General features: G+C 44.5%; 1 protein-coding gene across 3 annotated transcripts; it reads right to left on the bottom strand.

Annotated features, from left to right (window-relative positions):
* Positions 1 to 20254: 20254 nt before the first annotated feature.
* On the bottom strand, positions 20255 to 112473 carry FOXO1 (forkhead box O1). 3 transcript variants are annotated; one of them, XM_043477348.1, is made up of 4 exons: positions 111740 to 112471; positions 111338 to 111556; positions 23941 to 25297; positions 20255 to 23489 (listed from the first exon to the last, which is right to left on the bottom strand). In XM_043477348.1, exons 1-3 carry the CDS (start codon positions 112010 to 112012, stop codon positions 23963 to 23965), a joined length of 1827 nt encoding a protein of 608 aa, XP_043333283.1. In that variant the 5' UTR covers positions 112013 to 112471; the 3' UTR covers positions 20255 to 23489; positions 23941 to 23962. The 3 variants fall into 3 exon arrangements, with proteins under 3 accessions (XP_043333283.1, XP_043333284.1, XP_043333282.1); XM_043477349.1 differs by having other exon boundaries at positions 111743 to 112471; XM_043477347.1 differs by having other exon boundaries at positions 111338 to 112473.
* Positions 112474 to 140296: the final 27823 nt, after the last annotated feature.

The raw sequence follows: 140296 nt of genomic DNA, 5'->3' as shown, positions 1-140296 counted from the left end.
ACAGCCTGTTGACCTCCGGACGGGGGCCCCTGGCGTGATGGAAAGAGCGAGGACTAGGGCGTCTGCATCCTTGGCCGAGCCGTTCACTTTGGCCTCCTCCCTTGAAAACGAAGATGGGAACATCTACCTCCTTAAGAAGGTGAAGAGAAACTCCCACAGGAGGAAGGGTGGGAACTCGAACTGCCAGGGACTGGGGTCCGTACAGGCAGTTCAAGGTCACTGTTATTTATTGAAGCCTCACAACAACCCGGAAAAGAACGCATCATTATCTCATTTCATCAGGGAGGAAAGAAAGGCCCGGCTGGGAGAAGGCACAGGCCCAAGGTTACATAACTGTTGTGGGGAGGCGCCAGGATTTGACATTGAGGCTGAGAACAGATTCCAGCCCTTCAACCACCCCTCCCCGAGCCTCCCACTCAGCTCCCCGCCCTGGACACTCCAGCCGGGACGTGGTTTTTTAGGTCTATGCTAATCCCTGTAATTTCAAGAATCCCTACCACAGCGACACGAAGGAAGGGGCGGCAGAGGCCCGGCTAATCTCCCTCCCGAGTGCTGCTCCCAACTCTCCATCAAGTTCATTCCTTCCAGTGTCTGCAGTGAACCCAAGTCAAACCACCAGGCTCCCTGAAGACCCAAGAGATACTTCTTTGGTATCTAGAAGTGAACTCCTGGGAGGAGATCCATGTCAATTCATCTCTTCAGAAAATTAATTCATGGAAGGACTCCTGTCAGCAGTCTCCAGAACTGCATATGCAGAGAACTTAACGAGTTTACTTTCCTAAGAGCTGTCTCATTGCTTGCATTCTTTAAAGCTGAACCTCTGTCTCAAGACCCCAGGGTTAACCTAAGTCCAGAAGTCCCACAGTACCTGATCCACCTCACAGCTGCTAAGCTTTATAGCTGTTGTCAGACTGCTCAAACACAAGCCGAGCCAAACGTCCTCCCAGCCAGCACGGCCCTGCTCCTGAGAGGCATGTGTTATGGTTTCCATCACGCCTGGCCATAAAGTCCCACTTGAGCTTGTCAACCCAGGGAGCTGAGGGACGGCCCGTACCTACCTAGGTGACCCCTGCCTCCTCCCTTGGGACGGGGCTTCTCAGCAGAATGGCCACAGTCACTGGCTGCGATGAGTCACAAGTTCCCCAAATCTCCTGACACCAGTCGGGGAGCAGAGGGAAACGGACAGCAAACAGGCCCAGCGGGGGCTGTCTAGCCGTGACCTAAGAGCCCAGCATATTTCTTCATGAACGTTCATGCCCGAATCCGCCCAGCTTTGAGGGAAGAGTATGTGTGTGGGGGTGGGGGGAGATTGCTCCAGAGACGGAGTGAGAGGAACAGGGCCAAGCCCCAGACATCCCCAGGGGACCTTCAAGATAGTCAACGTACCCACAGAACCTCCCCGACACCACTGGACTCTGTGACTCTGTCAGGCCAGCGAGCTGGTTCCCAGAACGTGAAACAGTCTGTGAGCAGGAAGGGTCTATGTCACAACGGCGATTCTCCTGGTGCCAAGAGAGAGAGTCACGGAGCAGACAGGAGCCCAGGACAGAGACCCGGGGCCAGATCTGCTTCCCCGGGGACCCAGGGCTCACAGAACAGACGCTCCTGGGGATGGGAATCCCTGCCCACCTCTCCGCACACACTGGGACTCCCGTTATTCCCCCACTGAGGCCTCCACCTCCACAGGGGCTTTGAAACCCACCATCTGTTCCCTCACACTTTAAGTTATTGTCAAAGCAATGGAGACAAGCTCAGACTGCCCCTAACCTCTTCAGCGGGTCAAGACCCCCATGCTCAACCAGAGAGTGTTCTCAGGGACCTCAGCATGGCTTCTGGCCCCCCACACACCACCGTCTGCCATGGGGGCCTGGCCTCCAGCCGGAACTACCACTCACCCTTGTCCTGCCCTCTCTTGCCCTTGCATTTTGACCCAGACCTTTTAAAAGCCCATCCACCTTAAAAACCTCACCTGCCCAGCCCATACCTGCATGTCAAAATTCCCCCAGCCTTTAAAACCCAGCCAAATGCTTCTGGCCCAAGAAGGCACCCCTGATTTCCCATCCATGTCCTCCACCTAGGTCCACGCCTCCCACCTGGGGGAAGGTAATTTCATCCCTCCACCCCGGGGGAGATGAACTGTTTCTCTTTATTTACCATTCATCAGTGGACCTTTCTACAGTAATTATTATATGATATTCCATCAGTCATCTCTATTTCCCTCATTCCTTCTGCATTAATTCATTAGGATTTTTCTGTAATGAAGAGTTGTCCCTGGGAATTCCCTGGCAGGCCAGTGGTTAAGACTCCCACTTTCACTGAAAAGTATGTGTGTTCAATTCCCGATCAGGAAACTAAGATTCCACAATCACAGCCAAAAAAAAAAGAGTAGTTGTCCCTCCTCCTTATATGTTTATTTCTTTATTTTAGTCATTTATACTTATCAGTATTAACTTGGGGATGCTTATTTTATATAAAAGCTAATATTAGATGTAATTACATTATATATTACAATATAGGATATAGGAGTACATTAAATTCTTTATATGTGCGTGCTAAGTCACTTCAGTCATGCCCAAGTCTTTGCCACCCTGTGGCTCTTCTGTCCATGGGGATTCTCCAGGCAAGAATACTGGATTGGGTTGCCATGCACTCCTTCAGGGAATCTTCCAAACCCAGGGATCAAACCCAGGTCTCCTGCATTGCTGGCATATTCTTTACCGTTGAGCCACCTGGGAAGCCCCTGTGTTAAATTATATTCAGTATAAATTTATGTAGGGAATTCCCTGGTGGTCCAGTGGCTAGGATTTTGCACTTCCACTGCCAAGGGCATGGGTTCCATACCTGGTCAGGGTATTAAGCATGTAAGCACCCACAAGCCACAAAGTGTGGCCAAAACAAATTTTTTCATTAAAAAAAAATTATATACAATGTTTTACCTATAAATTATATTAAACTATGCAAATTAAATATAAATACTATCATGATTTATTTTGTTGCTCAAATTGTTCTAGCTTTAACCATGGGGAACTCATTTGGATTGCTATAATTTGTTTTACTAGATTATAAGTTTTTTGAAGATAAGAATTAAATCTTACTTGCCTTTTTGTTCCCACATCCCAAACACAACACCATGAATATAGTTGGTTCTCAATAATAATACTTAATATTTATATACATCTTAGGATTTTACTGTTTTCAGATCAATTATCTTAATTTTTACATGGTTAGAAGAATGTATACATGAATAAAGACCAAAGTAATTCATGAACAATTTCTGTGTATATCCAAAAAAGTTACCTAAACTGAACTCACTTAGAAACTCAACTTTTATCTGTCTTTCCCTATTTGCACCTAGAGCTGCTATTAGGCAATATACTTGGTTATTTTAGCTGTGTCCAGCTGTGTCCACTTCTGATGCAGACCAATTCTGTATATGGCTCTTTTGAGTAGATCTTAGGTTGTTTTTGCTGGCATGTTTGTGCTCAAGTCAAGCTGAATTTCCCCTGCCTCCCTGCTCATCTGAATGATGGTGGTCTACTATGGTACACAGAACACTGAGATAGCTGTCTGAAATGAACAGCATCCTCAGCCATCACTCGCTCTTAATACTGTTCTTGATCATTGGGCAAAAGCTTCTGGAGTATTATAGCCAGCCATGAACATCTGGTCTCATTTGGCAGGATGGCAATTCAGATCCACGTGGACAGGCTAACATGGAAACATGCTAGTTGCTATCTTCTTGCTACACTGGCTTGTAACAGGCTGCATCATGGTTGAGTGGAAGTGGCTTCAGATGAAAATCCATGTTTCCTAGTTATCAAAAGCAACAAGTCCAGACAAGAACAAGGTGGCGTTCTCAGTCTCATTGACCATATCAGAGGGACAGTCATGAAACACTAGTGATTCTTTTATTCAGGAAGAGCCAGGGGGCCATTTGCTCAGCCTGCTCACTCTAATCTTCATTCCCCCTGGCCTCACCTCCACCATTCCATTCCAACGGAAATGAATCACAGTTGATCAAGACTCCAAAAAGTAGGAACTAACTATCACTGATCATGAAACATACAAGAACACTTCTGTTTCACATTACAAGGACTAGTCATTTCCTTGTGCTCTTAAAGCTATATACTTTTAAAACTTTTAAAGCTATTGCTATACACCCACAATCTTGTTTCCTGTTGGCATCTGAAAATTTGCCAAACTGATCCAGTTCTGCATCTTGATGTTGAACCATTTAAATGTTTTTATTTCCTAATATTTCCTGAATGTTTTTGATATATTATTGTTATTAACATCTAGTTAACATTATCATGGACAGAAACATATATTTTGTCTTATTATTATTTCAAGCCTTTGAAATTTACTGAGAATTGTTTTATGAACAAGTAATGGGTGACTACCAAGTAAAAGTAGGATGCCCCCAGGATGTACATCTAAACCAAGACACTTCTAAAAGGGAAAGAGGATGCTATTAATAATGACAACAGGGTGACTAGCGTAAGTTGAGGCTACCCTGGAGGAACTGGGATGTATCCTCATTGTATGTAAAACAGAATCTCTCCCTTAAAGCAAGGGAGACTGGTAAACCCTTACTGAAGGTATCTGCATCTTTGGGAAAGCCAACAGCAGTCCTCAGTGAAGTTTGCAGGGAAGACAGATTGTCTCATAATGGAGTTAAATGGGCCAAAGGGATAAAAACTGCTGGGTATGTGGAAGATATTTTTGTGGAAGGGACTCAAAGGTAAGGAAACAGAAGGAGGAACGAGCAGTTCAATACACAAGAAAGAATCTCGCTCCTCAAAACAAGAAAGAGAAGGCAAACCTCTCTGCCTGGGAACCAGCTGAATGGTGCATCCCAGGACTGCCATGTAGCAATAAACTCATTAGTCTTTCAAATCTTAAACACATTCGTCTTTCAAGTCAAACCCAGTTTTAAGTATTCTGTTTAATAATTTCCTTCAAACATCTAGTCACTTAGATCATTTCCTTTTAAAAGACATGAAGCCATAAAGAACGCAAAGTGGGGGTCCTCACCAGGGAAGGTGTTTTCTCTGGGGGTGTTTTTCTATATTTATTTGGGAGCAATTATAGACTTCACCACCTATCCAAGCTGTCTCCAGTTGGTTTCTAGTAGGAAACACCTCTTTGGCAACAAGTCATGATCCAGTATTATTTTTTCCCATTCTACCAAAAAGGAAATGGAGCCTTTGTGAGGGGCAAATGATGTGTTTAAATTTCTGGCTTGAATCAGTAAGCAGCCAGAGTTGAGATTACTCATGCTGTAAGCCACAGCCCTTCTCTTTCAACTTTAATGGGAATAGTCAACATCTTATTATGTGAGTGTTTGTCCCAAGTTCATATTTCTTTCACACAGAGAAAGGCATTTAATGATATAAATCTTTTCAAACCTATAAAATTAAAGGAGCAGGAAAGTCTTTCACATGTCCATAACAGAGACAGTGGCCTGGAAGAAACCCTCAGAAGATCAGAGATCATGAGATAAATCTATTATCTTATGGTAGAAGCCATGAGGATCTATGAGTAATAATTTCCAGCTCAGAATATCTGATGAGTGAAATACATTGAATGCTTAAGTTAGAACCTTCCCCCAAAGTGCTCAGCATAGAATGATTATTATTGCTGTTGTTGTAACTATTTAATAAGCAATGACTTCAGCCTAAGGCTGTGGGGAAACTTAAATCTAGTGATGCAAGCAGATTAATAACTCTAGAAACATTGGCATTCCCAGAACTACTCAAGATAATGTCCATGGGACATCCAAAGAGTTGTTTTAAATATACCCTAGCATATGTAAGGTAGATAGCTAATGGGAATCTTCTGTATAATTCAGGGAACTCAAACAATGACTCTGTAACAACCTAGAGGTGGGAGGGAGGTTCAGAACAGAGGGGACATGTGTATGCCTGTGGCTGGTTTGTGTTGATGTATGGCAGAGGCCAGCACAATATTGTAAAGCAATTATCTTTCAGTTAAAAATAAATTTTAAAAAACCAAATAAACAAAAAGAGTTGTTTCAGGGAAGTCTCTTCATCGAAGGTTTCAGCTGTTGAGTTTAGAAGAGATGATGAAATATCATCATTTTATGACCCTAATGAAATAATAACAATTGTCAGTGACTGCTAACATTATACAAAAGACAGAAAGTCAAATGCCATATACTTCCAACCCTATATACTCACAGAATACTATGAAATATTCTTCACAAAATTTGAACCTAACTATGATCACGCCTCTACACCTAAGTATTAGTTTTCAGGATTAATAGGGGATGAGAAATATAATAAATAACCCCACAAAGATATAATCTACAAAATCCAAACCATGGGACACTCTACAAGACAAATAACCCAGTTTCTTCAACAGAATGCAAAAAACAGGGCAGGTGGATTAGGAGGTGGGAGATACATAGCTTAAGAGAGCTTCTCAGAAACATCAAAAATAGCGATATATGAATGTTATTTACATTCAGTTTACATATTAAAATCTGTAAGGAAAAAATATTTGAGAACATACTTGAGAAAATTTGAACATTGTGCTGAGTGGATATTTAATAATACTAAGAACTTTTTAATTCTTTATGTGTGATAATGGTATTGTGGCTATATATTTGTTATTGTTTTAGTTCTTGATTACATATATAAACAACAAAGTGATGAGAAGAAAACATAAGAGAATACAGAAATAGGTAAAGATTTCTTGGTGAACACACAGAAAGCACAAACCATAAAAGAAAAAATGAATATAAACTGAACTTAAAACTACTACTCATCAAAAGACACTATCAAAAAATAGGTAGCAGGGGTGGGAAGTGGGAGGGCGGTTCAAGAAGGAGGGGACATATATACCTATGGCTAATTCATGTTGATGTATGGCAGAGACCAACAAAATATAATTAAGCAATTATCTGCCAATTAAAAACATAAGCAAATTTAAATTTAAAATTTTTAAAAAGAAAAAAGTAATTAGTGGATTGGGAGAAAGTATGTACAACACCTATATCTGAAAAGATAGAAAGAAAGAACAAACAACACCTATATCCTTTTTTAAAATAAGGTATCTTTAAACAGACATACACAAAGCAAGGTTATGTATGATTGGTTGAAACACCTATGTCTTATATCCACAATATATAAAGACCTCCTACAACTCAATAATAAAAAGACAAACAATTCAATTTAAAAAATGGGTAAAATATCTGAATAGACACTTTTAAAAGAAGACATACAAAAATGATCAATAAGCACATGAAAAAGGTTTCACCATCATTAATCATCAGGGAAATGCAAATTAAAATCACAAGGAGATACCACCAAACATCCTAGAACAGCTAAAATTAAAAAGATGAAAAATACTAAATTCGGGAGAGAATGTGAAACAATCAGAGCTCTTCACACATTGCTGGTGAGAATGCAAAATGGTGACAGTCACTCTGGAAAACCATTTGGCATTTTCTTATAAATGAAAATACAGAATCTGAGAGAGAACATATATAGTCACTTTGCTAACTTAATATTGTAAATCAACTATACTGAAATTTAAAAAGGATAAAACTACAACAAAAAAGGAAAATATATCTATGACCCTGCAATTTCACTCCTAGATATTAATTGCAATGAAAATACATGTACACATAAAAACCTTCTATAAGAATGTTTATAACAGCTTTGTTACAGAAAACAGTCTAGATGTCCATTAACAGAAGAATGGATCTGTACAGTGGGACACTCCTCAAAATCAGAAGGGTTCAAGTCACGGAAGTAAGCAACAGCCTTCATGAATCTCAGTGTAATACACCGAGTGAAGGAAGCCAGGAGCAGAAAAGTAACGTGTAAGAGCCCGTTTATATGAAATCCTAGAATAGGCCTGGTGGCTCAGACAGTAAAGAATCTGCTTGCAATGCAAGAGACCAGTGTTTGATCCCTGGGTCGGAAAGATTTCCTGGAGAAGGAAATAGCAACCCACTCCAGTATTCTTACTTGGATAATTCCGTGGACAGAGGAGCCTGGCAAACTACAGTCCATGGGGGTCACAAAGAGTAGGACATGACTGAACACTTTCACTTTCACTAGAATAGGCAAAAAATAACCAGTAAAAAATAGAAATCAGATCAATGGTTGCTTCTCCATGCAGGGAACTGACTGAAAGGGACAAAACGGGATGGGATGACAAAAAAAACATGCTATTCCTTGATTTGTAGCTGTCCAACTGGCGAATTACCCAAGTTCTGAGGATCAGAATGCATGTAAACTATGTGGCAATAAAAATATTTTAAAATGTAAAAGGATTCTAATCTATATAACTATATATATACTTTTTAATATACATGAAATTATATGATATATGGGGTTTTCTTCAAAATAATCCAGAGTCAAGGGTGAGTATACATGAAACAAGTCTGACCATGAGTTGATAATTATTCAACCTGTGTGGTGAGTATGTGGAGGTTCATGATACTTTTTATTTTCCCTACTTTTGTTTATGCTTGGAATTTTCCATGATAAAGAGTGAGTAAGAGAAAGAGAAGTGATGGGGATGAGGGAGAGAGAGGTGGAGGCAGGAAGAAGGAAAAATGGATCCAACCACAAGATCCACTTCATAGCACTGAGGATGAAACCGAAGGACTCTATGGGGCTTCCGGGCCTGGAAGTCTTTCTGTTCCCCATTTCTTGTTTGTCGGGAATAGACTCCAGCCTCCATGACCCTTCCTGAGTTCCAAAGGGCAGATTCAAACAGTTGCTAATCAGGGAGCAGAGGGGATGCAGAGACAAGGGAGAAGAAGCCAAGAAAAAATGGTGCTGCCTTGGAGCAGGGTCCTGGTTCCACCTCAAGGGAAAAACATGATATTGTTGGGTTCTTCTACAGAACTAGAACCCACTCCAGTACTAGAGGTCACCTCCTCCCCTCCATACACACACATACAACAAATGGAAGATATTAGCATTCTTCTTTCCAGAGAAGATCAGTTTGACAACCTCAAGAAATTCATCAGGGGACCACCTGAGGCCAGATTATAGAAACCAAAGAAACTCATCAAGAGACCTCCTGAAGCCAGGTTAAAGGGTTACAGGCCCTGCACACACTCTGATCGTTATCAGCAATTCTTGAACCGTTGCTGTAAAACTCCTCACCAAATCTTTCCAGGTTTGGACACAGTTTTGAGAGCATGAGCCCACTGTCTCCCCCTTTACCTAGCAAAGAAGTAAAACTATTCTTTTCTATTTCGCCCAAAACTCTGTTTCCGAGATTCAATTCGGCACCAGTACACAAAGTCGAAGTTTTCAGCATCAAGGACACCTCTGGACATTAACGGGGCTTAACCACAGATATGCCTGTGATGACCCTGAAAAGGTCAAGCTGAATTGGATACAGCTCTTTTGCAAGAGAGATTTATATCCTACTTTGGGAGATACTTTACAAACAAAAGAGAAAAAATCCAGGCAGCCTTGGAGGTGGAGACTTCCCATGATTCTGGAATGTTCCCTTGTCTGGGGCAGAGCTCAGCCTGAGGACACCACCCAAATGAGGTGTCAAGGTGCTATCATCACGGGCGACTGACCCTGCCCCAGGGCCAAGGCTGTTGCTCCTCACTGGGGTTTGGAACAGAGGCTCTCCACCCCGGAGCACTCTGCCCGGGAGCTGCACAGGCTTGGCCCAGGGGCAAGGCGGTGTCTGCCCAGCCTGGACCACGGCACTCAGTATGGTAAGCTCATCTCAGAGACGGGACAACTGGGTCCAGCTTACGTTCCTTTAAAGCTGTTGCAGGATGAGCTGTTTCTCTCACGAAGCTCTTAAAAAATAAAATTAATTGGAAAAAAAAAAAAAGCTTCATTTCCAATGGAAAACAGACCCTACACAGACTGGGTTATTTTCCTCAGTCCCGGATGCCCTTAGCTCTGCCATTTGGTCAGTAGGGATCACACTGGCCGTGTTTCCAGGTCGGCCTTTTGGCTGAAGCTGCTTTAATGCCACTCCACAGTGTTACTCAGGTATGGAGCCCAGTGCTGGCAAGAGGCCAGCCCAGACCTGGATTTGCTAGCACCTCGAGGACAAAAAGCCAGTCTGCTCAACTAGTTCACTCGGCATGCCCAGCAGGTTAGGCAGGGGAAAGCTTTTGATGGATGATGGAAATTTTAGAGTTTTAGGACCAGTTATCAGCCCAGTATTTATCTGATCCCAGTAGCCTATTTTTTTAAATATTTTATGTATTTTTTCCTATGCTGGGTCTTCACTGCAGCACAGGCTACTCTAGTTGCAGTGCATGGGCTTCTCACGGTGGTGGTTTCTCTTCTTGCAGAGCACAGGCTCTAGGGCACAAGGGCTCAAGAGTTGGCGCTCCCGGGCTCCACAGCACAGGCTCAATAGCTGTGGCGCACGTACTTAGCTGCTCCGTGACACATGGGATCTTCCCAGACCAGGGATCGAAGCTGTGTCTCCTGCATTGGCAGGAGGATTCTTTACCAGAGCCACCAGGGAAGCCCCAAGTAGCTTACGTTTAAAAGAATACTTAGTGATGCCTATCTGGTGACTACACGTCCAAAGAGGACAAGGGACCGAAAGCCTCTCGAAGGAAGACGATAAGCCTGTCTTGTGCACCACACAGGGCATTCCAGTCCTCTGCAGAGGACCGGCTACACCGGTGGTGCTCAGGAGGTGTTTAATTGCTGAATGAATGAATGAATGAGTATCAGTAAAGCAGCACCTCCATAGACGGGTGGTAGTTCTCAAGTTTTAGCGTTCACAGCAATCACCTGGAATAGCTAAAACGCAGATTTCTCAGCCACCACCCCCCACTGCCCAACCCAGCTTATTGCATCTATCAGTTCAGTTCAGTTCAGTCGCTCATCTGTGCCCAACTCTTTGCAACCCCTTGGACTGCAGCACGCCAGGCCTCCCTGTCCATCACCAACTCTTGGAGTTTACTCAAACTCATGTCCAGTGAGTCAGTGATGCCATCCAACCATCTCATCCTCTGTCGTCCTCTAGCCTTCAGTCTTTCCCAGCATCAGGGTCTTTTCAAACGAGTCAGCTCTTTGCATCAGGTGGCCAAAGTATTGGAGTTTCTGCTTCAACATCAGTCCTTCCAAATCTATAGGTATGGCGAGAAACCCAGAAATTTGCATTTTTTTACAAATCTTCCCAATTATTCTTTTTTTTTTTTAATTAATTAATTTGGCTGTGTCAGGTCTTGATTGCGGCACGTGGAATCTTTCATCGTGGCTCGTGGATTTCTCCAATTGTGGCACGCCAGCTCTGAAGTAAGCCCAGGCCCCCTTACTCCATAGCCTGTGGGATCTGTTTCCTGACCAGGGACTGAACCCACAGCCCCCACATTGCAAGGCAGATTGTCAACCACTGGACTCCCAGGGAAGTCCCCCTCAAATTATTCTGTTGCCCACGGTTGGTAGTTTACACTTGGAGAAACAACATGTCTTACTTCAGCAAGTTTCCCCAGGGTCTCTAGGAACTAACTCCACCCAGGGAACATCTTCCCTAGAGTGTGATCCATACAAGTGGGTTTGCTCTGCTCATCTGAATTCAAAGGGAGGCTGAGGAAGAAACTTTGGCAGATGCCAGGTAACCTTTCACGGAAAGTATGACACATGTAAAATGCTACTAAGATCACAAAACCTTTTGAAGAAAAAACCTTTCCCAATAATCCACCCACTTTTCTTAATTATAGTTTTTCCTCCACGAGTCTTAGAACTGCCCTGGAAAATAACATCGACTCATTCCTCAGAGAAACACTCAATTTCAACATTTTCTTTGTGCTGGGCAATGACCAGCCTTACCGCTTTCAAACATTCCATATGTGGAACATTCCCTCTCTGGACTCTAGAAGGTGACAGGAGGTGTGCCCCTCACCCACATCGGCAGGAGGCCTGCAGGTGGGGACATGTGAGACAGAGCCAGGCTGCGTCTCATGACAGCCTCTTTGGGACCCAAAGCTGATTCAAACTTCTCTTTCCTCTCAAGAATATTAAGAATGTCTAATCCCAGAGGGAGTATTATTGTCCATAATAAAGACTTGAGTTTTCATTCATCAAATTGATAACACTCTCTTTGACACTCAGATCCAGCAGTAGGGATGATGGCTGGGATTTGAGCCAACTTCTAGAGCAAACTAAGGTAACTCAGACTCCAAAAAGTATTACACAACCAAATGCCCAAGCCTGGAAACATTCCGAGGCCTTTTTTAGTTACCCAGAAATGACAAAGGAAATTATTTACTCCAGGAAGGCTTGCAGATTGGTGTCGCTGAGGGATCCAAGAATGCATTTTTCTGATGTCTTCCTCCCTATTTCTACTCCTGTCAGCAGCCAAGTGACAACAGAATTATTGCTAGTCGTCTATTTTTTTAATCATGTGATTTTCTTACAAAAGACAAGGACAATTATTGTTTAAAAAAAAAAAAAGGCCACATGATGGTTACATGAGATTCCACACAGCTGTTAAATGCCTCCAGCCAGTCCAATCCAAGGTTTTGAAAATTATTCACGCTTTTAATGGAATTTCAATTAAGATAGAAAAAAGAAATCAAAAGGGACCTGGAACTTTAAAGATAATACTAATTTAAAATACAGCCCACAGGGCTCTAAGAACTGCTGAGATCTCATAAGATGCATTCCTAAGAATAAATGAAATTTTCTCTTCAGGGAGTGTTCCCTCACAACTTCACAAGTATTTCTAAACAGAATTGTCTGACTTCAGGAAACGTCTCCTTTTTACCAAGCCATTGTTTTGGTAGGTGTGGTGAATTGAGGTAGGAAAAGAACTGTTATCTTGTAAAGGAGAATAATTACCTCCCTTTCAAGATAATATTGTACTTCAAAAAGTATTGGAATATTTCAAATTAATTTCAAAAATATTATTTAAAAAGTCAGAATGAAGGGGAAAAAAAGGCACACACCTATTTTATCTAATTCTATTCTGTAGGGGAGAAGTAGAAATAACCCAGTGAGATGACAGGAAGGCAAAGATTACAAATGACAGTGTCTTTCTTGGGTGAGGTTCTGAGAAAACAAATCAGCAACTACCTTGGGGTGACCAACTGTGTCTTTTTTTTTTTAATGGAGAAGCTAGGACTGTCCCAGGATTGGCACAACCTAACACCCAGCTCCGAGAAGGCAATGGAAACCCACTCCAGTACTCTTGCCTGGAAAATTCTATGGACGGAGGAGCCTGGTGGGCTATAGTCCATGGGGTCGCGAAGAGTCAGACACGACTGAGCGACTTCACTTTCACTTTTCACTTTCATGCATTGGAGAAGGAAATGGCAACCCACTCCAGTGTTCTTGCCTGGAGAATCCCAGGGACGGGGGAGCCTGGTGGGCTGCCGTCTATGGGGTCGCACAGAGTCGGACACGACTGAAGCAACTTTGCAGCAGCAGCAGCTGTTTCTATAGACATGCAACTCCAATGTGTCTGGTACACAGGGCGGGAGAGATGAGAATGCCAAAGAAGGTCGGAAAAGACTGTGTACATTTCAGGCTAACTTACGCTATTCAGACACCAGGCTAACATTCCTTTAGAAGCAAAACCCTCCAGCTAGAGCCGGCTTCTTCCAGTAGGGCTCTTGGTACGTCCACCGTGAAATGAGGACTCTAGGTAAACAGAGAAACTGACATTTCAGTCTCTGTATTGGAAATTTTCAAGGTAGGAAGTGAGCAAAAGGGGCCTGAGCCTGGCCCAGGAGCCCTGAGAAGAGCTATGAGGAGAAAGGATTGAGTAGCCCGTGGAGATGACCGGCTGGAAAGAGAGCCAGACGTCCCTTTAAGGCATTTCATCCTTGGTCCCATCCCCTCTCTTGCCTTTGAACTTCCCTTGGTTGAAGAAAGTGAATAGCAGCTCCAGACTTGTCCAAATACCTTGGGCTCCTTGGTCTGCTTTTAATTTGTTGGAATGTTGGCAGGCGCAGACTGGCACACCCCAGAGGAATGCCTTTGGCTGTGTCCAGTGGCAAGCACTGGCCAGTTGCTTTAGGCTCACTGGGAGCTTAGTGATGACCCGTGCCAGCCAGGCCTGGTTCTGAACTTCCCTGAGATGGCGAGAGGGCTGCCCGGGAAGGACCACTGAGGATGACTATGATGGAGCCAGAGCTAAACACACCACCCACATGCCTGCCTTTGGGAAAGGTGTCCTGAGAGGCATCCAGCCCACCTGTGCAAGGAATGACTCTCACACGAGGGGCCTGAAGGCTAGGAGGAGGTTAAGCTCTCCCTTGTTGACAAGGAAAGGAGGAGAAAGGCATTCCAGACAAAACCTTCCAGTCTGTGAAACAAGTGGAAGCATAAAAGGGCATGGTTGTTGGGTGTGACCGGTACATAGGGCAGAAGCAATGAGAATGCCAAGGAAGGGAGGAAAAGACCGTGTACAGCTGAGGTTAACCTATGCCACTCAGACACTAGGCCAACATTCCTTTAGAAGCCAAATCCTCCAGCCACAGCCAGCTTCTTTCAGGAAGGCTTTTGGTACGTCCACTGTGAAGCGAGGGCTGTAGGAAGTAGTTCACTGGAAAACAGTCATTTGCTGATAGGGTGAACATATCATTAACCACCCCAGCACTTGACAAGAGCAGCTAATAATTGTGCTGGGCGCAATTAGCCCAAGCCTGTCTTGGCCAAACCAGAATGTCTGGTCACCATTATTTCTTGAGACCTTTCTGTGTGCCAGGCACCATGACAGGGTCTCAACTCAGGTCATTTGTCTCCCTCAGTAACTCCAGTTGAGTAGGTGTCACTATTTCCATTTGACAAACCATGATGAGCCCCCAGAGCAGAAATGGCACCGTTTTTGTATTTCTTTCCCTACTCCAGAATCTCCCCCTTCCACCCTCTTGTTTAAAAAAATCCCTGTTGGAGAATTCCCTGTCAGTTCAGTCGTTAGGATTCCATAATTTCATTGCCAAGAACCCAGGTTTGACCCCTGGTCAGGAAACTGAGGTCCCACAAGTGTGGCCAAAAAAAAGAGTAGTTATCCCTCCTCCTCGCATGTTTATTTATTTTAGTCATTTATACTTATCAGTATTAACTCAAGGATGCTTATTTTATATGAGGTTAATAGTAAATATAATTATACTATATATTACAATGCAGGATATATGATTATGTTAAATTGTTATTGTTCAGTTGCTAAGTTGAGTCTGACTCTTTGCGACTTCATGGACTGCAGCACTCCAGGTTTCTTTGTCCTTCACAATCTCCCCCAGTTTGCTCAAACTCACGTCCATTAAGTCAGTGATGCCATCCAACTCTCTCACCCTCTGTCACTTCCTTCTCCTGGCCTGTCTTTCCCAGCATCAGGGTCATTTGCAGTGAGTCAGCTCTTCGCCTCAGGGGGCCAAAGTATTGGAGCTTCAGCCTCAGCATCAGTCCTTCCAATGAATATTCAGGGTTGATTTCCTTTAGGACTGACCAGTTCGATCTCCTTACTGTCCAAGCTGTCCAGCTGTTGAGAGCTGTCCAGCTCGCGAGTCTTCTTCAGTACCATAATTCAAAAGCATCAATTCTTCAACACTCAGCCTTCTTTCATATTCATTATAAATTAGGTAGGAAATTCCCTGGCAGTCCAGTGGTTAGGACCTCACCCTTTCACTGCCAAGGACCCGGGTTTGATCCCTGGCCAGGGAACAAAGGTCCCACAAGTCACGTGGTGCAGCCAAAAGATTATAACTAAAAAATTGTAAAATAAAACCTCTGTTGATGCTGAGAGCATTCAGCTATTCCCCTGGGCACCTTTCCTAGGTAGGTACTCTACCTGCCACTTGACTGGTTCCTCCTCCAAATGAAGATTTTGGGCCCTTGAATTTGAGACTTCCTCTCCACCCCATTCCTGCTATGCCTTTTGTTGGCTCTGAAGTCTATTTTGCACATCCCATGCAATCTTCAGGCTTCCTCTTCCCTGATCTTCTACCACTCTAGGGCCCCATCCTGCTTGTCAATCACTGACTATCGTGACCACACCCTAGACCTTGACACAGCTTCCTGTGCTCTCCTCCCCTCGCTGCCAACCCATGTTCTACATCATCCAAACTGCCAGCCTTTTCATGCCCTCGTTACACCCATCAGTGGTGCGCTGGTCAATGTTTAACATGCTCCATGGGGCAGCAACATATGCTGGCATGTATGTACGTAAGTTTATTATGAGTTTATTGATATAAAAAATACGTAGCACACAAGCATGAAGAATAAAATATACAATAGCCTTGAATGTAAACTCTATTAGGCGAATTGATTTTTGCAGCCAACATATGGTGGTCACGCAGTTCAGCTGGAATTTGACAAATGCACTTGCGTATCAATCCACTCTCTTCTCAAAAAGTTTAACTGACATGGGAATTCCCTGGCGGCTGAGCAGTAAGACTCTGTGCTTTCACTGCCAAGGGCTGGGACTCGATCCCTCGTCAGGGAACAAAGATCCCACAAGCCATGCAGCGTGGCCAAAAGAGAAAAAAACTCAACGGACATGATTTATTGTTAAGTCGTTTCCCAACCTCGTTCCAACTATATTTATTAAACTGAAACTTTGTTCAGCTTCAGCACCAGCAGTGGCAACATCCCCATCATCAGATATGAGTGCAAATACCTCCAGAGTAGACAAGAGATGAGGACATGATGAGTTTTGAGTCTTTACTACCTTTTTGTTATTTAATTTTTTTAGCTGCACGGCATGTGGGCTTACTTCCTGGGATCAAACCAACACCCTCTGAATTGGAAGCACAGAGTCTTAACAACTAAGTCCCACTACCTTAGTTTTTCAATGTAACTTATTTAGTAGTAAGTTTCTTTAAGTCAATTGCAAACAACAGTGGTTTCTGAAAACAGCTCACAAGATTCCTGCAAACTTCAGCATCACTTCCCGTGAACTGGCAGTCAGGCTCCAGCACATGACGAGTCCCCCTCAACCTCAGCCTGGTCCTCTCTTTTCCTGTCTTAACAGGTCAGCCTGTAAGGGCACCTGGGGTTGGCAGTGTCTGGGTGAATATGACTGAGATGAGGTCAAGGTCAAATTGTCTAAAAATGTCTCTCAATTTTCTGCATATGGGTCCACAGAGGATTTCTTGGGAAACAAATATCTCAACTAGTTTAGACTGGGCACATAGCAGGTTTACAACTTAGTATGTATCAAGTATCTCCGGAGTGACCAAAGAGAGGTTACAGACTCTCCTGGAGTTTGGGTCTGGTAAGATGTCTACCCACTTCCTGCATAAGAGATGGAGGCCCACAGATAGGAATGCAGAAATATGATGGAAATGGACCAAGCAGTCTTTCCGCGTACCCGGCAGGGAGCAATGACTGTGCATAAGCCCACTAAGGAAACAGATCTCCAAGTCCTACCATGACCTATGCTGACACCAGCTCCTACACGGAGGCTTTTCCAGAGAGGGGACGCCATCTGCAGACATTATCTCATCCTCCAAACCTCACGTCACACCTGTGAGGCATGTAGCAGACAGTACCCTCAGCTTACCTCACCTGTGGGGAAACTGCTGCCCAAGCATCAGACCAGCTTAGTGCCCTGCCAACACTGTGAGCGTCCCTGCCACCAGCACAGACTGAGTGGGCATCTCTAGTTTGTTCTGGAACCACTTTGCAGACAAAGTGCAAAGCAGACTGCCCTCTGTCCCAACTCATCAGGGAGAGAAATCCGGTTTAAAATGGCCCTGTGAGCCCTGTTCTAAGCAGCTAAGATCATCTCGAGGGAGTGGCAACTGTATCCACAGTAACATTACAGCCCTGAGTGTATCTGCAGAAACTCCAGCAAGTGGGTCACCATCCTAGGCCAAGTTGAAGTTTTACGGGAACTCGAAAGTTGCTTGTCGGGGGCTGGAGCTCATGGAAGGAAGGAAAGGTAAAGAATGACCACCAAGCTCTCATCAAGCTGCCCTCCTTCTTCCTGAAGGATGTAAATCTCTACTTCCCACCCGTGGCTTCCAATGCAAACAAGCCTCACTTTTCGAAGACGTGAATGTGCTAAAAGTACTAAGGCCAAAAAGTTTAGTTCTGCCTTTGAGTTCATGGGTGGGAGAGGCAAGTTGTTCCACTACCAGTCGAGTTGAGGTAAGCTGCCTTCAGAAACTTGGCCTCAATCTCCCTTTTTTCCTCCTTTACAGGTGAACTCCTTCCCAGCACAGAGCTCTCTCCTCTCAGGACCATGCTGGCAAGCCAGGGGTCTTCCCAGAGAGCCTCCTCTCCCAGCCACCTGCAAAACTCACAAGGTCTCTCTCCAACTTTCAGAGGCCCATGCCACTCTGTAGCTCCTCTGGTCAAAGGATCCAAGGGCCTGCTCAAGCTCACACCTCGGCTGTCTCCGTCTCAGATCCGGATGACCCACCACCACCCAGGACTACCTAACGGCCAACACAGACCTCCCTTTCCAGTTCCCAGTAACTTCACTTGTCCTCCAGGTAGTTGAACTGGTAAATGTCCTAGGAACCATGTATCTAAGTGATCACCAGGGTGATTTCCTACACCAAAATAATGAAATAGTACATGAGAATAAGGAAGCCTTGCATAAACACGCTCTCATCTTGGAGGTCACGGCCCAGCCCAGCTGCAGGCTCCTAACCCACAAGGTTCGGTGTCTGTGCGACAGTGATACTGCCAAGGCTGCCACTGAGAGCAATACCCCTCTTGGAGAAGCCTCCCGCCTACCTGACCACACCAACGGGTCTAAGTTTAACCAGCACCATCATTGTTTCGGTAGGTCACGGAGAAACAATAGTGAAGGCAAAGCCCTGGCAGTATGGCAGGTTCACAGGTCAAGAAACAATCGTCGCTCTCTGGTCCCAGCAGGCGCCGAGATACTGTCCGAGGAAGGAAGTCTCTCCCTCCATGTTAACCATCCAGCTCCAACCTCGCATCTGTCCCTTCCTGCTGTGTTGCTTCCTCTTATCAACGGACGTGACAACGTGGGAACTGGCCTTAATAAATGACACTTGGATTGTGTGATTTGGGGTACGTGCACGGCGGGTTTTCAAAGGAGCCTGTTGGTGTGTTCTGGCAGAGCAGTCAAGGCGTTTTCCTGCATTTGGACTAGATGGTTGTGTTGTGCTAGCTGCTCAGTCGTGTCCAACTCTTTGCGATCCCATGGACTGTAGTTGGCTAGGCTCCTCTGGCTGTAGAATTCTCCAGGCAAAAATACTGGAGTTGCCATTCCCTTCTCCACTGGATGAGATGAGTGGTTTTCAAAATGATGTGTGCACAAGCCCCAGGTCTGGGAGCAGATGGGGTTATCTGTTCTGCACTCTGGGCTTCTGACTATTGTTATTTTAAAGCAAGGGTTCCAAAGCTGAGAGGGAGGGAGGGAGGGAGGAAGAAGAAGAAGAAAAAAAAACCTGAAAGCTGGACTGATCTTCCAGTGTCCACATGGATAAACACTAGAATGACCTCTCTCCTTTTTCCTACTCCAGCTGATACAGACAGTCCCTTGCCTGGGTAAGAGCAGAAGCATGGAAAGCCGGGACTTAATTCTGGTTGTGAGATGCATTTTAACCATTACTAACCTAATCCTGGATGGCTCAGCGGTAAAAAATCCTCCTGCAGTGCAAGAGATGCAGGAGACAACACAGCTTCAATCTCTGGGTCGGGAAGATCCTTGGAGGAGGGCAGGGCAAATCCCATGGACAGAGCAACCTGGTGAGCTACAGTCCACAGGGTCACAAAGAGCTGGACAGGACTGAACTCACACGCACACACACACAGTCTAATCCTAGTTTATTCCTCAAGCGTTTTCTGAAGAAAAGCAAACATGGAAACCTCCACTCTACAGCCACTGAATGGAAGAACTATCCCCCGCCCCTGCTTCATGTGGCCTTGGGAAGCCAGTGTTCCCACCACACCACCCATCCCCGCTCGGTGATGTCCCAGCCAGGGCCCTCCCCACCTGACCTCCAGGTATTGTTACCTTCAGCTCCGCCTACGTCAGCACGAGCTCTCCCACACCTCGTCATTTCTGCGCTGATGCCGTGTCAGACACAGACAGACGAAGTGCTCCAGGGTGCTTTGTTATCACGGACCCAACTTGCTCTCCAACCCTCAGGGACTAGAGCTTGGTCCCAGAGAGAGTGTTTCCACCCGCCCCCCCAAAGAAATACCAGATTTGAATAAACCATGGCACTGTGGCTGCCAAGGTTTTAACTCATGTGATAGCTAAACACGAAGGGGGGGGGGGGGGAACAACCTAATTAAGAGCTTACTCTGCACAACTAAAAAAGAACGACACCAAACCATTTAAACATGATTTATGTACATTTATGGCTTTATACAATAATAGCAAAGATTGTTCTTGTGTCTGTAAGTCCATCAGCATCATCAGGCACTTTTCATTGTATTGGAGCGGGAACAGAGGATCTGCACGGGTACTAAACTCGACTGGCCAAGGCTAGGTGAGTCTGTCTGCGTCCAGATGGGATGAACGTGGCCAGGCCTGGCCAGGCTACCAAGCCGTCACCCCGCTCAGGGAGGAGGCCAAGAGTAATGCTAGGCTGTCTTGTCTGCATAAACCACACTGCGTCTTTTACTGAACGATTACTTGGTAATCATTCAGCTGGGGAGAGGGGTGGGGTGGGGAGATTGGTAACACATATCCAGCAGCTGAATTAAGTCCAAATCATATACTTCGGGGGAACTGTTTCCATTTTGAGTGTCTTTCTCCTCCTTCTTGGGACGTTCCATTGATTTACTGCTCACTGGGATTTTAATTTAGACTTTGTCAGTTTTTCGAAGAAGACCTTTCCAAGTAACACATCTATCACCTAAATATACTCCATACGTCTATATTACGGAAACAATACTTTATATTTAAAATATCTGAATAGCTCTATAATACAATATGCTTTTAATAACAGTACAAACCAGAGGAAATAAATCAAACAAGGCTGCATAGGTGATATCATTTGCACATTTCACAAAGCAATCATGTACAATAACTGATATACTCATTACTCCAGAAAGTCAGTATTCGTACAGAAAAAGAATTACCAGAGGTCACATAATGTTTGTTTTCAAAACCGACAAGGTGCCTTTCACTGAACTTCACTGTACCCTGGAGAGCTACCCAGGATTCCTGTTAAGAATTTCAACACACACACACAAAAAAAATTTTAAGGGAAAAAAAAAGATATTTACACAGACTCAAGAGGAAGCAACATCTTTTTAAAAGTCACTCTATGAAGTAGTAAGATTTGAACAGTGATTTTTTTTTTTGTAGCTAGTTGCCTCTCAGTGAACGATGGGCCTGATGAGGCTCAGTGTGTGCTGGTCGGGGGGCAGGAAGTGGTGGTCACAGAGGGGAACACGAGAACTGTGGCCCCAACGAGTCCAAGCGCATGTGCAGGGGGCACCGGTCAGAGGAACCAGGGTTTCTGAAACCAGACCTATTTTGGAGTGGCCAACAATGAATATGGTTAGAGGGGTGGCTGTTTAATGAATTTTCAAAAGTGTATAAGTCACTGTGGGAAGCATACAATAGAGCCTGCCTCCTGGAGGAAATCCATCCAGAACACTTGTGTTCTTGTTAAACATGGAGGAAAACCCAAGCCAGCAGAGAGGCAATTATTGGGCAACACAAAGCAAGCGTGATGTGGGCTAGGTTCACAGAAGTCAGAGCGTTCTCAAGAAGGCCAGAGGAACACTTTTGTGCACCTGTTCCTTTCATCGAGCCGACTCTGGGCATTCCACACGACTTGAAAACACTGATGGACTAAATGGGATGCAAAGCCAATTAACTTGGGTCTAATCAGTTACAGATAACTGGAAAATATTACAACATAATGATCAGAATTATAGTTTGGGTTGCTAAAGGGGAAAGAAACTCTCCAATTCTTAACTTACACAATGGCTTTCTAAGTAGATCCAAAGGTATAAATTACTGCTGGCTTGTCTGTTTTCAAATTTAGTGCCTGAATTTTTAAGCAAGTGCTATTCTGTTTGGTAGCCATCTGCACTCATGAACATCAAGCACTTTAAAAATCACTCAAGTCCCATTTAAAAATTCCCCCATTCGACCTCACTTTCCACAGTGTACCAAGTAATCTATAGGACAGAAGGGGACAGAAGGGGATATAATTCTCCAGAAGTACAAAGTCAACTTCCGCCTAGACCAGGAAGAGCACAGTGTTACGAGGGAAAACTTTTGCTGAAGTTCAACTCAAAAAGGTAAAGGTGATCAAAACCCCAGCTTGAGAAAGGAGCACTGTTTTGGAGGTGGGTCTCCCCTTCTGATCTCCAAATACTACGCAGCCTCCCCCCAGGAGTACTTGAAACAAAGTGCATACAGGCACTGATCAGAAAATTCAATGCTGGGTAGGGATGCCTAGTTCACAAGGACAGCAGAAGCAGATGGGATTTCTGTAAAACACATACACAAAAACAAATCAAGTTCTCAACGTGAAACACAAAATGTCCGTAACTATACATCACCCTCCTGCCAAGGTAGGGCCAGAAATGGTGGGTGTGTAAGTACTAATCACAAGGATTTTAAGATTAGTCAGAAAACATCACCAAAGAGCATCCCCAAGTATACAAACCAGTGAAGCATGTATAAAATTAGTACTAGTCCAGTTAGAAATACAAAAGGAAAATCACGGATGCTGCTTCAAATGTCTGGGATTCCACAAATTTACAAGCAGACTATGTAACAAAGGTAGACTCGAGTTTTAAGAAAACATTACAGTTCAGTATCTATGCCAAAAATGATCTCAAGTCCCAACAGTAACATCAAAAATCATTTATATGGAAATTAGAACCATTTAAAGTGTTTGTACAAATTTGCAAATAACAAAATAAACAAACGAAGAAGAAAAAAAATAGAAAAGACCTGTACAAGGCTGGAGTTTAATCTTTTTTTTTCCCCAAAAGAGTTTTGATAAGTCCATTAATTCAGCAGATGGACAACAGGCTACTGGTTCTCCTGTGAATTATGCGGCGCCGTGAACAGATGCAGAGCTGGTCAGTGGAGCTGTAGAACGGACAGCTTGGTTCTCTGTGATTCATCAGTTCAGCAGAACGCAGGTAGTACAAAACCAAAGTTTAACTTACCAAGGGCATGAGACCATCACAGTATTACAAAAAGAGTATAAACTTTCCTTGGACCAAATGAATATTTAAAAAAAAAAATGCACACAGATACAATTCTGTAGCTACGGCTTATATGTACAAAAGTTGAAAGCACACCACGATCCAAGTCTTTTCTGCAATTATATGGTGTAGTGAGTTTGGCACTTCATTGTAATGAAATTTCCAATGGCACAGTCCTTATCTACAGCAGCACATAACCTGCAAACATTGGGCAAACATCCTGTACAGGAAAAGTGTCTTCGCTGCCAAGTCTGACGAAAGGAAAAAAGAAATGCGTTTTGTTGGTTGTTTTTTTTTTAAATCAAGAAAACGAAAAGGTAGGGTGAAGGACATCTTTGGACTGCTTCTCTCAGTTCCTGCTGTCAGACAATCTGAAGTACTTTTAAGTGTAGCCTAGGAAAAAACACATACACACACACAAGCATTGAAAACAACCCAATGAAAATCAATTCAACTTAACATATTAGGGTGACAGACATACTTGGGGGAGGGTTGGGCTTTCTCAAACAGCTCTGAAATCATTCAATGGGAGAAAATTCCACTTTAAAAACCCCTTCAGCATTTGATTTGTATCAAATGTATTCATTTATTGAAGAGTTGCTAAGAAGATGTAGCCGTCTGTCAAAAGAAACTCTTTAAAGCCATTAGAGGAAGCTTCCGTATGTTTCAGCTCAGAGGAGAATTTATATGCTGCAAAAAGGGCAGAGAATGAATGATAAAAGATGCCTCTCCACAAGGGGTGGCTGGCTGACATAAAAATGAGAAAGTCCCATACAAGGCAAGTTACTGGGCTCCTCTCTTTGAGTCCTGTTTTCAGGCCTTTTGGTATCAGGGTGGCTCTTACCTGCTCACTCGCTTGCCCACTCTCAGCCTGACACCCAGCTGTGTGTTGTCGTCTTGACGCTATGCGGGAAGCTTTGGTTGGGCAACACGTTGTCAAAGTTAAAATCCAACGTGTCTCCGTCCATGAGGTCATTCCGAATGATGGACTCCATGTCACAGTCCAAGCGCTCGATAAACATGCCGTCCAAGTCACTGGGGAGCTTCTCCTGGTGGAGAATGCCCATCCGGCCGTAGCCATTGCAGCTGCTCACCGAGGAATAGCCCCCCAGGGCATTCATCTGCATGGGGTGGGCCAGAGGCACTTGTAAAGCTGTCTTCACCGGGGCCAGGCGGTTCATACCCGATGTGTGGGGCATGGTGTTTACCGCGTGGGGCAAGGCACGCCCGTTGACTGCAGATGTTGACTGAGCGTGTCCGGGGTGGGTGTGGGAGCTGGGGGTCATCATTTTGTTGTGAGAGGCCTGGCCGCCGTAGGCCGGCATGACCGAGTTGGGGCCCATCAACACGTTCTGGCCGAGCACTCGGCTGTTGGTTTGAGCCACCCCCGGATCGACTGGTGTCATGATGTCGTTGTGCGGAGGAGAGTCGGACGTCAGCAGCTCCTTCAGGAGTCCCGGCGCACAGTACTGGCTCATGCCTCCGTAACTCGATTTGCTGTCCTGCAGCGTCTGCATGGGCATCTGGGGCAGGGGGCTCATGCTGGACTGGCCATACGTGTATTTTTGGTAGTTGGGGCTGGCTGAATTCAGACTGGTGTTTGGCGGCGTGAAGGAGTAGCAGGGCGTCTGCTGCATCATGGTGCCCGGTGAAGACTGGGTGGACACAGTTAATGACGTTGGTGACGAGAGAAGGTTGAGATTATCCAAAAGGTTCTCCATGTTCTCGGGGCTACTGATCTCGGACAGACTGGGCAGAGTAGAAGCCATCTTTGCGGCGGACGGCGGGTACACCATCGAGTGCACGTCCCCGTCTCCCAGGTCGTCCTGCTCGGTCATGATGGGAGAGAGCCTCCCGCTAATGGTACTAGCGTTTGAGCTGGTGCGAGGGCGAAAGGTACTCCAGTTGTCGAAGTCGTCGTTGCTGTGAGAGCCGGGGCTTGCGGGCCACTTGGGAAACTGCGATCCCGGGCTGTCCCCAGCACCCTCCTGGCCAGACTGCAGGGACGCTTTTTTCTTGGCAGCTCGGCCACGGCTCTTAGCAAACTTGCTGTTGTTGTCCATGGACGCGGCTCTCCTCCTGGGGGACTTCCCACTCTTGCCTCCCTCTGGGTTGAGCATCCACCAGGAGCTTTTTCCAGTTCCTTCGTTCTGCACGCGGATGAACTTGCTGTGCAGGGACAGATTATGACGAATTGAATTCTGTAAAGCAAAACACCATGTCAGAAATACGAACACTGCTCCGGCTGGAAGATCCACCATTCCACATAGACATGTCTCACGTGGAAGACAGGTCATGTTTTCAAAGTTTATGGTACAGATCTGTACCATCACTACACGACTGCTCCAATGAGTAAAGTGGTCCTGTATCTTAAAAACAGTTACCTGTATTTTAATTTAACAAGGGGACAGAACTAAACAGGCATCATTATAAATGCTTTCTTTTACATAGCTCTATTGTCCAGGGAAATTATAGGACCTGGTTTTTAAACCACTTAGATCTGCAATGCAAATACCACTCCAGTAACAGAGTACTATCAAAACCGCTATCTGTCCAATCATCCCCCAGAACTACTGCAAGTTCTCTGCGGACAGTGCATGTGCCACTTAACACCAAGTGAGAAGTTTTGTATTATGGGGTCCACGTGATCAACTAACAAGAAAGAAAGGAAGCAGATCATATTCTCAGTTGAAAACTAGTTAAGACCTGGATTCATTTACATTCTTTAAGTCCATTAGGCAGATACAGGTGAATAGAAGGAAAACGAGGTGGTGGTGGTTGTTTTAATTTTAGAAAGCTGAACTACCAAGAAAAAAAAAAAAACTTAAATTCATTTAAATGTTGCTCACGACCCTCTCTTCCCCACTTCTACTCGAGCCAAAATGCTGCCCTGGGAGGGAAGGAGTTGGTGCAAAGGGCAGAGAGCTGGTGGCTTTGACCCACTGAGTACGGCTCCATGACTAAATCGTGACATACACACCCCCAGGATGGTTAGGACAGAAAACCAACTTTGAGCCCCTGGGTAGCTCTGCTACTCACTGGCTACAAACCCTGGGAAGCTGCCTGGCCCCTGCATGCTTTAGCCCCCTTGGCGGCTGGTTCCATGGGTTCAACGACACAAGGCATGCCAGGTGCTCAGCCACGTGTCCAACATGGTAAGTGGTCTCTGGAAAGAAGCTGTCAGATCCCACTTTGGCAGGAGGACACAAGGCTCCATCCTTTCTGAGCCCATTCCCCTCCTCCTAGTCACTGGGGTGTGGGTAGGAGCTTAGTGGTATTACAAACACAAACCCGCGCCTCCGAACACCCTGTGACAGGAGCCAAAGACGGCACAAGCCCCAGCAGAAGCGGTGGGGCCGGGCTGGAAGGGAGGAAGCCCGAGCGTGACCCCTGTCCTGGGGGAAGCGTGAGGCTGCCGGCACCTGGAGAGCCTGCTGTGGGCAAGGAAGGGGGCCTCCTGGGAAGCAGGGAGCATCCCGGCTGGCTCGGCCCCAGCACAGGAGAGGCATGCGGCAGCCTCTCTCTCTGTGCACTCAGCGCGCTCCGTCATCAGGGCCCGGAGCGGGTTCCGGGCGTCCTAGACTCCCAGAGCAGGACTGAGCGCATGGTCCCCACACCTCTCTGGCTTCCTCTGCCAAGTGGATGCCTGGCTCGGCTGGGCGAACCCCCGGGACCCCTGCGGCCCCTTCCCCCCGACCACGAAGCGGCTCTGGCTGGATCTGTGGTCACCCAGAGATGCAGCCACAGCGCCCACATCCTCATCGCCGTGGGACTCAGATGCTTGAGTGCCAGCCGCTGTGCCAGAACAGAGCCTCTGCACGGCAGGACCGGCCGGGGTGCCACGCAAATCTTGAGCTCACCATCTCTCTCGTTTAGGGGAGGCAGAAAACAAACAGAAAAAGAAAAAAAAGATCTCCCTTTCCAAAAGGAGACGCAGAAGTCAGAATGAGGCTGGGCAGTCAAGGCTGAGAAATCGACATTTTCAAACGCCCTTTGACCCTCTGTTCTACATTCCACGCGAGGATTGCAACACGGCAGCCCTGGGACAGCTCCTCGGCCAGGCCCAGGCGAGTGGGGTCGGTCACGGCCCTGAAAGGGGGCTTCCAGGCTGGATGCCAGGCAGGCGTGTACGTGGGTGGCGGGGCAGGGATTCTTCTGTTCCCAAGACTCTGTCCTCTTTCTTCCCACCTACAGACTCTCCCCAAATCCAGACTGGAGCCCCTGAAAGAGGCCGGGAGCTGCATCTCCCTAATATCCTATTCCATCCCCATCAGATTCTCCAAACCCTACAAGGGAAGGTTTCACTGAATCACACACACACACACACACACACACACACAGACACACACACACACAGTGCTTTCCTGCTGGCCCACCAACCTACACACACACGTGTGTGCACTCCAGCTGGGCCCCAACCTCTACACACACACAAACAGGGCCCCCCAACCTCTACATCCCTCCTCAAAGAAGCAGGCCTCCTCCTGGGGCCAACCTGGAATGGAGCCTGTACAGGCTGGAAGTCTGGGCATTTTGCACAATATTCCATCATGATTATCTTGTTCTTTAAACACAATAGAAACACAGATAAGCTATGATGGAATCTCTGGAGCAAAGGAAGCTTGACTCCTGTCCCTGTCACATTTGGTTAATGATGAAGGGGGAAGATCTTCCTAGATAGTGGCTTCCTGGCTGTCTGTACAGCCTGGGGGGCGGGGGTGGGGGGGACACAGCTCTATGATACATATAACTAGGTCAGATCATTTGTAACTGCAACTGGGGGACACTTCGAACAAGACTGCAGAAGCTGTTTAAAGATGGAATCTTTAAAAAGTTTAGGAAGGAAAAAAAAAAGGTCAGGAAGTACTCACTAGCCTGGGCAGGACACACACTGGCTTACTCCTCAGACGTACCAAAAACGGGGGTGGGGGGAGGCGGCGCGGGGGTGCACATGGGGTGTAAGCAATCCCTTACTTATCAAAACATTATGCTACATATTTTCCTAAGAGGACATTTCAGGTCACTCTTTGAGTAACAGAGCTGTCTCTTAACTTTACCAACAATTAAAAAAATTTTTCCCCAAACAGGAAAAGGTTTGCTGTGCAGGCTGGTTACATAAATTCCTGTTTTTCACATAGCCAGCAGGACACTAAAGAAGCTATGATAATCCAGTGGGAGGAATTGGAGTGGGAGATGCTGAAGAGGTAAAGCCTGAAAAAATACAGGTCACGAGTCATGATGCTGGGCTCCCTGGCGGCTCAGACAGTGAAGAATCTGCCTGCAATGCAGGAGGCCGGGGTTAAATCCCGGGGTCAGGAAGACAGAGGGCGACAGAGGAAGAGATGGTTGGATGGCATCACCGACTCAACGGACGTGAGTGCGAGCACGCTCTGGGAGAGACTGAAGGAGAGAGCAGGCTGGCGTGCCGTGGTCCATGGGGTCGCAGAGAGTCGGACACGACTGAGCGACTGAACAACATCAATTCATGAAGTGACGCCTGCAAATCCCAGCCGGATGCGGTGGACCCAGCCGGGGTGGGGCAAGCATGGTTACCTGTGACCTGGGCAGAGAGCCACACGCAGCCAGCAGGGCTCTGAGCTGTTCAGTTCTTCAACTGGAAACAAGTATCACGTGAGGAGAGAGGCAGGGTGTGAGGACAGAAGGACTCACGCACTGCAAACCACTCACCCAAATCCCGAGTGTTCGCCCAAGACCACCAGAGAGAAGGAGCCCTCAGCAACTCCCCCTCCACCAGCTGTCATCTCCACTGCATGCGCCCCTCGGCTGCCCGCCCCCCCATCTGTGGACCTGGCCACCCTGAGCGAGGCGGCAAGTCCATGGGGGCAGCGGCACCCTGGATCCGCTGGACCCCAGCCAGGGTGCCCCGGCTTGCTCAACCTGCTCTAGTGGCTGCTTCTAGCTCACGGGTTCATTCCATGCACTCTGCAGACCAGATTCCACACCTCTTGAAGGGTAAGGGTCTTTTTTTTTTAATCTCATCTCAAAGCTCCTAGAAGACGCCTTACACACAAGATACATTCAATGAACGGCTGTTGACCAACATCCCAAAAATATCGCAGGGAAGGTGTCATGCCATCCACCTCTCTTCTCTGTCCATTCGTGCACGGCTCATGCCAAGTAACTTCTATTAACACTGGGGCTGATTTGTGCTGGGCGCAGTGGGCGACGTCACAGAGTCTGCCTTCTGGATGTTTTATGCTCTACCTGGGGAAGGAACCAGGCCACCTAAATGGCCACAGGAAATGTACAAAGGACTGTCCAGGAGCTTTGACATTTTCCTGCCAAAGGTCACCACTCCCACCCCACCCCGCTACTTCTGTCTCAGCCCGTGTCTCTTTCTGAAAGCATTTCCCGAGAACCCCATCCCATTCTGCAGCTAACACGGGGCCTGGTTTGCTCACCACAAGCACAACTCTGCTCTGCCTGGCCCTCACAGCCCTGTGAGCCCCAGGAGCTTGGAGACCTGGGCTGTCTTCTTGGGCACTGTACCCTCACAGCTCCACCGCCGAGGAGAGGAGACACTCAAGCATCTGTTGGATGGACGAACAGATCTTACATTTACAGGCTGTTTTCAAGATTAAATGAGATAACAGATGCCCTTACCTCAACCGATATCAGCCACTGTTTTGATTAGGATAATGGCTGTATTTCAGCAAATCATCCATATTACAATCATCAGTCTCCTCATTATTCCTTTATAACTACATTATTCTAATAATTAAATTATTCCTTTATAATGAGAATGAGACCACCACCTCTCAGCCACCACTCTTCACCCCAATTTCTGCTGGGCATTCTAAGACTACTCTGGTCTTTGTATTCAACCAAATATAAAACCAGCAAACTTAAAGCTGAATACATCCTGCTCAGGACCCCCTGGGCTTTCGTATTTTACACCTGGATTTTACTCTAGGGCTTACAAACTGCTTTCAATCCATCATGTCTCATTCAATCCTTGGAAGAGTACTGGAAGGCAGGTTATCATTGGCCCCATGTTGAAAATGGGAGCACTGAGGCTCAGAAAATGAATCTCCTGCAAAATGTCTCTGCATGCAACACCACTGCCAGAAAAACCATGTTTTGGCTTCACCATCATTAAGAAGAATCACAAGAACATATTTACTTAAGACTGAGGTTACCTGTGTGCATCCGTGAGGGAGCGGAAATAATTCTGTTTACAAATACTAGTTTAGAAAGCTTGTTTTCTGCCTCAACGGGTAATAAATTTACAAAGTATGATTTGCTTTTCATTCTAACTGGCTACTCGTCGTGGCAGGAAACCAGAGCAGCTGAAGTGTGAATTTCAGATGTGAGTGTTGCCTTGGGGAAAGCGTGTGCAAAGAAGCTGTGGGAACCCACAAGGAGAATGGAAAGGCCCTCAGAGGCCCCATGGCCCAGAACTGCCCATCGCCCTGCGAGAGGGTGGGTGTGAGCAACAGCTGGCCAGCCAGCCAAAGAGAACTTCAAACCCAGACGCTGGGACACATGACTAAATGAACTTGTTGTTCCAGAAATTCTAGAAATTCTTTCAAAAATGCGAGACAAACTAGATTTTTCCCAGAGTGTTTTATCTAATTCCTGTGAACTCTGTCCGTGTGTGCGATGGCTTCGTAGGCTCCCAGCATGGACTTGGCCCCTCCTCCTGCTTCCTTGCTTTTTACACATCCCTTCCTGCACTTCCAAGAGTAAAAACAAACTAAGGAGAAAGTAGGAATAATCTTTGTTCAGCAGAGTTCCCGTCAGAGGTGCTAATAAAACAACAACTCTGTAAAGTAATGCATGTTGCTTGCAAACAGGAGGGAAACGTGACCTTGTTGCCCATCCTTTTTTACAGGTGATGGTGACAGACGTATGTCACCAATCGAAGCATGTACATTCAATTTTAGAAAGTGCTGTAATGGTAGATCTGCTGCGGAGAGCTTGATCTACTACATGCGTGCACGTTAGGCTCCAGCACCCAGTTCTTCTGGAAAGCTGGTTTCACCTCCCCGAAACCCGTCCTTCTTGCCTGCCATCAGTGGCCCCCAGTCTGCACTAGGACCCGCGCTTCCCCAGGAACCTTTGTGGACAGAGGACGCACAGCCTCATTAAACTTGTGAGCCGGAAAGTCCTGGGAAGGTCACCTGTCCTCACACCCTTATTTTGTATTAGGGAAAATAGAGTTCGGAAAGATTAAAATGCAGATGGAAAGCTCATTTGCAAAAGGCAGGAACCACGTGGTGCAGGAGCCCTAGAAGAACCGTAAAACCAGAACCAAGGACATGCAATGACTCCCCCAGACCAAACCAATCTCAGCTACACACTCTCCAACGGCTACAGGTGCACATTTAGCTCCAAAAGCAGCTTCATCTCTGACTCAAACCATTTCAAAGGATGGAAAATATGACTACATTACACCAGCTCCTACTAAAAAAAAGCATATGGCAGACCATGCTCGCATGTGAAACAGAACCAAAAAGGCAAATGCGACATCTCAGGAGAAGTTTCAGGTTTTCGGGAGGCAGTGGGGAGGCGGACTCCGAGGTCGGACCGTGGCTCCTGGTCTCCCCACGTCCTGACACCCGTGACACAGCACCGCTGTGACACAGGATCGCTGGGGACGGAACAGCATCCTCTCCATGGAGAGCACTCAAAGAATCACCTGGCACAAAGCGGGGAAGTGAGGTTGGCTATTTTGTGATAGGAAGTAAAGGGATGTATAAACAGGAATTTTTTGGCCATCATGAATGGTTACAACTTGATTAAAAACCATTCATCACAAACTTCCTGTTCAACAAGGCAGCCAGCCTTCCTGAGGCTGTTTCCATGTCCTTGCAACTGAGCTGCGACCCTTCTTTGACAGAGAAATTGTTCTCGCCCCCTAAGAGGACTTTTAAAGGTAGAGATCTGGATCATTTAACTAGCGTGCTTAGTCAGCTTTGGAGGTGATCCCTGTCAGAACCTGTGTCATCCACACGGTTGTTCAAGGAGAGAGGTGCGCACGCCGGCCCATGAACAGCTTGTATTCGGGATGGCAAATAGGAGAGGACAACTTGCTTCCTCGTCTCTTCCCACACTGGCCAAGGAGGAAGCCTTGCAACAGAGAACCGGGTGATGCTCCACAACTGGCCTGATCTTTAATAAGCTCGTATTTGCCAAAAGCCTCAGTGTTTCAGAGTAAATCTTCAGCCACTAATGTCAGACACTGGGGACTTAAGGAAAAATCTTCAGGATGGAGCAGAAATTTTACTTGATGATACTAAAACTATCCCAAGCTCTGGCTTCTCCGAAGGTTGTAATTAAAAAGAGGCACCGTGTTTCCCCATGCTGTGTCCCAAAGGAAAACTGCGTGTCACAGAAAGCTACATTTCATGGAAGGAAGGGCAAAGTCCTTGATTCTCAGGATGTGAAAACCCATACCATGTCATGTCCTGTGTTCTACACACAAGCAGAAACCAGGAACTCCAAGAGGCAAAGCCCCAAACAGCCCAGGTGAGCTCAGAGCCTCAGATGCAGGCATCTCCCTCTATTCCAGATGCCGAGGTAGGTACCTGAACCCCCCTGTCCAGGTACAGTCTCCACAAGAGCGGCTGACGTGGAGCCCTGCTTAAGCAAAGCCTGGAAAACAGAAACTACCTCCCACAGTCACACGCTTGGGCCGGAGGTTGCCATGGGAGCCAACGAGGCCACCTCTCAGGTGAATGTCATCACCCCTGGCTAGTAAGGTCCCAGTGGTGGGTATACAGAGACTAAATTTCATTTAGCTAAAATTCTTTTAAATACCTCAAAAAGGTGGGGGCGGGGGTGTGTGTGTGTGTCAGCTACTAAAGATTTCAAAGTAGAGCTGGTTTCTCCTGGGATTAATTTAGTTCCAGTGCGGCAAGCAGGCAGCCCTGGCCCTTTAACCCACTCACTGCTTCTCCGGGGAGGCGCAGATGCCGGAGGGCACTGCCAAGTCCATGGCGGGGAACCACCACTCCCCACTGCCTGTCGGCTGACCTGAAGGACCCCTTCCTTTCCGAAAGGTCTTTTTAGTTAACTGCCCAGAATAGGGAGGTTTTTGGGGTTTTTTTTTGCTGCTCTTGCCTAATGACTGCTTCAAACACATAAGGCCCTACCAGAACAGAATATTAAGAGGAAACTCATTTGTTGAAGCGATTTTTCCATTTGCCTAATGAAAGTCTTTGTCTATTTTATAGGCCATACCATTTTTCGAATCTGCAATGGCTCCATAAACACGCTGCTTTATAAATGCAATTAACTACCTCACATATTTGGCTACCAGAATGAGGCAAAACAAAATCAAAACCAAAAAACAATACGTTAGGATTTACTTACTCTCTTCTGGTGAGGAACTTAAATCGGGCATACAGTGAAACTTCACATATATATAGCATGAGTTTGATCCATCTTAAATTTTTCTAAAGAGAACTAAGTGAATTTCAAAGTATTTGGTCAAAGTTAATGATGAGCCCATTAAACCTGTTCATGTTAAGTAAATGTTTATCCAAGGTGTGCACCTAAACTGCTTACAAAAACCAACAAAAAGCTTTACAAATGTAAAGGCAATATGCTGAAACTTGGGACAGATTAGAATCTGCAGGATAATATCCCACCGATAGGATGTACTGTCTTTAATTGCCTTTTACCCTAAATATGTTAATATGTTCACTGTCTAGAAAATGCTAAGAAAAGATGAATCCACTGAATGCATAATCTACTTACGAAGAACTGGTATGCATAGTAAACAGAATTACAAAGTACAAAATCTAGGTTTATACGGATTTTTTTTTTCTATTTTGGAACTCAAATATGATAAATCTAGACTGCAAAATGAACAGCAAATTGCAATAAAATATGCCACTCTGAATCACACATTATTTGCAATGGAGCATTTTCTTGGTTATATGGAATCTTGAAACCAGCTTTCGGGCCATCATTCTGGCTAAGGAATAAAGCAACAGTGACTTCCTAAGTACACACTGTTGTGGGGCCACCCCAAAGAAATCCTTCAGAGCTTGTCCCAAGTCAAGCGGTTACAAGTATTCACTGACTGACCCAACACGAGCACCAACACTGGGCCCACTTACTTTAAGATAAAGCAAAATTCCGCCCACCACGGGAGACTGGGCTGGCCAGAGCGGTCCCCACACCTTCCTTCCTTCCAAAGGCTTCGTCAGCGCCAGCAGGATCCACGCCAGTTCAGAGACCCCAAGCTGCTGCTGCTGAGTCGCTTCAGTTGTGTCCGACTCTGGGCGACCCCATAAGACAGCAGCCCACCGGGCTCCTGTGTTCCCTGGGATTCTCCAGGCAAGAACACTGGAGTGGGTTGCCATTTCCTTCTCCAAGAGACCACAAGAGAACCCCCAAAACACATCAGAAATGCAGCTTTCAGTTAAGTTACCTAAGTGCGTACACATACAGGTCCCTCGGGGCCTTTCATAATGTGTCCACCCCCGAAGCCGCACCTCCTCGCCAGCACAGCCTGTCCCTACACGAGGCCTGCGCTCGGCTTGAGCAGCATCTGTCCAAGGCGCTCCCGCCTCAACGTGGTGCTGCTCTTGTCTGTCACCTCTGCTGTGAACAGCACCGTCACCTCGGAAAACTGTGCAACTGAACAACGAAGAAGCTCGAGAAGCGGTCCCCTCACTTCTGCACGGTCACTGACACTCCACCAGAAGTAACACATTTATTAAGGGATGCCCACAAGGACCCGCAGCTTAAGTCAGCCCTCAGGTCAAGATTAAGGCCAGCTCCACCAAGACCTTCCTGGGCTCAGGGGGCTGGAAGGCTCCAAATTGAGTCTGCCCTGGAACCGAATTTATTTTTTTTTTTTTGGAACCGAATTTAGATGACCTGGGGTCATCCTACCTGAAGAATCTCAGGGACGGGCGAGCCTGGTGGGCTGCTGTCTATGGGGCCGTACAGAGTCGGACACGACTGAAGTGACTTAGCAGGGGACATCCTACTAGGACTTCTGTGGATTCCATTATTTTTGAGCTTAGCCTCAGGATCAGGCTGGTCCATATTCCAGAGAGAAGAGAGAAAGAAAGTGAAGTAGGACAAAGTGAAATGAAAAGTGAAAGTCGCTCAGTAGTGTCCAACTCTTTGGGACCCCGGGTCCCAAAGAATTGGACACCACTGAGCAACTGAACTGAACTGGACTATACAGTCCATGGAATTCTCCAGGCCAGAATACTGGAGTGGGTAGCCTTTCCCTTCTCCAGGGGATCTTCTCAACCCAGGGATCAAAGCCAGGTCTCCCACATTGCAGGCGGATTCTTTACCAGCTGAACCACAAGGGAAACACAAGTAGGACAAAAAGGATCCCCAACTGAGTGATTGCAAACCTTGCCCATCTGGAAAGCTCTCCTTGTATTAAACCTTTTACTCTCACACTGCAATTTTAACTCATAACCTCTTTAGAAACATGAATGACAAAGTCAAGAATTAAAAGCATAAGACTATGTTTACAAAGCTCCAAAGACAAAACCTCAGAGCTACTTTTGAATATCATTTTTAGGAGGTGTTGATCTCTTCAAATGCCCTGGCTACACATAACCATTGTTTTGGGTTGAGAAAGCAAGGAGAGAATTTTGTACAGTTAAGCTCTATTTTAAATACTAGAGGGAAATGGAAAAAGGAAGAATGAATAAATGATTATATGAACTGTTTCTTAAGGTGAGTGAAACCAATGAAGAATGAGAACTTCTCGCCTGAGCCCAAAGTCTGTGGTGATACACCTTAAATTCATCTTTGTAACTTTAGTGCTCACTGTTCTCAGTTTTATCACTTTGAATTTTGCCCCAAACGGAACTGTGAATAGCAACCATTGTGGCTGGAATCTTGCACAGGGCACAAATGTTTTGTATCTCTTCTGAGCTACTGCATTCAAGCATACTCTGGACCACTGCTACAATTCACCACAGTATGTTAGTACATTTGGGGTGCCTTTTCTCCACTTTGTTAAAACTATGCATTTGCCAAAATGCTTCAGTATTAGGGTCTTTGCAGAAGAGTAAAGGTTTATACTCATGTCCAAGTTAGGCGATTTCTTCTGCATATGCATCTGAGCCAGGTAGATGACATCCTATACTTTACCATCATATAACCCAAAGGAGCATGGTGAAAATGTAGTGATAGCACACTGGGAAAACACAGTATTTATTATTAAAAATGTGAAAGATGCTAAAAATTTCAATTTCTAGAAATCTTTGATCATCTAAAACAAAAGCAAGACTTCCTGGATGTTGTTGGGCTCATTATTAGACACCAACCAGTCCATCCTGAAGGAGATAAGTCCTCAGTGTTCACTGGAAGGACTGATGCTGAAGCTGAAACTCCAATACTCTGGCCACCTCACGCGAAGAATTGACTCATTGGAAAAGACCCTGATGCTGGGAGGGATTGGGGGCAGGAGGAGAAGGGGACGACAGAGGATGAGATGGCTGGATGGCATCACCGACTCGATGGGCATGAGTTTGAGTAAACTCTGGGAGTTTGTGATGCACAGGGAGGCCTGGCGTGCTGCGATTCATGGGGTCGCAAAGAGTCGGACACGACTGAGCGACTGAACTGAACTGAACTGAACTGAAACTATGAGCAGTGAGTAAGTCTAATTTCAACTCCTCTCATTTTGTTCTAAACAACAGGTAGTGTCTTTGATATTAGTTTATTTCCTTTTTTTTAAATTACTTGGAAAAGTAATTGAGACAAATTCTGACAACCTAGTTAAGACTGTTAGCGAGATTAGAATTTTAAGTGGGTGAACCAAGTTTGAAACACTCATTCTTCACTGCAGCTCTAACCCCAAAGGTAAGAAGTTTTATACTTTAACCATTTTTAGAGTCCATGATACATTTCTATCAAACAGTTAATGAAGATAGGCCCCAATACATTGGACAACTATTTTGGTCCTCGAAGTAGCCATAAATTAAGCAGCAGCAGCATGCAATTTTAGAACAAAATATTTTCTTTACAAGTCTTCAAGGTTGGGTTATTCATATTTTTATTTAATTACATAGACACCCGACTGTTTCAAAAAGGACCCCAAGGTCAGTCAGGGCTGGAGCAGGACATGTCCAGTCAGCTCTGCCCCAGTGGGTACCAGAGCAGTTTTGCTGTTGGGGGGATGGAGGGGGCCCGGGCACCATGGATCTCACAGGACCAGAATCAGTCATTTTTATTGGAAATACAAACAGAAGATAAACTCTTACCTTCATTTTTATCATTCAAAAGTCCATCCAAAATTAATCAAGAAACCAAGCAAAGCTTAGTTGAAGTGGGTCTACTGCAAACTATTTAAATCCAGACAACCTCAGAAATTAACTTACTTCCATTTCCACATCAGTAACATAAATCAGGGTCTTCTACAATGTCATTGTCATTCAGTAAGTATTTATTGGGCCTCTACTGTATACGTGATACATGGAAAAAGCAAAGTAGCATGTCTCCCAGGCTGACAACATGGAACAAAAGGTGGCACATGCTCGACACAAAAAGGAAAGACCCTAACCTGGACCTGGGGCGTGAAGAAAGGCAAGAGTCAGACCTTGGGTGAAAGAGAAGGGGGTTCTCAGTGTGAGTGCAGAAACAAGTAAAAGGTGACGGGTATACCATGTAACAGCTTCCCAGGTGGTTGAGTGGTAAAGAATCTGCCTGCCAATGCAGGAGACGTGAGTTCAATCCCTGGTTTGGGAAGATACCCTGGAGAAGGAAATGGCAACCCAATCCGTATTCTTGCCTGGAGAATCCCAAGGACAGAGGAGTCTGGTGGGCTACAGCCCATGATGTCACAAGAGTTGGACATGACTTAGCAACTAACCCAGCACCACCACACTATATAACGAGTTCTAAAACCCGAGAGACCTGGATCAAAATCCAAACCCGAACAATCCTGGGCAAGTGACTTACAATCTAACAGTTAGTATTTATCTTACTGAATCACAGTACTAAAATGCTCAGTGTATACAAAGTGACCAACACCACAGTATACAGAAGAAAAGTTTGTGAAAAGAATTAAAAACGTGTCTGGAAGAGAAAGAAGGGGTAAGTTGGCCATATTTTAGTTCAGACACCAAAAGAGGGGGAAGCAAGATGGGAGGTGACTCTTATTAATAAAAATGAGCTAGACGCTTGTGCTTTATCCCACGTGCAATGCTCAGGAGATCAAGTGAAAAATCAGAATAAAGTTATAACACGAAACCTAAAGGAACGAGCCAACCTGCCTTCCCACGAAACAGCAGGAGACTGTGTCCCCGCTTGAAAAGCAGATATTAATATTTTTGGTTATCCAAAAACTTAAGAATGCGAGGGTATCTGTATTTTTATGTGCACATAAATGTTTGCTGATTAGCAAAAGTGTCTCGGGAAGGTGCTGTCTTTGGTATGGTTCTTCCTCGCCCGAAAGTGTGTCCTTGGTTCAGATCACCCCAACCTCACCACAAACGGAGGCAGCTGCAGCTTGTGTGGAAAGGCTGAGAAGCATCACCTCGAGGACTCCATGCATCTCTCTCTCTAAAGCTGCTGCTGGGCTTTTTTTTCTCATGATTCTAATGCTGCTTGGTGGTTCTAAGACTTGTGGCATGATCTCAGAAATATGACTATGTTTTTTTTTTTCATAGTCAGAGAAGGGCAGGATACTGGAGCTGGGACCATTTGTTTTGAAAACAAATTCTTAAAGTCGTGAAGTCTGCTGTGTTTTCATATTTTTATCCATCGTTCACAACATTTGGCATACGAACGCCCTTCTTACTCTTTGAGAGGTTTATTTTTGTTTCTTGAGGTCATTGTCTAGGCTCAACCATAACATCTTTCAGGGTGTTTTGAAAGGCTAAAGGGAAATTAAAGGAAATAATGCCCTACAATGTAACCATGGACTGTTCAACATAAACAGGGATAAAGTTGCTACAGATCACTCAGCTATTCAGTACCCTGGTGGGTGCATGTGAGATCCAGGGCCAAGACCAACCCGTGGCTGGACGGCAGTGGTGTGAGGACAAACAGATGGCGTTCTCCCCGCAAACACACTCCCTCCACCACACATCACACATCACCTCCATTGCTGTGGTGCACACCCCCCCACACACACACAAAAGGCCTAAATCTTGGCAACTTAATGTTCAATGGCTAACTATCCAGTCAGAATTTGACTATACAAGTACAGGATTCTGGTTAAAAACCCTACTCTCAGCAGATTCCACCGACCTTTCTTCTCCCACAGCCCAGGAGCCCTGGCCTCCGTCTACATCCCTTCCTTTCTGCTGCTGAGGAACACTTGCTAAGAGAAACACCACACCTTTCGTTATTATGTTCCCATCTATTGCATTGCGCTTTCTCCCAACTGTGGCTCCTGGTGGGATCATTTTATTCTCCCCACCAAAACAAACAGAACCGAACTAAGCACTTCCACTGATTCAGAGTTTTTATCTTTTGGATTTTAAAATACTTTATGTGAACTTTCCATCTACATTCAACTCCTGGAACAGCTTAGCTTAGGTGGGGATGAAAGCAGGAAGAAGCTAAGACAGAAAGAAAGAGACCCAGAGAAAGGAAGGAAGGAGCGGGGGGTGGAGAACAAGGGGGGAGGTGGAGAAGGGGGCAGGGGGAGAGACACGGAGAAAGAAAAGAAAGAAAGAACATCACGTATACTGTCCAAGGATCAGGTCTCAGAAGTTGGACTTGCTTCCTTAGTTTGAGATTTCGGTGCAAAATATTAAATCATTCCTGCTTGGCTGGAACGTCTCTCAAAACAGAAAAGTTCTGCTAAGAAGCTCTGCTTCTCCCAAAGCAGGGGGCTGACTGACGGCTGAGAGGGATGCGGAATCTGCCACTGGCACCCCACCATGCTCCCCACCCCCGCCCCCGCCCCAATCGCGCGATCTCTGGAGAGCAACAAAAAGCGGCCAAGCTGAATGTTAGATATTAAGGATGAGCTGGGGGAGGGACGGGCTGGGGGAGGGATGCTGACACGCGGCCTCCCTCGGGGAACGGGCCTGGTCAAACACCTGCCAAAAGGCAGCGGCACGCTGCTCTGGGTCCAGGTTTCTGCAGCCGGTCCTTGCCAAACAGAGCAGCTGTCACCCAGGCTACAGCTCATGAATCTTTACCTAACCACCCTGACACCCGGGCCTCGAGCGCTCATCCTGGTGACTGAGAGCCTTCCTGCGTTCTGGTTCGAGTCCTGCTCCACACAGCTGCAGCCGAACTGCTGACGATGACAAGGGGACAGACAGGACTCCCCACGGCCAGCCTCTGCCTCCCCCCACCCCCAGGGAGATGCTCCAGCCACTGTCCAGGTGGACTCGCCTCCAGCTCTCTCAAAGGTGAGGTTGTCCCTCTCCCCACGGAGGTCCCCTGGAGCACCTCCAGAGTAAACCTGGACAGAGCAGTGCGTTCTGGCCCAGCAGAGTGTCTCCAACGTCCACGCCAAAGAGCAAGGGTTCCTCAACTTACACTGCACTCCCAACTGCAGGGTTTTTAGAGCCTTTAATACGCTAACTTCATGTTCACACACAAAAGCAATGCAAAGCAAAACACAGCACCCTTCATTAACGCAGACCTTTTGTTTGTTTTGTGGGTGTGATCACGTGCACCCCCCACATCTCTGACACTTCCTGACAGACCATGCTGTGAAACCAATATTTAGCGGCAGGCACACACTTTGGGAAACGCTGGTCGGCTGGCAAGACGTGGTCAAGGGAGTGAAGGTCTGGCTCTATCTCCATATGGACGACTCTGGACAAACGTCACCTCCTGTGTCTCTCCGCTCTGTCCTAACTCCAGAGAGGAGCTGAGACGCGTACAGCGTCTTCAGGAAGCACGCAGAGTACTGCGCACTCGTGAGGTCTCAGGATCACCAGGCTGGAAGGGCGGGCCACTGAAGGCTGCTGAGCTGCCTCCCAAAGAGCATACCTTTCCCAGGTGCCCGGGGAAGCCCGGGTGCTTGGTGAACCATGAACCCTCCCTCTCTGAAGGATGCAGGAGACGCAGACTTCCCCGAGCGAGCCAGGGGACTCAAGACTGTGGGTCCCGCACAGACCCCTCGCCCACAACCTCACAATAAGAGCCAACATCAGTATCTTCAATGATACGCAGGGCAGACTTACCAAGGGGCCAGAATGAGCCCACTCTAATTTCAATCCCAAATCCCTCCCACCCTCCTGAACGCTTCCGTGGGAGGAAGGCAGGCAAACACAAGGTACACGAGGAGGAAGAAAGGGAGGAGATGACGGGAGGAGAGTGTGATAGGCCGATCTGCTCAGCAGACAAGGGAACGGAAAAAATGATTTGATTCCTAAGAAGTCTCCTAGGTCAGGAAAACACACCCCAGCCCCGGCCGTGACACCATACTGGGGAAGAACCATGATGTGAGCAGGGAGCCAGTTTCCAGGGTCGTGGAAACAAGAGTCCGGAGGAGAGGCACCTGCACACCGGCTCTCCTCGTTAGCACACGGTGTTAGCAGCACTACTGCAGAACCAGACTGGGCAAAAGCAGCAGCTAGGACTGGAGGGTTTATTTACACACATTTGACAATGAATGTCCACTATCACGTCCCTGAAGCCTCCAGTGAGTGCTATTTGCAGCTAATATCAATGGTGACCTTCACTGCCAGTTACATGGAATCTGTATGGTCAACTATTTCTTCTACAAGACAATCTCAACGAACATAGTGATGTCTCTCAGTGGTGAAGGCAATGGGGATCTTTACTTTCTAGTTGTACATTGTCTTTTTGCTGCTGTTAAAAGAAAGAGCACGTACAACTTTCAAAATCAGAATACAGTTACTTCCTCCAGGGGGTAGACCAAAAAAACTCAGCCTGTTCCTCTTTCATTTGTTCATTCAAAAAAACTGATTTCCTATCAAGTGTCAAGACCTGTATCATGCCATACACACACAAATATTTTCATAATCAAATAAAATGAAGTTCACAAACTATATCCTAACATTTTTTATTTTTTCAGGAAACAATAGCTCTTTCCTTAAGCAGGAAGTAGAAAAAAAACAAGTTCTATACAAAACCAGTCAAATATGGTGGCTGGGCTGAAGAACCTGAGCCTGCTGTCAGACAAAACTAGATTCTAACAACCCAGTCCTGGCATTGAGTGAACATGTGACCTTGGATGAGTCACTTCCAACTCCCCATGCTTCTTTAATCGCCTCATCTGCAAAATGGGGACAGCAACTGCCACTTCAAAAGAGTTTTCATAAGAATTAATATGAGATAATCACACAAAGCACTTATTAACACAAAATGTCAAGCAAACGTCAAGCCTCTGAACACAGGCAAGGCAAATCTCAAGTCACCACCCTGCACAAATGCAAAGAGAACCAAGTACTGGTACTTTTTTTAGGCAAAACACATCCCCAGGCACTGGGTCTTAATGTTGATCCAACCACTATTAGCAGTAGCAACAGATGATGCTGTCACTGGAAGGTGAAAGTCATCCAGGGTATGATCAGGCAAAGTAAGCTCAGCCAGAAGCTCAAAGACACTTCAAGTTGCCAAACTACTCCTTAGCCCTTGTCCACACATAGACACGGTGGCTCAGATGGTAAAGAATCTGCCTATAATGCAGGAGACCTAGGTTCGACCTCTGAATCGGGAAAATCCCCTGGAGAAGGGCAAGGCAACCGACTCCAGTATTCTTGCCTGGAGAATTCCATGGACAGAAGAGCCTGGCAGGCTACAGTCCATGGGGTTGCAAAGAGTGGCTAACACTTTCACTTTTACACACAGACACACAAGGGTAATGTAGTTAGCGAGACATGGGCACCGACATTCTGAAACCCAGCAGGAGAGGGTGCTGGAAGAAATTCGAAAATCAAATCAAATCAAGTGCTTGGGCATGTCCTCAGAGAATACAGAAAGCCATTTGGGCTTTTCCAGAGTAAAAGAGGTGTCTGGAGTGGACGGAGCACCACGGAACACCTCAGCTGTGTTCTGTGACCCCTTCCTTCATCGTGGATAAATCCTGAGGAGAAACTGCTTGGAGGCATTAAAAAAAAAAAAAGTGAACAAAAATAGAGTCCAACAGCCCTCACACTTGTTGCTGAAACACATTCCTTCACCTTGGAAAGACAGTCAAAAAGAACTTGTGGAGGACTGTCCTCATACAATTGTACAAATTGTGTTTAAATTGGGAAGCCAGCTGCTCCTTGATCAGTCATCCTTTTTATCATCAACAGAACTTTAATTAGCCCCCATCTGCTTCCTGTTTTATACCACAAATTTTAACTTTCACCTGTCTGGAGCCAAACTTCAGTTAACTACACCCATAGTAAATAAAAACACTGAACTTTTCATACAACACGCAATTAATTTTCATTAAGTTGATACTGGGCTATTCAAAATAGTGCCTGATTCAAGTCAACTATTTTCCCATAAATGACAAAGTTCTATACTAAAAATTCAACAGAAACTCTGTCCCACCCACATCTTCTTGCATTTTTTCCATTAAGAAGGTTTTCAAGCTGTCTGGCTTCAATTTCCTGATTTTACTGTTAAGTATGGGGCCATGTCAGGTCATGTAATAACAATGGCTCAATCTCAAAAACACAATGCTGACTTAAAAAAAAAAAGTTGCACAATGATACCTACATTGACAACATTTATATAAATGTAAAAGGGGGGCGTGACTATATAGGATTTACGGGCCCTCATACATTGGCCCAGCCAGGGGGCAGGCTTCTCTAAGAAAGCCAACACCCCACCTCCAAAACAAGGACTGCCTCTGGGGAGACAGGAAGGCACGGAGCAAGGTAGATGTCATTTGTTAAAACCGCGCGGCGGCGAGTGCAATGCTGTTGTTTAGTCGCTCAGTTGTGCCCAACTCTCTGCAATCCCATGAACTGCAGCCTGCCAGGCTTCTTTGTCCATGGGATTTCCCAGGCAACAACACTGACTATACTAGCCTCTCTGCACTTCTAGATGTTGGGACTATTTCATACAGTTGTACGCCAAAGAGAAAGGGAGGGGGCAGCAGTCAGTAAGTGAAGGCGAGCTGGTACCCTATGCCTTCTGACCCCACTTGAGAGCTAGGATGGCAATGGACACAACTTGAAAAAGCTCCCCCAAATTCTCATGCCCTCATCCTTTGGAAAGGCTGAGTAACAGTCCACATGTCTCAGGGCAGGGACCCCGCTCACTCATCTAGAAACTGACAGCGCTTATCTACCCAGTCAGGACCTGAGATGTGAGTTTTATCTGAGTTAAATCAATAGACAGCACAAGAGGATTTCTGTGCTGCTATTTCCTATCCCAATAACCAAGCACATCAAGCCAATTTACCTTTCTTGAAGGAGTCTGAAGAGATGATGAATGGTTACCACTCCTGACTAATGACTGGCGACTTCTAGGAAGCATGTTGAAAACTGAAGCCCTAAAGCCCATGGCTCAAAGGGTGGGATTCAGCAAGTTCAGAGTGGGGCCCAGGGCTCTGTATTTTAAAAAGTCATAGTACTGGGACTTCCCTGGCAGTCCACTGGTTAAGACTTCACCTTCTTACACAGGCAGTGTGGGTTTGATCCCTGGTTGGGGAGCTAAGATCCCACATGTCTCATGGCCAAAAAAACCCCCATAAAACAGAAGCAATATTGTAACAAATTCAATAATGACTTTTAAAATGGTCCACATCAAAAAAATCTTAAAAAAATAAAACAAGTTATAATACTGAGCGTCACCAAGTTTGAGAACACTTGGACTAGCTTCATGTCCAACATTCTTTCAGTTCTAATATTCTAAGAAAATAACTCAACTGTGTCATTCCAAGAGATTCTGATTCAACAGGACGAAAGTGAAGTCCCAGAATACTCTTAACAAGCATCTCATCTGACAGGCAAGTTTGAGAAACACCGTGTTAGTGGTACTTTGCAGTCACTAACACCAAATAATATAAGGCAACTTACTGGTATGATGTTATTTCACAGATAGTTTAAAAAGGATGATTAAAAATATAATTATATGGTTATGGATAAAAGCCAGTGTGTTCTAAGATCAAATTTTAAATCACTGTTGTTTTTTTCAGAAAGAAAAACAGAAGCATCGTTAGTGAATGAGGACGTGTCAACCTCACCTTTCAATTTCCTGGAATTTTCCTCCCCCACTTTCCTCTTTAATATATAGTATTTCCTTTGGACACACACAGCCAACTTCACAATGGAGTCTTTACAAGATCACGGCTGCAGATACCAACAGGCCAGCCAGGGACTCTGTGGGAGCAACCCTACTGCAGCCTGACTGCACCCGCTTCCAAGGTTTCTGCTCTGGCTGAGAAAGGATAATCACTCCTTATCAAACGCTGATAGCACCTAAAATTCCTTCTCCGTTCTGACACGCCATCTGACTCCAGAGTGGGGGCAGACACCACATCTGCTCTGGAAATTACCAGTGGAATGTACTTTCATGGGAGCAAAGGTTCTGCTCACAGCTGACCACAGGTCAGGAGAACCTCAGATTAATGCAGAAGAAAAGGAGCTGAAACCCCATCCAGCAAAGTGGATGCAAGCAGCTGCCAGTTTTCAAAGGTTGAAAGCAAAAATCTAGATGACCAAGATATCCAGAAAAGTTCAACGTTATCCTGGCTAGGATGTCACATGGGCTCACTTGGCATCAAACATGTAATTTAGCACATGCTTTTAATAAGTTCACGTATAAGATAAAACCAATCCAAAAAGGGGCTGTGTGCCCAAGGGAAGTGTGGGCCCCCTACTCCCGGTCCACAACCAAAGGCCATGTCTTTCATATATAGAGACATCCACTCCCCACCCCCAACTCCAAGGTGACTTTGACATGAAGGTCTTTTTAAGAATAAATGTGGGAAAACCCTCAAAACTCTGGATCACAATCCATAAAGTAGTGAAATCAATCTAGAGGGTGGAGGCTAGCGATTTTTTTAATTAACAAAATAGAAAGCTTTTTTATTTTGTAAAACTCCTGTGTCACGTGTGTACACATGTACACTGAGTCATACTAGAAAATGGATTTCTTACTATGCATCAGGCTAGGGGGAAAAAAATGAGAACGCCACAGAAACAGAAAGAAAGGTACTCCTTCCTAGAGGAACCGCTTTCCCTCTCTAGGAAAGGCCTAATGACAGAGCCCACTGAAAAAGAACACGGTTCCATCCCCAGGGCTTCCGGGAGACAATACCCTCAAAACCTTCAGGGAATGCCCACGCAGTGTAGGCAGCAGAAAGGCCTTGTCCCCGATGTCCTGTGAGAGGTGGCTTCCCATCTGGGCCTGGGAAGAATACAGGCAGGGAAAAGGTTGTGTGCTATCGCATTTGACTTCTGGCCAAGCTACTTTCTCAACAAGAGAACAAAACGGGTGCTAAACCTTCATAGGGTGAGATTTCAAAGAAATATTACTTAAGCTTCCATTTTTCCTTCAGGGAGGTGCAGAGTCAGCACAAGAAAACCATGGCTAGGGCAAGCGAGAAAAGTGAATTTAGATTATGTTTACAAGCCAAGGGAAGGAGAAAAGAAGACGCACTGAACAAACCCTCTACTGGAAACATTGCTAAAGTGTTTTGAAACTGAAGATTATACCACCACTTAAGATATTTTTTTCTCCACTATTTTGCCCAGCATATTACAAAACTGCATCTAGGACTGAAATAGCAGATTGCCTCAAGAGCAAATGACAATATTTGTACCAGAAATGTTGGCAACCAGCGGCACAGATGGGTTTCTGCACAGCAATCTTCAAAATGGGGCTCCGAGAATAACTCCACCTACTGCACCAATGCTAAATTGCTGAATCCAAAGTCAGAAGGGCTCATTACTCCATATTTTCTCCACCACCTCCTTCCCAAGCGCACGTGTACCTGCCTGACCTCCTCTGCCTGGGAAGAAGAGCTCAGGACAAAGAAGAAAAAGAGAGAAAGAGCAGATTTGAGTGAGAAGGTCCCCGGGCCCCAACAGGTGGTGGATGGTCAGTTATCCACAAGCCACAGGATCACGCAAATAATGGAAGCCAAACAGTTATTTACATGAACAGTTTTCATCCTCCCCTTCAAATGCAAGTTTTTTAAACACTGTACCCAAGTTTCATCTCCTCTCCAAGGCTGGGTACCTTGGTCAGATGATGTCATTTTTGTTAGAGAGACTCGAGAACGGAGCAAGGGACCAGAAGAATTACTAGGATGGTCCCAAAGCTGCCCTTCGGCACCTACAGCATAGCTCAGTGGACGAAAACCAAAACTCCTTCAAGTGCCCAAAGGAAACAGCCACCTTTAAACAAAGGAGTTGGCACCTCCACGTCTGCTCTGCCTGCCAACTACGACGTGCTGTTCTCTCCCTCCGTTCCTCTGCAATTTCTACCAAATGGTCTGGAAAGGCAAATTAAACAGAAGTCTTCACTTAAGGAGACATTAATTATGAAACCCATCCAATTAAAGCACTGTCTCTGGCAGTCACCCCATCCTTTCCCTGTCTCTGAAAGTGCCCAGGGGGTTGGCAGTGGAAATGGGTCTCTGCCTCTGCGCTCCGTAGGCTGACCTCCAAGCAAACCAGAGGCCCTTCCGCACAAAAGAGAAGAAACATAACAGACTTTTTTCCAGGTTAGGACAGTGCTTTTCAAGTTACATAATGCAGAGGGCAGAAGACGGCAACATGTTCCCTGTCGGCACGTGGTCTAAGGTGGGGTGGTGCGGGAGGCCTGCAACCTCACAAAGTAACAAGGGTTAGGGGTTCAGGCAAACAGAAGGCCTACATTTAAACACTTGTTAATTTAATCCTAAAGAAACCAAGAGTGGAGGATTAAGAGAGTGCTAAATCTCCCACCCTTCCTCCCCTCAGACAGGCTCTGATGATAATTCCATGCCCTATACTTTTCAGGAAGGTCAGGTATATGTGGAGAAAGGACCTCTACTTTCGTTATTATGTCTTGATTCAGCTAAAGCTGGATAAGCCAAGTGATGTCACAAGTGAAACAAAGTTCTCTGCCTTCCTTTTCATTTTCCAGAGTTATCTAAAATCCAAGTGAAAATGAGGGTGTTAAGCCCTACACAGCTGCCACTAGCAGAAGCAAACAGTGTTCACAGAATCCCGAAGTCCAGGGGAAAAACTCTTTTAAGCTTTGGGATGGGATTCCCTGGCAGATCAGATGGTAAAGAATCTGCCTGCAATGCAGGAGACCCGAGCTCGATCCCTGGGTATGAAAGATCCAGAATTTTTGCCTGGAGAATCCCATGGATAGAGGAGCCTGGCGGGCTACAGTCCATGGGGTCGCAAAGAGTCAGACGTGACTAAACAACTAACACCTTCATCTTATGCTTGAATGAGTATATCAGGTTTGGAGGGGAATTTACTCCAAGACAGAAAGTCACCCAAAGAAGACACTGGCTAAAAAGGAGCTAGAGAGTAGTGTGATCATGTCCACCTAACTATCCACTGAATCTCCTCAGGTCACCCTGGGAGAATGTAGGAGCCTCATCAGAAGCAGTCCTCCACCAAACCTGCTCTAGAGAATTCAGAATCCACAATGAAGGAGCCTTCCTTGGTAAAATAAAAGGCAGGTCCATCACTATCAACAAGACAGGGACTCAGAAATGCCATTGGCACCAACAGCCCAGGGGACAATCAGTCAGGACAGATCATCAAGAAAAGACCACAAGAGTACCAGACACTAAAAGAACCCTCCAATATTCCCACCTATTCTCACACACAGTTTCATCCAGTTCTCATTCATTCTAAACAAGAAAAGACTGGCATGAAATTTACATTTTCTTCCCAATCAAGGCCATCCTCACCCACAGCAACATGGAATTTAAAAGAAGAGGGGGGAAAAAAAAATTACATAAGCAGTCAGGGTTATTTTTAGAAACAACTTTCATTTCCATTTCAATGTACTTAAAATTCAAAACTTGCTAACAATAGAAAGCAGTTCAGTGTCACTAAAGCCGGAAGCTGCTGCAAAATAAAATATGGTATATTTCAGAGTCAAACTCAAGGATCCCATGTTGTAAAATATTTGGTCTCTGTTACTCTTTCAGCATTCAATTTGTAAAAAGGAAACATGTTCTAGTCTGGTTAATTAACCAGTAACAGAAGTCAAGTCATGAATGCTGCTGCCTCCTAAATAAATCAGAATAGATAAACAGAACCCTCTGAGTTCATTTGGTTTCAGAGCCCACGGTGGCTCCGCCTGGAAGTTAAGAAAGAAGGCATGTGCTCCTGGGTCAGCAGAGGTGTGCAGGAGCGATCCCGTTCCCAGGACGAGGGCAGGCCGCCAGACTCCTGGGGCTGGTCACCGGAGCACGACTGGGCTGACAGCAGAAGCAACAGGTGTCTGAGGGCTGTGTGCAAACAGGGCGAAGACGCAAACACTGCGAACTCGGAGACAGACACAGGTCTCACTCTTCTACCATAATTTGCAATCAACAAGTTTGAGTAAAAGTCTGCAATTCTGTCCCTGGCAGCCTCTCTCTGCCTACTGCTCATGGCCCCCACCCAACTCCTCCCAGTAGCGATGGTGTTATTTTACAACCCCTCCGGCAAGTCTGAAAAACGTAACAGATTCAAAAGCCATCCTCTGTCCCGGAAGAGCTATTCCAGCACAGTGGCAGAGAAGAGACTCTCTCGGGTAAGCAAAGAAACCTATTTTCACAAAACAAGGGATTGGATTTGACTAGGAATGGCTAATAAAATCTAAGACAAAGGATGCACACAAAACACCAGAAAGAGGAATTCACACCATGGCCTAGAGGCCGCACACGGGGAAATCTTCTCCTTGTTGAGATGCCCGGGTCTCTTCTTACATAATAACTCCTGGCAGTTACCGTCCCTAAAATAAGCTTTCTTTCCCAAAGAACCATCATCCAAATGTCCACCCTTTCCACAACTAAAGTCACTCAAGTTTGAGAGACGCATTCACCAGTCAATGGTGCAGGATGGAGACAAGACTGCCTTCCATGGGCTCTGCTGGCCAGGCAGCTGGGAAAAGGCACTTTGTGTCCAGCGGGAGGCCACTGAGCTGGCAGCCAAAAAGCCTGGCTCTGCCCAGTGTCACCTGCTGGCCTGGCAACTCAGGCCCAGCCCGAACCTTTCAGATTCTTCAAGTAAACTGGAGGCCCCCAAACATCCTTTAGTTCCTGTAGTCGTCCGTGGATCTAAGAAAACTGGGCCCCATTTTGGTAATTCAGCCAACTCTCAGGAAACAGAGAGACCTAAGAAAACCCTACAGGGTGGATGTGAACTACATGCCAAGCTTGGAGATACCATGGTGGGTTCCAGACCACCCCGATAAAGGGAATGTGACAATAAAGTGGGGTGTGCAAATGTTTCGGTTTCCCAGTCCATACGGAAGTTATGCTTACACTATTCTGCAGTCTATTTAAAGTGTGCCATAGCATTATGTCCTCCCTCTCTCTCTCTCTATATATATATATATACACACACACACACCTTCATTTAAAAATAATGTTGTTGAAAAAAATGGCGCCAGTAGACTTGCTCAACACAGGGCTGTCACAAGCCTTGCACTTAAGAACACGCACTATCTGTGACGTGCGGGAAAGCAAGGTGTGCCTATATCCCAAATGGGAACCTAGCCAGCTTCCTAAAACGCAGAAGCTCCAAACCGGGACTAGTGAAATGTGAAGATGACGCCAAAGCAGCACAAACCCGGAACATTCAACAGACAGAACTGAGTTCTCCATCCTCTCTGCACAGGTTAATCCCAGTAGTCTCAGAGTCTCAATTTGTTACGATGGCTCAGACTGGCTGTGAATGGAAGTGCGATGAGGATGGGGAGACACGATGAAATGCCAAAGCCAGTTTTAATAACACATCCAGAACTGAACTAATGCCTTCTGTGCGGATTTTTTTTTTTTTTTTTAAAGAAAATCAAATTGCTCTGGGGAGAGCAGTGGACTTAATGTTAACTAAACGTTTTGCCTGGCACATGACAATTCTTCATTTAGCATTCCACTTCACAAGCTGCCCAGCAAAATCCTCTTTTACTTAACATCCACTCCTCCGCTCTTCCTTTTATTCCCTTCTGGTTCTCAAGGTGGTGTGTGTATGTGTCTGTTAACTGCTCGGTCGTGTCCGACTCTTTGCGACCCCAAGGCCCGCCAGGTTCCTTTGTCCATGGAATTCTCCAGGCAAGAATACTGGAGTGGGTAGCCATTCCCTTCTCCAGGGGATCTTCTCTGGAGATCGAACCTGGGTCTCCTGCATTGCAGGCAGATTCTTTACCATCTGCGCCACCAGGGAGGCCCCTTTCGAAGTGTTAGGTACTGCTAAAAACACCATGTGTAGGTTCTAGAGCTCTGTAGGGCTGGAGCATGACTGATGGAGACAGGATGAGAGTCCCAGGCAGAGAGGGTAACCACTCAGTGGGTTCATCAGTAGTCCATCATTTCTACTCTGCAAATCCACTGAGAATCAGAGACGTCCTTCTGCCAACAAGCATGGAGGAGGGAAGGGAGCACGAAGAAGTTCAAGAGGGAACGCAGACTCTGGAAGAGGGTGGGTTGGCCCCCTGGTGCTGAGGGACGGCGGTGATGTAGACAGATTCCTTGACTCTCCCAGTTTCTGGACACAGAGCACTATGACTAGGTCCAGACATGGTCCAGCAGACCGTGGCTCACATGGAGAAGGTAAGCATCTCAGAAAGAAGAAACCATCCATGGCACTGAGCTGCAGCCACACTGGGCAGAGCTGCCAACTGGATGGCGGTGAAAGAACTGTGAGCAACCGAAGTCCCAGAACCAGTCAGGGGCAGCAGGGCTGAGGAAGCAAGTACTGACTCGTCCTTCCCCAGCAGGCCAACAGGGGAGAGCACGCACAACTGCTGAGCATGGCAGAGAGCAGAGAGCAAGGCAGAAGACATTCGCAGTTGTTGCTGCTGCTCAGCTGCTGAGTCACGTCCGACTCTTTTCTACCCCATAGACTGCAGAACACCAGGCTTCCCTGTCCTTCCCTCTCTCTCTGAGCTTGCTCAAAGTCACGTCCATTGGGTCAGTGATGCCATCCAACTATCTCATTCTCTTGTCCCCTTCTCTTTACGCCCTCAATTTTTCCCAGCCTCAGGGTCTTTTCCAAGGAGTCGGCTCTTCGCATTAGGTGGTCAAAGTATTGGAGCTTTGGCATCAGTTCTTCCAATGAATACTCAGGGTTGATTTCCCTTAGGGTTGACTGGTTTGATTTCCTTGCAGTCCAAGGGACTCACAAGAGTCTTCTCCAACACCACAGCTGCCAATTATCAATTCTTCAGTACTCAGTCTTCTTTATGATCCAACTCTCACATCCATACATGACTAATGGAAAAACCATAGTTTGACTATATGAAACTTTGGCAGAAAAGTGATGTCTCTGCTTTTTAATATGCTGTCTAGGTTTGCCATGGTTTTCCTTCCAAGGAGCAAGTGTCTTTCAATTTCATGGCTGCAGTCACTGCCCACAATGGTTTTACAGCCCAAGAAAATAAAATCTGTCACTGTTTCCACTGGTTGCTCTAGCTGAGTAGTATTGTTAAAGCTTTGCAAGTAGATTAAATGCAACAAATCATAAGGCTGAATTCTCACACACTGGCATCTTCACGTGTCAACATTCCATGTCTACACACGCGTCACTCTTCTCAGCTGGATATATCACAGTGTGCAATCCCCATCTCATTTCATCATCATGCCACTCTCATCTCCTCTTCCAACAGCTCTCAGGTTACTAAACTGCAGACAAATTAATTTAAGGACGTGTGAACCTGCCATTGCTTTAAAAATAAATAAATAAACTTTTGCATTAAAAATCAAAACTCTGGACACAGAGCCAGTTGCTTCCTGCCCACTGCACAATTTGCTTTGTGAATTAAGCCTACAATGTCTTCCAGGGAGTTATCTTAAATGCTTAAAAGCAGCAGATCAATCTGTATTTCAAAGATCCAGAACAAAGAACAGTCTCTTTTTGAATAGCTGTGAAAGCAGAGAAGCAGCAAGACTAAACCAGAAGAGCGCCCGATGACTACATTCCTCCTCGGGAACATTTTCTGAATAGCTCCAATTCTACAACTGGAACTGCAGCATCAGGTGACCCCTGCCTTGGATGTAAGCTCCCGGGACTAAAGCTCAGTCTGACCCTGTCTTTCTGCAGTGCTCAGCACAGTTGGGAAACCAAACTTCTAATAACTGAGGAGGATCTAAGTTACTCCTTCCTTCTTTCCAATTTCAATGGTCTTAATTTCTATTTTCCAATTCTTTGTATTACTTTACTACTTAGCAGGGATGGCAGGTCCTTACTGTCTTGCCATGAAATATTAAATGTAAGGGGCATTTCGAGGTCTCATATTATTAAACATAATAAAAAGGCACATGGCTTATGATATTAACAATATAGTAATACACAATCACTTCGCAACAGTTATGTTTATAAAACTTAACACTAATATTAAAAATATCTACAATGCCTCAAGAATAGGAGGCATTTTGAATGAGATCATTTAAAATCAAAGACTCCATTTAAAATCAAAGACTCGAGGAGGAGAGGTACTGAATCTTGGATCACACACATAATATAATCATTAGAAAAGAGTTCACTTTCAGGGTCTCAAGCCCTAGTGTTCTATCACTCCAAGAAGCTACTGTTTTCTACCTACATGATATGAAAAAGCTTTTATACAGACTGCAAAGAAAAGCTATTACTACAGGACAGTGTGCTCTAAAAATATATTTCAAGTTCAGATGTGAACTCTGGTAATAAATACAAACTACTGAACACCCCAACCTGGGATATCACAGGTGAAGAAAAGTGAAAAAATTTAGCTTTCTGTTTATTTCTTCAAACGGCAATTTATTATATGAAGAATCCTCCAGCTTCCAGTAAAATCTACCCCAATATAACAAGAATTCAGGACTCTGGATCCTTCTTTGCTCCTTAATTAGATGTTTCATAGGCTTCCAAGAGAAACTCAACAACTGGCCCTGAGATCATCTACACGTAGCCAGACAACATGAGCCGCCCCGTCACCATCCTAGAGCACTGCCTAATGAGGTTCCCTTAGACAAGCCTCACTTGACAACAAGCCACAATTCAGTTAAACACTGGAGTGATCTGAGATTTCCTGATTCCTCTGAATTTGGAGAGGATGTAGGGAACCCCCCTCCCTAAAAACGGAGGAATAGAGAGATAAGATTTCATGCAGGGGTGTCTTCTGTTTGAGGGCCCCCAAGAGAAAGAGCGCTGCATCGTTACCAAGTGAGCAGTGATATACACTCACATGCATTCACGAGCTCGCCCCCCAGTCGCTGGCAGTATATAGACAGTGCACAAAAACCCCACGCTGGTCACCTCTATGCTGCTTTGGAGTTTAAGCAGGTCCGTGAACGCGGGAGGAGCAGAGTAGAAGGCAGGGCACTCAGGAGAGCAGGGAGGAAGAGCAGAAGGAAGGGGTGTCGGAAGCACGCGCAGCAGCAGCCCCGGGCCAGGAAAGAGCTGGCTGGAGAGGGTGGAGATGGGCTGGTAAGGGTCTCTGGAGTGTCAGAATCCCAAGGCTTCATTTCAGGGGTGAGGAAACAGGCAGTGGTCACAAAGCCAGTAAGCAACAGGACTCATCCCGGGCTGCTCAAGTCTCCCGGCTGGAGAAGTCAAGATGCGTGGACAACAAAGGAAGACGTGAAAACCACATGGTGTGGAATAGCTTTCTACCTGTTCACCTCACACTCCCCTCCAAGGAAGAGCATAAGATGAAGGCAGTAAAAAGCTGTGCCCCAGGAGGAGAGGCTGTCTGGACCATACAGTTGGTCACTGGGCATCTATCTTCAGTGGTACCTCCAAGAGAGAGATTCATAATTGGGTTATGGTTGTTATACTCTTAAGAGACCAAGATCAAATCCTCTCCCCAAATAAAGGAACACCCTAGTAACTCTGGGGCTTCCCTGGTGGGTCAGATGGTAAAGAATCTGCCTGCAAAGTGGAAGACCCGGGTTCGATCCCTGGGTTGGGAAGATCCCCTAGAGGAGGGCATGGCAACCCACTCCAGCGTTCTTGTCTGGAGAATTCCATGGACAGAGGAGCCTGGTGGGCTACAGCCCATGGCGTCGTGAAGAGTTGGACAGGACTGTGCCTCTAACACTCTCACTTTCACTAGGAACTCTGAATTACAAACAGAGAAAACTGAGATGGCGTAATCAAGAGGTTTAATAAAGGTCAGGCTTTGCTACAAATGGCAAAATGCCCCTTGGGTGCTAAACAGCTGGACTTAAGAGTTCTGTTCTTTAGGGCCTGGCTCCAAAAATATGAGATTATATTCTTGAAACAGGCTTTGTAGAGAAGAGAAAAATCTCCATTCAACAAGCTTAACCATTAACTTTAGGGTGGGGTGGGGGGGGGGTGGGTGGGAGTACCATAAAATCCAGTGCTTCTCATATTAACATGCACAGGAATCGCCAGGGATTTTGTCAAAATGCAGATTCTGATTCCGCAGGCCTAGGGTCAGACCTGAGATTCTAACAAGCTCCTGGGTGATACTGACATCACTGGCCCCGTCCATGAACCATACGTCAAGCAGCAAGGCCATAAAACAACAAGAGGTACGAAAACCACATTTCAACGAATGTTTATCTCACAACTCGGACTGCTGGCTACCAAACAGTGACATGTGAGTCTTTCTCCTTCTGATGAGTGATAGGCTCTGCAGAAATGTCAACACAACTTCTCGGGGCGGGGGGGGCGGAGGGGGGAGATGTTTCAAGTCCAACAAGTATACACAAAAGCATTCGGCACATGGCACTGTGATTATTTAATACAAGAGAATTTGCTCTGGGTTTGCTGGCGGTGGGGAGGGGATCATAGTCTGTGTGTTTGTCATACAAGAAACAGAGAGTAAAGGCTGGAGACACAGAATCTGGTTTAAGTCCTCCTGGGTGGTCAAACGGACCATGTGTTCATTTGCATGAAAGCTAATCTCCCCCAGTTGCACTCAGAATGGGCCCTGCTTTACTTCCCAGGAGTCGCACGGCTTCTGTTGTGACAGCCCTCAGGAGAGCCTGAGCTCACACCACGGAGGGGGCTACTCTCACCCAGGCATTTCTAGAACACCTGACCCCACTTCTTTCCATGGTCTCATGTGCCTTAGTGGAAATGTAAAGCTTTCTGAAGACTGTCTTACAGTCTTTGTGGGCTATGCCACACCTGAGGAATCCAATTTTTAAAAGTAGCCTTTAGGAAGCAAAGTAGCTTTGGAGATCTGAGATTTGGAGATCTGATCCAAATCCCTGACCGTGACGAGTTACATGACCTTGGGTAAATTATTCAAAGCTTTCTGTTTCCTCGACTATAAAATGAGGACGACAGCCACCTAGGGAGGTTTCAGTGAGCTCAGGCACCAGTGGCCGGCCTGGTGAGGTCCAGTGGCAGGAGGACCACCAGGGCCACCTTCTCCAGCTGAGCCAGGCAATCCCAATCTGCGCTGTAATAAACATACACATCACTGAGGGGCTCTCCTCTCAGTGAGCTTATGCCCCAAGCCAGCAACATGAGTAAGTCACACCCACTTTTTAAACATCACGGAGAACTCCAGATTCCTCTGTACTCATCTAAGCACTGTGGTATGGTAGGACGGAAGACTGTAGTATTTATTGTCCCCAGTGCCACCTCATCAGTAACCCTCCCTGCGTCCCACCTTCCCCTTGCATCCTCATCCTGTCAGAAGATAGCTCAGCACCCCAAAGTGGAAGAAGAGAGCCTGTCCTCTCACCCCATCTCCCCACTGTGTCCTCCCTGAGCCAACAGCAACTGGTCTACCCAGCAGGGTGTGAGAAGGAACGACCGCCTTTCCCCGCCAGTTCAGCACTGACCACACGGGAAGGCTGCTTACGATAGCAAGACCCTGGCAGACCATGATTTACAAATAAGTGCGTGGGATTAATGCTTTAAAGAAAAGAAATCAATGCTTTAAAGAAAGCCAAAGAATTGATGCTTTTGAGCTGTGGGGTTGGAGAAGACTCTTGAGAGTCCCTTGGAGTGCAAGGAGATCCAACCAGTCCATCCTAAAGGAAATCAGTCCTGAATATTCATTGGAAGGACTGGTGCTGAAGCTGAAACTCCAATACTTTGGCCACCTGATGCGAAGAACTGACTCATTTGAAAAGACCCTAATGCTGGCAAAGATGGAAGGCGGGAGGAGAAGGGGATGACAGAAGATGAGATGGTTGACTGGCATCACCGACTCCATGGACATGGGGTTTGAGTAGGCTCCAGGAGTTGGTGATGGACAGGGAAGCCTGGTGTGCTTCAGTCCACGGTGTCGCAAAGGGTCGGACACAACTGAGCGACTGAACTAAATTGATCTGAATGCTTTAAAGTCCACAGTATTCCAACATATATTATCTCAGTCAATCACAACAGTAACCCTGTGAAGTATTTAGAACTGCTCTTTTTATTACCATCGTGACAGATAAAGGCTTACAAAGAGTGAGAAATGAGACAAGTTCATGGCCACCTTCTCTCATTCTCTTAAGAGAGAGGTCTCCCCAGGAAGATGGTGGGGAGGACATTCCAGAACCATCTGCGTCACTCAGTTGCACACATCCTTCTGACGGAGACCGCTGGAGCCCACTCTATCAGCCTGAGCTGCGCCCGCTCTAGGTTATCAGGCTCAGTATAAACCGCAGCTCACCAGCTGCAGGCCCTTAATCATAGCCTAAGGTCTCGCGCGCTGGAAAATAAATGGCAACGCTGAGTCAAGGGTGAAGCTGAAACCCTACATTTTCCCTTGGAGCAGGAAGGGCCCTGCTCTGTGAAGAACCTTCCCTTGAGCTCGGGATTCAGAGCCGAGCAGAAACAGCTAGCTGCACAGGCAAGAGGACAGCGCGAGGGCCTGTTCACCAGCGTGAGAGCTGCGTTTCCCCTCCCTCTGCCCACACACCCGTCCCGGGCTGAAAGGGCCTTTTCAAAGGCATTGGAGGTGCTAGAACATCTCCGCTAAGTAATTTAATAATGAGCGTCTGGTACTTGAGTCCCAAACAGAAAGGAATGTGCCCGGGAGCTGGCCGGCGAGCCACATTCCTCCTGTCACCCTGCAGCGGCGGGCGGGCGGGTGGGTGGGCGGCGGCCGTGCTGGGGACAAGCCTTCTGACAGCTCCGCTTGCCCAACATCAAAGGGCCAGGTCGTGTCTTCAATTTGTAACTTGGGACTTTTTTTCTCAGTTTCAGATCACAGGCTGACAGAGGTTACAGGCTGACGGGGTAATAAAATCATCATGTAGCGAGTCAAGAAAATGACAAGCAAAAGGAAACAGCGGGATAAAAGAGGAGAAGGGGATGGAAATCTACCACGCGAGAGGCAGAGCACCAAGCAGCGAAGCTGGCTCTTCAAATGGCACAGGGCACAGTGGTGGTGATTCTGCCAAGTATTGTTCGCGGAACAGAGTCACAAACGGGCAAGGGCTGTGTCCTACTGGTGATTTTTATTTTTTTTTTTTTAAAGGAAGAGCATTCACAAATGATTCCAAGTTATTTCTCATTTTCATCCCCCCCGGAAAATTCTGGTTGAATTCACAGTCATTTCCACTGATTACAACATTATTTGCCAGAGGAAACAAAAATAAATGCATGAAATCAACCAGTCTTGCCCACTAGTATTAAAAAAAAAAATCATATAACACCAGAACTTTAAAAGACGAGTCAATACTTTTTTGAATGGATTCTTTCAGGAATATTTACACAAACATGGTTCACATGGTCACTATCCACCCAAATGTGAGGAGTGGTTTTCATGGGCTAAGCTGTTCCTGTTTGGCCCTTTATAGTGTCACATCCCTAAACCTGAATATGCCTCTGACTCTGTGCTAGTTAAAGTGTGGTTTGGGGACCAGCAGCTTCATCCAGGCGCTGGTTACAAATGCAGGATCTCGCCTGTGCCCCAGACCTAATGAGTCAGAACTATGTTTGAACAAGATCCTGGTGATTCATACATACATTAAAGTTTGCTAACCACCATCTCAAAAGATGTTTTATTATTTAAAAATCATTTCAACCCATTTTAACAGCCCTGCTAAGGAAGTCTTCCTTACACGGAGTTGTAATTTGCCCTCCCATATGTCCCATTTATAGATGCTTCCTGGTAACTAGAATACTCTTGGGCAAAGAATTCCAATCTTAAGCCTGTTGTGTGAAATACTTTTAAAATATACTCAAAGTTCTTTTTGTTTCTGTGTGCAGTGCATGAGAGAAGAAAAATCTCTAAATTCACTCTAAGCTATCCATGACACACCATACTGGGCTATTCCTATTGAGGATCGAAAATGTACCCAATAAACAAAAATAAAAGCAGGTATCCACATTAAATAAGCATTATCAAATGCGCAATAAACACAGCAATTCAAGTGAAAAAGGTACCCCAACTGTCTCCAAGACAAAATTATTTGCAAAATTCGTCTTGCTGGGGAATATCTGCTATACAATTCAGAGTGAAAAAGACAGCTTTTGTTTCCCCTACATGTCCGTCTCTGCCCTTAGCATTTTCAACACTACTGAATTTAAGCTATATCACAGCCTTGTGAGATGGATACCATTTTAAGTCTATGTTTTATTGATTTTTTAACTTACATACAGGCGAGCACTGTAATCTGCTGTGTACAGCTCAGTGAGTTTTTACAACTGAACACCCTCAGGTAACCACCACCCCAGCCATTCCCAGCATCAGGCTCCCAGCCGCATCCAGTCGGCAGCCCCTTCCCCACAGGTTAACCACTCATCTGGCTTCTAGCAGATACACGAGTTTTGATTATTTACTGAAAATCATATAAATAGAACCGGGCAGACGTCACCTTTCGAGCCTGGCTTCCTTCCTTGAACAAGTCTAGAAGAATCTACCTAGTGTGGCTAGGGAAGGGGAATGACTTGCTGGGGGAACAGAGTGAGCAAAATAACTAAGAGGGAGGAGAATGCCCTAGAGCATGAAAGCGGAGACTGGTAGAGGAGTTTGTAGGAAGGAAGTTGGAAAGGGGGGCCTATTGGATGGTGGGTGGCCTTGGATGCCAATAGAGAGTGTGCAAGTGTTTGAAGGGGTGATTGATGTAATTAATGATAAAACTAAAGTGACATGTCAAGGAATCTGATGTCACAGGTTGCCCAGAGGCGAGTGAAGGAGGAGGAAACTGGAGGCAGTAAGCCCAGTGTGGGGACCCAGTTACGAGATGGTAATGACCACAGCAGAGGGGAGGGAGGAGTCAGTCCAAGGGAGCCTCCGCCGTGGAGGCTGGAGTTGATGGGAGGAGTTTTCTCCGTGGCTCCAGGATGAGACTTCTTTCAGTCCAGTGAGTGCTAGGTGCTACTCAAACAATAGAGAAGTCAGGAGGGGAAACCAGCTTTAGGGAGGAAAACACCCTAGGTTTAAGGCCATTTGGTCACACAGCTGGCTGACAAATGCGACTAAAGCTCAGGAGGAAAGATCCGAAGATGTCGTGTAGGAGGTGATCAACAAGAAAGCAAGAATTAAATGCTGTCCAGAAACCACGAGTTTGAATCAAGGCAGCTAAAGCCAATGAGAAGAGAGGACCACCACAAACAGCGTGAGGACAGGACGGCGCCCCGGGGAAGACTCACAGCAAAGAGGAAAAAGGGGTGTGCAAAACAAGGACAGCAACAGGGCAGGGGTAGTATAAAAACCTAACAGATGGTTAGAATATATCTAGCAGCAATTCCCACAACAACACTGCATTTAAAGACTCTTTTTCTCAAGTATTTGTTGTTGTTCAGTTGTGTCCGACTCTTTGCAACCCCATGGACGGCAGCAGGCCAGGCTTCCCTGTCCTTCACCATCTCCCAGAGTTTCTCAGGTATAACCACTCTAAATCCTGAAACCAGATTCTCTAAGAAAACGCAAGGTGATTCAGAAGCTTCATTAACTCTTTCTAGCATCTTCAAGGTATTACTTTGCAAATTACTGTCTGGGTATGCTAAACTTAGTAAATTATTGTTTGGGTGAACTAAATAGTAGCCTAGCGCTCTGAAAGAGTTAATGGGGCTTTCAAACTGTCTAATTTACTCCTGAGGTGCTCGTCACACTCAGAACTCTTTAACTCGACTTACGTATCACCAAGGATGATTAAATCCACTAAAAAACTGGGCATTCGTATTTCAGTCCAAATTGAAGCTAACAGATTTTTTATTTAGGCTTCCTAGTCATCATAACAACCAAAGTTCAGATGATTAACAACCAATCAAATAGTGGTCTTTCATCAAGAAAATCCACTACAAATAAAAGCTGAAAAGCGACAGGAAAACAGAAAAATGCAGATCAATGTCTGCAAGATGATGGTGTGTGGAAGCAGGAGCCGAAGGTGGGTCTGGTCTGGGTATATTAAAATCAACCCACAGGCATGGGTCACAGCTCACTGCCCCCGACTTCCTTCTCTGCACTCATCTTCCCCCTTTCACCAGATGAAAACTGCTAAATCTGTTTGTTAAAGCCCAGTCTTTCAGAAATAGTAAGTTAAAATTCCTAAGAGCAGGTTTGTTTCTTTTCTCTAAATGATGACAATAGATAACATAAAAGGAAGAATTCAGCTTTGGATCTAAAGCTTAATTTTTATCTGCTCAAATCACTTTCAGTTATGTTGCCAATGACAGCATTTTATGTTATTCACTGAATGAACTTACTTTATTAATCAGAAGCAAGTTAGCAAGTTTATAGATAGCATTAAGCAGAGATTTTTTAAAGAAACTGCATGGAAAAGAAAAGCGGAGCATTACTAAGACATTGTTTTCTTTCATTAAAGAAATATGGCTCTTTTCCCTATTCTTTCAAATGTCTTTTATGATTTTTTTTAAATTATAAATACAAAGTCGAATTACTTCACATCAAGTCTTCAAGCACATCTGAACAAATCAATCTTTTGAGCTGCCCAAACACACTGAACACTGACACTTCACTAAAATGTGATTCTGAAAGTCCCATTAAAATTCGCAGTGGTTGGATGGCTATTTTGTCAGACTGTCACTTTTTGGCACATGTTTTCAAAGCTGTTATTCTTGCTTTGCTATATAGAGCAATAACTAGTCATATCTTTATAAAAACACAGTTTTATCATTAACATCTTCATTTGAAAACTAGCTTGAAACAGAAGTATCACCAAAGACCCTCAGTTCAGACCAGTTATGAAATCTGAAATTAGTACCATGTTTTCAATTATTAGAGATTTTAAAGAAACAAGGTAATTGGAACCCTATAGAGGTACATATATTACTGTTATATATATAATATACAAAATTTCATTATATAGCTCTCAGAGCACACAGAACAACAACACAGACCTTAGCAAAAAAGTTCAGTCCCATCATGGTAGGAACAAAGTAAATAAAGTTTTTTCAAACTTTTTTTTTAAAAACTAAGTGCAAATCAAATGACCGACCTATGCCTCAAGTGCAGGCAGCTTCGCTTCCTCTCTTGAACTTTCTGAAGATGAACCCGAGCAAAGGAACAGAGCCATGCACAGTCAAGGGACGGTGAGTCTCACACACTCTCTGGCACTGGTCATCTGCAAAGCCCGAAGCCTGCTGCACACAGAGGAATTTTCATAAGGAGTAGGTATGCGAGAGAAATAAAAGCTTTCAAAGGAAATCTGAAAAGCCTTCCTTCTCCTTCTCCCCAGTCTACCTCTTGAAGGACAAATAAAGAAAAACAATTTTTAACTTTTGAAAGCATAAAATTCATTAACACAGATCCCTAAGGGATTAAATGTGGAGGATGGGGGACAATGTATAACCAATGTCAAGGGTAAAAGAGAATGAAGTCCATACAAGCAATACAAACAATTATTTCAAACACCAAAGGAGTGAAAGTCACTCAGTCGTGTCCAACTCTTTGGGACCCCATACAGTTCATGGAGTTCTCCAGGCCAGAACACTGGAGTGAGTAGCCTTTCCCTTCTCCAGGGAATCTTCCCGGGATTGAACCCAGGTCTCCTGCATTGCAGGTGGATTCTTTACTGGCACCACTGGAAGAGACGTGCTAAATTTCGTGCTAAGTCTATTCAATGGTGTCCAACTCTTTGCAACCCTATGGACTGTAGCCCGTCAGGCTCCTCTGTCCCTGGGGTTCTCCAGGCAAGAATACTGGAGTGGGTAGCCATTCCCTTCTCCAGGGGATCTTCCCAGCCCAGGGGCCAAACCCACATCTCCTGAGGCTCCTGCATTGCAGTAGGATTCTTTACCGCTGAGTCACTAGGGAAGCAATGGAGACCTACCTTCAATCACTAACAGAGCTTTTTTAATGCCATTGTTTTTCTAACAAAATCTTTGAATTCCGGGGCGGAGGGGGGGGGTACAACTTGTTTTAATTTCATCCTAAACAGTACATTCCATCTAGCAAGCATCATTTATTTACACAGCCCCTAACACACCACCTTTGGCTACTAATTGGCAATCAATCCTTTTTCAGGATTTGTACCGGAGATTCGGGAGTAGATTAACAATCTATTCTTTTCAGTTGACACAAGTAAAGATGAACCCAAATGCAAAAACAAAACCAAAAAACCACACTATGAAGCTCACCTACTCGATGAGCAGATCTTCTTTCTACACCTTACTCACACTACCATAAAACTGGTACAGAGGTCAAGGTCCCAGGCTAGAGGCAGTTCTGTGTGGGATGAGTAAGGGATGAATGTGAACACTCCACCCACAAGTACCCAGCACACGCTCACCCACACACTGCCTCAGTCACTCAGTAGCTACACCACTGTTAGGGCTTTTTCCCTAGTTTTAACTGAAGGCATTGGCAATAATCCTTCAAGTCTCTTTCAAAGTCTTACCACGCCTGGGCCTTTTATTTGCATTTCAGACTTTTCCTAGCACATTCCTGAGATGATCTATCATTCCAACACAAGGTAATGAAGAAAAGCAAGAGATATCCCTAACAATGTGGCTTTTGGTGGTCAAAGTTTTTAATACCACAGGTTAAAATACATTTGTCACCCAATACAATCCCAGATCAAAACCAGAGTTGGCCAATTAATTTTTAAAAGGGAACATTAAAGTGCACAATTTGTTAAAACTGATATACAGGCCTTAAACATTAACCTTAAAATAAATACATGCAGATGTGTGAGGTGAGGCAAAATCTTTCCTTTGAGACAGTCCCCATCTTCCTTATAAACCCACAATACACTGTCACCAAAGGTTTACAACATTGATTTCTTTAAAGTGGCTTCCCTCATGGCTCAGATGGTAAAGAACCTGCCTGCAATGTGGAAGACCTGGGTTTGATCCCTGGGTTGGGAAGATCCCCTGGAGAAGGGCATGGCAACAGACTCCAGTATTCTTGCCTGGAGAATCCAATGGACAGAGGAGCCTGGTGGGCTACAGTCCGTGGGGTCACAAAGAGTCGGACATGACTGAGTGACTAAGCACAGCAAAGTGGCGGAATCTACCAGACCACTGCAGAGCAATCTAACTACAGAATTCTTCATGCTTTCCCCCTTATTTTTCATAGGGTCTGACCATACCTGATTTATCAGCAATTTACTTCCAAAGTACCCAACTCAGTTTTCCTAAAGATGATTATTTCAATTCATATTTAAAGGATTCATTTAATGTTTAACTACTTTTATTATTAATTGGGAAAGTGATACAACAACATAAACATGTCTGATAAAACACTGATGAGTTTCAAGAAAAATGAGACCAAGCTGGTATACTAGAGGGCAGCATGAGCAGCCAGAGGAAGGGTCTATTTAACGAGGGAATGGAGAGCACGGGTTCACGCGTGTGTTGCTCAAGCACCAGTCGACCACCAGGCCTGCTCCTGCATATGCTGCCATTACCACCAAACGGCACACGTTTTTTTGTGCATCCAACTCTTTGCGGACCCACGGGCTGTAGCCTTCCAGGCTCCCCTGTCCCTGAGATTCTCCAGGCAAAGATACTGAAGTGAGTTGCCATTTCCTTGAACTTCAGAGAGGATCTTTCCAACCTAGGGGTCGAATCCCCGTCTCCTGCATTGGCAGGCAGATTCTTTACCACTGAGCTACCAGGGAATTCCCCTATCACCAAAGTGGACCACAGACATTTATCTGCCAGATAGGGGTAAAGACAGGGAAGAATATGGGTTTTTTTTTTTAAGGCTCAATATATGCTGAATATGACTGAATTAATCTGAAATGTCTCACTTCCATTAAAAAAAAAATACTTGCCACCCAAGAAGCACTAATATTAACAGATTAAATGTGTAAGAGTTGAATGTTACTTGTTCCTACAAGTCCACCTTCTGGAAAATCTGAATAGTGATACTATATATGTATGTGCATGTATGTACATGCTAATTAATGTGCACATACGGCTGCATGTAACTCAATTATCTCATAATTAGCTTGGTGCCAGGTAATTTTTTTTTTAACTCTCCTGGAGTTGACATCCACGGTATGGTCTTTAGGGAGCTCTCGTGGCACAGTTCTCTTCCTTCATGCTCTCTGTATTAGAACTGACTCAGCGCCCTTTAGCCCAGCGTCACCCTGGGACTAGGCAAGACGTGCCAGCGTGGATGAAAGACGACAGACACACAACTCAGTGCTGCAGACACTGAAGGGGAATGCCACTTAATCACCGCCAGCCTTCCTCTGCTGGAAACGTTCTTCTTCAGAAATGTCCTAACAGGCAATGTGGCTCTACACCACACAGCTCTGTATTCGCTCACATACTTGTAAATATCACTATCATCCCTAAAAACTGGCCTATGTAGAACAAAAAGCCACCTACTACCAGGTTAAGATGTGATTCCCGCCCCCCCCAACAGAAACCCAAAGTGTATTTACTTAAGAGAGCAAAACAGCTGTATGTTAACTCTTTCTTTCTAAAATCCAGCTGGTTCCTATTGGATGCGAACACTTTCTCCTGGTTCTTAAGCTGCTTCAGGAATGCAGTTTCTGCTATGAATAATCACATTTATTAAACACCATAGAAACTGAAGCCTCTGTTTCCAAAATTTAAAAACTGCTAAGTATTTCTTGATTTATTCAAAAAAAAAAAAAAAACTGGGTTGTAATGTTCTATGTCACTTACTCCAGAAAAGTATGATTCTTTTTTAAACAAGACTTAGCATTTTTAAAAAACTTTGAAATGGACATGCTGAATCTGTAACAGTAAAGGAACTGACATTCCCAAGAAAAGTAAGTATGCTCAGTTATATCAAAGTCCTTTTAATACAATTTAAGCAGACAAAATTGGTAACTCAAAATTTCCAACAGTAATTAATATATATTTTTCTTGATAAACTATAATTCAGTCCTTATTTTTAATAAGCAAACCCACACACTATAGGGAAAAAAGTCAATACTGAATGAAAGCCAGTTACTGGTATATGACTACAGGAGCAAATAACTAAATAGAAAAATAAAACTCTTAATAACTTGTGATCATATCATGTTATTCCTTGATCAAGTGGTTATTTTCCAGGATAATTCCAGTCTGTTCTCAGATGCTCAGACACAAATCCAAGCAATCGCAACTGGCACTTAAAAAAATTAATTAACAGCATTATTGTCAGCAATAATATGTATGAAATAGTCCCTTCTCAACAGCTCCTGACTCTCAATTACAAATGACGGGGACAGGACAAGGCCCCCACTTTGGCATGATCTCTAGGAACCCACCTCCAGTACACTGCACTTCCCAATTCCCTTAACATACAGGCTCTCCCCCACCAACAGCCCCGTGTTCAGGCCGCTCCACCCACCCGCCACCTCCTCCCTGCTTGGCCCAGAAGCGGGGTCAGACTGCTGAAATTCAACCCGCACTTCTTCTCGGGCGTGGGCCATACTCCTCCTGGCGCTTCCAACCCCTGAGGCCCCAGTCTTCCCTGTCACATTTCTCTCGGGTCACTTGCCCTTAACACCTGTGCCATCAGTAGTTCTCTAAGCCCTGACCAGGTGTGACCTCTTAAGGCAGAAGTTGTATCATCATCGGCTGCACAAGGCGAAGGAATAATACCCCTGGTGCTCCACGGAGAGGCAGGCTGGCAAAACCAACCAACCAGTTTGTGGAAGAACGCCGCGAGTTACACCAACCGTGCTGTCAACACGAACCGCTCAGAGATGCCTCTTACTATCAGCTGACAAGCACTTAAGGCTAGCAAGTATGAGCCTAATAATCTAGATGTACGTGGACCAAGCAATAAAAACACCCACAAATTGGAGACAACATGGAAAGACATTCTGACTCGACGCTGTGGTGGAATTTTCTGAAAGGCGTGTTCTGCTTAACCAACACACCGTGAGAACAGCTCTTCTTCCAGGTGTAAGGCAGTGAGATGGAGCACACCTTAAAAACTGAAGATCAAAGAACAGCCATTACTATAGTGAACAAGGTGTTTTCAAACACCCCAAGGAGACGTTTTAACCAAACTGCGGTGGTATCAGCCTTCAACCCTGAGACTCCACCACACCCATCCTGTCACCTGAAGCTACTATCTAGCCTACAACAGCTGATTTCTAGGCTGGGCAACACTTCAAAAGCAGTACACCAGCTCCTATCAGCATAGAAGAAGGTTTTCATCGATTGCACATCATGTTCTCTATTTCTTGGAAGGACGGCGGGATGAGGCGGGGTGCCAGCAGGGGTGGAGGAAGACGGTGCAGGCAGATGGCCCAGGAGACTCTCCCATCAGGTGGCCCCTGCCCCTGCAGCCTCCCCGCCCACGCAACTTCCTCACGGCCACTCCTAGGCCCACTTTCTATAAAAGCCCATCTGCTCACATCCCTGACCCTGCTTCAAACCCCCCTGGCTTCCTTTTTCCACCAGATAAGGATCAAGTTCATGTAAGCCTCTCAGACCTGACCCCGCCTGCCTTTGCAGCCTTGTTTCACCCTGAATCTCCCTTCAGACTTTCTACTTGGACTCCAAAATGTACTGTGTCCTTTCATGCTTCCCGGAGGCTCTCAAGAGAAAGCCCTTATGTTCCTCCCCAGGGACAGCTCCCTGCCCCTTCTGACTGGAGGGAGGGCACCGCTCCCTCCTGTTTTCTTGTCCTGCACCCTGAGTGCTTTGCAAAATGCACGAGGACAGAGCAAGGAGTCCAAGAGTACGCGACGTCTGAGCACCGGTGTGGTCCTAGGACCACGGTAACATTCCCAACGCCCTGAGGAGGACAACTGTCCATCCTAGTCATACAAAGGAGCACCAGAAAGCCTGTGCTCTCTTCTTAAAGACACTTTTAGGCTACCCCTCACTAATTTCCCATTTGAGACGTCTTTCCTCCATCCATTTGTTTCGAATGTGCTCTACCACAGGGGAGGCACTGCACCAGACCCTACAAAGGAATAAATGGATGAAGGACAGACAGACAGAAAAGGCACTGTCTCCACTCTCAGGGAACCGAGTGCCTCCTGGGGGATTCTATAACCCCTCAGTACAGCAGTCAGTAACTATTTCACATTTTTAGCACAGTACACATAGACAGTAAGCCTCTACACATTCAGTGCCTTTATTCTCAGCCACTATTTAACCTCCTTTCCCTACTAAAGTCATCCTCTTACGCTTGGATGTTTCCCAAGTTTTACACCCTTATGACACATGGCAACATAAAGGTGGACTGGAGGTGCCAATAAATGAAACCTGCAGTTATAGACAGGGAATGAAATCTCAATTCTAGTGGTGCAGAGAACTACAGGGACTTGCCCAACATCTTCATTTTACAGAACAAGCGGCCCAAGACAGGAGACAAATTACCCAACTGCCTGGGGTCTTCCAACAGATTACAGCTAAACCTGACTTAGAATCGAGACTTCCTGTCTCAGCTCCATTCTTTTTCCCTCAACCGACAGTAACATGTCCCCTGTGATACGTTAGATTCAGACCACAGTTACAGGAAAAGCTGAACTGGTGTTTCTTGGAGGCAGAGGAAAGGACAAAAGCCAGAGGCAACCAAGTAGCACCAAAGAATCTGCCTTCAGCTGCCAGCATTATTCGAATTTGTGGTAGACAGAATCACTGGTCCCAATTGCTCCAATGTGGTTACTCTCATGGCCCCTTGCTGAAGTGTTCGTCTCTACTCCTTGATTTCAGGCTTGGCCGTGTGGCTTATTTTAGCCAGCAGGGGCAAGGAATGAACTTGTGAAGTAAGGCTCCCCTCTTGTGCATCTGACATCATCCCAAGAAGAATTTACCCGAGACAGTCACTTACCTGCCAGCCGGGGCCCCAGACTGAGCAGCAGAGTGAGCTGCCCGAGACAACTTCACACAGGTGAGTGAGATGCAGAACAATACATGCTTACAGGTGGACAGCTCTGAGATGTCTGGGTGGTTTGTTACGCAGTGAAAGCTGACTGATGCAATGTCTTATTCATCCTCAAGCCAAAAATGCTTACTTCTGGTTATCTGTCACTGTTGCATCCCCTCAGAGTATCCGCATGCTGTCAATGTAGAAACTGACTTTACTCTCTTTTACTTCCATTTTGTTAATTTCTTGAGACCATCTCTTATTTGAATTATCTTCAGAAAAGAATCTTATATCCAAATTAAAGTGTTATCTCCGAGTGCTTCACTGATTCTTGTGATAGGTATTATGTAAGTGGAAGAAAAATGTATCCTTTCAGCACAATCTCATGACATGCCTTGTCTCCCTTTAAAGCAGTAAGATTTATCACGATCACTATTAATTTAATAAAACGTAATTTTCAGCTCATTGATAGATCCTACAGAGAGGTGGGACAGGAATACATGTATCTTTTGGTGCAGGTACTAAAAAAAATTTCAAGGCTGCTTTAAAGCCCTCACCCGGAATAAATGCTAAAAACACCAATTTAAAAATATATATGTATTTTTTAAAGGTCCTCTAAATCAGGGTAACATTAAACAATGACATTCAATGTAAATGTCCTTTGATTTAGCCATTTTCTGACTTCAGCACATACCCTGATGTTATTAAAACTACTCCAATTTCATTATCATTTGTAATTTTTGAAGCTCAGTAGACTTGAAATAGAATTACATTTGGATGACAAAACCCATTATGCAACAGAGTCATCTGGAGGGTAGAACACCACACTGGGAATCTAGGAATCTACAGCTTATTTCCTCTTCTGCTTGCCATGACAAGGTTAATTTGTTTCCTTTACTCTTTTTACTGTCCTGAAAAATGAAAAGGATATTATTTCTTCTGAAAGGACATAATTTCCACTTTATGTATACACATATAACATGTGTAATATATTCACATACTACATATGCACAGTATTACACACCTGGAACGCAGACAGAACTGTTATGAGCCCACTGACGGGACACCACAGGTGTGAGGGTGTCTACCTTTGACTGTCAAAGCACTTGATGCTCTTAGGAAAGAGAAGGCTAGTTTGTCCATGTTGGACTGCAGACAGTTAACTAGAATTTGACCAGGAAGCCAAAACTAAACATTCCTTCTTGTTCTGGAACAAGTAGAACAGCACCAGTAGAACAGCACTATCTTCAAGGAAGACTGGATTTGTATATATCAATCTGATGTCTAAGGACAGCCTGCAGGAGAGAAAAAAAAGTCCTCAAGGGTTCTTAACCTGGAGCCTATGGATAGAATTCACGGGATTTAGGAAAACTTAGGTAGGGGAGGAGCGGGGGCAGGGGAGAGACATACATTTTGATATTTACTAACCAATCATTGAAATTTAGCATTTCTTTCAATTATGAAAAGAGCAGTGCAACAGAGTATTAGCAGTACCTGTGACTGTGACACCCAATGGAAACAGATCTGTCAAAAATTCAAAAGACTTTTTTTTACTTGTGATGAGTAATTACCTAAAAATTATGGTGCCTTGCCACTAAATCCTGTTATTTTAATGTATTGATAAAGAAGCACATGTCTTAACGAGTGACAATTCTGATAACTGTATTTGCTATAACTGGTTTTCTTTGCCATCACATGCATTGCATCCACCTACCACATCCCTCACTCCCTAGTCTTCATGCACGAAGGAGCCCAGGGCAGGGAGGAAGACAAGCACTCTGGGGAGGAGAGAGGAGATAACGACCTATATATGTGTCTATAGCAGCGAAATTAAAAAATGGTAATTATGATGAGGCATCTGTCTGTTTGGCACCATCTAAAACCAGCAAGCAATAATTGTACAACAAGGGGGTGTTTAGTGTGTGAGGTTTAGGACATTGTGCCAGAAAACCCGAAGCGTCCAAGTTGTAAAACACTGTAATAAGCAGGTAATCCTAGGCCCAGCGTCCCAAGTTTCTGCCCTAACCTGTTCCTTATGATTATGATTTTAAAACATCCCCGTGTCAGCAGGTTCACTGTGAGTCAGACCTGAAATAATAAATGGCTTATTTTCCATCCTGATGGAGGAAATACATCACGGCTCATTGTGGCTCACTTAACAGGCTGTTTTTACAGGAAAATGTAAAAATAACTAAGTCATTCTGCCTGACCACTGTTAACTTTTTTAATTAACAAAGCTCTTTACTACATCCACTTTAAAAAGAAAAAGCATGTTTTCAATATAAGTTGTAAAAACAATACCTCACAAACATCTAGAAGGAAAAATAACATAAACATTCAGAAAGAAAATAAGTTTTTGACTAACTACCCCGGTGGGCCAAGACAACCAATCAGATGCATTCACTTCATCAAGATAAAGTGTTGCTTATTTAAACTGTCAACCACGTGATAATGCTATTAAATGACAGTCAAAATCTCTCACCACCATTTGCTAAGACTGCCAGGTTTTCGAAAACTACATTTATTTATACACAAATATAGAGACACATTCCAGAACCCAAAGTCTCAGCCATTGCACCCTCTCAACTAGAAGCTGATGGAAAGGTGACATCGTCACCAAAGGTGAATGCTTATTCAATGACATCTATGCTGCAAGCAGACTGCCAAACCCATCATGTCTGTGGATAAAGTAACTACAGTGAGTAAGCAGTATGTTCTATGAACAATGAGCTGATTTTGTCCTGCATTTCAACACTTTCTGTGTGACCTTACAGAGTTCTAGAGATCACTGATACCACCGCTTCAGAATGTCATCTTGTTTGCTACCCAAAACTCTGCAAGAGTAGTTCAGTACATTTTGGGGGAAGAGAAAAAAAGACTTCATCACTGCAGCCAACATGAGGTACAAACAGAGCATGTTTCAGGATCTGACCAAATGAATGAGAATTACATATGAAGTACTCGTAACACATCTGAAGACAAAATGAATTCACAGCTCTGCTGACTTATTACAAGGAGAGCGTTAACTTTCATTCCATCTCCTTGAAATGGTGCTGAGAGGCAGAAAAACCTGTTGGGAGCTCCCACCGACTTACCTGCCCATTCCCTTCTCACCTGTGTCCCTGAGCAGGGATGGGGGAGTAGGGAAAGAAGGCATGAAGGCAAAGAGCAGAAGCTTCATTTCAGCATATTATTGCTCCCAATTTCAAATAAGAGTTTTATTAATAAAAGGCAGAAACTCTACATACAGTCCATCACAAGCCCTTCCGTCACTCTCCTCCCATCACAGCTGTAGTGTTATCAACGGTTTAAAGAAAAAAAAAAATCCTAAGAACTAAGGGTCTAGCTTTTGCCCTGCCTTCTGCAACAATTACCAAGGGCAGGGTCCTTAGGTTTTATAGAGGCTTAGCGGGAAAAAAGCCTTGCGTTCAGACACTCCAATTCTCCCTCTTCTGTTTATTAGCTGTCTCACTGTAGAGACTGATAAAATCTGGCTTCACCACCTCTCCCACGGGGTCCCGTAAAGTTCACGTGGGACAGACCATGGCAGGCACACAGCATGTCACACACTCAAATATCAAGAGATCACGCCATTTACGAGGGGAAAAATGTTACACAGGCTCCATGAATCTGTAAAATAAAGTATCAGGATGATACCTAAGGTTTTCAAACTTCAGGGAAAAACAAGAGAAGGGATTTTTTTTTTTTTCTTTTTTTGACCACACCGTGTGGCTTGTGGGATCTTAATTCCCCAACCAAAAACTGAACCTGGGCCCTCAGCAGTGAAAGCTCAGAGTCCTAACCACTGGACCGCCAGGGAACTCCCCAGAAGGAATTCTTGATAGATGTATCTGCTGTATTGCACACACACACACAAACAAGTGCAAGCATACTTAACAAAATGCCTTTCAAAAAGAAGGCTGACCCTACAATTTCTACAGCCAAGAATTGTTAAACTCCCAGGCACAAAATTTCTTGTTCATTTTAAGTCAATTCCATGACTGGTTTATCAACCAGTCTAGAATTTTAATGTCAACTTTTTAAAAAAGAAAATGACCCACAGACTCTGCTTTCCGTTTTCCCATATTCCTTTCATCATAAACATAAAGGCGAAGAACTAAACTGCTAGCCACAATTTTCACAAACCTCCTGTATGATCTCAAGCATTTGAACCTTGAGATCTTGCCTAAAAAGAACATCTAATGGGAATAAACTCTTATTTCCCCACCAGGATTATTACTAGATCAATGAAACACAGCCAAGTATAAGAGTCCTCTTCTGGGGGGCAGGGGGCCTGGGCATGTGTGTTGGGGGCAGGGTCTGTGTGCATAACAGCTGTGAGAAGGAAGAGACAGCAAAAAGGTCAGTGGCCTGCCACCTCTCTCTTTCTGAGGCACACAAGGATGTGACATGCTGACATGTGGTTAGCAAGAGGCCTCTCCTCCCTTTATGATCTGCTTCTCTACCCCATCCCCAATCTAAATCAATTTTTATTTTCAGTTAAAAAAAAAAAAAAACTTGCCACACACAGAGGGACTTTAAGTCTGAGACTGTAATCACGTCAAAGTCTGGAACTTCAAAGATGCAGTCCCCACGGCAACAGCAGCTCGGCTCCCCTCTGCAGCGCCAGTGGTACTGTGCAGGCCTGCGTCTCTGATCGAAGACCCTGATGAGCGTGTGGGCAGCGGGGCCGCGACACACGCACTGTGAATCTGGGTTTCCTGACCCTTGCTTGGCTGAGCTGAGGCGGGTGATTATGGGGCGTGAGCATCTGCATTTGAAACAGGTCCCCGAAGAGGAAGCACATTCAGGTCACTTGAACAAACAGGAGCGTGAGTCACAGCAGAGCCATCTGACGGCCCGCCCGGCAGCCCCGCCCCTCCTGTAGTACAGTCTTCCGGTCCCGTGACCAGGACCGATGCGACCGCTTTGACAGGATTTAAAGTTGGACCCTCATGGCTTGTACCATGAAATGGCTCGTTTTTCTAAGAGTCTTGACAGACAGAAGGGAAAGTAAACCAAGTAAAATCAGAAGGAGAAAAAAAACTAGCATGTGACCCAGCATCTGAACTACTAGTGGTTACCTTGCCTCTACCAAGCAACATAGTGGTTTCCAAAGGTATTTTCCAGCAATTCTACTTCCTGATTTCAGTAGCCACTGTTTCAGGAATAAGAACAAAATTCAACACAGAGGCAAATGTTGGAAAAGCCCCAGGGAACTGACTCGGCCCAGTGGTTATGGGCAAGTTCACCCGGCCATGCCAAGATGCTTCCCAAAGCCCAAGTGTTTGCTGTAGGCTTGGTCCCCATCTGAGTTTAGGCGGGTTCCATCTCCTTTGGTGGCTGGAAATTTTGAGGCCAGATACATTCAACTACCAGGAAATGACACGAGCTAAATCCACTTTAGGAAGGCAAGAGCACTGATGGGAATATGACCCTCTGTTTTATAGCATGATCCTGCAATGTGATGGCACGGCACTTGGTTCATCTGAAAATGATACCCAGGAAGTAGCCTAAGTCACTCAAGGTCACTGAAACTGTAAAAGACCTGTAAAAGACCAGTCAGTCTGGTCCACCTCATTTTGCAAACAGAAAACTAAGGAACAGAGGCGACAAATCTTCACGAAGAGGGTTTTGTTCCTGAGAGTGAGGCTAGACGATCTTTGGTGTTGCACTGTCCATGGAAGACACACAGGCCCTGGGCCCTGCAGAGGAAGAAGGGCAAGCACCGCAGTGCTCCTCTTACCTGGTGGTCAGCCTTCCAACAACCTCGACCATTCAGAAAGCATTTCTACTATTCAAGCAACTGTGAGTCAGAAAAGCCAGGGCAGAAGGAAAATGACGACAGTACTAAGCCACAGAGCACAGAGACCATCTGAGACCCTCATCCAGCACCTGCTGGGTCTAAATAACTTCAGTATAAAATAAGGTCAGTTATTTAGCACACTCTATTATCCGGGTTCTCCTGAGGCCTCACTCGATCCTATGTAGAGGACCATTTTCAAGGAGCTGGGGGACCAAAGAATGCACAGCTGAGAAGAGGTGCTTCAGTAACCCTGGAGGACACGAAGACACAGGTGGGAAGTGAAACAGTGGATGTTCCCAGTGACCACCCCAGTCACACAGTCAGGCAGAGAGCGTATGGTGACATCAGAGGTAGAGGGAAAGTACGTTCCTACGGCAAATGGTTGCTGGGCACGTACACGTCCTGGGTTCAAAGGAACAAACAAAACACACAGGCGATGCTTGTCCTTGTGGAGCCTGGGCGCTGCAGGGGAGATGGACAGAGTAAACGCAGTGGGTCAGGTAGCAATAAATGCTATGAGGGAAAATAAAGTGGGGGTGGAGGCGGCTATAATTATCAGCAGAGTGGTCAGGAAAGGTCACACGGAAAAGGTGGCATCTGAGCAAAGGAGGCGAGGTGAAGGAAATCAACCGTTCAGACACTGGCAAGAGAGCGTTCCAAGCAGAGGGGAAGGACGGCACCAAGGCCCTGAGGCAGAAGGATGCCTGGCCTGCAGGAAGGTCAGTGTGACCAGAGGGACATGAAGGAGGAAATGAGTTCAGAGAAATGACTGGGGGTCAGGCTGGGGGAGGAACACTGGAGGAACCTGGGCTTGCACACTAGAGGGGTGGGAGGGGTTTAAAAGAGGGGTTGTGAGCAGAGGACTACCCTGGGCCTGCTGGGAAGGGAAGCAAAGCAGAGCAATTCTCTGCTCACAAGCTCCCCCTGCCCAACCCCCCGGGGCTCCTTCCATGTGCAAGCCAAGGTTCCTACAGTGTTCCAGAAACCAGTAGGTGCCATGCCTGTCAAACTTACATTATCTGCATTTCTAGATATTCCATCCAGAGTAATTCAAGACTTAAGGACAGGAGAAGTACATGTACATATACCAACTCATAACAAACACTCTTCGCACTTCCAGTCTCCCGAGAGTGGTGTTTCATGCTACAGGATTAGATTTTGGTGGGTGACTTTCCCAAACTGGGTGATGAGGCAGAGAGAAGAGTGACTGTCATTTTATTGAAGAGTAGAGTGACAACTGAGAAACAAGCAGGAGCTTTAAAACCAAAAGCCTTGGAGACAGACAGACCTGGATTTGATTCCAGGCTGTCCTTTTCATTAACGATGTGATCTACCTAAAATAGCTAAGCCTTGATTTCCACTTGGAAGAAGGGGAACGGCAACATTACCTACCTTATATGGGTGGAATAAGAACTAGAATTGCACTCAGAATAAGTAGTGCTCAGGAAAAGGCAGCTATCTCATTAGCTCGTCTCCAACTTAAGCTTGATTTTTACTTCTACTGCCATTCCAGAAGTAGAAAGCAGTACAAAAACAGAGTTGGCTGCACTCCTTAAAGTCCTGAGAGATTGGTGGTTCTCTATATATGTGTGAGGCTCCTTAAAAGAGACTTGATGGATTAATAGTACTCTTTAGCATTATATAATTATTTGTATATAGTATTAAATATGATTTGTATAATTTCTCCTAATTAAAAGGCTTGGCATCTCTCTTATGTAATGGCCCATATTCCAGCAAAGATTTATCCTTCATTTTAAAATCTCAAACACACAACTGTGGTTAAGAGTTAGACTTACGGAAGGGATTTTTATTCAAAACAAAACCTTTGATTGAACTGGCTGAGTCTCAAAATGACACCCCAAGATTAGCACTCCTTGGGGGATCCATGGCCAGGTCACCTATGGAGTTTCCTTCATTTTTGGCAGAAGGCAAATCTGCTTTTACCAAGTCCAAGATACGTAAACAAAAGTTATCAACCTTTCGTCAATTCCACATTAACTACTTTTCCCTAACCCATTTCCTCAACTGTGAATACGGTTAAATAGCAGGTAGTTACTTCAGGACTGCTGTGATGATTAAAAAAAGTAATTAAGTTGTATGCCAGGCAAAGTGATGAAAAACAAAAAGTGAGCTATTTGCTGTTATTACTAATATTACTCCTGTTTTTGTCCATTCTGCAAGAATTCCTAGAGCTGTAAGTAAGCATAGAGGAGGAAGGGAGTTCCTTGTCCAGATAGGCGACTCCTTGGGGCATTATCTACTTGGATGGTTAGAATCACAGATCCAAGTCTATGTCAATCATCTCTTAGGGCTCAAGTGGGCTAATGGTTAACACATTTATACAGTCAAATTCTCAGCTGAAAAAATACCTTTTATCAAGAATATCACTTAATCAAAACAAAACAACCTAATTTGCATTAATTTACCTTTCCACTAATCCTCCAATGAGAGAGTTAAAAAACAATAGGTAAAGGAGAAGAGGAACAATGGAAATGGGAAACTAACTGGCTTCTGAAAACTAACACAACCTTTATATTGAAATATATTTCCCCAACTATCAAAAATCTGACCATAAAACATTAACCCACTGGAAGACCACTCTATGAACACAGGCTTTCTTAAGTGGTACTGGGCATCATGTGGGACATTCATCCTTACTGGTGCTTACTTGTTAACAAAGCTTTTCTTACACCATGTGTATATCTATCGCACGATGAACCAGCAAACCCGCCAATGACAAGCAGCGAAATAAGGTAAGTGAAAATCAACAGAAGAATTAATTTACACAGACAAATTAGAATGCTGGGCTAAAAAGTCAAGATAAAATTGAAAGTTCAACAGAGTTGTTAAAAAAAAAGACATGAGATAGGATATTCCTTATATGTGGAATCTGAAAAAATGGTACAGATGAGCTAGCTTATTTACAAAACACCAAACTAAAATAAATAAAACCCTGGTGGCCCAGTGGTTGAGACCCAAACTTTCACTGCTAAGGGTGCAGGTTCAATCCCTGGTCAGGGACCTAAAATCTCACAAGCCATGTGATATGTCCAAAAGATACATAATAAAATAAAAATTTAAAAACTGAGCCATTTATGTAAAAAACAAACTTATGGTTACTGGGGGGAAAGGTTTAAACTGGGAGATTGTGGCTGATATACACACACTACTGTTTGTAAGATAAACAATAAGGACCTCTGTATGGAGTAAGAAATTCTACTCAATAACCTGTACTCACCAACCTAAAAAAGACTAGATACATGTGTACGTGTAACTGATTCACTTTGCTTTACACCAGAAACTAACACAACAGTGTAATCAACTATACTCCAGTACAAATTTTAAAAGATGTGAGAAACTGGGGGGAAATATGTTTGGAGGTAGTCAGAGAAATGTCTGCGGACTGTAGGCTTCAGACGAAGCAGCAGAGTGATACAGATCCTGAATAAGCTGTTAAAAGATATAACCTGCAGAAACAAAGTACAGTTTTCAGATCACAGCAAAGTCCCATGTGCTCAGAAGAGGCCATGTAACAGCTAGAGGACAGGTGAGCTCTTTATTATCACTTAAAATGCACACGAGAGTACCTGTCAAAAAGAGATCAGAGGCCAGTTCTGCAAACTCGGGTCAAAGAAGTCCTTACCTCTGGAGACAGAAAGGGACTAGGCGACCCTCTCCAGGAGATGTTGAGAGGGGATGCGACCCAGTCTCAGCTCTGAAATCATGCACCTGGGTAACTGCTGCCGTATCACAGCCTGAGAGCACCATCAACAAGAAATAGATCAGTAATGTGAACAAAGCCATCAGCAGCTAATACTGCTGCTTTTAACACCAGACCACTCATTAAGCTCCTAAAACCACAAAGAAACGATGGACCTCAGGAGCTTCCCCAAAACTTACCAGAACCCACAGCAGTGCTTTGCTTTATAACATCTAAAATTGCACTGAAGAAGAACAATAGCCAAATACCACTTACCGGGTTCCTCCCACCCTATCCTACCACTGATAAACTTCTAGCACTGATTCATATTGTATTATGAGGATGGTACTCTGACTGAAGGAGAGGGTGGGTAACCATCTCGTTGTAAATTAAATGGGGGTTAGCCAGGCAAATGGCGGGAGGACACTGTGTATGAGTTTCAGTTCGGTTTAGTTGCTTGGTCGTGACTGACTCTTTGTGACCCCGTGGACTGCCGCACACCAGGCTCTCTGTCCATCACCAACTCCCAGAGCTTGCTCAAACTCATGCCCATCCAGTTGGTGATGCCATCCAACCATCTCATCCTCTGTCGTCCCCTTCTCCTCCTGCCTTCAATCTTTGTCAGCATCAGGGACTTTTCCAATGAGTCAGTTCTTCACATCAGGTGGCCAAAGAACTGATAGCCCATTTGATAAAGAATCCGCCTGCAATGCAGGAGACCGTGGTTCGATTCCGAGGTCAGGAAGACCTGCTGGAGAAGGGATAGGCTACCCACTCTAGCATTCTTGGGCTTCCCTTGTGGCTCAGCTGGTAAAGAATCCGCCTGCAATGCGGGAGGACCTGGATTTGATCCCTGGGTTGGGAAGATCCCCTGGAGAAGAGAATACCCACTCCAGTATTCTGGCCTAGAGAATCCCATGGACTCTATAGTCCATGGGGTCGCAAAGTGTGTATGAGTTTAATACTTTTTAAAACTTACCAACTCCACTGGAAATATTTTTTGGAATATTTTAAAGTGTATGGAATCACCCATTCTCCCAATCTCCTTGTAAACGTGAAAAGGAAGATATGATTACAACTTTCAGTGAGATTGTTTCAATAAAGGAAACAACTATCTCACTGAGTATGCCTAACAGTTTTTCATGTATATAACAAAGAATATTTCTGGCATTTCATTAGTTAGAAATTTTAATAATACCAGTATCAGCAGCAAATATTTGTGTCTATATTCTAAAGTCCCTTGCCAAACAATTATAAAACATGGTTTTAAATGCTATTTGAAAAATAACAAAATGTCTAGTAACAAAGTTTTGATTGGATATATTTAAGTCAGAATTCATGAAAGTATTACTTATTGTGATAAAGTGGATTGTTAGCACAGACAAAATTGATTAAAGCTTTAATGCAATAGAATTACCAAGGCGAACTGAAAGAAACACAAAACACAGTAAATTAATCCCACTTAAGCAAACAAACAAAAGGACTTCCCCAGTGGCTTAGAGGGTAAAGCATCTGCCTACAATGTGGGAGACCCGGGTTCGATCCCTGGGTCAGGAAGATCCCCTGGAGAAGGAAATGGCAACCCACTCCAGTCCTCTTGCTTGGAAAATCTCATGGATGGAGGAGCGTGATAGGCTACAGTCCATGGGGTCACAAAGAGTCAGACACGACTGAGCAACTTCACTAAGCAAACAAAAGCGGGAGGGGGAATACATGCATTGCCATCATATACGTGGCATGTCGATAAACTCTTTATTACGACCTAGAACCACGGTGACAAGGCACAAATGTACTTACGGTTAAGTACAAAATGTGTCATCGGAAGACTCTCACTCACAGGTCTCCTTCCTACTTATGCAAGATAAAATAAACGTGGCGTCAGCAATCTATACTGCTTGTAGTCCCTAGTGCTAACGGATCACTTCTCCAACAAACACAGCAAACTCTGACTACTGCTCAGTTAAGTATCCAGTTTCCCACCATTAATGCTCAGGATGGAAGATTAGAAATCCAAGTGTGGCCTAACAGAGAATTTGAGTTTAGAACTGATGCTTCCAAACTGTGGTGCTAGAGAAGACTCTTGAGAGTCCCTTGGGTTGTGAGATGAAACCAGTCAATCCTAAAGGAAATCAACCCTGAATATTTATTGGAAGGACAGATACTGAAGCTCCAAAACTCTGGCCACCTGATGCAGAGTCAACTCACTGGAAAAAACCCAGATGCTGGGAAAGATTGAGGACAAGAGGAAAAGGGGACAACGGAGGATGAGATGGTTAGATGGCATCACCGACTCAATGGACAAAAATCTGAGCAAACTTCAGGAGAGAGTGAAGGACAGAGAAGCCTGCTGCAGACCATGGGGTCACAAAGAGTTGGGCTCGACTTAGCAACTGAACAACAACATAATACTTAAATCTACATTAACTAAGGCTCAATTTAAAAGTCTAATTTTCCACAAAGAAAGAGAACATGGTTTTATGATCTTGTGATAATTCCACATAAGGCAACTGCCTCTTTAAAATATTTTCGGTGCAAATTAAAGGAAAATACAGCTCATGATAGGTAATTATATGGGCACCAAACTTCCAACTACCATCTGAAGACAAGTCTTCACATGAATACCATCAAAAGCAATCCAGGACATGAGAGATTATCATCTCTTTTTAGAGATGTGGAAACAAACATGAGTGTCTAAATGACAAATGTGACCAAGGACCAGGGCGAAAAGCTTTTTCCATCTTTATTACTCTTTATTTTAAAACCTAAGACTATTTTAGAAAATACCTGGTTCTACGTGTTCTATTCAGATATAATAATAGAAAAATCTTAGCCAGTAGATAGACCGATAGCAAGATGCATTTTAAACAAATCCCACCCTTAAAACATTGTAAAAAATCTGAAGAAAACGATATTTCCAAGTCTCCTGACAAAGGAACCAAGGAAAATCACTGATTTTAGGCATTACCACAGACTAATGTAAGTGATAAACATTTTACCAAATGGAAAACCTAACAGTTTCTAAAGCTGTCCTGTCAGTGAGAGATGATCTGCCCCACACCCTGCAATGTTCTTTGCATTACAAGGATTGTAAAAATAACTCTTTGTCAGTTAAGATTGCTAAATTTTCCAGACTCTACTATATGGAAGATCCAGAGGTAATGCCTTGCACTTAAGTGAACTATTACACACGCATAGAAATGATAACTAGACTACACAGGCTACATAACAAAACTGTCAACTCCACCTATGCCTCTCTCCATTCAAAGTCCATCCTTAAAGTGAGGCTCTGCATATGGTTCTCTGCTGGAAATCTTGGCCTACTTTCACTTGGGGGGCCATGAACTACCCTAAAACTTGGTACACTAGATTCAGCCCAAGAAGACACCAGCCTCGACTCCTTAAAGCTAAGAAGACAAACTTCTCTCCACCTAAGGCTGAAGAGCTACCAGCTACCAACCTGTGCCCAAGGGTGACTTCACTGCACGGGCCCTTCATGCAAATAACTTAGATCTGGCCACAGGCCCTAAAGCTCCTAAGATTTCGCAATCTCTTTCTAAAGTGGAGGTGTCACGGTGTCCATCAAGTATGCAGAAATGAATAGATACACCTTGGGGACATAAAAGTGCCTTTCCAGTTTTTCTTTTACTTCTCTCCCCGCCTCTTTCGTTATTTCACTTCTCGACCACGAGCCTTTCCGGGACACTGCAATGTGCTCTGCTCTTGTCCAGGGCCATCTACAGCCAAGTAATTTCGTCAGTATCTCCTCCCCCTACTTGGCCTCTCAGAGCCAAGCAACAAGGCCACTACTCTCAAGCCGCTCTGCCTCCCCCATGCATCTCACACCTGTTCATCCTCCCCAAGTCCAGAGGATCCTATTTCCCCACCTGCTCAAAACCCTCTGACACTCTATAAAAGTTGTACTCTTCCAAATTGTCAATCGCCTAAAAGATGAAAAATGAGGAACTGTTCAAATCCAAGGAGACTCAAGAAGGTGCTGCTTAAGTGCATATGTGCTCCTGCACTGGACCTGTACCATGAGAAAAAGAAGCCTTGACTAAAGACATCATTGGGAAGCTGACAAAGCTGGAACACAGAATAAAAAAACAGGATAAAAAAGGCTGTACAACGGATACTAAAAAGCTTACACTTATTCTTTGAAAATATACACTGCAACCTTAAGGAATAAAGCGACACCATTTATCAGCTACTCCTTTTAATTAATTTTTTAATTGGAGTATAGTTGATTTACAATCTGTTAGTGTCTGTTATACAGCAAAGTGAGTCAGTTATACATATATAAATATCCATTCTTTATATAAGCCACTCTTGAACAAACTGGGGGGAAATGCGTGTCTACTATATAAATTCACACACATTCATGCATATATACGGGACTTCCTGGGTTTTTCCAGCAGTCATGTACGGATGTGAGAGCTGGACCATTAAGAAGGCTGGATGCCAAAGAACTGATGCTTTTGAGTTGTGGTGCTGGAGAAGACTCTGAGAGTCCCCTGGATAGCAAGGAAATCAAACCAGTCAATCCTAAAGGAACTCAACCCTCAATATTCACTGAAAGGACTGATGCTGAAGCTCCAGTACTTTGGCCACCTGATGCAAAGAGTTGACTCAATGGAAAAGATCCTGATGCTGGGAATGACTGATGGCAAGAAGAAAAACGGGCAGCAGAGGATGAGATGGTTGGATGGCATCACTGACTCAATGGACACGAGTTTGAGCAAACTCCGGGAGATACAGTGAAGGATAGGGAAGCCTGGCGTGCTACAGTTTCCAGGGAGACAAAGAGTTGGACACAACTTAGCAACTGAACAATGACATCAAATGCTTATATACATCAGAATGCAAGCAAATGTGGCAGATGTTAAAAACTGGTAAATCTGGGTAAAGGGTGTGCAGAAGTTCTTTATGCTATTCTTTAAACTTGTCCTTTGAGGGGACACACAAGGAAACTTCGCAGTGATGGGTATGTTCATTATCTTGACTGTGGTAAAGTTTCATAAGTGCATATATGTGTCAAAACTCATCGAGGAGCACAGTAAATACATGCAACAGATGAATGTCAGTTATGCCTCAATGAAGCAGCTTCTTAAAAACATGTATGCACAGCCCTTTGAGGGTTTCACTCTTCGTGAGCTCTCTGACAAAAGCATCTCAACACACCGTGCACCGTGTGGCCCTCCCGTCCCTTTTCTGCACTTTTCACCCTTCCTTCCGACAGTCCTGAAGAACTCACTGTGCTGTCTGAGCTTGCCTTCTTCCCTCTTTTTGTTTATTCTTCTACTACTTCCTGGAAAAGGGGGAGTAGAACTTGAACTTACATGGCCTAGACTCAACTCTCATCTGTATCCAGTCACACACTCAGTTGGGAGCCCAGCTCCTAGCCTGAGAAATGGGGATGAAGACCACCTACAGTCCAGACACAGACGGGGGACTGGTCCAGTGGCTGAGGTTCCAGCTGAGTGAGGTGGAGAGATGAGAGAGCTCTACAGACGGAGACAATACACAACAGTGTCCAGGGTCATCACCTCCACACATCTGAAGCCTGCAGGCTCAACCCTCTTCCCCACGTCTTCTCCCAGGCACCTGCTCTGAAACAGACTCAACTCTCCCCTGAATTCACACAGCACCACAGAGACACTCAGTGAGGCCACCCAAGGTCGGCCAGGTTCATCACAAGTGCATGCCGTGAATAAGGCCCCCCTATCTCAATTCCCAAGTGTAACAGCCTCATCTTGATGTGTCCTCCTTGCACATCAGAAGAGCACAGTACCTCAATGCAATAATCATACTGAGCTACAATGATTAGATCCTGATCACTGAAAGAGCTCAACCAGTAAATGGCAATGAATAATTGTAACGGTAAGTTCTGAACTGCCTATACCTTCATTCACAACCAGAGGATGCACAAAGTGGCTGGATGTGGGGCCGACCCACCCACCCGTGGCCCCCTGTTCTCAGACTGAGTTGTGAACCTTGGCTAAAGCCTGCGAGGAGACCACAGATCCAGTTTCCCTGTGGCCATCTGGTTCCACCTGGCCCTTCTGAGGCACTGAGTTCTGTAAGAGGAAGCTATAAATGATGGGACTCTGACAAATATGCACTGGTGGAGTGAGTACACATCATTCAGAAACCAGGGGACCTAGAAGGCGGATGGGAACTGGTGGTCAGGAAGCCTATGAAAGAACAAGGAGCCGAGTTAAGGCCTCTCTCAAGCTCAGCACTCAAGCTCATCAGCATGTGGAGTGATCGGAACCTCTAGCTACATCACATTTAGGATTTTTAACTCACTGCTCACTACACTAAAAACAGTGGTATCTTCTACCTTCCTATCACCAAAAGGTAAGGGAAGAAGGTTTAAAGTGTAATTACCTAGAACCAGGAACCCCAGACTGGCCAAAACACTAGGCATTTTGTTCTAGGAATTCAAGTACTGTTAATTTCAACAGCAAGAGGAACCAAAACCCAGAGAATCTGATTATACAGAAAATCTGCATGTAGTATATACACAGACAAGCCAGGGGAATCCTCCAAAACAGCCTGGGCCAGTTTTATCTTTGTTCTTACTGAAGAGCAAAAATGATCAGTCAGCACTGGAAAAACCAAGAAAGGCTTGTCATTTAATGGTTGGTCTGGTAACCAAGAAAAGGGACTAAAACAATCTATTCATACCCGAGAAGTCCCGTGAAGGCTACACGCCTTGGCAACAGCACTATGTCCTTTTCTTGGGTTAAGTCTTCTGTATTTGTTAGAAGGGAGGGAAGCTGCCTTGAGGTGTAACACCAAGATTCCTCCTGGGCCCACTCTGCTGGAAGGTGGTTCAAAAGGAGAGAGGAAGAACAGAAGAGATGATGCCTCCACACAGGTGTGACTTCCGAAGCCCCGAGAGGCTTGCTGAAGTGTGGGGGGATTTTCTGCCTGACATAAATGATGCTGTGGGGGTAGATGAGAGGAAGAATGAATCCATTATGATGAATAAAAAAAAAAATGAAGAGGATACAAAAATAATCACTACCGAAGTCATCACTCCAGAGTTCTCAATCCTGTGGGGCTGAGAGGCCAGGCCTGGGGAGCCGCTGCAGGTGGGAGTCACGCTGTGGCAGAGGAGGGCTCCCCACTGACACCTTTAAGCTCCAGCTCTGCAACACAACCCGAGTGGACCTCACAACTGGAGGGTAAGTTTAGCACACACCATTCTGTAAAACAGAATGTGACCTCACGGTACACACCAACATTAACTCCAAAGGGATCAAAGACCTTAATGGAAGAGCTAATGCTATTCAACTCTTAGAAGGAAATGGAAATGGAAATCTTTGTAACCTTGATTTAGGCAATGGGTTTTTTCTTTTTTTTATATTTATTTATGTATTTGGCTGCACCGGGTCTACTTGCATCATACGGTATCTTCGTTGTGGCGTGCAGATGGTCTAGCTGGGGCAGGCGGGCTCCGGGACACATGGGCTCAGTGGCTGCAGCCAGGAGGCTGAGTTTAGTTGCTCTGCATCATGTGGATCTTAGTTCCCCAATCAGGGATCGCACCTGAGTCCCCTGCATTGCAAGGTGGGTTCTTAACCACTGGACCGCTAGGGAAGTCCCAGACAATGGATTCTTAGACAAAAGCACGAGCAACAAAAGAAAAACATAAATAAATTGGGCTTCATATAAATCTAAAATTTGTGTATTTGAAAAACACCACCACCATTTTCTACACCCATGTTCACAGCAGCATTACTCACAATAACCAAAAACTGGAAGCAATTCAAGTATCCACTGACAGATGAATGGATAAACCAGTGTGGTACATACATAGAAGGAGATATTAGCCTTAAAAAGGAAGACAATTCTGTTCTACACAACAGTCTCTGTTTGAAAACGTTATACTAGGTGGAAAAAGGCCAGTCACAAAAGGACAACATCACATGAATCCTTTCATGAGGCACCTAGTACCTAGAGTAGTCAAATTCAGAGACAGAAAGGAGAACGGTGGTTGCCAGGGAACGAGGCTGGAGGGTATGGGGAGTTACTATTTAATGCATCAAGAATTTTTATCTGGCAAAATGAAAAGAATTCTGGAGATGTATAGTGGTGATGGTCACACATTACGACAGCACTTAAAGCCACTGAACTACAAACTTCAGAATGAATTCAGATGGAAAATTTATGTGGATTTTACCACAATTTTTTAAAGTAGAAGAAAAAAAATACCATACCACCACCAAGAAAGTGCAAAAGCAATCCACAGAATGGGAGAAATTATTTGCAAATCATATATGATAAAGGATTTATATCTAGAATATATAAAGAACTCTTAAATCTCAATAATAAAAAACATAAATAACACAACTTTTAAATGGATACAGAATCCAGGGAGTTCCCCAGTGGCCTAGTGGTTAGGATTCAGCGCTTTCACTGCTGTGACCCGGGTTCAATCCCTAGTCTGGAACTGAGATCTTACAGGCCACGTGGTAAGGTCAAAGGAAGAACAAAAACCTGGAATTCTTCAGGCAAGAATACTGGAGTGGGTTGCCATTCCCTTTGATGATCCCCTGGAGAAGGAAATGGCAACCCACTCCAGTATTCTTGCCTGAAGAATTCCATGGACAGAGAAACCTGACCGGCTACAGTTCACGGGGTCACAAAGAGTCAGACATGACTGATGATTAACGCTTTTAAAAAAATAATAAGTAAGTAAAGAATCTGAATAGAAATTTCTCCAAAGAAGATATGCAAATGGCCATTAAGATGCTTAACATCATCAGCCATCAGAAAACTGGAAAACAAAGGCACAATGAGGTACCACTTCATATCCAGAAGGATGTCTAAAATAAAAAAGTAATAATGTCCAGCGTTGCCAAGGATATGGAGAAATTAGAAGCCTCACACAGTCCCGGTAGAAATATAAACTGATGCAGCCACTTTAGAAAAGCCCAGCAGTTCTTCAAAGGCTAAACACTGAGTTACCATATGACCCAGCTATTCCACTCCTCGGTATATATCCAATCCAAGGGAAATAAAAAGGTATGTCCACACACCAAAAACATTACACATGAGTGGTCCCAGAGCAACATTATTCGCAACAGTTTAAAGGCTGAAACAACCTAAATGCTCATTAACTGATAAAATGTACTTTATTCATACAGTGGAATACTATTTGGCAATAAAAAAAGGAATGAAGTACATACTACAAAATGGGTGAATCTTGAAAATGTCATGCTAAGTGAAAACCAGTCACAAAAGATTGCGTATTATATACGAAATGGTCAGAATGGGCAAATCCATAAAGACAGAAAGCAGATGAACAGTCAGTAGCCTAGGGGTGTGTAGGGGGCACAAGTGTAGGGGGCAATGGAGAGTGACCAGACATGGTGACAGGTTTCTTTTGGGAGTGATAAAAATGGTCCACGGTTGACTGTGGTGATGGCTGCACAATTCTATGAATATACTAAAGATACTGAATTTTACTATTTAAATGGGCTAACTGTACAGTATGTGAATGATATCTCAATGAAGCCACTATGAAAAAATATAAATGTGAATGTCTATCCATGCCTTACCTAAAAGATACCGAGACATAGTAACTCTCTGAATGGCAAAGGAGAAAAGTCACCAGTCTCCTTAAAAATCAACCAGAGGAACTCAAACTACTGGCCCAGGCACACCTCATCAGTAGACGTGCCTGCTACATGTACTGTGCCCAGCATCCAAGGTCATCCGAATAAAGTGGCAAGGCACTGTACCCAAGCACCTCGCTCACCATTCAGGTTGGAAGCGTACTCATGAGGGGCTCCTTTACAGTCTAGGACTTGACAGCAACTCCTGAACGTCAAACTGTCTGCCCACATGACAGACAGGTACGACAGCACACCAAGGTGTGATATTCCATAGCTATGACTTAACAGCATAAGATAAAGAAGGCTCACTCTTCTAATTAAACTGCCCATGATAAAGTCACCTCAGACTTCCCAATGGCACCACAAAGTCTCGCCTTGTGTTGGGGAAATCTTCAGGAGAAGACTCAACAGCATAACTGGTTCATGTCTACGTGAGTACATATTTAATTATTTGGCTATATAAGCAGTAAAAAATCTCACTTAAGACATAAAAAAAGTCCCATGTTCAATAAAATGAATATAAACTTAAGAAGTTGCAGTAAAAAACATATAATTTGTAAGTGACTGAATATCATCACTAAGAAAAGTGGCTCTGGTCTTATTTTTTTTTTTTAAAGTACAATTTCAACATCACTTTAACATCATTCACTAAAATCTACGCCTCTAAACATACCTCACAACACTTGTGAGTCATAACCAACCTTACAGGGCATCTGGCATTGTTCTACATGCTTGAAATGAAATATTAGACATCAGAAATGTTTATTATTACAGAAGAGCCTTTCAATCAAGAAATCGTAAGGCCTACTTCCACATTAACTAACCAGAAAGAGTTTAGAAAAATATTGCTTCCCATTCATCCTGCTTATTCAATTTTTCCTAAGAAGATAATAGGGAGTGAATTCCAGGTAATATTTTTCTTTAGGCTATGTATAACTTTACAGAACCACTACATTGCAAGCTTCTCTTAATATTAAAAAAGAAAAAAATGTAATTACTTCTAATAAAAAGCCTTTTAACCCAGAAGGGCAACTTTTAAAGACTTAATTACAGTTTAATATTACAGCACACTGGACTGAGGAGGAGACACTTTATACATTGCCAGGGTTGTTTAAAAAGAAAAATCACCATGGCCAGCTTTGTTTTTAGTCAGCTTCATAATTCGCTTGTCAGGCGCTAGTGAAATTTTTGTAATCAGATTTATAATCCTTAAACAAATATCTTGTTAAGACTAAAATGAAACGGAATCCTGCCAGAGAATTTGTATATAAAAAAACTTAAAGAAGACGTCATGTCGGGGCGATTCCCTGAACTAGATTTCTCACCTCTAACCACTGCCCTCTGCAACTGGGCAGGGCTGGTCCCTTGGGCAGGCAGGGCCTCTGGCCGACGGCCAGCCACACCCTGAGGAGGGAAATGGCTTTACAGAGCACTTCACTCTCCACTGGGGGCCCACCCCGCCCGGTCACGGGGTCTAAGACAGTCCGAGCCATCGAGATGCAGGGCACTCTAACTGCTGCGCCCTCCCTGGGGACGCAATATGTGCATTTCACAGGCCCAGAGGAGCACAAGTCTACAGGAAAAAGCTGTAGGGCCCGTCCTACCTCTGCCACAACAAATGATACAATCTCAGGCAAAGTTCTCCTAACTCTCGGGGTCTCCTGATGATAACCCTTACCTTGGAAAGTTGCTGAGAGAACCAAACAACATCTCATAACAAAGCTAGCACAGTTCCTGTCATGAGGTACAAGCTGAATAAATGACAGTGATTATTAACTCCGACATTCCTTGAACAATGACTGTGCCAGGCACTGGTTTTTTAAGCACTTTACACATATTAACTAACACGGTTCTCAAAACAACCCTCAATCACTATTATCCTGACTTATAGATGAGAAAACTGCAGTCAAGAGGTTATGAATTTCACCCACCAGTCAGGTAATCGGGATTCAAAAATCAAGAGAAGGAATATTTCCAATTTGATGGTTATCAGCCCGTCAAGTAGTGGTGGTACATGCAACAGCTATTGGATCCTAGTGTAAAAAGCTTACAACAGGGACCTCTCTGGAGGTCCACCTGCCAATGCAGGGGACATGGGTTCGATCCCTGGTCCAGGAAGATTTCACATTCAGAGAAGTGACTACGCCCGTGCTCCTAGAGCCTGGGCTCTGCGACAAGAGGAGCCACTGCAGTGAGAAGGCTGTGCTTCGCAACTCAAGAGCAGCCCCCACTCACCGAAACCAGAGAAAGCCTGCACGTAGCAACGAAGACCCCGCACAGCCAAAACTAAAATAAATAAATTTTTATAAAAAGCTTCCAACAGGCCCACACTGGATTTCACCTTGACCCAGATGTTCCTACCTATCAAACTTTACCTCAAAAAAGTCAGCCTCATCCTTCCTGCTTTGTTATGTTCTAGTCCATGCTAAATAATAGCTGCCATTTATAAAAGACACTTGTACATGCCAAACACTGCACTAGAGTATTTCACACTTTATTGCATTCTCATAACAACTTAAAAGAGAGTTCAGTTCAATTCACTCAACTCAGTCGTGTCCGACTCTTTGTGACCCCTTGGACTGCAGCACGCCAGACCTCCCTGTCCATCACCAACTCCCGAAGCTTACTCAAACTCATGTCCATTGAGTTGGTGATGCCATTCAACCATCCATCCTCTGTCGTCTGCTTCTCCTCCTGCCTTCAATCTTTCCCAGCATCAGGGTCTTTTCAAATGAGTCAGCTCTTCCCATCAGGTGGCCAAAGTACTTGAGTTTCAGCTTCAGCATCAGTCCTTCCAATGAATATTCAGGAATGACTTCCTTTAGGATGGACTGGTTGGATCTCCTTGCTATCCAAGGGACCCTCAAGAGTCTTCTCCAACACCACAGTTAAAAGCATCAATTCTTCGGTGCTCAGCTTTCTTTATAGTCCAACTCTCACATCCAGACATGACTACTGGAAAAACCAAAGCTTTGACTAGATGGACCTTTGTTGGCAAAGTAATGTCTGAGCGACTGAACTGAACTGAATTCTAAGTTGTTATGAGAATACAATAAAGTATGAAGCACTCTAGCACAGTGTTCGGTGTGTACAAGTGTCTTTTATAAACGGCAGCTATTATTACTTTAGCATAGACTAAAACATAACATAGAAGGCAGGAAGGATGAGGCTGACTTTTCTGAGTTAAAGTCTGATTGGTAGGAACAGCTGGGACATAAGAGAGTTACTGTTTACATTTTTCAGATGAGAAAACTACAGCACAAGTGAGGCCCAAGTGTGAAAGGCAGGAATCCTCTGGGGCATGTGACTAGCTAACTCAGGTTCTTACCACTCTAGAATATGGACTTCCTCAGCAACAATTCCTTTATGAGAATAACTGTCACATCTATGGTTCAGATAACCAACACTACAGAATTTCAGAAAAAGCATATGTTTATCTGTAAACTAACTACAGATGAGGATAAAATGTTTGAACCATCACATTTCAGGATCCCTTCCAGTTGCAGTGTGCATTTTTACCAACAGTGTCTTACTAAGTTAACTAAGTTAAGATATGTTTGTCTACTTTGTGTCTATATTTTTAATTCTTGGAATTTCTTTTTCTGCCAGTATAGTTCAGCAGCAGAGAAGACTGGAATACTGAGGAGGATTCTTTTCCTTCCTAAATCTAGGAACAGCATGGATTGGTTTTGGTTAGGCTGCTGAAACTGAAGCTCCAATACTTTGGCCACCTGATGCGAAGAACTGACTCACTGGAAAAGACCCTGATGCTGAGAAAGATTGAGAGCAGGAGGCGAAGGGAATGACAGAGGATGAGATGGTTGGATGGCATCACCGACTGGATGGGCATGAGTTTGAGCAAGCTCCGGGAGCTAGTGATGGACAGGAAGCCTGGCGTGCTGCAGTCCATGGGGTCTCAGAGTCGGACACAACTGAGTGACTGAACTGAGTACAGTTAATAGTGAACCAGATAATCTAAGGACCTGGTAATTTAAAAGGTTGCTCTAAAAAAACACATCAAGCAACGTGAGAATCGCTGGCATCTTCATCATCTAACTTACAGAGGAATATTACAGTGACATATGAAAACATAATATGAACGCATAAAGAAAATATCTTTCGGTCCTCCTCAAGAAAAATGTAATACGCTGTTTTCTAAATGTTTGTTTCCTATCCATTTATGTGGGAAGAACTATACTCACCTGTTTCCAGAGACCAGGCAGCAGAAGGGAAGAACTCTGCCCTAAAGAGCTGCCAGTCCACGGTGAGACAGGAAGCGAGAGACAAACCCATGAGAAGGCGCACCCATCACAAGGAATCAAAGGCAAGAGATCCCTTTGGATGGGATTCAACTGGGAGGGAACCAGGAAAGGCTTGGTGAGGGAGTGAGCAAAAGAGGCAATGTGAGCCGAGGAAGGGGGCCGTGCAGGAGAGGGGAGCGCCACCAACTCCCACCACACATCGTGCACGGGGACCAGGCCCGGGCGGGGCGCTCTGCCACCACACACGCGGGGGCACCTAGGACTTCAGAAGGCAGACACTGTCCTCAAGAAAACTCACTCCCTCTTAGACAGTACTGAAAACAACTGAAGCAAACTTTATATTCACGCCGGACAGAGGGAGGAAGAAGTTCTGAAGTCACTTAATGAAACAATAAATGAGGCTTCCTCGGTGGCACAGTGGTAAAGAATCCACCTGCCAATGCAGGAGACTGAGGAAACACAAGTTCGATCCCCAGGTCGGGAAAATTCCCTGGAGGAGGAAATGGCAGCCCTCTCCAGTATTCTTGCCTGGAGAATCCCAAGGACAGAGGAGCCTGACGGGCTACAGCCCATGGGGTCGCAAAGAGTCTGACACGACTGAATAATGAGATTTTAGGGCAGGAAAAAAATAAAGGGGAATTTTACATGGAACAAGGCTTCCCAACCTCAGCAACACTGAGGCTTGAGGCTGGCTGACGCTCTGCGGGAGGGCTGTCCGGGTGCCGCTGGGTGTTCAGCAGCACCCATGGTCTGTCCCCTCTGGGTGCTAGCAGCCCCACCCCCAATTGTGACGACCAAAAAAACCCCCAAATTGCCAAATATTCTTTGGAGGGGGGGGTGCACACGCAAATCCCTCGCAGTTGAGAACCACTGGCCTAGTCTTTTTTGTCCGGAATGCAGAAATACAGACATGCCTCGGACACAATGCAGGTTCCATTCCAGACCACCGAGATAAAGCACACACGCAGTACAGTGGGTCACACGCACCTCTGGGTTTCCTGGTGCATGTAAGTCACGTTTACACTGTTGTTACTGCTGTTCAGTCGCTAAGTCGTGTCCAATTCTTTTCGACGCCATGGACTGCAGCACACCAGGCTTCCCTGTCCTTCACTATCTCCCAGAGTTTGCTCAGACTCATGTCCATTGAGTCGGTGGTGCCATCCATCCATCTCATCCTCTGTTTATTAAGTGCGCAACAGCATTACGTCTCAGGAAATATATACGTACCTTCATTTAAAAATGCAAACCGTCATCTGAGCCTTCAGTGAGTTGTAATCCGTTTGCAATGGTAACATCACAGATCACTGATCACCATAACAAATATAATAATGAATATGTTTGAAATACTGCAATAATTGCCAAAATATAACAGAGATACAAAGGGAGCAAATGCTGTTGGGAAAATGGCATCAAGAGACTTCCTCAACACATGGTTACCACAAACTTTCAATTTGTTTTTGTCATAAAAAAAAAAAAAAAGGCAGTATCAGCAAAACACAATAAAGAGAAGTGCAATAAAATGAGGTAAGGCTGAACTTAGAATATTTTCCTTCCTCTCCTCAATCTGAAAAATCTCTCCAGATAAAACAGATAAGAGGACAAGGGAGACAGTAACATTTGTCTTCTTACATAGCAACCCCAATCTCTTAGCCTTCACAACAATCCCAGGATGTAGTATTCTCATTTTACAGATGAGGAAACCTATACCTAATGTTAACTTGCCCAAAGTTCTGCTAAGTTCAACACGCCTGAATGGATCTGTGACAATACTCCAGGTTCTAAAAGCTACTGCTATTGCTTCTCGGCCTTTCGGGTAAGATCAAGTGTAAACATTACTGCTCCAAGGGGTCCTTTTACTTAGGTAAAGAGAAATTCCATTACCTAAATAAAATAAATATTAATAACTTTCTATAAAACCCCATACTAAATTAAATGGCACAAATCCTGTCCATCTATTAGGAACTACTTGTTCAGGGAAAACCTAACACGCTACCACTTCACCCAAGAAATACACACAAAAGCAGATGGGAGAAATAATTGCTGTGGGTTGATGCCATTTTTCAAGACTGTATGAGAAAGGTAGGGGGGAATGAACACCACTTGGAAGGAGAATCCAAAATTAAGCTTTATCTATCTCTGAAGCACGGCTACCATATCCTCCAAACCACAATCCTCTGGCCAAGCAGCTCCCAACGCAGAGGACTTTCTCTCGACGAAGGGCATCCCAGAGTTATACAGACCAACTGAGATGACCTAGTAAGGTCCCAGCTGTGGGATGGAAACAGGGCCAACTGGTAAAGAAGGCTGACTAGCACCTTATTAAAGTTTGGGTGACAGGTCAGGTAAGAATTTGCCTTATCCTCATCCCTTAAATGAGGGCTCGACAGCCTTCCTGATGCGTAAGCTCGGCCCAAACACAAGTCTTTTCTGTCCAAGTGGGTCAGTATTTGTTCTTTGTTAACCCCACAGCATCACCAGGCCAAGCCCATCTTCCCCGTGCAGGAAGTACTCTTTCTCCTAGGCAGTGTGCAGATGGAGTAACAGAGCCCACACAACACCCCAGCACCCACCAGGCCATCTGGAGAGGAAAACAGGGGCCAAAAACTCCTTTCTGGCACACTCCGAACCATGATTGGGTCACCGGGTCACTTCTCCCAACCCTTCATTAATCACCACCACAAATGCATGCCTTTCCCTCCTCAGAGGACCAGAAAGCTCACTACCCCAAAGGCATACTATACCGGAGGACTCTTTCATCTCTGAGAGTCTAGTTAACTAACTGGACAAGCTAGCAACATTTCTGTCTTAGGGTTGTCACTGTGTGTATTAACTGTTTGGATGCTGAAAATTAACTGATCACCTTATCCATTAATTTTATCTTATTTCCAACTTAAAGTCCTAGTTTTCCTCCAAGATCCCAAACATCATCATTCTCTCTGATACAGCAAAGTGAAGTGGTTAAGAGTCTGAGATCTACAATAAAAACCCACCAGTATCTTGGTTCTCTCACTTACTGTGTGACACTGGGCTGTTTATGCCTCAGGTTCCTCACCTAAAAAACAGGAACAGTCAATTTTTATAAATTATCTTTGTTCAACACTTGGTATTGTCATATTTACCGTGTTTGTCAATATGTAGGGTTTTAAATAGTATATTACAGTTTTAATTAGTTTTCCGGTTACTGATCAACTGGGTCATCTTTTAAGGTACTAATTGGTCATCTGCTTTTCTCTCTCCTATAAATTGCCTATTCATACCCAGTGTTTATTTTGGGGAGAGTTGTTTGACATTTTCTTATTGATTTGTGGGAGTATTTTTAATATTCTGGATAATAATCCAATATGCCTTTTACTACATAGAATACTTCAATTCTGACATAATAAAATGCATCAATCCTTTTAAAAAATGGGGATAGCAATGCTAGCTACTACCTTTTATGTTTATGTGATTGCTTGCCTGAATCCAATATCCTCTAGAGGAGGAGGAAGAGGAGGGATGGAAAATCTCAAACTTTATTTTCATTTCAAAAACCTTAATGCTTCTAATAAAGGCATGTGTTGCTTAAAATTTTTAAAGGCAAAATATAAAGGCAAAAAATAAATTACTCATGTTTATACAATTTAAATACAACCCACCTGTAGTATCTGGGGATATTTCCTTCCAGACATTTCACACAATTGGAAATTGAAACTGAAAGATATCTCATACAGTTGAACAAATTTACATACAATTTTACTCTCTGCTTTTTCACACTGCCAGCTATTTTCCTGTACTATCAGAGGTTCTTCCAAAACACAAAACCAGTCTCCAGAGCACCCTTATTAAACTTGCTACAGAATTACTAGGAAAGTTTAGGAAAGAAAGGTCTAGTTAGCCATTTTAGCTTTCTTGGGTTCTACTCTGTTTTTTTATCTAAACATACTTTTATATAATCAAGACGTCCAGAAACAAAATATGAGAGCCCCAGACTCTCAGCTACTCTGAATCTCAAGTCCAAGTACTTCGGCTAATGCAGAAACGTGTAATATGGCCTAACTACCTAGCTCCCTGCTCTGAGCACCTCAACGTGCCCTACAAGTACTCCCCAGTGCTGTCATTAGCCCCATTTTACAGATAAAGAAGCTAATACAGCAGAAATGTGACTTGTCTAAATATGAATTATCTGTTTACCCCTCTAGAAACAAAACCCAGGACCTCCTCTACCAGTCACTGAAAAATCACAGATCTGGACTAGGCTGATGAGGGCATCAGGAAAAGCAAATGCCAGAGGGAATTCTGACGGCTCTGTAGTGACCCCAACACTGAATCTCAAACACCTTGGTGGTCTACGGGCATCCTCCCAGGGGTGTAAGGAGAGATATCTAAGTGTGTTTTGTAGACACTGGCCGGCCAATTATTCCCAACAATCTGTGATTAAAACAGGACGAATGTTCCTCTCCCGCCTCAGCTCATCCCAGGCGGAGCCAGGTAAGGAAGCCTCCAGGTGGACTGACAAGGAGTGAGGACTCTACTGCTCTGAAAAGAAAGGGCAAAGGTACCAACTAGGAGGACCAAGGAAAGGACGGTGACAAGGGCGAGCATCAAATCCGAAGGACACAGAGACGCGCCCGTGATGCAAGAAGGTCTGCATGCACACAGTACTGGCTCAGAAGCTTCTGAAGTGATTTACGGGAGATTCCCGTCCTTAGTATTAGAGATCTCAACTCCATAAAGCCTGGTTGCTGCTGCTGCTGCTGCTAAGTCACTTCAGTCATGTCCGACTCTGTGTGATCCCATAGACAGCAGCCCACCAGGCTCCCCTGTCCCTGGGATTCTCTGGAGTGAGTTGCCATTTCCTTCTCCAATGCGTGAAAGTGAAAAGTGAAAGTGAAGTCGCTCAGTCGTGTCCGACTCTTAGCCACCCCACGGACTGCAGCCTACCAGGCTCCTCCGTCCATGGGATTTTCCAGGCAAGAGTACTGGAGTGGGGTGCCATTGCCTTCTCCGATAAAGCCTGCTTTGCCTGGGTCAAATCTCTGCAATTAACAGGGGCAGCATTCTCTCTCCTCATTAAAAAAACAAAAACCACACAACCCTGAGATTTTAACTGCTTTCACTAATGTAGACACCTCTCCAGTCTGCAGTCTCATATTCTCTAGGCCCGAAGTTGAAATTTAAAACTTCAGAATGTGAAATCAACCAACACCACCCATTTCAAAAATCAATCATTTCCACATTTAACACGGATGGAGCAGGAAGGTTACAGAATTTGCTAAGCCAGATTCTGGCTAGAGACAAAGTTCAAGATTCACCACTGAAAAGCAAGAGGACACACTGGAGCTCAGTAAAAACAGCTGATGACAATATACACCTAGCACAACACTGATATGGCTAGGATTACTCATCTTGCACTTTGGTGTGGTCCTCCCTTCCAAAAGTCAAACACAGGTTGACTACACATCTCAGAACGGGATGGATGCGGCAGTGCTGGAAGTCACATCTATACATTCAGACTATCCCACATCCAAAACGCTCTTTCCTTCCCTCCCCCTGATTACTTATCAGCACAAACTGTAGTTTAAAAAAAATCAAGACAGGCAGACTAACAAGCTTTTAGCATAAAAGGCTAAAATACACTGAGTTGCTTCCATTAAGTTTATTCCCCTCAGTTACTTGCCTCCTTGCAGATCTCCTCTTCACAGGTCTGGCTTAACGTGGGGCTCCTACTTCGTTCATTTGAGACACAGGACCACTGTCCTCCAAACCCTGATGAGAACCCAACACAGGCCTCCTAGCCCTGTTCTCTTACCTCTCTTCTATGTCAATGGGAGACACAGCATCCGAAAGTTAGCACGGGCCTTCTCTCCAGCCATCCGACCAGAAGCGCGCTGTCCTGGGACAAGGGCACTGCCAGCGCCGCTGTGTACTACACTGGTTCGATGTTTTGACAACGTGTACAAATCTTAAGTCCTTGGAAGTGTTTACTAAGGAGTTGGGACGGGTTAGCTGGGAAAATAATTATGGGAAATGGCTTCAGATACATGAAGGGGAAATAAAGTTAGCTGATTCAATGAAGCTCCCAAGTCCAGACCCAGGAGCAAACCAGGGGCTAGGAGGAGGGGAATTATACATCAACACAGAGGCTCAATACAGAAATAAACTTTTTAGCACTGTGGGTGGTAGGGATTCTCAAAATCTCCAAGTGACCAACCAGAGGCTCACACACCAAGCAGTGCTTTTAAAATTTATTCAACTAAAAACTTCATGATTCCGCATACCTTCTCTTACACAAAGCTCAGTAAACTTTAAAGGCCTTGAGCCAAAAGTCAAGAACAAGGAGATAAATAGGAATCGCAACTCTTTAAGGTAACCTCTATATAGACAACTCCTTGTTGTCTGTTTCAGACACAAATCTCCTTGTAAATACTTCTGAATGGGATCAGATCTATTAATGATTTAGTGATCATTTCCAATGGCAGTCGTAAGTACCATCAGGTTGCTGGAACCAGCAATAAACTTTAAGCAAAGGTCTCACCTGATTTTCATTAATAAGCTGGAAAAATATATTCAAAACAAATGAGAGGGCTGAAATGAGAAGGAAAGCAAAGAGGTGATGAAAAAAGAATGGGGGGTGGTGATGATCAAAAGCAGAACTATTTTAAAATACAAGCATGTGGATGTGTGCCCTCAAAAAGCTCAGAGGGCTGCACGAGGCATTCTTCATTTAGTGCATAACTGAAAACAAAATAGAGTCCCTACATGGAACACTGTTAACTAACCCACCCTGGGTATTGACCTTAGGTGGGGAATGAGAAAATTAAATGGCAGGCCTATTGGTGGGTTATCGGGAGGTAGGGATACTTTGATTTTCTGCTCAAAGTGCTCACAGCAAAAGGTGACTTTTAAAAAGAAAATACTGTAAAACTCTGACTGCAACAGTTTCTCTCCACTTCATCAAGTTTCAGAAGCTAAAATTTCATGACAATTCAAAGGGGATAATTTTTGATGTCAGTTTTGACTATATTCAGGAAACATAATCACACAGGTAAGCTTTTAGTCAGTAGCAGCCAACACTCCCCTCCTCAGGGAGAGGGGCAAATACGTCCCCCCTTTGCAGTTGATGGCAAACTTAGGACTGGTAAAGACATCACAAAAAGACAAGCATTTTAGTTCTCTTTGCCATGTGTACATGGATGAAAGAAGAGTTCAAAGACCCTAAAATGTCGAGCTCGTCAAAAATTTAAATCTAGATCAGAGAAAATAAAACTAAATATGAGTATAGCATTTTCTCAGTATTTGGCACTACTTTCGTAGGCTCAGACTCCTAATAAAAAGCATGCCAAGTGTACCACACCCAGAAGAGAAAACTAATACCCTCTTTGTGCGATCCAATTTTGCTTTTTTCCTGTCTTCCTCCACCTCTGATTGAAAGAGCCAAAATGCATACTCCCACACTATCACAGGAAACAAAGCCAGGGAATTCCATCTAAAGTGAAGGATGTCAAATTGCCAAGCACGCCTAGCAGGATGTCAAAGGCCATGCCTCGTGTTCGACCACACAAAAATACTACTAAATATATCTATTGCCAGAATGAGTTACTGTAAATCCAAAAGCTGTAACCTGGTGAAAAAAGGCAGAAGGGACATTAAACTCAAAAGGGTTTAAGCCTACAGGGGGGAGCTGTCCCGGCTGACTTTCAAGTTCATTTGCACAATAAATGCGGTCTGACAAGTCATTACGCTCTTCTCGGTGGGCCCGCTCTTCTCTTCTCGGTGGGCCCGTGAGCCGGCAGTGTGTCCCTCGCAGGGCTGCAGAAAGGTGGCTGCTGGCTGGTTTCAAGCCTGAGGAACAAGACAACAGCCCAGGGGAGCAGGGACAGCTCATCAACAGAGGTGAGCTTTTCTGCAAAAGGCAGGTGGAGGACTTGAAACTCTGCTTAATAAAATTCAATGTCATTTTTCTCAGTGAGTCCCTCAAACAGTCTCAGCAAGCCACCCAGAAACGAGTTTAATGGGGCACATGATTTAAGGGGTGGGGGGCTATCTCCATTTTCAATCCCAGGGGTGGATTCAGAGTTAAGGATCACAAAGACTTTAGTCATGAATCCCTCTGAAATGGTTTAAGTTTTCCTGTTATCCTTCATTACTTCTTCCTCCCAGCGCTCTTTTAAGAGTGATTTGAAACACAAATGGAGGTGGGGAGTGTAAATGAGGCATAATTGGCGGCCCTGAGTTGTCAATTGCAGTGCAATCGATCTCCGCTCTAAGACTTCCAGAACTGAATGTGTTTTCCCTTTTCTCTTCTTGGCTTTTACACATAAATACAGGCAGAGGTAATGGGTAGTCTAAGGACACAGCCATCAACAGCTTGTCTTTGATTAAAATGTCTCCATAATTTCATCACAAAAGAAATTAAGCAGGAATTCCTTCTAGGAACACATTCAGCATTTCAAGTGACTCAAGATAGTTTACACTATTCAATGGGAGCACATGGCACAATAATCAGTATTTTTAATTTTTTTCATAGAAATATAATTTAGAAGGCATGCAATCAGAAAGTAGTAAGGTCTAACACTGACTGACTTCAAACACGCACCCTCCTATTGTTCATGGAGAAAAAAACCACTCAGCATAAATATGAGCTGCCTCCATATCAATATCAATATTCCCTCCATTTTATTCTCTATCCCCTACCCTTCAGCTCAAAATAAAGCAATCACACCAAGGAATGCAAGGCACAAACTTAATATTCAAACTACTTACCAAATGGCTTGTAACTCAACTCGGCTGAACAGATTAATTTAATACTGACTAGAGTCAGACACCACAGTGAGAAATTCAGGCTGAAAAGACCATGCAGGAGGGCAGCCTCTGAAAGGATGGTGACAGACAGGGAGACTAGCCCTCCAGCACAAGGACCCACCTAAACACTGAAGCGTAGCCAGAGGAATTCTGGAAGCTTCTGACAATCATGCTTCTAAAATTTTATTTAATAAAGTGACTTCTGCATTAAAAAAAAAAAATGTTCTTGGTACAATTCATTATCAAAAGTATCAAAATGGCATTTCAAGAAATATAGAGCACTTTAAGGAAACACCTCAAGAATAATATTACAGGGCTACAACAGAGCAGGGGGATCACAGCTGGAGAAGTACTCATTACAGAAACAAAAAAAAAGAGAATGTAAACTGCATCAAAATGTGCCTCATTACAGGAATTTCTAACTCTAGAAAATTTCTTTCTTTGGCATTAATTTTTTAATTATCCCATGTATTTCAGAAGATAATAAAAACAACAATAGAAACCATTATAGTGACCCTCTTCTAAAACAGGTCACCAAATACTGTGCTTAACATCAGCGTTCCATCACAACCTGAAAGTCTACGCATTAATGCAAATGCATATAATAAATATAAACCCAGGCCCTACATTAAGTAATTCTACTCCAGGAATTCTAAAGGGTTCAGAAATCACTTTGGGTAACCAGAGCTGGCGTACAGGAATCTTTCACATTCAGTGGATGCAAATGTCACAATGGGCTACCAAAGAGGAAGTTAAATTCCAAAAGGCTGAGGGAGAGAGACCAATACAGCCGCACAGATTAGAGAACTCTCTCAGTCCTGAGGGTCCACAGGACTCTTTCATATTCACTGCATGTAAATTTCATGATGGCATGCATATCTACCCATCCAGAGAAAAAAAGATTACATTCAAGTTTAGAGAGGTGCAGCCAGCTAGGTTATCGGGTATACAAACAACCTCAGCTGATATTTACAAGTTCAGCAAGTTCCCCTTGGCTACCTCCCCCTCAGACCCCTTCAAGGCTGGCCTTGCGGAGCAGACAGGTGATGCAACGCCTGCCTTTAAGGTGGCTGGGCGTCTCAAGTATTCAAATCACAGTACTGGCGGGCTGAAATCTGACAAGGAACCCTCGCTGGTGTGACAAATTGATGATCCTGCAAATTAAACATTATAGAGTAAAGAACATCTCAAATGCACCTACCTCGCTGCAACCCTACACTAAGGAATAACTGCAAAAATTCATGTCAAAATAGGAGTGCAATGAAATCCACTGCCTTAAGAATCTGCCAAAATAAGACCCTCTGGCTAAACCATATGCAAACCATTTCCTTTTACCTAGCTTCCAAACAACCAAACTGTCTGAGATATGATATATATTTACTTCTATAGACCATTTCCATATATTTATGTGGTTATTTTATTTTTTTAGCTTTGAAGGACACACAATATTAACAAGTCTAGAAATTAACATAATTCAATTTTTTATCTCTCCAAATTGGACTTGAAATTCAAATGCATTTCTTTTCAGGTAGACCCTCTTCACTCTTAACCCTCAGCATCACTACAAACATACTGCTCCCTCCTTCTGTGGGCAGGCACTTCTCATTCAGACAAGAGAGGTCCTCCCTCAAGCCACCTACATGGCAGGCTTCTGAGGCATGATATTGGTAGAGGAAGGTACTTATTTTTTAATTAAAATAGGAACACTGATATGGGGAGGGGGGCACTGCAAAGAGGCAAAGCTAAGTGCCTCCTCCTCCTCTTCCTCCTTCCTTCAGGAGGCATGCCTCTGTCTTGGCTTGAGTCCAAATAAGAGGGGGTTAATCATGCTCTTTGAGACTTTTTTACTTCAGGTACAAAACACAACCACTGAGGTCCCCTCCCCCTTCCTGAAATCAGGTTCCTTTAGCTACTTTCAAATTTTTAACTCAGCAAACCAATAATGTAGGCCCCTCACTAGCAATGCAAAGGCAAGCTGTGTAACAACTCAGGGTCACAGCAGCAAACAGAAAAACATTTCTTCTCAAACCCTGACTGTGCATGCCTGCTTTGCAACAAGTCCTGTCCAACTCTTTGCAACCCTGTGGACTGCAGCGCGCAGGCTCCTCTGTCCAGGGATTCCCAAGCAAGAATACTGGAGTGGGTTGTCTTTTCCTACTCCAGGGGATCTGCCCAACCCCGGGATTGAACCCACATCTCCTGCATTGGCAGGCGGGTTCTTTACCACTGAGCCACCTGGTCCTGATTGTTATCAAGTCTCCAATTTAATAAAAGGAAAGATTCACAAAACCATGACCCGTTTTCTAGATTCAGAAAGAAAGGCAATTGAGAAATAGCCTTCATCAAAATAGCCTTCATTAGACATCATCAAATGAAGGAAAAACCAATGGACACAGGCCACCGCCTCTTCCCACCCTCTTTCTCAGGACAGCTTTGCTTTTAAACAGGTGAGCTGGGCAGCATCTCCAGAGCTGTCAAGATCATGGGGTTTAGTACTAGATCAGGTCTGTCACTTCAGCCACACAAAGAATAATGCTACAATTAAGACAAATATCATCTAAGGAAGAAAATTAATCAATGCAAAAAAAAGACTTTCTTTTTAGGTCAAAGACCAACGCAGAGATTACTATAGAACCAAGTCATGGTCAAAAAGGTGGCAGCCTGGGCATCTCCATGCATGTGGCTGGCGAGGGTTGGAGAAGAGCAGGACCTGTCAGAGGCAAGAGCACATGCCAGGTCACAGGCACACTCCCATGGGCCACGTGCTTTGGAGGTGACACTCTCTTCTCAAAAGATGGTAGTGCCACCCACGATCATTAAGAACTGAAGAACTCACATGACTTGGTGTCAGCAGGAACGGGCCACCGTGGAAGAAATGACCTGTCAACCCACAGACCTCCCCAGTGACTTCTAACTCTGCCCAGAGGGAGATGTTTTACCTCTCTCTCTCTGCTTATGGAATGAAAGACCAAAGACCTGGCCAGCAATTTTCACCCTCACTCAATCTACAGAAGTAGAGAGGGGGAAAACAAGACTGACCAATCGTTTCCTAGTTGCTTTTGACTAGATGACCCAGACATCGTTAGCAACCACACAAGAGGGATGACCTGGTGTGCTGTGAAAGCTACTTCATCCAGGTGAGTGGTAACTTACTCATTTAACAAAACCTCACAGTGGTGACCTATGTGGTCTATTTTTGCATCACTGTCCCCCTCCCAGCAGCAGGGTATCTTCTGAATAAAGTGCTGTCTGCTACTATAGATATAAACACACAAGAAAAACAGCTTCCTACATTTCTTCAACACCTATCATTTCTAAAATTGCTTATAAGTTTTAATATATCTGTATGTCTGCCTTTTGATATGCCAGAGTTTTTACGGTATAAACCTTTTAGTTCACCAAAAGGCTAGTCAGATTCACTTCAAGTATTCTGAATTCATGCAGTTATGTCTACCTTCCTGACATCAATTTTGGGTTTAGTCTATCTAAATTTAACCTCCTCTGGATCTGTTGAAACACCTTCTTATAACCTACTTCATACTGTACTTGGCTTAGTGGATAAAGATATAATGAAAAAGTTATTAAGGATATCTGACATTTAAACTGTAAAGCAACATAACTTTCACTCATAATTGCTGTAGGTTTATGTAAAGACTGATAACTTCAAGATTTCTCATTAAAAAAAAAAAAAAAAAAACTAAGAATTACACCCAATCATCTTTCTTTGAATCACTCTGTCCCCAGGACACTGGGCATGAAAGTTGATTTTAAAGAACCAAGTAAAAAGCTAAACATTTTATAAACTTCTACTAGTCACATTAAGTCGATTCTGTTCCACGCATTACCAAATTCTATACATCAGTTTTAAATCAAATGCAGCACACTGTCTTCAAATTGCATTCCATGGGCATCTATATTTACAGGAGAGCATGTTTCTGAGAAATTGTATTTAGAAAACTTAAAATGTAAGCCTATTTTCACAATTTCTTATATTACAAAAACAAAGATACAATCTCATAGAAAAATTTGGTTTATATTATTTTTATAATGTATATAAAGTCCAAGTTCAGTCTGACAGTAGACTCTGCTTCCCATACTTTTCACACCTTCCCTATGTGCAGCCTATATCCATCTCACAGAGAAACTGTGCTTCCCTATTTTCACGCCCTTATGAAGGCCAACCCATCATTCCAAACATAAATTTTAAAAACAAGGATTGATGGGAAGATGGATGTGCCAACAGACAAATATATGATAAAGCAAGTACAATAAAATGAAACAAGTAGAAACTAGATGATAGGTAGACGAGTGTTCAGTAGAGAATATTTTATAATGAAATTTGGGGAGAATAACATTCCATTTTCAAGGTCCACCTCAATGACCAACCCAGAACTCCACTTTTCTCAAAGGCACTTAACCATGCTAGCATGTATCATATTACATGTCACATCTAACCTCCCTACAGGATCCACATTTGAATCATTTTTTTATCAATCAAATGCCTCTAATATAACTTACACACAATAACCATTCAACAAATGGGAAGAAAATACTTTGACTACAGACTGAAAATAATCAGTTCTTTAACTGTACTAATAAAAATATCCTGATGTATTACGTGAGAATAATTGCAGATTTAGCTTTCCAATTTTATTGGGCCTAATACCAAAACTAATTCACTTTTCTTTCTTTTGGTTACAGCAAAGCTACATGAGGACCGGTGGGAGGGGTTGGGGGGGGAGAGGTGACCCAAATGCCTTCCAAGTGGCAAGAATAACTCAACCCAAGACTCAGTACTTTCAGCACTTAGCCCACAAGTCCATAAACCATCGACAGACTGAGTCGAGTAAACTGGGATGCCAGTGGAAAAAGAAAAAAAAAAGTTGGTTGTTTTTTTTTAAAAAAAGGTTGAACCACTTGAAATCACCAATGTACAAATAAGCATTTTCATGTTTCTTGTGTTCTATCTAAGACTACAAAAAAAAAAAAGGTAGTAATTGTCTTCTAAGACTTTCTGTGCCACTGACTTGAATATTGTTGGTCCTTATTGGTAATTAACCAAAATAAGGAGGATCCATCAACACTTGAGTACATTTGTACATTTGTACACAGAGTATCCATTGAAATAACAAGCCTTTACCCCTCAGACACACCAAAATAAACACTTTCAAGTTCATCTGGTCCTCTCTGGTTCACAACTGAGTAACAATCTACCAACTTAAGACCTCTGTGTACACCAGGGCAGGTGGGGGACTGGGCAAGTCTTTGCAAACTGTTACTATGAAGGCACACCTTGAACTGCAGAAGCAGGGCTGGATCTGCTCCTTCAACGTGGAGCACAACTATGCAAACTCCTCTGCTCTCTCCCACACCATGGGGCTTACACAGCCTTTCTAAGAGGATCCCAGGAAGCCCGAAAGTTATGGCACACAAAGACCAAAAAAAAAAAAAAAACCAGCAGAGTCAATTCCCATGATGCCAGGGTACTGGGTCATTTCCAAGGGCAGAGAGTGCCAGAAAAATACAAACAGTTCAGGCTTCCCAAAGAAATTCCAGGCTAATACAGACGTTCTCTTAGAAAGTCACCCAGAACTGCAGTTTAGGAGCTTGAATCAAGAGGTTAGAGAACAAGGGCAAGCAAAACGTTGGGGCCGCCCCATCAGGGATTCTAAGCAACCACTGAGTATTCACTTCTCCCTCCCCATTTCATGTGGGGGGGGGGGGAGGTGCTCAGTGGTTCAATCACGTCCAACTCTTTGCAACACTATGGACTGTAGCCCGCCAGGCTCCTCTGTCCATGGGATTCTCCAAGCAAGAATACTGGAGTGGGTTGCCATGCCCTCCTCCAGGGGATCTTCCAGATCCAGGGATTGAAACCACATTTTTTGCACTGGCAGGCAGATTCTTTGCCACCGCACCACCTGGGAAGCAAGCACTTAAAAGATCCCCTCGCAGTGCATGATAGCTGGCAATACTTCTGTCCATTGCCAATGCCATAGCCTTTCAGTAACTGGGGGGGGTGTGTGTGTGTGTGTAGAATCTCAACAAACGTTAACATTTTTTAAAGTATACATGAGACATGAGAATTTAAAATGTCTTCTTTCCAGTATTCACATGTTTGTCACTTAAAAAAAAAAAGCTGAATATCATTCAAAAATAGAAGCCACCCCTCCTGCCGCATCTCCCCAAGGATTTACCAGAAGACCGAAAGTAAAATAAAAATGAAGCTCTTATGAGGGGCAATTACGTATTCACATTTGACATCTATTTGGGAACTTCTGAACAAAACATCTGAGCCACAGACATGTTCACATCAGGCCCACATAACTTTCAGCCTATAGCAAATAAGACATCACACTTCGCTGCATTAGCCCCTTTCCCAACTCTCTTTCCTCATGCTCCTTTCCTCAGACACATACATTGAGATTTTCACCTGACTGTAAAAAACGTTTTCTTTAAGGTTAATTTCAATAATGATCACAAGATTCTGTCAAATATAACTGTGCAGTAAGAAAGCAGCCGTCAAACCTGCCATGGAATCTCTGTGGCTAAATTACTCACCTGCAGATTGAAAGCCCTCAGAATAGAAAAGAATTTTTAAACACTATGAGAAAATGCACCATCAGGTCACAGACCAAATTAAGGAAACTTCATTCCAAAATGAAGACTATCTCAGGTAGCTCATAGTAAAACAATTTTAACAACTGTTAAGACTTACTGTTGAAGTAAGCTATTAACCTATATTAAGTGTTCCAAATAATTTCAAAACAAAAACAAAACACAGAGCCAGAACTCACAATATTACTTCCCAAGCTCTAGAAAACTTTCTGTATGGGAAGAGAAAAAAAAAAAAAAGATCATAGAAATGAAGTTTCACTATTTATAAATACTGTACATGGTTTAAAAGATCCCGGGTTTTCCAAAAGTCTCAGCTTCCACTTTGTGTGTAGCCTTATGACAGCTCTAAGCAATATTCAAACAAGTATAGAGAAGATTTTGCATACCATTCCTACAAATACAAATGCATATCCCACAAATACAACCAGTCTTTAAGGAACTAAAAGTTTCTGAACTTTTCAACAGCTTTCCAACTATTCTGTCCTATGCAACTCACTTTCAAATTCTCAGGCAGGCCTCAGGAAGTAAAGCACAACAAACTATATTTAATTAAATATTCAATCTAATTCCCTACAGTAAATCACAGGAAATAACTTAGTTCCAAAGCAGCCTCTCCTAAAGCAGTCAAGTTTGGGTTGATTTGCATTTTAGAATTGAATTTTTTTTTCCAAGCTAAAAGTCATAGTAAAATTTCTCCTTTTTATGAATCTTTAAAACACAGTGAGTCTTTCAGATCTGAGAGTGAAACTTGGTTTTAACAAGTAACTCATTTTTATGAAAACTCCAACCAGAAGATGAGTTATGAGTTAGAAAACACTTCAGGTTGTTTCTTTTCTTCTTAAAATACCCTTTTACTCAAAGTGAAAATGCACTTGCTGTAATCTGACTTGCACCAACTGACTGATACACCTGAAACATTTCCTCAGTTGAGAATGGCAGCATGCTCCCTCCCAAAGCCCCAGGAGGTTTCTACTGGGAACTGCTACTGCTGGGAGCCACCACTGGGCCTCTAATTCTGGACCAATAATTCTTACTAACATTTAACAGATCTTCCAGCTCTAAGCAGTACATTTTCTTTAATTATAATTGCATTTGGGAAAAAAATTAAAACAAGAAAGAACCTAATATAAATGGCTTGAGTGGGTGATTTTAGCCTTAGAATCTTTTATTTTTAAAGCACTTAAAAAAAAATAAAAACATTTAAGCTATATTCCCAGTTTAAGAATGTCTTAAGGCCACATGAGAGGCGAAACTAAAAATAATTCCCAAACTTTGCCTTCCCCTATCTTCAAAGAAAGGCACTCCAACAAGCTGAAGTAGGCTGTATCCATTTCCAAGGACATGCAAAAACGGTGTTAAGTACACATTGTACTCTGAATGATTAAAAAAAAAAAGGTTTTTTTAATAGCAAATGCTTTATAAAAGCTCAAACAGAATTAATAAATAAGTACTTAAATTCAAATGTTAAAGTAAAAGTGAATTTGGCAGACACCCTCTATTTTCTAACTTAAAAGAATATACACAGCGCATAAAGTACAGAGGCTCTTTACCTTTTAGAAGCACTTGGTAAAATGGCATGTAATACCTAGTAATGAATGAGATTATATGTGAGGCTTTTACTCTAAAAAGCACTTCGGAAGAAATAAGATCCTGGCTCCTTCTCCACGAGTTTCAATACGATGTGATTAACTTAACCTTTCCGACACACATTAACCACTGGGATGACACTGTATGTAAAACAACCTTGGTGTAACAAGTGCGCAGCAAAGGAAATTACTATGCTGTACAGTCCAGATGAGGGGTGAGGAGGAGTCTGGCTCAACTACAGAACCTTGACATCCATCCTTCTACCTGTGACCCTGAGCAACTGCCAGATTCTGGAAGCCGTAGGGCGGACGGAAGGCCGGTCAGCCTCCCCTGAGCCCGCCCTCCTGAGCACCCCAGGGCCTTCTCTACCTCGGTGGAGGGATGGACCTGCCCCCTCCAGGATCTCTCCAGATGGGTATCTGTCTCTCTCTCAGAAAGACAAAAAGGGCCAGAGGCACTTCATCTACAGGGTCTCCATCGAGGCAGGAGGTCCCTCCGGTTCCCTAGATTCGAACCTCCACTCTAACTCCCCCAAAATACTGGTCTCAAAGCCCCCTGCCTTGCCTCTCGGATCTGCACCTCCGTACTAAGATGGAAAAGCAACAGAGGACACATTTTCCCAACCCCGGTCATCCAGGGGAGCCTCTCTGTGCCTAATTAAAGGCCTTGAGCCTAGGGCGAGGCCAAGTTTGCGGGGCACTTCCTGGCGCGGAGAAGCGCTGGCCTCGCCGCCCCGCGGCCGGGGCCAGGCGGCGCGCGCGGCCAGAACGCGCTGGCCCTTTAAAGGCGCAAGCTTCCTGCGCCCGCGGCCCCTCCCTCGCCGTCGCCAGCTCCCGCCCCCGCCGAGGGTCACACTTGAACTTTAGCTCGCCTCGCGCGGCCGGGCGCCGGCGCTCCGCCGGCGGTGGCCGCCCCTTCGCACGTGTCGGAGGCGCTACCTCTGGCTGGGCGCGCCCGGCCCCCGGCACTCGAGGCCACTTCCAAACGCAATCAAAACAAAACAAAATGCACGCGGGCCTCCCGAAACTGCGCGGTCGGCCCCACGGGCCTCCTGGCTGGCGCCCTGCCGTTCCCCTCCACCTGCAGCTCCGTCCCCGGGCGGCGGGGCTCTGAGGCCCCCATCGCCGCGCCCTCCTCCGCCCCGCGCGGCGGAAACGGCTCCGCGGGGCGTCCCGGGGCTTGGGGGTGGGGGACGCCCGCCGCGTGGGCGGCGGGGAGCCGCTCTCACCCCCGATGTCCTGGGGGATGGGGAGCGGGAATATGAGCAGCGGCTTGAGTCCGAGCGAGCCGAGGGGGAACAGCTCCCAGTGGACCCCCCGCCCCACCCCTCTCTTTCACGGGCGAACTTTTCTGGCCGCTTGGAGGTCCACTTCTTGGCGTCCGTTTCCTCACCCCCTCTGGTCCCAGCGAGCCCCTTCCCGGTCCCGCTCCAACTCTCAGTAGAGCGCGCGCGCACACACTCAGTCCTGTCCCCCCACCCCCGACGGGTCCCGGGTAAGCCCACCACCCACCTCTGCCACTCTCGCCATCACCCTGCACGCGCTGCCCGCATGCCTTGCACTTTCAGGCCAAGCGAACTTGCACCGGCGAGAGCCCCCCCGCCCCCATCCTCCTCCTCAGCCCCGCCGCGACCTCAGGCGGAGGCCGGCGCCCCCGGACACCCACCCGCCCCTCCCGCTTCGGCCGTGCGCCCGAAGGCCGCTCACCTTCCAGCCCGCCGAGCTGTTGCTGTCGCCCTTATCCTTGAAGTAGGGCACGCTCTTGACCATCCACTCGTAGATCTGCGACAGCGTGAGTCGCTTCTCGGCCGAGCTCTCGATGGCCTTGGTGATGAGGTCGGCGTAGGACAGGTTGCCCCACGCGTTGCGGCGGGACGAGCTGCTCTTGCGCGGCTGCCCCGCGAGCGGCCCGCCGCCGGCGGCCGCGGCGGCGGCGGCGGGAGGCACGGGCGGGTGCTGCGACAGCGGGCCGGGCGGCGGGGGCTGCGGCGGCGCCGGGTGCAGGCAGCCCGCCTCCGGGCCCTGGAAGTCGCTGCACAGACCCCCGGTGGCGGCAGCTGCGGCCGCTGCGGCCGCCGCCGCCACCGCCGCCGCCGCCGCCGCGGCCGCCGCTACGGAGCCGGGCGCCTGCTGGAAGTCCCCGCTCTCCTCCAGCAGGCTCAGGTTGCTCATGAAGTCGGTGTTGACAGCGGCCGCCGAGGCCGAGGGCAGGCCCGCGGCGCCGTCGGGGTTCGCCGCCGCGCCGCCCGACGGCGCCGGGCTGGAGGTAGCCGAGTTGGACTGGCTAAACTCCGGCCGGGGCAGCGGCCAGGTGCACGAGCGCGGCCGGGGCAGCGGCTCGAAGTCCGGGTCGATCTCCACCACCTGGGGCGCTTCGGCCATGGTGACCCCCCCACCCTTCCCCCAGCCGCGGGACTTGCCCAGAAGTGAGAAAAGCGCAGCACCGGGCAGGGGGGGGCGCCGAGGGGAGAGAGGGCGCCGAGAGCCGGTCCGAGATCTGCGGGAAGGGGTGAGGTCGGTGCAGCGAGCGGACGGAAACCGGGAGGGAGGCGCGGCGGCGGCGGAGTGGAAGCGCGAGCTCAGAACTTAACTTCACGGCTCCGTCCGCATCTAGGCGCCTCCGGGTCCGCTGCACTGACTGGACGGCAGGCCAGAGTCGTCGGGGCCCCGACAGCGCTGGCGTCGCACTCCCCGCCGAACGAAGGGCGAACGGACGGACGCCGCGGGCCGCTCGCTCTCCCCGGGCGGGCGCGACCGCTGCGCTGCTGCCTGTTGAATGCGGCGGCGGCGGCGGCGGCAGCTGCAGCGACTACGCGACCGCCCCGACTTACGGGATCTGCCGCCGCCCCCCGCCGGCGGCGGCGGCGGCGCGCGCGCCGGCCCGCCCCTGACGGACGGCCCCCGCAACCAATGAGAGTGCGGCGGCAGCACCCTGGCCGCCAATGGGCGCCGGCCTGGGCGGGGCTCAGTTTTCCACGGGGAGGCGGCAGTGGGTTGGTGGGGGGTAGTGGGGTGTTTTTCTATTTCACATGAACACTCTCCCTCGCTCGCTCGCTCTCTCTCTCTTTTTTTTTTTTGGCTCTCTGTTATTATTTTCTGGTAATTCTCGAGTGTTTCTGTGAGTCTCTCGCCCTCTCAGTGTTTTGATTGCTAGGAGGCAAACCAACGTGGAGGCGGCGGCGACACTTTGTTTACTACTGAGGAGCCCAGCCTAGTACTCGGGAAGCCCGAGTGGAACGAGCCGCCCGCTTCGCCTCGACCTGCGCTCGGGAACCCGAAGCTGGGCCGGGCAGGGGCCGGGGACGTTCGGCGCTCAGGGGGCCGCCGGGTGGGTGGGTGGGCAGGCGGAGGCGGCCTCGTCGGAGTTCTGCTCCCTCGCCCCCTCTCGACTCCGCCCACGATTTCTCTGCAGAGAAACGTGGGCAAGTCGGTGGGTTTTGTTTTTGTTTGGTTTAGTTGGTTTTTGTGTTTTTTTTTTCCTTTCCCTACAATGTGTAGAGTCTCCGGCCCCGGGCGCGGGCCGCACACACGCTTGTCCCCACCCTCGCGCGGTGCCGGGGTTCTGATTGCCGAGTCGGCGCGGAGGACCCAGCCGGGAACCCACCTATCCGCACCCGCGAGCTGAGCCTCGGCGGTCGGTGTAGACTAGTGGGGGTGGGGGTGGGGGGCGGAGGGCGCCGTTAGCCAGCCGAGCCGCCGCGAGCCGGGTTCACTCCAGTCTTGACCTAAGACTAGAAATGAGGGAAGGGGGCTCGGCGCCGGCCGAAGATAATTGCTCATGCACACGCACCCTCAGACCCGAAGGCAGCCTCAACCCCCGTGCCCTCCGTGGGAACCTGTTCCCCTGGGCGGGAACCTCAGACTGTCCACTGAGTCAGTCCCGGACGACAGGGAAGGCGGGGTCAGAGGAGAGCACTTAGGAAGAGCCTTGTCACTTTATTACTTACTTACGCTAAGTTCGATTGTTTGCTTGTCATTGCTTTGCTATTTAGAATGCAAGTGCTGAGACGTCGAGAAGTGAAAACCTAACAGGGGACAGAACCAAAGGCTTGGGCGCAGCCCTGCCCCACCCCCAGGTGTTGCTTTAGGCTGCTTGTCCCGCGTGTCAATCACCGCCCCCTCCCATCCCACCCCACCTCGCTCCATCTGGGCTCTAGGTCCAGGCTGTCCTGCCAAGATCAGTGGGGACCAAACGAAGACAATGGCCCTTGTGTCTCAGGGAGCAGAAGAAATACTTGTCAAGTTTTGTTTTGCTTTTTTTAGAAGGAATATGGAAGGCATTTCCTTTCAGAGACATGGGATCACTGAAGATGTAAGACTGACGGTGGAGTTTTAAATATCTTTGTCCAAAATGACAGCTTCCAATCCACTACCACCACTCCACTCCCCGGCAAAAAAAAAAAAAAAAAAACTCTTTATGACAGTTCTTCAATTGAAAAAGTGGCTTCTAAAGCAAAGGAGGCCTCGTTTAGAAAAGTTTGAAAAGACTTAGAGAAAGATTTGGTCCTCGTTGACATTCTCACTCGTCCAAACTCCGATTTCTTCATAATCCGATTATCACAACAGCTTCCCACTGATACTGGGGGTGGCTGGGGGTCGTGAGCCTGATGGATTGAAAATGTAGTTGGTTCCCACCCGCCTCCTGTGGTCTCTGCGTTTACTATCAAATTGAGACTGTTCCGGCCTCCCCAGCCAGCCGCTAGAGGACCTCAGTAACCCAGATGATGAGCCGAAAGGAAGGCGCTAGTGTACAACCGCTGCTACCCTCTACCTTTCCGACAACGCTTTATACAGGCAGCCCCCATTCACACGGCCGCACCCTACAGATAGGCGGTGCCCAAGTGGATCATGCTTGGCAAAGGAAGCCAACTGCAAATTTGGCCTTGCCTTCATTTCAATTCCGGTTTTTCAGGACTTCAACTGGAGGAAGGTATTTGGTTAAGGGAGTGTTCTTACAGACTTTCTCCCCAGATCCTTGAAATCTTCTGCGCTATCCTGCCCAATTGTTTCTTTAAATGACAAATTCGCTTTTCTTTGGTCTTTCCTGAGTACCTACCCCACCAATGTCCCTGCCACATGGTTACAAAAAAGTAAAAATATATATTTATAGCTGCCTACCGTACCATTCTATGTATCAGTTTACTCACCCTTGCTGGAGAACGTTTTGCTTGTTTCTACTCTTGAGGGATCACAAACTGTTCTGTAATCCCATAAAACTAAGAGATTTTGCATATGTGCAAGTACATCCACAGAAGGAATGTCCAGAAAGATCACTGGGGTCAGCAGTGAAGTTCATTTGTAATTCTGAGACACTGCCAAATTGCCCTCCACTGTGGGTGTATCAAGATGAACTTTCTTTTCAGCTAGACCTAGAGGATGTTAAAGTTGGAAGAAAATCTGGAGATCATCCTAGTGGTGAGGCACCACACGATGAACTGAGACAGCAAAGTGAACTGGTTTGCCCAAGTTCACATAAGTAACAGTGATGCTGTCAGGGTCCCAGCTTCAGTTTCCTGCTTTCCCATCAACAATCTCAGTACACAGATAGAAAATTATAAATAGCACGTAATACCAACGTGGGCTTCCCTGGCCGTTCAGTCGGTAGAGAATCCGCCTGCAATGCGGGAGACCTGGGTTGGATCCCTAGGGTTGGGAAGATCCCCTGGAGGAGGGCATGGCAACCCACTACAGCATTCCTGCCTGGAGAGTCCTACGACCAGAGGAGCCTGGTGGGCTACAGTCCAGGGGGTCGCAAAGAGTTGGACACGACTAAGCAACTGGACACAGCTCAATCCCAAGATATCAAAAATCACAATAAAACTTTGTGGTGTATTTCTCAGTCGATCCCATAGATTTTAGTAATTTTACCTCGAAATTACTGAGCTGGAAGTTTTGATTTAAAAGATTTTTTAAAAGCACACACACAAAAGATGATAGAGATAATAAGATAAAAAGATTACAAAAGGAGTTTTGTGGGTTTTGTTTTGTTTTTTAGTCAAAACATGTAAATGTTTTCTTTGAAGGATGGCGAAGGATTTAGGTTGGCACTAGTTGTTCTTAAGAGAAAAAAGGTTTATTTATTTTCTCCTTCAGTATTTTTTTTATGGTAGCTGTTTGCTTTGAAGGCTTTTTCTAACGATTCTCACTTCTTAATAAGTAAGTGGGAATCATTATCATTGGTGCATGTGGCCAAACCGGAAAGAAAAACATTTCATGTCAGGTAAGGACAAGTAAGATGAAAAAGGAAGTTTATGCTCACAAAGTCCATCTCACAAACCATAGTGATATTCTTTCCTCTGCCTCTTTTCAGAGTAATTATTACATCATCCTTGACAGGAAGACTGAGGGGATGGTTTCCTTTGATCAATTCCCAGGCAGAAATTTCTATATTTACCCCTCACCACCACCACATTGATCTCTGGTTTAAATTCTTACTTGTCAAAATAGGTAATTTAAGTCCTATTTAATGAGTAAAAAGCTTGGATGCTTATTCTTCTTAAGTGGATGGCACTTAACTTCATACTCCACCTTCTCTTCCCCAGAATTGCTCATTTTCAATATTTTGTCTGAATCATTAGGATACACTGCTATCAACTAAAAACAGTCTTTCTTCCATTTGCCCGTAGAAAATAATCACCTGAAACAACACAGCTTTGGCTTCTTAAACCCATGTCGTGAAACCTGGTCTATAGCAAATACCAGAAGTAGTCATTCATTTTTCTTGAGGAATAATTCTCTTTGGATTTTCTTATTCATTCAACAAATATTTATAGAGCACCTACTATGTACAGGCTAGGTGCCACGCATCTCAGAGTACCCTGTTTAGATGGCAGATTCCTTGAGGTCATAAAAGAGGGAGTGAGTGAAAGTCGCTCAGTCGTGTCTAACTCTTTTCGATCCCATGAACTGTAGCTCCTCTGTCCCTGGAATTCTCCAGGCTAAGAATATTGGAGTGGGTTACCATTTCCCCCTCTGGGGGCTCTTCCTGACCCAGGGATCAAACCTGGAACCCGAGTCTTTGGTATTGCAGACAGATTCTTTACCACTGAGCCACCAGGGAAGCCCAGGTCATAAACAGTTTATGTTATTTTGCTTTACATGACATTTGATGTCAGAATTAAAACTGTGTCACTCTTTAAAGAATCAGCAATGCATCTTGACAATATTTTTTGAACGAATTACACAAAAAAAGTATTTGATAGATACAAGGAGTGCTAAGGCAGAAAAGAATTGAAGCATTAGCATAGTCACCGTTTTGAAGAAAAATAATAAGATGAGGTAGAAAAACTGAATAAATGCATATCCACACGTGTTTGGAGTATGAGCTCGGAGCACCAGGCCTTGGAGTTGGAATGATCAAAAAATACAGGCTACATCAGATCGTTTGTCTAACACAAGTGACACTCACTAATCTGTTAACTGGAGACAAGCGCTGGGCAAATCATAAGCCAGAGACCCAGCATTTTCAGTTCTCTTGTGAAGATGTTTGTCTTCTTCAATAAACTCTGTTCCTTTGCTTTGTTAGTGAGAGGCTAGTTGTGGGTCCCTACAACAATACTAAAAATGTATTTGTAGATAATCTAAATGACCAACAATAGAGAATGATTAAAGAATGGCATATCTGTTAGGTAGAATCATATATAGTCATTTAAAATAAAGTGGGCCAAGCATTCGCAATGGCATTGTGACAACACTGGTGATAAGATATTTAAGAGGTTGGAAGTATCACTATTGGCTAAAAATGTTAGCAATGGTTGTATCTGGGTGATGGATTTATAAGTGATCATTACTGGACCCACAGAAACCCCTCATTTTACAAGTAAGAAAGCGGACACTGAGAAGTTAAGTAATAGAGCCCAAGGCGCTGGGGTCAGAATTCAGGCCTCCTAGCGTTCAGGCCAAAAGTCTTTCTTTGTATTGCACTGCTCTTCACTTTAACTTTCTTTTTTTCTTTTTTTTTTAACTGGAGGTTTTCAGATCACCAGTGAAATTCAGCCTATTTTAAACACTAGGTCTTAACTCTCTTCAAAACAATAAAATTATTCTCCCAAACTCCCAACATTACATTTAAATTTTTTCCTAATGTTAAGAACTGCAAGTTGCCATAAAAACAAATGGGTGGCACATGAAATCCCAAGTTCTTTGAATGTCATGAATCTGAATTTTGCATGCATGCTTGCAACACAATGTGTTTTTACTATTTTATTTCTGTTTCATGTCATATTAAAGCTCTTAGTATGCTTCCAAAAAGGGGGGGACATATGTATTAAATAAGAAAAAGCTGCCATGTAGATCACAGATGGTACTACATTTTTGGCAGAAAGGAAGTTTAACAAGGCGTCCTACTTATTTACTTGGAAAACTAATATGTATGAATGTTCGCGTTAAGCAGTAAGAATTAATCACCGTTTTACAATAATCCATTTTTTCCAATCAAATTGCCCTATTTTCACAACATAACAGTAGGGAAAAGGAGTCAAGTGTGATTGTAAACAAACACCTAAAAAGAAAGTCCACAACAGTAATAAAAGAATGAAGCAAGAAGAAACATCTAACATTGTATGGTAACTAACTACGTTGCTTGTCATTTGTTGATAAAAATCAATAACAAGAGGTAATGGCTGTGTAGTCAGAGCACATGTGTTTTTAATATGATCTGTATAGTCACCGTCTGTGTCAGTTATACTGTAGAAACAGGAGGTAAGAGTTTATCAAATTTCAGATTTGGCTGACTCACAGGGCCTACCCATATGCGAAGTCTGCTATGCCAGAGAATAAACATAGATGCAGAATGAGTATTTCTCTGGAATATCAGGTTTTTATTTTGTGGTAAATACAGCCTTTAAGACACACAGAGATACTCTACATTCTAAGGTTTAACATTTAAAAATGGAACTTCCAATTAGTTAATCACCGATATCATGCTGGAAGGAAAAACTGATTTGTCTCCTGTGATGCTGTATGTACGTTAAATAATTTTGTGTTTGAGCAACAAACTGAAAACAGAACATTTGACAACTACATAGCACGCTTGCACTCCAGAAGATTCCAACCTGGAAAAATTCTTTCTACAACCCAGAACTAGGCTGGGTGAGATCCCACCCTCCTGTTTTTCAGATTTATATATCATCTGAAATAAGATGATATGTATATTGATAAATATAAATAAATATCTCTCATTTCAAAATGTTTTCATTTCTAAGTCATAAATCATTCTTCATCCAGAATCAGAATATACACATTTTCTTTCTCCCCCAGGGTTAATAAAAACTACTATTTTCAACAGTAATTATGGATGAAGTGTATATAACACTCTTATTATTAGCTATTATCTGAATGATTAGCTATTATCTGAATCAGTCCTCAAAACAAACCAATAATGTAGAAATTATTAGGAATTATATTTTACAGAAATTGAAACTGAGGTACAGAGAGCTAAGAAACTTACTGAAGGTAAGTTTACTTACTTTAGAAGCTTATCTAATTGTTATCAGACTTGAACCAACTACTATCAAAATCCAGAGCTCATCACCTGTTTCCACACTTTCTGCCTTTGTAAAATGTTGGGGTTTTCTAGAGGCCTAGGTTAATTTGATTCAGTTTTTTCTTTCCAAAAAATTGACATTTAAACATGTTAGGGGGTGGAGGGATCTTTGTCAGCTATCAACTCTGCCTGAAACCAGTTTAGTTTATGTTAATGAAAGGAGTCTAGAGATAGACTATAAATAACAATAATAATGCTGATGTTTGCATTTGTATAACACAAATTATGTGGGGGATTCCAAGCCATTAGCACTTGCTTATTTGAACAGACAGCCTCAGACCATCTTCAGTAAGAGCAACCTGCCCTTCCGGAATGGTTGGCTCATCTGAAACTCTTTCCAAAGCTCTCCTAAACCTGAATTGACATCAACGCAAGTTCAACAGCTCTCTTGTGCTCTATCCCCAACAAAGAAAGTGGTTAGCACTGGATTTTTATCGAAAAGCCGTTCCACATATTGAGGCAGAAGGTAGATGAGGCCCTCACAGGGTAAAGCAATTGGAGATGCCTTTTCTGGTGGATCAAAACTCCAAGATGAGATGAACAGGACAATTAAGGGAGGAGGAAGGACCCTGCCCAGACCACACATTTCTTATTCTTGAGGTCAGAAGACCTCCCCAACCACATGTGCAGAAAGATTCCTTGGAGGTCAAAGGTGAGTGATGCTAACTAACGCCAGGCTACCCACAGGCCTCTTCAATAAAATCCATCTTGGCTAAGAGATGTGTGTGTACACCTGCGAGGATCCTGACATATACCAAATATGGAACCTGTACCAAGCAAATCAAAATGACTGGATGAAGGAAACCCATGAGAAATACCCCATAAAACTAATTCAAACCGCCACGGGGGCGCAACTCAGCCACACTCTCTCCCTGAGTCCACCCGTGTATCTATCCACACATACTGTACTTTTTTTCCTGTTAATAAATACTTGTTTTGTTACTTTCCATCTCTGTGGAAATTCTTTCTGCAAAGCTGAAGGGCCAGGGCCAGGGCCAGGGCCCTTGTCACTGACCCCTGCTCTAGTGGCTAGGACCTGTGTTTTCACTGTCTCTACCCAGTCTAACCTCTGGCTGGGAACCCAAGCCCAGCTCCAAGTCTTTGCAGGCTCGAGGCCACCCGAGATCAGTAAGAGCTTCAGAAGCTTGGACTTAGCTTAGAACAAGTGAGCGTGTATTCTACAGTTCAAATGGGGGACCTTATTCCCATACTATTTAATCCAGTTCTGTTTGCTGAACGCACTGGGGATTGATCAGAGCCATAATGTTCACTTACATGAGACAGTAGACAAAATTAAGAGCAAAACAAAACCCTTGTGTTCCTCTCGACCTCAAAGTGAATTAGAAAGTGCCCTCTCCTCTCCGCCATCAAGTGAGCGTAAAGCATCAGGAATATTTGTAAAGCACCTTTAGAAAAACTTACTTTGGAAGTGGGATGGGATCCTATCTTAATGCCCCCAGTTTTCATTAAAAAAGCGCGTGTAGAACACCCTTCAGCTGAGAGTTCAGGAGGCGGTTTCCTGTCTTCAGCCTCCCATCACAGAGAAGTATCTGCCACCTCTACAACCCACAGATCGCAGGCTGGCATTAGTCAGAAGAGCTTATCTGTGGCTACCTTCCCTTCAGCCAATTTAAATTACCAATGAATCACAGAAGGAAAATCACCCCTCCATGCTCTCCCATTTCCAGGAGATATCCTAGTTTTAATTAGCCGATGCATCCAGTTGTGAGAGTCGAAAGATGTTGAAGATTAACGCAACTTTTATATGATCATTGAGTAAAGTCAGTATGATCATCCAAATATATAATCTCTTTTCTCTAAGAGCTGTATATTTGACATTTTACTTTTCATGGTAGGGTGCAGACCCTCAAGGCCTGGGGGAAGTAGGGTGGAGAAAGGAGTAGGATGCCTCCACCTGGATAAGAGAGCAAATCACATGTGTGCCTTGCTCATCTCCGCCAGAGGCTAGTATGAGTAGAAAGCTGTGGACAGAGAAGGAGAAATATCATAAGTGAAGTGAAGTGAAGTCGCTCAGTCGTGTCCGACTCTTTGCAACCCCATGGACTGTAGCCCACCAGGCTCCTCTGTCCATGGGATTCTCCAGGCAAGAATAGAAGTGGGTTGCCATTTTCTTCTCCAGGGGAAATATCATATGCCATCCCTTATATGCAGAATCTAAGAAGAAAGGATACAAATGAACTTTTTGGCAAAACAGAAACAGAAGAAATGGCAATCTACTCCAGTATTCTTGCCTGGGAAATCCCATGGACAGAGGAGTCTGGCCAGCTACCAATCCATGGGACCTCGAAGAGTCAGATACAACGTAGTGACTAAACAACAACAACAACATAAAGAATCTAAGAAGAAATGATACAAATGAATTTATTTACAAGACAGAAACAGACTCATAAACTTAGAGAAAAACACTTATGATTGCCAGCAGGAAAGAATAAGGGGAAGGGGTAGTTTGGGATGACAGGTACACACTGCTATATTTAAAATGAACCTACTGCATAGCACATGGAACTGTGCTCAATGTTATGTGGCAGCCTGGATGGGAGGGGAATTGGGGAGAGAATGAATACATGCGTATGTATGGCTGAGTCCCTTAGTTGCTCACCTGAAACTATCACAGCATTGTTAATTGGCTATGTGCTGAGTGGCTCAGTCATGTCCGACTCTTTGGGACCCCATAGTCTGTAGTCCACCAGACTCCTCTGGCCATGGGGATTCTCCAGGCAAGAATACTGGAGTGGGTTCCCATGCCCTCCTCCAGGGGATCTTCCCAACCCAGGGATTGCACCCAGGTCTCCCAAATTGCAGGCGGATTCTTTACCTTCTGAGCCACCAGGTATAATCAGCTATACCCCAATACAAATAAAAAGTTTAAAATATAAAAAAAATTGTTAAAAATGTAAAAAAAAAATTGTTTTAAAGCTGTGGAAGCACAGTGACTCTCATAGACCACGGTAACTGTTTTAGCAAGTATGCCGTGCTGTTGGTCCTACCCTGCAAAATATGATAAAATGAAATCACCAATGGACTGTCCAAGAAAAGCAGAAAAGCAACAAAGCACAATGAACTAAAGTTCTTTTACTAAGTAGTGTTCAATTTATTCTGCATTTTGAATTTTTATCTTGGTATTACTTGCCACCTACATACCTCAAAGAGGTATTGTAAGGATTAAAATAACATCTTAAAGTGCTTTGAAACAGGGATGAAATGTTTGTTCTTTGACATCAGTACAACCTCGTGGGTAGGTTTTTGTTACTAGACAAATGACTTCGGCTTAGGTAAACACATGATTTCTAAATCACTGATATTTGTTCTAAATCCTGCTATGGCTCCTTCATGTTTCAAGTGTTACGTACATTGGTTGCCCAAATCCAACTGATTCTTTGTAAATTCAGAGATAGTATGTATAACATCCATGGAATGTCATAGCAAGAATCTAGGGAAAGCCTCAAATCTCAAGGGTTTTCATTACTTCTCCATGCCTTGCAGCTGAGTATTAAAAGAAAAAATTCGTGGAAATGACCTGAGAATTCTGAACCTTTGATGCACCTTTTTATGTAGCCTGATATACCAAAGCATTGCTATAAAGGCTTTAAAAATCCTCTTACATTATTCCTGATAGTCTCAGCAGGCAATTAAAAAGCGGTTAAAAATAAAGTTAGCTGACTCATTTTGGTAGTTTAGCTGATGATGATACTGACAGCTTCATTTAACAGATAATGTTATCATAGAAAACAGCACAACTTCAACAATAGAGCAAATTTTTCTAAAACAATTGCAAGAGAGAATTGATACAATATATTCTTAGTTTTCTGCAATTCTTTTTGGGAGTGAAATTCTTAAAAACTAAACCCACTCAAACACCACAATGTATTTATGAGTTAGATGTTGTCTCTAAGAAGCATAAAAGCTGGAGATGAGTGACTTTCTCATGGAAACAAAATTGTCCTAAAAAATTAGCTCTCTTTCAAAAAAAGAAAAACATACAGAACAATAACAGCAAAAAGTATTCTACTTAAAGGGAACTGGAATAGAATGGCTTTTGAATCCAGAATCTTTATTCCTAGATCTGATTTTTTTTAAAGGCTATTAAAACACTAATTTAGGAAAAGGGCAGTAGCTTAATTTTAATGCTCAGTTTTAAAATTAAAAAGAATTCACGTCTGTTCATGTAGACAAATTATTTCTAACAAGAAACACCACCTGTATTATCAGATTCTGCAGTTATTTCTAGATTAGTTATTCTTGGCAATGGTACCGTAAAACTATGTCTCAACCTCTGGTGTGTCAGGCGCACACGTTCACGTTCCTATGTATACACACCAGAATTCTATTAAAAGATTGTGAATGCCACCTTATTTTCACAGCCCGATTAAGACATACAATAAATTTATTCACTAATAAACAAAAATTGATGAGAGCCATGGAAACCTCTTAAATTAGAAATCAGGAGGAACTGCCTGAAATTAAGAAACAAAAGAAGCTGCTAAAATTACACAGTGAAGGTGAGAATTTGTAATGTAAACGTTAACCCTGAACACTTGAGAGGTGTGAAAGTTTTTTATTAGCAACCTTGCTGATAAATTCTTGAACTGGTCATAACAGAAAAATTACTTTTAAATGGGTCGTGATGAAAAAATTATTAAGGTGGCCGTAATGGCTAAAGTGGGACTTCCCAGATGGCATAATGGTAAAGAATCTGCCTGCCAATGCAGGACATGGGTTCGATCCCTGAGTCAGGAAGATCCCCTGGAGTAGAAGATGGCAACCCACTCCAGTATTCTTGCCAGACGAACCTGGTGGGTTACAATCCATGGGGTCACAAAGAGTCAGACATGACTGAGCAACTGAGCACACACAGACACAGATACACACAGAGCCCTAGAAAACTAACCCACTGACTAAAGGATCAGTTACATTTTTCTAACAGTTAGTATAGACTTTTAACATTCCACTGGGGGACTAAAGGGCCTTAACCCAAAAATGCAGTTAAACAAATAAAGCCCTAACTTGAGAGCGAAGTCTCAACCAAATCCATGCTGGTAACAAATGGTTTATGAACAAGCAGCAGGGTCAGCAGTAGAGGAAAACACACACTAGAACTTACTCTGTTCTGAGCACTGAACCATATAAACTTATTTCACCACCACAAACCCTGCGGGGGAGGTACTCTTTGACAGGAGGGGGAACTGGGACCAGGGAGGTTGAGTAACTTGTACAAAGTCACCTAGCTAACAAGGACACCTACCCAAGCAGTTGCTTCCAGAACCTTTGCTCTGAACCAATAATCCATGTGGTTTCTTTAGTTTGTAGATCTAATACCCATTACCACAAACCCAATACATGGCAGGGAAAAGTGGTAGAAGTTTGAAGAAACTACATTCAAATTCAAACACTACTTTGAAGAAGTGATGCTTTTCAACTGTGGTGCTGGAGAAGACTCTTCAGAGACCCTTAGACAGCAAGGAGATCAAACCAGTAAATCCTAAAGGAAATCAACTCTATTTGTTGGATGGATTGATGCTGAAGGTGAAGTTCCAAAACTTTGGCCACCTGATTTAAAGAACTGACTCATTGGCAAAGACCCTGATGCTGGGAAAGAGTGAATGCAGGAGGAGAAGGGGGCCACAGAGGATGAGATGGTCGGATGGTATCAGCGACTGGATGGACATGAGTTTGAGCAAGCTCCGGGAGATGGTGATGGACGAGGAAACCTGGCGTGCTGCAGTCCATGACTGAGCGACTCAATAACAACTCCTTACTCCTCCAGGCAGTTTCCTTATCTGAGTAATGGGAATGGTAACACTTACGCTGTGGGGCTCCACTGAGATAATTACATAAAAGTACCTGCAGGTGGGATGAGCCCCAGGCATTGCAGATGCATTTACAAGCTCTGAGATTCTTTTTAAAGATATTCAGAGGGGCTGTCTGTTGAGTGGAAATACAGCATCCAGCGTGGTTTTAGTTCCATCAAAGACTTAAATCCCTTTCCAGTGAGTCTCATATCTGTAGTGCAGGAGGGCTCAACTATGCTCACCAACAAAAGTCCATCACTCCTTGCTTTCAGTAAACTGTCCAGTGGACAAGTAAGAAAGGGAGGGAAAAAGAGGTCCTCACTGTCTTCTTCACCCCTGGAGGTCTTCTCTCCCTTCTTCACTAGGATTCTGGAAAGCCCTTAGAGGTATCCCATGTAGGGATGTGGATGAAAAGCATTTGTGCAAGGGGGCTCACTGAAAGAAAGAGAACGTCAGCCTATTGAATAAGGCAAGGATAGACCAGACCCTGTACATGTGTGTGTAGTCACTAAGTTGTATCCAATCTTTTGCAACCCTACGGACTGTAGCCTGCCAGGCTCCTCTGTCCATGGGATTTCCCAGGCAAGAATACTGGAGTGCGTTGGCATTTCCTCCTCCAGGTGATCTTCAGGACCCAGGGATCAAACTCACGTCTCTTATGTCTCCTGCATTGGCAGGCAGGTTCTTTACAACTCAGCCACCTGGGAAGCCTGGGAAAATCCCATGGACAGAGGAGCCTGGAGGGCTACAGTCCATGGGGTCTCAAAGAGTCAGACCCAACTAAGAGTCTGAGCACACACGGACCAGATCCTATGGCAGTCCCCTCAGGAGCCTACAGACACGCAAGAAGTTGTTCCCTCCCACACCCAGATAAAGACCACTCGAGTTCCCCGCACCCCCAACCCCTCCAGGTCCAGGAGGCTGCAGGCATCCTCCTGCCAAACCAGTCTTCCCTGGAGCCGGCCTCCCACGTCCCTGGTGGATCCAGTCCTCCCAGATTGTAAACACTGGCTGTCCAGATAACCTCTGTGCAGGCTGCCCACAGCCTGGGCCTCTTGGAATCACTACTGATAAGTTGAGTTGTCAATCACCCTCCTCTCTCAGACTTGTTCTCATCCCCGTTGTCCAGGCTTCTGCCGTCCACCTGTTTGGGTCGATGACAACATGTCATTGATTCCCTTTCTGGACTTAATGCTCGCCTCTTGTCAGGGAGAGAAACACTCTTTGGAGAACCTGCTTTTGAAATCCACACTCCCCATACACGCTGGCATTCCTCTCCGCTCACATTACTGCAGCTGCTCCCGTGTCTGGATCTAAACTCTCATCTTGGGTCTGGTGCAGCTGAATTACCTTGTCCCGGGAGTTTCTCACATCTCGGCGGGGACAGAGTGCAAGCCTACCCCACTGGAGACTAGCTGGGCCCGGCCCTGTGTTTGATAACAATCTCAACATATTCGGTGCCATAGGAATTTTTCTCCCCTGTGCTCCTAGTTTCTTTCCATACTGCTACAATTTGCAAAACAAACAACCAGACTGCCACAGGCCAGGCTAAATTCAGGGCACATTCTCTAGCTCTGCGGCATAGCCAAAGAGACATGCATGGGCTTGCTCTTCCCTCTCATGGAAATAAACACTCCTAGAAGCTTAGCACTCACTTGTTTGGGACCAGATGTTCCTTCACCTCATGGTGTTGGTTGTTCCTGACAGTAAAGAGCAGGTCGCTCCAGGTCCAGGCTGACCAGGTCAATGAGGTACCCGACACCCAAGAGTGTCATCTGGCCATTCCCCACCATGTATACTCTTGCCAAAATTCAAGTGGACTGCCTAAGGGCCCAAGCCCAAACTGTCATCTACCTGAAAGTTATTTCAACCTAGGATTTTTTAAAAATATTTAATAGATTTTTTTTTTAGATTTTTTTTTCCCCCTGTGGGTCACTTTTTAAAAACTCTTTATTGAATGTGTGACAACATTGCTTCTGTTTCATGTTTTGTTTTTGGTCATGAGGCATGTGGGATCCCAGCTCCCTGACAAGGGATCAAACCCAAAGCCCCTGTATTGGAAGGTGAAGTCTTAACCACTAGACCACCAGGGGAAGTCCCAATCCAGGATTTTAAGGTTATGTATTCTAGACCCTGAATTGGAAGGACTGATGCTGAAGCTCCAATACTTTGGCCACCTGATGTGAAGAACTGACTCATTGGAAAAGACCCTGATGCTGAGAAAGATTGAGGGCAAGAGGAGAAGGGGACGACAGAGGATGAGATTGTTGGATGGCATCACAGACTCAATGGACAGGAGTTTGAGCAAGCTCCGGGAGTTGTTGATGGACAGGGAAGCCTCTAGTGCTGCAGTTCGTGGGATTGCAAAGAGTTAGACACGACTGACTGACTGAACAACAAGACCATCACAGGATGTAATAGACCACGTACAGCTGAGTCTTGCCATTTCTTTCCATCTGAAGGATCCCCATATGTAATTGTCCTCAGTCGTTATGGGGTGTCAGAGAGCCAGCATGAAGTTTTGTGTCCACAGTTTCACTAATTCCAAACATATTAATCACAGCTGTCACATTAGTTTTTACACAGAAAAGGATTCTCTCTGCAAACTTAGCTAAGAAAATTTGCTAGCTAGTTTAGATATTCTAATTGAACTGTTTCTCTCCCTTGCCATTGCCCTCCATCATTTCTGATCAACCTGATGGAGCTAGTTGCCAAACGTGATTTTTTAAACACATTTAACAGTTATGTTTTAGTGCCCCCTACTGATATGTGACATTCGTAGTCCATTTGCAAAAAAAAAAAGCTCACTTATCTTTTTAAAGTAATAAATTCATTTAAAAAAAAGTCTTTTTGAGCCTTTAAAAATTGTTTAATTTTTATACTATATTAGTTAAAAACAGTATAAATACTCCACCATTTTTGCTGTTGTTCATTATACAGACATATTTTAACATTAAGTGTCTTATTTATATCTTTCGCTGTATCTAATTTTTAGTTTGGCTGGAAAAAACTATTTTGGAAAATGGCTCCTTTTTATTTAATTAGAAAGCATACTCATTAAGAGAGAATTTCCCTTACATCTTCACACCCTCTCTGAGGCTGCTTATTAGTCTAAAATAGAACTTTTGTTTCACTTCAGAAAAAGGGAGGAAGTAGGCTTTGGTAAGTAGGCTTTATTTTTTATTTTTAAAGAAATATTTATTTGGCTGCACCGGGATCAGGGGATGGATCAGTCTTCAAAGGAAACTGATGCTTTGGAGTTTCATGAACAATGATACTAGTTACGGAGGCAGTCCGTCCTAAAGGAGATCAGTCCTGGGTGTTCATTGGAAGGACTGATGTTGAAGCTCCAATACTTTGGCCACCTGATGTGAAGAGCTGACTCATTGGAAAAGACCCTGATGCTGGGAGGGATTGGGGGCAGGAGGAGAAGGGGACGACAGAGGATGAGATGGCTGGATGGCATCACTGACTGAATGGACATGAGTTTGGGTAAACTCTAGGAGTTGGTGATGGACAGGGAAGCCTGGCGTGCTGCGGTTCATGGGGTGGCAAAGAGTCGGCCACGACTGAGCGAACTGAACTGAACTGAATTGAACGGAGGCAGGTTGCTGAACAGCCATTAGGATAAAATCCAAAATCCCTGTTCGGAGAGTAGACACACTCTTCACAGGAGATAGAGAACAGACCAGAGATCAGTGGACGGAAGACCCACTAGAGGGTACAGGACGTAAGGCAGGGATGTGGGTGGGGGGCAAGGGTTGGAACCAGAGTGACAATTAATTAAATATGGACAGAGTCTTATCCCTGATAAAACAAACTCTGTTTTAGATAGTAAAATAATTTGGGAATGATTTGCACATGGGAATTTTTTTTTTTCCTCACATTATTTGGGTAGAATGTGCCATCAACCAGGGCAGAGGGAGCCCATAGTGCTTCAAGCTCTGTGTCAACTCTTAGCCAAAGGGGAGAACATGTATGCAAGGGTGTAAGACCACTCCACAGCACTCCACTGCCTACTGCAGCTTGGTCTGCCCTGAAAGGTCCCAGGGGCCCAAGAGGGGAACATGAGCAACGACTTGGGGTTTCCACTTCTGTCAGTGAAGGGCGGGCCTGTTTTTGCAAAGCTGGAGGGAAACAGGAGATAACTTTATGTCAAAAATGGGCCAAGGGAAACCTTTTCACTGAACAATCTTCTGCCAGATCTGGAAAATTAGACCTAACAGTGAAAGCTGCCCTCAAAGTATTATGTCTTCACAAAGAGCAAAATTTCCCAGGAAATTTAAATTGCCCCAAATACTCTCCTCAAGGACTTTTGAAGCTGTTTTCAATCCTTTAGACTTGATCCTCTACTCAGACTTTTTTTTTTCCTTCTCATAGTTTAAATTTTTAAATTCATTGGAGAAGCATTTGAGATACGTTTGTCATATAACTTTTATTTCTGTCATTTATTTCCACCTCTCGCTTTTAAAATCTGTTAAGTGAGAGGCGAACATTTCATCAAGGCATATACTTAAAATGTCCAAAACCATGGAATGTCTCCGTGTGTTCTGCCAAAATCTTAATTCTAGGTATTTTAACTTCAATTTTAATAACTGCCATTATTCGTCATACTGTAGGGGGGGTAAAGCTGCCTTAACTGACAGTTCTTCTCAAACCAAACCTACCCATTATAATTTCACAGGAAGTAGACAACTTGAAAACTGTCTCCAGGGCCTGTTTTTCATAAGGTCAGAAGCACATTATAAATTTGACTCAACTTTACATCTCAGCTCGGGGGAAGGGAAGGGACAGGACAATTAAAAAAAAAAAAAACCAAGCCTATTAAAATGCAGATCTTTACCATGAAAAAGTTAATATTCATCTACATTCCATAGTTTGACTAAAATATCTACCTCAAAAAAAGAATACAAATAGACTGTCACCTACAAACACATCATGGCTTATACAGTCTTGAATGGGAGTGTGGAGCTTCTTGTTTTGAAATCACAACCCCTCCAAGTAGGTAAGGGTGTCCCTGGTTCCTCAGTGGTAAAGAACCTGCCTGCCAACTCAGGAGGCACAGGTTCCATCCCTGGGTCGGGAAGATCCCCTGAAGAAGGAAATGGCTACCTACTCCGGTATTCTTGCCTGGGAAATCCCATGGACAGAGGAACCTGGCAGGGCTACAGTCCGTAGGGTCACAAAAGAGTCAGATACGACTTAGCCACCAAACCACAACAGTGACAGGTAGGTAAAATTGGAAGCTCAGACATAAAAAGCAGTTTGCCCTAGGACTTTCCTGGTGGTCCAGGGGCTAAGACTCTGCACGCTCAATGCAGGGGGCCCAGGTTCAATCCCTGGTTGGGAAAATAGGTTTGCCACACGGCAACTAAGATCTGGCACAGCCAAATAAATTAAAATTCAAAATAGTTATCATTAAAGAAAAACAAACAAACAAATAGTTGCCCTGATTTTCTTTATGCTGAGCCCTACCACGAACTTAAGAGAAAACCTCGGATTGCATAGTTGTTCCGGGAGAAACTCACTTATGCTTCCTTACACAATGTTTATGAAAAAGAGCTATCATTTAGTTCCTGCTTGTTATGTATCAGGTACTGCTTTCAGAACTATATTACACAACATAGCACAACAACCCCATAGGCTGGGGATCAGATTTTACAATCGTTATCAAATGGGGAAACTGAGGTACAGAGGGGCTTCCCAGGTGTCTCTAGTGGTAAAGAGCCTGCCTGCCAACGCAGAAGACAAAAGAGGTTCGATCCGTGGGTCCGGAAGATCCCCTGGGGGACAGCATGGCAACCCACTCCAGTGGAGAGTCCCACGGACAGAGGAACCTGGCGGGATGCAGCTCACAGGACTGCACAGTCAGACACGACTGAGCCACTTAGCATGCATGCGTGCGCGAGGCACAGAGGCAGTAAATGATGGCTTCATCAGAAGCCTGGTGTCGCTGACCTAAGGGCCTAAGTGCTGCATGGACACTGGGCCACACTGCCCTGTGGGATCAAGGAGGAGGCCAGGACCAGCTCTGCAGGGGCAGCCTGGGAGGAAGGCCCCCAGCGACCAAGAGCTGAGCTGTGTCTTTCAGGCGACACCTGTTAGAATGGGAGTTGGGTAGGGACACTTGCAATTTACAATACAGTTCTTCATCACAGAGAATATGTTTATATATACCTCACTCTTTACCACCTGGTTGTGAACTTTTTTAAAGAACTTTTTTTATGCAGACCAGTTTTTAAGAAGTCTTCATCGAATTTTTTGTTATGATATTGCTCCTATTTTATGTTTTTGGTTTTTTTTTTTTGGCCACAAGGTATGTGGGATCCTAGCTCCCTGACCAGGGATGGAACCTGCTCACCGTGCACTGGAAGGCGAAGTCTTAACCCCTGGACCACCGGGGAAGTCTCTGGTTACGAACTCTTAAAGATACCTGCGGACTTCCTCTCAGAATACTGTTTTTAAATGCGTAAAACAAAATATAAAGGACCATAAAGGAAGCCAGTTCCATGGAAATACACTCATCAAAATATTTTTAATGTGATATAATAATGAGTTATTCTTTTTCAACAACAAGATCCAGTGGCAGGTCTAATAATTACTGTAATTTTGAAGTGGTAATGAGCATATATTATATTTTGAGATAGCTGCAACAACTCTAATGTTGATGTGAAAATAAACTTCAATGGGTGACAGAGTCTTAATACTGCTATTACTACTGTGTTTTGTTGTGCACATTCATAATTGAAGGAAATGCTAATTTTCAGTTAGAGGTGAGTGGAAACAAGGAAGTAATTTTTTTCCCCTGGGTTCACAGACATCCCCTCATCCTGAACTCTATCCGTAGACCCATCTCCTCCCCCAGAGAGACTCTAGATGCCAGGTTAAGACCCTGTTCCAGGGGCGGGCAGTTGAATTACTTCTTTAATTCAGGAGCTATTTATTGCATGTCAGTCTATGCTAGACATGGAGATATAAGGATAACTATGCTGCAAGGCGGTGCAGTGGTTAAAAAATCCTCCTGCCAATGCAGGAGATGCAAGAGACATGGGTTTGATCCGTGGGAAGAGAAGATCCCCTGGAGAAGGAAATGGCAACCTACTCCAGTATTCTTGCCTGCAAAATTCCAAGGACAGAGGATTTTGGCGGGCTGTAGTCCTTGGGGTGGCAAAGAGTCGGACATGACTGAGTACACACACAGAAAGCTAACCTATAGGGACTTCCCTGGTGGTCCAGTGGCTAAGGCTCCATGCTCCCAATGCAGGGTCCCAGGTTCAATCCCTCATCAGGGAATTGGATCCCACATGCTGCAATTAAGGCCTGTGCAGCCAAATAAATAAGTAACAAAAATTTAAAAATAAAGCTAACCTATATGTAATTGACTGCTCTGCTTCAGAATTATTACTGGAGACACTGCATGATCCTATGCTGGTATAAGTTTTCAGATATAAAAGCTTTATAATCATCAAAGAATGTCTTCCCTTTGTGCACACATCTTGGTTTCTACATGTTTTCCTCCTGTAAGAGAAACCTTAGAGAAGTTATTGGTTCCAGGGTTGGGGCAGGGATGGGATAAGCCTGTAGCATCTTGGGATAGCAGACAACAGGAAAGTTCTCTAAAAAGATAGGAGCGTGTCAGAAAGACATAAGCGCCAACCCAAAAAATCTCCCAAAGGCCAAGGCTGCAACAACTTGAGCAACAAAGCCAGTAATGGTAGTACAAGATCTTAATCTATAGAACAAAATTAATATCCATAAGTCTGAACTGATGTGGTTGAATTACTGAATAATAATAAAAATTGACTGCTCCTGTTTTTCAGGGGAGGAGGGGGGCAACTCTTCTTCAGAAGAATTCCAGTAAGTAAATGTAGCAGGTAGCAGGAAGCGACTGTGTAACCCAGGGAGCTCAGCCCGGGGCTCTGGGGTCACCTAGATCACCTGTGTCACCTCTGTCACCTAGATGTGTGGGACGGGGATGAGGTCGGAAGGAGGTCTAAGGAGGAGGGGATATATGTGTACATAAAGCTGATTCACTTTGCTGCACAGCAAAAGCTAACACAACATTGTAAAGCAATTAGCTTCCAATTAAAAATAAATATATAAATGTAGCAGGAATGAGGAAAATATAAACTCCTCATTAGAAAACCATAGTAATAATTGCTACTGGCAAGTTTCACTGATGGATGTAAGTGGGGCAAAAGTTTAAAGAGAAAAAGGACGTTCACAAAGTCTCCAAGTATCTCTAAGACATTTCTCATCGCAAAGGGGAAAGCAGTAAGTTTACAGTCGAGAAACCCTGCAGACACCACCTTAATCAAGTGATCAAGCTTCACTAGTAGTGAGTCATGCTGACATCATGTACCCCCGAGATGAAACAATGAGAACAGAGCTTCACCTCTGTGGCATTCTTCTCTCAAACCTGTAACCTCAGTCTAATCATGGAAAAAAAAAAAAAAAGGACAAACCCATCAGAGGAACACTCTACAGAATTGCTGACCAGCATGCCTCAAGAGTCCACGGAATGAAGAACCCCTATTTGCAGGGCAGGAATAGAAATACAGACATAGCGAACAGTGAGTATGGTCACGACTCCATACTTCCAACACAAGGAACACGGGTTTGATTCCTGGTCCAGGAAGATGCCACATGCCACAGGACAACTAAGCCCATGCTCTACAATTACTGAGCCCAAGAGCCTAGAGTCTGTGTTCCGCAACAAGAGAATCCATCACAATGAGAAGCCCACTCACCTCAACTGGAGAAAGCCGCCACGTAGCAGCAAAGACCCAGTGTAGCCAACAAGTACATAATTACAAAAAAAAAAAAAAAATTGACACTGATACAATCCTATCGATTAAACCACAGACTGTATCATCATTCCCCCCCTAATGTTCCTTTTGTGTCCCAGGATATGACTCAGGATCCCATGTTGCTTCAGTTTCTTGTCTTCCTGGTCTTCTCCACTCTGAACCAGGGCCTTCGTCTTTCCTTGTCTCCCACTGACTCTCCTTTCTCTATTATTGGAGTATAATAGAGTCGTGACCACTGAACCACTAGGGAAATTCCTTAGTTTTTGCATTTTGATCACTGAACTATGGTTGTGTACGTTGTTAGCATTAGAGGGTGATGAGTGAACAGACTTGCGGACACAGTGGGGAAGGAGACGGTGGGACATTTGAGAGAATATATACATTGACATATATTCACCACCACGTGTAAAAAGATAGCTAGGAGAAACCCGCTGTGCATCACAGGGATTCGGCTTGGTGCTCTGTGACGACCTAGAGGAGTGGGATGGGGGCCGGGTGGGAGGGAGATCTGAGAGGGAGGTGATACATGCATACATACGGCAACTTTTCTGTAAGTCTAAAATTATTTCAAAAGTAAAAATATTAATTGAAAATAAAATAAGTTTCACCTGAAGCATGATTTTTGCTGTACACATTAGAAACCACATCCTCCTGGTTATGGCTATGCTAGGCATTTGAATATTATTCAGCATTTCCTCTAATACTGGACTGCTCTTCATCGAAATCATGTGCTTTCATAAAAATGGCTGAAATGGTTTTAGAACAATTTGCATTCGCTTTCATCTTTGAGTTTATGGAATTCACTATTGTTCATTCAGAAAATAATTCTTATCAGCTTAAGCTACATTAATGTTAAAGAGAGAGGTAGGACACAGAGGAGGAGTCCCTGATATAAATCTGGGGTTTTTGTCTCAGTTCAGCCATAAATGAATTATGAGGGACTTCCCTGGAGATCCACTGGTTAGGATTCCCTGCTTTCACTGCTGGGGGCCTGGGTTCCATCTCTGATTGGGGAACTAAGATCCTGCCAGTCTCGCAGCGTGGCCAAGAAAAAGTAAACGAACCATGAAATCACTGGCAAGTTACTCCCTCTGGGCCTCCATTTTCCACACCTATGAAATGAGAGAACCAGTAAAAGATATTTGTCTTTCTCAGTTTGGGAACTCTGTGCTTCATAGTCATAATTCTTGACTCCTATTAGCTTGACCTCCATCTCCAAGTTAGGCTAAAAGTTTTGGTATAAAAGCGACCAAAGACTGTAAATGCCTGTTTGTAGCTCAATACGCCAAGGCATGAACCAATGTTAATTTATGTGGCAGAGGTAATTGGATTCTTAATTCTTAATATCTCTGAAGGAGAGGGTGGAATGATTTGAAAGATTAGTAAAGATGTTAATCTCATTTAAATCTCTTGGTTTTTCACAATAATGAATAAAAGTGAGCTATTTTCACACGGTGATATTCAATCCATTTGAATCAGATGAATGGAGAATCAGTAAAAGATGTCTTTCTCAGTTTGGAAAACTTTGTGAGATTCCTCTTTTTGGTGGTAGGGTTCTTGTCTGACTCTGCAACCCCATGGACTGTAGCCTACCAGGCTCCTCTGTCCATGGGATTCTCCAGGCAAGAATACTGGAGTGGATTGTCATTTCCTTCTCCAGGGAATCGTCCCGACCCAGGGATCAAACCTGCATCTCCTGCATTGCAGGCAGATTCTTTACCTCTGAGCCTGTTGGGAAGCCTGAGGTTCCTCTTGGGGCCTTGCAGTATGCTAGGTCTTGAACAGAGGACCTCACAGAGGTGACAAAAGCCGACATGACCCCAACCCTTAAGGAGATAGGGATGGGAAATACTGTAAAGGAAACAGGGCGCATGTTAGACAATGAGAAGGTAGGAACTTAACAAGGCAGGAGGAGGAGGCTTTCTCGGAAAGTGACATTTCTTGGGACGCGACAGAAGGTCAAGGCCAGGGCGTCCTTACCAGTGCATTTATTGTCTGGAGTCTAGGAGAGGCCTAGAACATGGCAGAACCCAGCAGATGCTTAACAAGCTAAAGAATGTGTGGTGGATGTGAAAACGCTTTACAAGCTATAAAAGTAATACACAAATAGAGACACAGACGTAGAGAACAAATGTATGAATACCAAGGTGGGGGGAGGTAGGATGAATTGGGAGATTGGGATTGGCATATACACATTATTGATACCATGGATAAAAGAGATAACTGGTGAGAACCTACTACATAGCACAGAGAACTCTACTCAGCGCTCTGTGGTGACCTAAACGGGAGGAAAGTTTAAAAAGCCGGGTTATATGTGCACACATAGATGACTTAACTTTGCTATACAGTAGAAACTAACACAGCACTGTAAAGCGACTATACTCCAGTAAAAATGTTTAATAAAATAACACATAGGTGTTAGCCGTTATTGTTTTATTGACATGAGAAGACCTGCTTTTATTCTGCTTCACTGGGACACCAAGGGAATACCTGGCAGTCCAGTGGTTAAGACTCGGCGTTCCCAATGCAGGGGGACATGGGTTTGATCCCTGGTCAGAGAACTATGGTATCGTCAAAAATAAAAGTCCACTGGGACACCCTGAGAGGTATCAAAGCAGATCATGGAGAAAAGCATTCATTAAGGGCATCTGCTCCTTTGCACAAACCTGGGCCCTTTTCCACAGGAGAGACCTTGAAGCTCCTTGGTACAGGACTGAATACCCAGCAATCAGAGGACAAAATCCCATCCCAACACTTGTCCATCCCCATTTCTGCCTGGGAAAGCAAGATTCCACTAGACAGTGATGAAAATAGTGAAGAAAAAAATGTTATGGATATTCAAAGGTGAGAAAAATACATCATATAAATTAAGGATTCTGTTTCACAGATAAGAGGTGATGATATAAATGAGCAAGGAGCCAGCAGTCCTGAATGCTGGATAGTGGGGGAAAAAAAAAAGACTCATTTTTTGTCCTTCTCGACACTGAAATCCCAGGGAGGAGTACAGAGAAAGAAAACCAACCCTATTTTCAAACATTATATATACTAGTCACTGTTACATACATTGTCTCATTCAATTCTAACATCTACAAATCCCCTGAGATGGGAATTAAAACCATTGTTTGCGAAGGAGGAAACAAAGGCTGAATGATGAAGTCACGTTCTTAGAATCACAGCTCCTACTGATGTAGCAGGGATTTTTCACTGACGCTTCTGACTCCAAAGTTGACAAGAAAAACAGAAGAAAGGATAGGAAAACACAGAAAGGGCACTGCAGACTTGTCAACCATCCGGGAGCCATAACGCAGAAAACCAATCGGAGCATTTCTGTTTGTTTCCTTGCCCTCTGAAGTGTTCAGTCGGTGAACACGCACGTACAAAGATAACTATTTCGGACCAACTTTTGCTCTCCATTTTAAGAACAAGACAGAAAAATTACCTTTGTCACAATTAAAATTGGTAAAGGAAGAACAAACAAACAAAAAAGAAAATCGGTTAAGGTAAACGACTATCAGATACACAAAATGCTCCCTCTTGGGTTGGGTAGGGGCTTCCCTGGTGCCTCAGACAGTGAAGAATCTGCCTGCATCGCAGGAGATCAGCATTCAGTCCCTGGGTCAGAAAGATCCCCTGGGGAAGGGAATGGCAACCCACGCAAGGAGATCAAGTCAGTCCATCCTGAAGAAAATCAGTCCTGAATATCCATTGGAAGGACTGATGCTGAAGCTGAAACCCCAATACTTTGGCCACCTGATTCAAAGAACCAACTCATTGGAAAAGCCCCTGATGCTGCGAAGGATTGAAGGCAGGAGGAGAAGGGGACGACAGAGGATGAGATGGCTGGATGGCATCACCGACTTGATGGACGTGAGTTTGAGTAAGTTCCGGCAGTTGATGATGGACAGGGAAGCCTGGCCTGTTGCCATCCATGGGGTCAGAAAAAGTCGGACACGACTGAGCAACTGAACTGGACTGAACTGGTATTCTTGCCTGGAGAATGCCATGGACAGAGGAGCCTGGAGTGCTGCAATCCACGGGATCACAAAGAGTCGGACATGACTGAGCAACTGAGCACACATACAGGGGGGTACTGATTCCAGAAACCACGGTGTTTTTTTAACATCCTATACTACATTCTTTCTTCAAAAAATGCTACTGAAACCTTGGAAAACATTAGTCCTTCCTTTCTTTTGCAGCTAACACAGTTAAAAAAAAAAAAAAAAAAGAGGCTGCAAACCACAAGGGTATTCCAGCAACTGTTTGCTTTCCCTAGTATGAGCTACTTACCCACCCCACCACCACCACCATCATTAATATTCTAGTTCAAGGAGATATTAAGATAGCTCGTAAGTCATGCCATGTTCAGAAATAGCTTAGTCCTAGAGTTAACATATTTTAGAAAGGTTTGCTTCAGCCTCTTAAAACCTGGTTACTTAGAATGAAATCTTCCTAATTTAATAGTAATTTGCATACATGTATAAATGCATAGCTTTTTTTTTAAAAAAAGCAACTTTAGGATTGAGAGAGTTTTGTTGTCTTTATTTGCATGCTTTAAAACTGATTACTAAAAAAAAAAAAAAAAAAACACTGATTACTCAAGCAAGTTTCAGAGACTTTTAAGAATAGGAACAAGGTAAGAATCTAAGTATAATATGTTCTTTAGGACCAAGAATCTCAAGATAGTACATTGTTTAGAATCAAGTGTGAAAGTGGACAAAGAAAAGGTGTTTTTAATGTCATGGTCTCTTGGGATTTCCCTGGTGGTCCAGTGACTAAGACTCTCTGGCTCGCAATGTAAGGGGCCCCGAGTTTGATCCCTGGTCCAGGAATCAGATCCCCCATGACTCAACTAGGAGTTCACAAACTGCAATTAAGACCCGGTGCAGCCAAATAAGCAAATAAATATATATATTTTAAAACATCGTTAATGTCATGGTCTCACCTGTGGGGTTATCCTTCAAACCAATGGCCAAACTCTGCATATCTTCCAGTTATATATCCATTTCTATTCATTCCTTTAACTATCATGAAATGTTACTACATATAAAGGCAGATCTGTAATATAACTTTTAAAGCGTTGACAGTAAAATGACCACACGTGAACCTACCACCCAACTTTGGAAATAAAACATTAATAGTGTGTAGGCTCCCTGGGCGTCCCTCCTCCATGCCAAAGCTTCTCTCTCCTGCCTCCGTGAGTTAACAGTGTTGTATTTATCATTCTCATGATCTTTGTTATGATCATATTTAGTGCTCTGCAATATATTCAAAATTGTAAAGAGGAGGATATTACATGCATTCTTCTGCAACTTATTTTTCACTCAATGTCTGAATTCATTTGTATTGATGCTCTACTTTCATCATTTTGCTTGTGTAGAGTCCCATGGCTTAAATAAACCACAGTTTACATATTACCTCTCCAGACAACAGGCACTTTTCTCCCCTGATTTTCACTACTTTGAACACTTTTTTTAATAGGTGACATTATTTTCTTTTAGATTTTATTTTTATCTTTAAAAATGTATTTGTTTATTTTTGGCTGTGCTGGGTCTTCATTGCTGTGCGGGCTTTTCTTTAGTTGCAGAGGCGGGGGGGCTATTCTTGTGTTGCAGTGTGGCAGGCTTCTCATTGCTGTGGCTTCTCCTGGTGCAAAGAACAGGCTCTGGGGCACGCAGGCTTCAGTACTTGAGGCTCTGTGGGCTCAACAGTTGCAGCTCCCAGGCTCTAGAGCACAGGCTCAGTACTTGGGGCACTCAGGCTTAGTTGCTCTTCGGCATGTGGGATCCTCCCAGGTCAGGGATGGAACCTGTGTCTTCTGCATTGTTGGGTAGATTCTTTACCACTGAGTCACCAGGGAAGCCCTACTTTGAACATTTTTTTATGTGCCTCCCAGCGCATATCTACAAGTGTTTCTTTAGGTATACACACTAGGAGCAGAACTGATTGTTCAAAGATTGTATAAATATGTATACATATGATGATAGATGTTTACATATTTATGTATAAATATTCAAATATATAATTAAATGTTTCATGTATAATTGTTATATGTTTATATATTATATCTGTATATAATATAGATTATAATTATGTAATTCCAAGAGTGTTTGCCAATTTACACTCTACCAACATCAACATATGAGTGATATTATCTAATTTCTAATTTTTCACCCGTTTAAAGAGTACAAAAATGTTATCTTAATAAATATGGGTTTTTTAAAATTTTTTTATAGGTATAACTGTTTTATTAACATTTAAACCAAGAGTTCAAGTGAATGATTGTTGAAATAAAATCATAATAGGCAGAGCTTTTAATGGAGCAATGTATTGAACACTGCAGATTACATAGACAACCTTGAAGGTGGTATTGACAACGTATTCAGCATTAGGACAAGCCCTGGAATTGGAAGTAAAACCCACCATTGACTGAACAGAAGTCCTTGGTTGCTGACACAATCTCCGATTTAAGACAAAATTGAGGGAGTCAGTAATGAAGTCCAGG

The sequence above is a fragment of the Cervus canadensis genome, chromosome 9 (assembly GCF_019320065.1).
Source record: "Cervus canadensis isolate Bull #8, Minnesota chromosome 9, ASM1932006v1, whole genome shotgun sequence".
Taxonomy (NCBI): domain Eukaryota; kingdom Metazoa; phylum Chordata; class Mammalia; order Artiodactyla; family Cervidae; genus Cervus; species Cervus canadensis.
This window is presented reverse-complemented; position numbering and strand designations above follow the sequence as displayed.

Excerpts from the sequence above, each read along its gene's own strand:
- FOXO1 (XM_043477347.1), bottom strand. The coding sequence starts at position 112,012 with ATGGCCGAAGCGCCCCAGGTGGTGGAGATCGACCCGGACTTCGAGCCG. Across the intron at positions 25,298-111,337 it reads ACAGCTCGGCGGGCTGGAAG|AATTCAATTCGTCATAATCT; the intron begins GTGAGCGGCCTT and ends TTTGCTTTACAG.